Source organism: Leptidea sinapis, chromosome 18 (genome assembly GCF_905404315.1).
Source record: "Leptidea sinapis chromosome 18, ilLepSina1.1, whole genome shotgun sequence".
NCBI classification, from domain to species: domain Eukaryota; kingdom Metazoa; phylum Arthropoda; class Insecta; order Lepidoptera; family Pieridae; genus Leptidea; species Leptidea sinapis.
This window is the reverse complement of record NC_066282.1, coordinates 13,998,237-14,120,827: the sequence shown is the minus strand read 5'-3', so window position 1 is coordinate 14,120,827 and position 122,591 is coordinate 13,998,237. Positions and strand designations below refer to the sequence as shown.

Here is a 122,591-nt window from a genome sequence, read left to right as displayed (position 1 = left end):
TTATGAAAATTTAAATAAATTAAAAAACTTAAATTATGAAAATTAATTTTATTAACGAAATGAATTAATGAAAGTGGACGAAGCGAAACAAGTATGTAAGGATCGTAGCAAGTGGAAAGAATTGGTCTCTGCCTACCCCTACGGGAAAGAGCCGTGATTATATGTATGTATGTACATGTATATTTATTATAATATCAGGTGCTGTTATATTAATGAAAGTGTATCAATGTGGGAATGCAACTGTAAATACCTGGAGATTTATATATAAAATTGTAAATTATATGAACGCACATAATAACAGTCTTCAAAATTATTTTTGAAGTTATACTGCTATTGTCAAGCAAATTCGACACCCTGACGTCTGGCTGGTCAACTAGACCATTCAAATATAATACTTCAGTACCAAGCCTCTTGAAACTCATATGCAGGGGTGGGACAGACGCTTTAAAGTGACGTTTTTAGAAGACTGTAGTGCCATCTGTTAGTTGGCCCGAAAATGAAAGCTTTGTCGGCTGTCAATCGCTTTGAAACCTTTCAACTTATTTTTATTTGTGTCACTGCCCACTGGTCATAAAATGGCGGCTAGTTCTAGCGTTTGCGCATGTATGTAGCTCTCGTGTTCCATTTTGCATATTTGCACTACTAAATCTATCCTTTATGTTTTATGTTGTGACAAAATTAAATAACTAACTCTACGCGCAATTTTAACATGGTAAAAAATTGCAATACCTACATTAAAAAGTTGAGTTAGTTATTTAATTGCGTCACAACATTATAAATGAATTTTATAATTTAGAGCTTATAATAGTTATTTTCGGGGCCAATCTCCAGATGGCGCTAGTTTTCAAATAGACAGCTCATAATGCGTAGAGAGTGCTCATTTTCCCTATATATTATTATACTCTTTGCTCATATGTCTACAGAACCACAACCAATGGATGAGAATTAAATTCAATGTTTGTTGAACGTCACAGATACAACTCATAGGCAAGTGCTAAAGTGCCTTATATTATAGAGCACAGTTACTATCTGTGGTCGCATGATTTGCTGTAGGACGTTTTGCTTTAAAATAAGGTCATCACAGACTTATTTAGTGGCATCACCTTACATCAAACTCTCCGCCAATTGAGCCAATATGTATTTTATTTTGCGCTACCGTAGAAGTCAGACGTAGATTAGTCTCACTATCACTAAATACTATAAAAACCAAGTCCTCCACCGCGTCTGTCTGTCTCACGATAAATTCAAAAACTATTGCACCGATTTTCATGTTGTTTTTCACAAATTGATAGCGGGGTTCTCGAGGAAGGTTTTTAGATATATAATTTGTTATGTTTTTGTATAAATTTTTGTATAAATTAACGACATTTGTTGGAGGTGTCGGAAAAAATAAGCCGTTTGATAGCTTTCAACGATAACGCTGTCTAAATCCTTTCAGATGTAACAAAATAATGTATGGTGGAATCGTGTATCTTTTAAAGGTCTACAGAAAAGTCCACTGTTCACATCCATTGTTTCATTTTTAACATATCGCATTTCCCATGGCATTATTCCCGAATACATACATTTGTAATTTTAAAGTGAAACTTTTATTACAACGCCTCAAACTTTTTCGTCTGTGTGTTGCATGTCGCGTGACGGTCGCGCGGGCCCTATAGTTCGCAGCGGCTGACCGTGTAGTGTATAGACTATTATTAATTTGTGCCAGTGCTCCACGCTATTTTGTTTGTTTTTATTATTTCCCATTATCATTCCAATTTTCCAAGTATAAAATTAAGATTGATAAAGCGATTTTTATACCCTTAATGGAATATTATTCCAAAATTTAACTTTTACCGTGGTTTCATAAAACCACGCAATCCTTTTTTTTCTATAGACAGAACATCATAGTATAGCAACGTCTGTGAAACACTTTATTACCAACGTAACATCACTGCGGCAGACGTAAAACCAACCACTGATAAACCGCTAAGCGCATGCCCCTCTGCTTTCTAATCGCATGATATTCGTTCTTGTAATAACTCGTGCAAAATGACTGTAATATAAACACTCAATTTAATTATTACCAATTTACCATTACCATTTTGAATAGTTTTATGTCGTGAATAATGAACAGTATGCATTTATTGTCACATATAGCTGTCGTTAATGCAATTATAGTGAGTTTTACTTTTAAATATAATACGTATTATTCATTGTACAATGTTATATGATATATACGCAAATATAAATACTTAGTGTATATATATCATATTAAAATTAAAACACAGTAATTTACCCCCTTATTCATAATGGTCCGCTAACTTAAAGCACCCGCTAAGGAGTGTCTTTTCTCATTCTGACTTAGGTCAATAAAAGAAGACAGAGTGAGCAATGCTTTAAGATAGCAGACATTTATGATTAAGGGGGTTAAAGTTTATACTTTGTGTACAAATCACAAAATACTCACTCTATAAGATTTAGCTTTAAACAAAATATGGTATTGTACTATGCTTGGTACAATACCATATTTTGTTTATATTATATTAATTAGTCACATCATTACTAACATTGTACAATGAACTTCGACGACGCGTCCTTGACAATGTACGGTGACATCTATTGACGATTTTGAACACTATTCGATTACACACTTTAACAGTTTGTGAGAGATAATAAAGATATTACCTACCTATATCTCTATTACATAAAATATTGTGATGCATGTGTTGAATTAGGTCTCTTGATTTCCTAGACCTTTGCAGTGACTCGCTGATAAGTTGATAACCTGTTTATTATAAGCATCATGCGGTGATAACAGATCGTACGTTCATTGATCTTTATAAACAAAGTCAGTTTCATTATGGAAATAATTCTTATAGTAATAATACCAAATAAATATGGTGTCCGCTTGCGAGGTCGCCCACGTAGATGTCAAACTAAATATTCAAAAATAAACTTCAGCAAATTTGAATAGGAATAGTATGATTAATAAAAATTTTGTTGGAAATAAAAAAGATTGTATAGGGTGCATTTTAAGAGATTTTCAAAATAACTCTACTTTAACTAAATCTGTCAATAAAGTATTTATAGCAATTGCCATCTAGCAGCTCATGCATAATAAAACATTTTTATGTTAATCACACTACCTCTAAATTAAACTTAAACTAACTAAAACGATTGAAATTATTTTCTTCATACTAGGTTAGTTTTTTATTACAGCGTGTTTTTTTATTTATGGAATTGTGTTTGAAGTTATTTCAAATTATTATTTACTTAATATATTATATTCTTTGTCTTCATCAAGACGTAATAATCAAACTGATAGCGGTGTCGTGACGACGACTCAATTAAGTGCCTGTAGAGACGACATTTTGCTTAACTGAAGCATTTCTTATCAGCGGTTTATACTAATTAATCATGTTGTTTTATGGAGATTAATGTAGTTAAGATATTAATAGATACATTCTTAATATGTAAGTAAATATTTAACAGTTCTACGGTTTACACCATACATACCGCATTGACAGCAATTAGACTTATATTTTAGTCAGCATCTAAGCAACTATACAACTGTATACATTTTATAATAAAATGAAATATCATACCAAGGCTTTTTTTTCAAGACACTTGAGCAACTTACTAAACTTCAATTAATGGTATTTTGAGTAAGTGGTCAACATAGCGGCTTAAACATCAATTGGTCCGTCGAGCCGGTTTTGAACCAGCGGCCTTTGGTTTACAGTCCATACAAAACTAAACCACGATTTTTCAGGTCTTTCGTCACAAATGAGAATTATTGATTTTTAAGAATATTGTGTCTATTATAAATTTCATTTTAACAGATCATTATGATTATCTTTCAGTTTATGAAAGCTCATTCTTACTAATCAAACATACGTTAAATTTACTGAAATAAGTTTAATAAAATACTTTATAAGAGTAGGTATTAGACATGTATTTAAGTGACTCAATTTAAAGATTAATTATGTCGGAAATTAGCATTTTCTTATCTTGATACTTTCTCGTTGCTAACTAATCATGCAGTCTGTGAAAAGTATTGTAATAATGTAGAGTTAGTACTATGTTTAAAGTAAAGTTAATATATCGTCACTGCTACCATAAATTTATAATAAAAATAATCCAAAACTTTGATTTTCGTCAATCAAACAAAACAAAGAACCACTCTATATTTATTATTCTAGTAAAGTTTGCATGTTTACAATACTTACATAATTTTGAATAGTTACTTGTAAAAATGGAATACCGGGCAATACATATGAAAGTAGAGAAACTTGTTTTAACATTTATTACTTCAAACCAAGATAATGAAAGAGAAATTGTTATTAAGAATCTACGTTCGGGGATTTCCCCAACAACAACATCCTTATGAACTAAGACGATTTAGGCCCGTATTCCGAAAGGTGTTTTAGCATAATGTTGACGTCAGGAGGTCTACTCGCAAAATCGACAACGATACATTACTTACATACTCCGATTATATTGCAACTACCCTACTCTAACGAATGTTCGAATTCCTTATCGTTTATCGCAACCAAAGACTAATATTTAGATTTTTTTACGATGTTAGAGTGAATGAATTATGTGCAAACCTTGAAAAACTAAATATAATCTTTGTTATGTCGCGTTTAAGAGTCAAAATTCAAAACATAGTTTAGGCGCAAAGGGCAGTGCCAGACACTGTCCCACTAATTTACATCATTTACAATTTACATAAAATGTAAATATTCAAAAATTATGTAATTAATATCATTAAATATATAAAATGTTTCGCGTATGTTTATTTATTTAATATACAAAAGAAAACTTAAGAAATCGATTCCACAATCCCAATAAAAGCACAAGAGAAGGTGTCGTTGAGATTATCGTAAAAGTGACGTTTGATTATTTGTCAAATTCGAATATTCGTCACTGACATTTTCAACTACGAGTAGGGTTAGGACCGATAATATCCAATAATGTTTCGTTCGTTCAATCATCGTTTCGACATTGACTACGATGTATCTAAGAGTAGGATTCGACACGACTAATGCCACGATATACCGATACTGGTATTCTACGACCGCGCGTTACACTAGAAACGTATTGCATCGCATAGCAATGGCTGCAGTCTTCACGAACCAATACGACTAACGGACCTTTTAAGCTTAGAACATTTCCCTACCGTATTGCGGATTTCCATGGTGGTTGTTTTACTATTCTACATCACTGGAACCTCTTGCTCTAGCCTTAAGAAGAGGCAACCCTTCTTAAGGCTTAACAGAAAGTTTATGGTAATCAATTCAAATATGTATTTTGTCAAGATTCAAATTACACCTGAATAAGTATTACGTATTTTATTAAATTACCTCCTTTGGAACACAGACTTCAGCTATGCTGTTTATCACGGCAGCCTTATTTCCTTGTCGGAAATAGAGGAATAACAACAGGAACAAATTTACCACAGCGGGGCCATTTTTTATGACAGTAAGGGATGAGACGAGCCGGAAGTTCAGCTGATGGTAATTGATACGCCCTGCCCATTGCAATGCAGTGTCACTCGGGTTTCTTGAAAAATCCAATAATTGTGCTCGTCACCTTGAGACATAAGATATTAATTGCCCACTAATTTGACTAGCTACGGCGACCTAGACCGAAACACAGTAATGCGTCCACATTAATGCTTCACGGTAGAAATTGGCGCCGTTGTGGTACCCATAATCTAGCCGGCATCCTGTGCAAAGGAGCCTCCCACAGGACTTCTGCAGCAAGGCAATAAGTAAAATAAAAGCCTTAGATAATTTATACGTCTAGATAGGCTGTGACAGCTGTGAACTGTTAATCTCTATTTTTAGCAAACGCACGCACGCTGTCACGCACACTAAAGTAATAAGCCTGTCATGTTTCATGCGTAGCCTTACAGCAAGAGGCTCTATCTAGACGCATAAAGTATCTAAGGTGCAAGCTATATTTATGGTTCAGTTTGAAAGGCGCCGTAGAATAAAATAGTCTATTGAGACATAGCTACTCAAAGTGACAGCAATGAGCAGTAGTTAAAACTCATCGTGAACTCCATTATCATCTAGTAATTTCTTGTATTCAATAAACCGAAAGCATTTTCTGTTTTTGCCACATTTTGCCCAACAAAAAAAAACTAAATTCAGGGAGAGTTTCTTACGCCGCGTCTTCTCTCTCAGAGCGCCATTTGTTTCCGAAGCTGTAGTAGTGTCTAGTATATTAGAAATAACATCAAAAAGAATTCTAAAGGAATCAATTTTGACAAAATAAATGCCTTTTATGCCTTTTAACAACAAGAAAATAGGGTCGTCCAATCGTTTGGTGGAGAGTGAAAATGAGTCCACGCACAACCAAGCTGTGGAATGAGCTTTCTTGTTTCTAGGACGATACGACATGGGTACCTTCAAAAATAGCGCTTACAGTTTTCTAAAGGACCGGCAATGGTCTTGTGATTCCTCTGATGTTGCAAGAGGATCTGGGTGGCGGTGATCACTTAACATTAGGCGACCCGTACTCTCGTTAATCCTCTGCTTCTATTAAAAAAAGATAAGACATGGAAAGTCCGATGATTTTACAATATAAATACATATCTTTTTCTGCTTTTGTTTTTAGCCTTTTTCTACCATAATGATGTAGGCATCCTTGTGTAGGTGCCAGACATCTTTCCAGTCTTTGCGTTCTTCCTCTAAGTTGCTTCTCCTACAAGTTTGCTACACTTGAAAACTTCCCCGTAAGCCACCAGTCAACTCCTTCTTTTGGCATAAAAATACGCCTTTGAAATCATCTGCAAATTGGCTTTTACTGGCTGTAAAGTGTTGTTTGTTAGTAAGATAGAAGTCAGTATCATAGAAGTTTCAATGTTGAATGTGACACAATTTGATATACACAACCTCGGAGTGCCCAATACTGTTTGTAGTATGGTTTTCCTTAATCATATTTATTGAAGCGATCCTCGCCGGTGACCGGTAAAACCCTGATATAAGATTCATAACAACATAAATAGTCGAACAACGAAAATAATTTCTGCTGTATTTTTTTTTACATAATAATGCAATACAATTAATCAATTGTTGAAATACTCATTCCATTCGAGTTTAGTTTCAAAATTATTCATAATGTATTATTTTAGACGTAAACAACTAAAATAGGTATTTACAATCGCTTCGAAAATTTGGTGCCGCAAATGGAAATTTAATGAAAAATATTTTATACCCAAGCAACAAGAAAATACTAAGACAGACGTACGGACCTGTCAGTTTGTTATCAGGATACACACCCCAACTATTGCCGATATGAAAATAAAAAATTACAAATTCAATATGGCACATTCCAAAATCCAAATTAAAAGAAATATTTCTTGTGAAAATGTATTTTAAGAGTACATATTTTATATGTATCCTGTACTGTGGTGAAAATTCTTCACCGGTTTTTTTAATTCAACCATCAACGGGTGACTACGTCATAAATATTAGCAACAGATGGGATTCTATTTTAAATTCAAATTCAAATATTTTAATTCAAATTAGGATTTAAAATCACTTATTGAACGTCAAGTAAACTACACGCGCACTGGAAATAGTATGCCTCAGACAAGAAAAGAACGGGTGCAACAAAGTTTTAACATACTTCATAGGTACTTAATCGATCGGATGGTCAGTAATTCTGGGTTATATTTTGTTGATTTTCAGATCTCCGAGGTAATGAACTATAGACAAAACAGGTTGTTGGCATATTCGTATTGTGAAGTTGGTGGTAAAATTTTTGAAGCAAGACGAACACCAGCGAAAGCATTTGCCAAAGGTGTTTACATCAATCAGTAACTGAAAACCCAAGGGCTGGCAGCTATTTCTGTCAACGGCTATACTGGCCTAGCTATCGAACGCGGAAATGCTGCCAGTATTCTTGGTGTAGCTACACTCCTCCGTAATGATAGTTTTAATTTAATATAATCAAAGTATTGTAAATATCTTACGACTTAGATATATTATACGTCTAGATAGCGTCTCTACAACCGCTAGACCGTTAGACAACCAATAAAAACAGGCCAGGTTTAATACTTTAGTGTGCAATCACTTACTTACGTACTTGCTTACACTCTCGATTTGTATGTCACTTTGTGTTAGGGTGCGTGCATTGCTCAAAATAGAGGTTAACTCTTTACTATTTTTTTTACTTTTTCACAGCTGTCATAGTCTATCGAGACTTATAAATGATGTAAGGTAAATCTTAATATATATAAATTACGTGACACGTTGTTTGTCCGCGACGGACTTCTAAACTAATGAACAGATTTAAATGGGGATTACTTCATGGAGTGCAGTTAGGTCCAACTTGAGAGACAGGATACTTTTTATTTCGACTGGGACCCATAATTATTTTTATTTCCAATATTTGTTTTGTATGGACATATTTTCTGTGAGAGAATTTATTGACGCACTGTTTGACAGTTCTGCTGTGAAACAATTTCATTATAACAACAAGGAGCATATGTTACGAAATAATTCTTGATGTTATGAAAAATTATTGACAAATACATAAAAAACATTATTTTATTTATTATGAACAGCACAAAGTCTTTCGGGTTAGCTAGTATCATATATATTAATAAGAACTAAAGTTAGAGTTTCGAAGGCAATTAACGCCTTGTACAAGTAAATAAAAAAAATACGATCAATCTAGAATAAGTTCCGAACTAGGTAGGAGTACTTATGAGGTAACAACGCGAATAGCGTGAGAATATGAAATTCAGTGCGAACCACTTTACGAGTTGGTAATAGTTTGATAGTTGTTGACGATGATAGTACATCGACTGGCTAAACGTTCGACACAACTTTAATTACTTCACGATTATTTATCAACTAGAGGGAATTGTGTTAGTTGCTATTTTTATTTTTTTACTTTTTTTATGGAAGAGGTCTCGTCATCCAAATTCTCAACAGTTGTTAGAGACGCTGCAGGACAGAATCCGATTGAGGCTGACCACGATCCTCAGATATGACGGACCGACCCCGGAGAGAGAGATGTAAGAAGAGGACTAAAGAGCGTACTGTTAAGAGATCACTGCCGCCCAATTGTAACATCAGAGGAATCACAGGAGAGTATTAGAAAGGTGTACGCGCTTTTTGAAGTAACCATTTCGTATCATTCTGGAAACACCGTACAAGGAAGCTCATTCCACCGCTCTCTTGTACGTGGAAGAAAGTTCCTTGAAAAACGCACTGTGGACGAGCGCCACACATCCAGATGGCGCAGATGATATCGTAATTGTTGTAGTGGCGTGTGAAGGTAGAATCCGGCGCCAGGAATCCAGTCAGACAGATCTTTATTTTAGATATTTATATTTTTAGACTTCTACGCCACCTGTGCGAATGATGGGGTGCCCATCGAATGATTATCGAAATCAAAATGACCTTAACCAAAAGGTCTACGTTGAGTCTGTATAGGTTAACCAGAATTTTTGTAAGATCGCCTATATTTTTTAATACTTTTTTTGGTGTTCATGCCCTGCCCATTACAATGCAGTGCCCTTCAGGATTTTTGACTGAACCCAAACAGTTTTCAGCGGCATCATAAATGCGCTCGTCTCAGCTCTCCTTAAAGTGTTGGTGGTATTGGGTTAAATCCTATATTTAACGTGTGCACGTGCTCAGATTCCCACATACTTGAGGATGTGAAAATAATCTTTAGGAGGACAGATTTTTATTCTTAAATAATTAGTGTTTGTTGAAAGTGACAAGAAAAGATTTTGATATTAAAATTGAACAAGGATTACATTACAGATTCAAAATAATCTTAAATGAACTATCAAATATTAAAAGCGGCTTAATAGAAGACTAAATACTACAGAAAGCTTTGGACCATAATAATATTACTAGGGTATAGAGGATCTGACAGCCCGATATAGCGTGACCATGTGTGCGTTAGCTGTAGTTGGATGGTTTAATATTATTGAAAAACTAAGCAGCTTTTTGCAAGAGTGGCTGACTGTTTACGACTTGTCAATCAAAATCGGTTACAATCATAATAGATTCGCTTATAATTTATATCTTATTTTATTTTATTCATTCAATGAACAAAATTATCTTAATATATATAATAATAAAGACATACTCGCAAAGCCTCTAAGGTTTATGTGCGAGCGGTAAGTTCGCATGACAATATTTTTTTTATTATTTAAGACTTAATATAACATATAGTAGTAATATTAAAAATATACATCATAGGTATTCCTGGTTATAAGCTTCTAGATCTAGATAGTATTTTGCTATCTTTACTTTAAAAATTTTCTTTTGTAAATATATATCTATACTTACTAGCTGACCCAGCAAACGTTGTATTGCCGATATTAAAATCGCAATACAAAAGTAACTGTTGATCGTAGATGGGTGAAAATTTGAAGTTGTATGTATTTTTTAATGCTGACTCATAATCAAACAAATTAAAAAAAATTTAAAAAAAAATAAAAAAAAAAATCGTGTGGACCACCCTTAACATTTAGGGGGATAAAAAATAGATGTCCCATTCTCAGACCTACCCAATATGCACTCAAAATTTCATGAGAATCGGTCAAGCCGTTTCGGAGGAGTTCAAAGTTTAACACCATGACACGAGAATTTTATATATTAGATTAGAAGAACATCAGGTAGTGTATTTAATATTCTAGGTACATAGTTACATACATAGGTTCATTTACCATATACTTTGTTATATTTAGGTAGACAAAACTTATTAAGGTAGGCTAGTTTCCTAATATTTTGTTTTCTTTCATATTTCTTAAGATTACAATATGTCTTATAAAATTCTACAACTAAAATAGCTTATTGATGTGATTTTAGAGGTGTTCTTCTGTCTCTCACGACTTGTTTGTCTAAACGCTAGTATATTCAAATCAAATCAAATCAAAATCAGTTTATTCACGTAGGTCACGGAAATGACATATATACATATATACATGAATGTCATAAAAAAAACATAATGAATCTACCGCTACTTCGTAAAGGGTTGAGCTAATGTGAAGAAGTAGCAAGAAACTCATTGCCACTCTTTTATATCAAGATTAACATTTACATCGATTTACAAATCATTTCAATTACAATATAATATGTAAAATGTAAAATGATGCAACAAACACACTCAAACGTCAAATAGTCAATGTCTTACACGAGTAAGTCAAAAAAAGTTAATGTAAATTAATACAAAAGTTATTGAGTACAGTAGCTGCATCATCCACATACACCATAAATAAATAAAGGTATTCTGTGAGCATTTTATAAGTGATTATAAATAAATAAATATGTATATATCCATACATATAACACACAATAACTTTTAAGAATCTGAAACCGAGTCTCCGGCAACAGGATCATCCTGCCACCACAAGCAGCGCCCGTTCACGAGCATGACGCATGAGCCAGCCATCGCCTCCCTCAACCATATTTTAGAGAAGGGGACGACCCGTCCCATGTCGCCGCCACAAGCAGTGACATTTAAGCGAGCATGATGAAACCTGTTACGAGAACTCAGCAAACAACACACATCGTAAATAAATAAAGGTATCCAGCGACCATTTTATTAGCAATTATAAAAAATATAATTTTTAATTTTAAAACCATAGTGATGTTGAAGCTGTTAAATATGTTGTTTTCTATTTCACGTTTTGTTTGTGTATACGCTAGTTTAATGTAAGTCTATGCTTCAGACAATTAAACAACCAAATCACATCAAACACTCAAATACGATGAATTGTGTCGCCAATCGCCATTTACCGTCAGTTTAAATATTGAGCTTTGCTTTGTCCTAAATAAACTGATAATGACGCCGACAACATTCAATAATGAACTCGATATCACCGTTTGTAACACGCTTTTATTACCTTATTAGTTATAACGTATGTTATTAAAGTAACGGAAACTTTAAATATGATTTTCACACACTTTAAAATTTAAGCTTCCTTGCGCGATTGAATCAGAAATCACGAGAATCGTAGGAGAACCAAAGTCACCCGTCAGTCAGTCACATGGTCCAGAAGCCCTATTGCCAAATCGAAATACGAAGTTTCGGTCGTACTTTTTCCTATTACGAAAGCGATTCGGATCCGAATATCGAAACGAAGTTCGCGATTAGACATTTTGTGTTTCGTTTATGTTATTCACAAATTAACTTGACATTTACTTTTTCGTTATTTGACATTCACTTGACATTTACTTTTTCGTTCGTAACTACAACTTCACTTTTTATGGTTATGTCTATGGTTCCGAAACGAAATTCGTCCGCACTATTCGGATCCGAAGTACTTTGGTAATAGGATTTAATTTGAATATCGTCGTTCTATCGATTCGGACCGAAACTTCGGCTGTCGATTTTGTTAATAGACCTCCAGATATTAGCCAAACTGAAATGGCAGTGGGCAGGGTACAAAGCTTGACGGACAGATGGCTGGTGAGGCAGTAAAGTCCTGGAATGGCGACCATGTACCGGAAGTAGTGTTGGTAGGTCTCGTTGTCATGGCAATGTTTCGGGGAGGGTTTTGTGGACATGTTCCGGCTAAAATGATGAAAGATAACGTTGGATTGAATTGACACTTTGCAAACTTATCTAGAACCGATGACAATACAGTAATTTCAATTTTAAACCGTGTGTTTCCACTGTTAATAGCTTGGTATGTTGGTCTGTTTGTATGTAACGAAATCTTAAAAGTTGACATTTAAACCTTTCAAAATCTTGGACATTTATTTGAAACCTAGAACAGTCAGCAAGGACTAATTTCAATTTAATAATTTATATAGTCTGTCCCATTTTACTACTACGATCTTCGGTAAAAGCGATTTTCTTGTGTCCGATACCCGGTAGTGTCTTTATTACTACGAAATTATCATCGCTGATGAAATAAGCAAAAATGAATGATAGATAAAACAAAAAAAAACGCATTTAAAGAAAACCGAACTAATAATTAGAAAATAAGTTTGAATAAGCATAAACTACGAAGTGTTATCATATGAGTGTGATTAAGTAACATAAAAAATGTATTTTATTACTATGATAACTGAAAACAAATAATTATTGTAAGCCTGGATAATTCATACGTCTAGACTCTAGATAGAGTCTCTTGCTGTTAGACAACCATAAAAACAGACCAGGAATATTAGTTTAGTGTGCGTGACAAGCTACGTCTTACACTCGTGAATTGTATGACACTTTGTGTTAGTGTGCGTGAATTGCTCAAAATAGAGGTTATTTCTGGAGTCTATTTTTTTTCGACGTTTTCACAGCTGTCATAGTCTATCTAGACGTATAGATGATCTAAGATTGTAAGGGTAGATAATCTAAAATTGTCAGTGCCGGATTAATGAAACGCGGGGCCCGTAGCAAATTCTTTCAAAGAGCCCATGATCTGTATTGCAAATAGTCTGTTTCCGAGTGTCTGACCTAGATTGTCTTAGTTGGAAGAGTGTCACGTTTTTGTGACATCAAGTAAATTCAATATACCACATCTTAATAAGTTTCATTCAAAAAAATACGCTCAAGCAGAGATGAGTGTGTTTAAATATGTGAGGCCCCCTTTCGTGCGGGGCCCTTAGCAATTGCTACTTAGTATAGCCGAGTGGTTAGCGATCCTACCTACTAAGCTAGAGGTCCCGGGTTCGAATCCCGGTAGGTGCAAGCATTTATATGATGAATATGGATGTTTGTTTCCGAGTCATGGATGTTTATATGTATTTATGTATGTTAATATGTATGTTATATGAATTTATTTATGTTTAAGTAAGTATATTGTATTAAATATATCATTGTCTTGTAACCCATAACACAGGCTATATATGCTTAACTTGGGGCAAGATAATTTGTGTAAAAAAAGTGTGTCAATAAGTGTGTCCATTCTGCACTGAAGATTGTAAAGGTAAACATAAATTTAATAATACGAAAAATATGCGTTCGCACCTAGTTCGATTAGTATCTAGCAGTTTATCTGTATTGGGATATATGTATACACCAGTGGGAGGCTCCTTTGCACAGGATGCCGGCTAGATTATGGGTACCACAACGGCGCCTATTACTGCGATGAAACAGTAATGTGTAAACATTACTGTGTTTCGGTCTGAAGGGCACCGTAGCTAGTGAAATTACTGGGCAAACGAGACTTAACATCTTATGTCTCAAGGTGACGAGCGCAATTGTAGTGCCGCTCAAATTTTTTGGGCTTTTCAAGAATCAAGAGCGGCACTGCATTGTAATGGGCAGGGCGTATCAATTACCATCATCTGAACGTCGTGCTCGTCTCGTCCCGTATTTTAGTAAAAAAAAAAATTGTATTGTACTGTATTCAATTACAAAGAGGTATTATACTCTTTGTAAATGAACACCATTTAGGTTTAATATTCGAGACATGTTGAGTATGTACGTCTTCATCAATAAGTAATTGTTCGCATCTTATAAAGTTTTATAGCCACACGCAAACAGAATTATAATAAGTATGTTATTGTTGCGCACTTTAAATTAAGAGATTTATTGTATCCGTCGTCCCAATATAAAAACATGCATTTATTGCATCGACTGGACACTAAATTTAATCCTTAAGACGCCTTGAACGAAACACGGTTATTTCAAATTGAATTTGGACGACATCCAGCAATACTTCGGGCCTTGATGTGTCAAACGAAATGATGATATCTTTTTAAATCAATGTACCTACCTCTGAATAAAAGTTGTGTATTTTGAAAATATAACATTTAACTACTTGAAAATACATGTCCCGTTTTTGTATGGAGTGTGGTTATTTTCTTTTGCGGTCACTAAACAAAACCAAACAGTGAAGCACCGTTATGCTAGTGTGTGTGCAGTTACGGGGGATACACACACAATTTTTTCTCCCTTAAACAATCATATATGGCCACAAATACTTATATAGTATCGTATTTACACTTTTTCACTAAGCACGACGGCATTTTCAAAATATTTTATTGAGACGCAAACTGATCTGTCACACACGATGACAATTCTCATAATGGCCGCCTATCGGCCTGTAGTAGTGTAAGTGTGTGCGTGGGGCTATGTATTTACACGTTAATTGGCTTGTTTTGGTGCTACACTGTTAAGTAAGGTGACACTGAGTCTTTATTTTTTACTAGTCCGTGAACAGCAACATAACAATGCAAACTTATGTCCACATGGCATTTATGTTGTCTGCCTTCAGCTGTCAACGTCAAAATGTTTGTAAGTAGTATAGCAAAAACCTAACCTAACCATTAGGTTATTAAGATTGAGTGTTTATTCCAGTGAATGTTATTTTTAGAATTAAACAATAAATTCATTGAAACCATACAAAAATAATCATAAAAAGGGGCGATTAGAATATAAGTGATAGTGAATTTCAAAAATTTTTTTTTGTGAAATTAACGGTGTTTCAAATTATTTTAATCATCAAATAAAGTTAGATTGGAAGGCCTATCTAGAATACTTTCGATTATAAAGTTTAAAAAATGTGAAGTGAAATGAATGTAATGTAAAAATATAGGGTTGACAACCATCATTAAAAGCATATATTTGCAATCTTGTTTCCATACTAAACAATAATTTTCGTTCTGGTCGTTTGAGCTCGAACTGAAGAGGTCATGTGGACAGACAGACAAAAATTTCATAATAGTAGAAGTGCCAGGTAGGTAATCGTAAAATCGTATTATTGTATTGTAGCTGGTATCACAAATTTGTAACAGGCAGGAAAAAACACACTGGTTGAGAATTATATCTATTTGAGTATTTTAGTATTTCTATTTCCTTAGTTTCCTAATATTTTATGTCTGTCAATCATTATTCTGGACATCTACAGATAGAGACTATTTGTTACTTTTGCGTCAGACCATTTTGTACAATTTACTCAAGTACTTAATGACGATGAAACTGTAAGAGCTTGTAGGGTTAGCAATACTTGCAATGACATAAAACACGAGTTCGTAAAACCATTATTAAATCTCTTCAAAGAACATCAGTATATAATTGTATATAGTTTATTTATAAATCGACTTGTTACTAAGCTCATCACTGACATATCTGGGCGCGTGTTATCTAAAACTATTTCACTATTTCACAAACAGTATACAATATATTTAAAGATTTCGGAAAAAAAAGTTACTAAACAAATAACTAATTCGGATACTTAGGTGGAAGACGTCTAAAACTGGACAAAGGCCTCCACTCTCCCACTCCACTTGGACTATATCGGTGACTTTGGTTCTCCTACGGATCTCATCATTTCTGATTCGAACTCGCAGGGAAACTCTGAGAAACCCTCTCCATTGCCCTCTGAGTGACCATGAGCTTTTTCATAATCATCGTTTCTGTAACATATATTGTATTTATTGCAGAACTCAATTAGAATAAGTATTTATTTATTCGAATTTATAGTTTAACTTTCTCAGAAGTGGCAGCCCTGTGGCAAGTTCAAGAGGATCGTGTTTGGATACATATTAATTTGTTATATGTATATAGAGCGTAGGTATAATTTTGGAAGCTAAATAGATCTTTTTTCTGAAATTATTTTCATAGTAGTAGTTGGTAGAACATGGAGTCTTAGTCCAAAATCGTAGTTTGGCTGTACACATCAGTTATCAGACACTCTCTGAGTTACGGATCAGTTGCATGGTGGCCCAGAACCGAACTGACAACGGTGAGAATGAAACTCCAGAGTCTACAATGATTAGCGGCCGTAGCAGCTACTGGATGTATGACAACCACACCATCATTCGCGCTCGAGTACCTCTTAAACCTAAGACCTTTATATCTGGTCCCACAAGAAAAGGCAGCCGCCTTGAGACTAAGAGCAAATGGACTGTGGATACAAAACATAGAAACCACACACCCTTAAGTTCTACAGGGAATCCTAAACGCAACCACTTCTAAGGCACCCTTGGACAGAACACTATGTCAACATGTATTCGATCGAAGAAACAATATTTGAACGTTCTGCAGAAGCAAAAGATAATTCTGGTATCAATGAAGTCAGGATATACACAGACGGGTCCAAAACCACACGTGGTACTGGAGCCGGTGTCTACTCAAATGACATAAATATCAAAATATTTACCACTCTAGGCAAATTAAACACCATCTTCCAGGCAGAATGTATTTTTATTGCCATAGCCGCACAAACGCTAGCAGCCAGCAGACACCTGAATAGAAAGATTGTCTCAGATAAGATCCGTATCCTACTTCAAGCCCTACAAAACAACACCATAACCAACAATCATAAACATAAATAACAATCCTTATATTGTAATGTCACAACGCAGATCCATCACAAATACGTACCCGTATTCCTCATGCCCAAATCAAAAATGGCTGCGCACCGTAACTGAAGAAACCCACTTAGGAGAATGGAGAATTGGTGAGAGATGCAGGTAAACGAAGTATGCAATTTCAGTGGCATCAAAGAGATTTGCTCGCAACTTGACCAGACTACCCAGGGACAATGCACGCAAAGGTGTTATAGCCAGCCACTGTCTCTTAAACAAGCATCTAATTACCATTAGTGTGACGGACAGTCCTTTATGCAGGGGATGCGTGAAGGCAGGAGGAACGCCATTGCATGTTCTTACAGAGTGCAGAACAACGGGCACGAAATCTCCATACTCCGGAATCGCTCCCGAATGCCTGCAGCAATCTGAAAAGGCTGCTATCTTTCTGGGATTTCCTGGGCTGGTTGGAGTAAGAAGATTCCCTGACACGCACAATGGCCCAATCAAGAGGCTAAGTGCGCGAACAGACTAGTCAAACTAGCTAAGTCATGACTTAAATTTTGAGTAGATAAGCGTTACAAGTTTTGTTCAAATTTGTTTGTTATATTTTGTAAATATTTCAATGTATCTATATTCTGTGTCCGAAATATAGATATCTTTATATATATAATTCTTGTGTGCGTGTGCATGTCACTGAACTCCTCCTAGACGGCTGGACCGATTTTGATGAAACTTTCTGTGTGTCTTCAGGTGGATTCGAGGATGGTTTAAATTCACAATTGAACTACCTCCTAAACGGCTGGACCGATTTTGGTGATATTTTTGTGTGTTCCAGTGAATTTGAGATTGGTGTGTGTCTTCAGATGGATTTGAGAATGATTTAGATTCACAATTAAACTACCTCCTAAACGGCTGGACCGATTTTGATGACTTTTTTGTTTGTTTCAGTGAATTTGAGATTGGTTTAGATTCTCAATTCCGCCCATATAATATAATTCTCCTGCTCATGTGTATGTTAGTGAACTGCTCCTAACGGCTGGACCGATTTTTCAAATTTAAAACATGTGTACAGGACAACGTCTGTTGGGTCCACTAGTACTTTATATGGATTTAGAATTATAACAAAACGCAAAAGCATATTCAATATTCATTACATTGTTTAAAGTCAGACAGCATTGTATGTAAATTTACGGCCATCGGCTTGCGAAGTTAATAAATTCTCTTTTGAATAATATTTGGCAACTAAGTAATTTAGAGGCGGAAACTTTAAAAATTAAATTTAAAAGTTTAAGCCTGGGTTTCACCAACTAACTTTAACAATATCAAACATGTTAAAGTACTGGTAAAGCAAAAAAATGTGTTGCACCATTTGACAAGTATAAGATGACGTCATAGCCAGTTAAAGCTATTGTTAATGTTAAATTGCTACATAGCGACCTGTTAAAAGTTTCCAATAAATATTCGATTTTGACATGATATTTCACTTTCTTAACTTTAACCTTAACTATGCCAAGGAATGCCGGTTAACAAAAAAATTTACTTAATCCTTAACTATAACAGGTAATATGATGCAACTCAGCCTGAATCAATTTTGAAAGTAAAAAAGAAGTTAATCTAAAAACAAACAGCTTGAATAGCAAGCCCAACTCAAAAGTAGATATTAATTAGTTTGTATCTACTTTGATTAACTTAGTTAAGTTAAATTAAATTAAAAAAAAATAAGTAAAACTATATTTTCACATCAGATCAATGTTTACAGAGGTACCCGAACGAATCGTCTGTTTAATGTAATTTTACCAATAGTTAAGTGTTAAAATACGTCTTTAAAGTGAGTAAAATCACAGTTAATGGTGCCATTACGTAGATATATACAGGTCAACAATTATCGTGTAAAAATCATAAAGGGTATTGAAGGAACCATTTTGTTAACAACGATTTTAAATACTGTGTTACTAACTCCTTAAGAATGATTAAAAATGAAACAAAATATTGGTTCTCCAAGATTGAGACAATTTGCTGATCAATTTCCCAAACTATATTATTTATAACTTCTTTACTTCTTTATTTTGCCTCAGAGATTTAAAGCACATTTTAGTAGTACCTAAAATGTGCTTTAAATCTCTGCATATTTGCAATGAATATTATTATTAAAAATCCTAGATTGGACTGGAGAGATTCAAAAAAATATGTTAATACTTCAGAAAAAATAGAAAAATATACACAAGTTCCGCTACTTTTTCCCATGAAAGATCGAGAGGAATAAGCAATGACGGTATAGAACGCCATTTGAAATGCGTTCATACTTTCGCCTCTAAATTTAAAATGGGTACAATCCCCCAGTGTCCAAATGAAAATAACTCGAAAACTTTTAAATATAAGTTATATGAAAAGCAAAGGTTTAATGTAAAATAACAAAAAGAATACTTGACATAAGAGAGTGAGGAAAGTATAAAAGAATAGGAAGCCAACTCAGTCATAGGAAGTCAACCACGAGACAGTTCGCCAGTAGCAAGGAAGAATTCCCATTACCTCAAGACAACACGGCTAATGTACCGTTTTGTTGATTTTTATTAGTCTAAGACAAGGACTTGTATGTATACTACTAGATATAAAGTTTGGAATAACAATTGTGTCGCAATTTAGGATTGCGCGGGTGGGCAGAGAGGGGACCAGACATGATGAATATGCCTTGCAAACGTAGATGTAATATGAAAATTGTTTTATTGTTCACTTTAAACAAAATCGGTGTAGTTTGTGTAAAACAACGTTCACGGCTTTCAAAACAGTGCTATGGTCTTCTCGCTTGCTCGCAGTGGACTCGCAAGGAAACTCAGTGAGCACTTATTTAACGGCCACAGAGCTTGTCTAGTAGTTAGTATACATAGTCTTTGGTCTAAAATTGACTAATTAAAAAATCTATAAGACAAAGAGGCTTTGCACAGGGTGCTAGCTAGATGAGTATCACAGCGGTGCCATTTTCTGGCTGGAATTTGATGGGCTAAAGAGACTTAACATCTTATGTCTTAAAGTGACGAGCGTTGCTCAGGGTTTTGAGCTCTTCATTGTAATCGAAAGGGCCGATTTTAGACAATTTTGAACACAAACCTCAAACCTCAAAAAGTACAATACTTTGACATCATGGTTACCGTAGTCCCTATTGTTATATATAGACATTGACACTTGCTAATCTTGAATAAAGTCACAGTCACATTTATCGACTAACTTCACGAAGTCGGAAAATGAGGCTGTGCACACGAATTCTAAATAAATCACTCTCATATATTTTCCCATATCTGCCATAAGTACAATTATTATCAGGCTTTCATATTAAGAAATAAAATAATTGAAGCACATGCAACTGATTTATAGTTCAGTTGATATTATGGTGAAGCCCATATTATAAATACTTTGTTTTCAATTGAACAATGGCTTAAACATCTACTTAAAAGGCGCCAAAGGATTTTTGCAAATATTATTAGGTGCGCATCGTTCTGAATACAAATGTTTCAGATAATTTTAAAATGGCCTGGTAATAAGAAAAATGCGTGCGTTGCGGGACGCCTGACAGAGGTGATAGCTTAAACTTATCTAAGTTGAACTATTTAATATTGAAATTGTTTAACTTGAGAATATTTTTTATAATTTTTTTAAGCTATTGCATAGCTTCTATCGCGGGCCTTGAGCGTGGAGACCGAATCCAGAAATTCCCTAACGAAAATAACCTAACACTTACTTACTAGATGTATATAGATATTTTGGCACGGTCATTGCAGTTGCCGTGGAACAGCGGTTATCACGTATGCTATTTGTGCAGAAGGTCCCACGTTTATTTTTATTATTATGACAAGTATTTTTATTTAGTTTCACCTGTCCCGTTGTATGTCTGTAATCAAATCTTGCAAGTTAAATTTTACTCACTTCCCGTTTGCTTTTTTTTAAATAAATTTTATCAAAAAAACAAATACTGCATAAATAAAATAAATAAATAATTATAATTCCATAAGTTGATAAAAATGCTATGCAATAGCTTTACCGCGGCAGTCTCCGAGTGCCACACGTCTTTTTTTTTTTATTTTTTTTTTACGATTTGAATATTTGTTTGTTTGGTGCAGACAGTGGTGCAGGACTTATGGGAGCCAGCTGTAGGGACAGCTGGATCCCATAAGTCCATACAGGCATAAAGACTTGCTTTAACAATAAAACTTTATTTTGTACTGACATCTTAGAGTGTCTTCCTAGAAGCCAGTACATATTTTAAGACAAAGTTCTAATAATTCCTCTCTTTTTTTCTTTACGTGAGCCTTTCAGTGGAGCTTTGTGTCAAGAGTCATGCCCAGACATATAACGGTATTTTGGTATGATACTATTTTGTTATTAATGTAAACTGGCCCGTAATCTGGTTTCTTATTACTAAAGTTTACATGAATAGATTTACTTTCATTAAGTTTAAATCGCCATTTTTAGTCCACTTATCTACTGTGCTTACAGTTATTTGAACTTCTTCTGCTGCCTCTTTAAGGTTACTTACTATCCAGGCCTAATAAATCAGTAAAATCAGCAAAGGTCACAACAGCGTTATTTTCTATTTCAGGAATGTCATTTATGAATAGTAGGTAAAGGACCGGACCTAATACACTTCCCTGAGGCACTCCAGCTTTAATCTCCTTAATTTATGAACAGATATCCTCTTATTAACAATTGTGAATGCATTGCTAAACGTCAATTTGGCACTTATTTCAGCTTGAACCCAACAAATATTTAACCGTGAATTAGATTCTGTAGGTGAAGCCACAACCCGAGAGTTGTACAGGACATATCAAGATTTTATAACGATACGTCACTCAAATGGTTGGCTCAGTTAGAAATAGCGCTGGCACGGAACGCAACAGGTCGCGGGTTCGATTCATCGTTCACCGCATCGTTCATAAAAGTTTGTTTTCAGTTTTATTTGTGTAATTAATCAGTGATCATTTTAAAAACACAACGTATTGGTAAGATATAATATCACACAATGAAAGTCAAAAACTACCACCCATTCGAAAAAGTATGCATCAGACCTGAGAAGAAAAGCAAGAAACTAGCCAGGTTTTTTTATATAAAATATGATAACAATGTAAAATCGTACATTTAATTTATTTTTAATAGCCTGAGGGCGGTCGCTTCATTCCCAATCTGTAGTATCATTAAGACAGTCATTTATGTTACAGTTACCTTTGTCACACAAACGTTTTTTAACAATTCCATTGAATTTCGTAATACATTTGTTTTAAACATTTTCTGGGATCTTGTTGTAAAAGCATATACATCGCCCCACAAAAGACTTACTAACTCGACTTAGCCGATTTGTAAGCATTATAAGTTTATGTTTGTGCCTGGTGTTAACATTATGGTTATGACAGTTCCTAGCAAATTAACTTTTATGCCTATGTACATACATAACATTATGAAGAATATATTGAGAGGCAACAGTTGCGATGTTCATTTCTTTAAATTTTGCTCGACCGAGCCGAGTCAAAAGACGTTTAAAAAGAGTCATTTCAAGAACAATTCAACCACATTACACTTAGAACATCATAATCACCGTTGTTAAATTACACAATGCATGTTAGACGCGCTTGTATACACTATGTATTAGATGTTATCATTATTTGACAACCACGAAAAATCGCTGTTAGTGACACATAAATTAACGTTTCAGTTTAGCGGGTGTTAAGATGAAAATCATGTATGAAATTACTTAGCTGTATGATGTAATAACTCTGCCGTGTAGTGTACATTATATATCTCTTAAAATATAAGTCATGTAAATTAAAATTAAACGCCATAAGTAAGGTTATCATACCCACCGTCTGGATGTGTGGAGGTCCTCCACAGTGCGGTTTTCAAGGAGCTTTCTTCCCCGTACTATAAAGCTGTGGAAATAGCTTCCTTGTGCGGTGCTTCCGGGACGATGCGACATGGGTACCTTCAAAAAAAGCACGTACATCTTCCCTAAGCTCTGATGTTGCTAGAGAACGTGGGCGGCGGTGAGCACTTAACACAAGGTGACCCGTACGCTGTTTTGTCCTCCTTTTTCATAAAAAAAATATTCGGAATGGTTTGTATGAAATACCAGCTGTTCTAAAAAGGTGACTCGATGAGTGAGGGGTACTCCTCATAAAAATGGATTCAAATATAGAGTATAATAGAGAAAGACAACTCAGAAACGAAAGAGAAATATTGTGGCGAGGTGAAGGAAAGAGAAGCGAGATTTTTGGCAGATCGAGCGCTGGATTTGGTTTGCTGTATGTGTACAAGGCCTACAAAGACTTAGAACGAAAGCTGGGTATATTCTTCCTTCCGGATTTCAAACCGCTTTGTGTTAAGTGACGGGTTTGATATGACATGTATGTATTCAAAAATGAGAGAGAATTTCCTATGATGGCAAATTTTTACTAATCACTAACAATTGTGATATTGATTTGATTATAATCATTTGGAAGGCAAAGCCAAATTGCTTTGAAGATGCTGGACGACAAAAATAGAGCACGTTAATACATACCGGTCACATATTGAGTATTATAAAGTTCATATCTGGCACACCTCAGTATAAGCTCGAATGATTTGACCGCGTGCAACGCACAGCTGCTGATATTGTCGGGGATCCAGCGTTGGTAAACGGCTAGATCACTTGGCGTTGTGTAGATACTTCGCTTCATTCCGTTCTTCTGCGTTTATCACAACGAGTGTACCGAAATGCAAACCAAACCTTCGCACGACACGCCATTAATTAGAATACCATCCCCACCTAGGTATGGTATGAAGAATCCTGTTTCGGCAAATTGATGCTTGAGTTACGTCTATTTTGCGTGCAGTATTGGCTAGTTACTCCAACGCGCCTAGCTCCCTCAAAAAGTTTAGAATATTCCTGGGATGTTTGTAGACTTCTTGGAGAGACCATGTTTTTACTAATGCTGATGCCTGTAGTTGGCCGCTCCAGCAAATTAGAGGATAACGTGAGTGACCGTTTCATCTTCAAGCCGATATCTTCTGCACTAGAGTCTGTTATATCCGATATCGTATGTTAAAGTCGCTTGCAGTTTGGGCGATAGTGCAGGAATTGCTTCTGTCGACTGTCCTGGTCCTCTGTTATTCCAGATATCGACGTCAGCGCCCACTGGGTCCAAGTGTAAATCAAGACCAACCACCACTCAAATATACATAACAATAATTATGCATTGTTTATATCGGCTTTTAGATTTTTATTCAAGAACTTTTTGGGAAGGTTAAGTTCTTAAAAGGCCTCTTATCGTAAAGCGACAAGTTGGTTATTTCCAAATTCTAACTGTCATCATACCCTCATATTATTGTTGATTATATTATTCATTAATAAATAGGATGGGCATTAAATAATGTGACAAAGTTGAGTGACTTAATTTCCTTAATATACCAGTTCGATCCCTCTCAAATCATTTCCAAGGGGTTGCATAGCATACAACCTTTATTGTAAATTTCAAGCCTTAACATAAAGATATTTTCTGTGTTAAAATCCTAAAATATTATACGGTTTATTAAAACCATAATAATATTTTGGTTATCCCTACGACAAAACTAGTTTAGAATTCTGATAAGAAGGACGAATGCATAGTGAAATAAAATACAAAATTAAATCAAATACATTCATTTAATCAAATTTTTCCTTAAAAGATCAAGATTAGACTCCTGTCTACAAAAAAAAATACATACTAGTTATAAATATTACCTAAATTCGACTAGCATCTTTGTGGGCATAAACATTGCTAAAATGATTGGTAACCTATCCATTATATTAAAAAATAAACTATTACCTAATTATTACAACACTAATACTAAAATATTACATAGAAAATTACTCAATCGAATACTAATACTGTCGTAAATTCTTAATTCTAGTAAATGCAAGTAAACCTTAGTAAATACCTCCTACAAGTGTTAACAATCACTAATTTGTGTTAGTCATCGTTCAAACAGTCTCTACAATCTTTAAACCATCTGAAAATTTCATTAGTCTGTGTAAATCTGCATGAAGATTGTATTTCACAAGGTCGTCAGAATGCTTCAGTAAATCATTACTTAAGAGTTGAATTACTTCGTGCGGGAATTTCTACAAAGTCATCAACTTCCCAGTTTTCTTCAGGCTCTTCTGGCATCATCGGAGGAATGGCAGCTCGAGCGTATGGTGTTCCTCTATCGTCCAACGACAGGTATGCTCTTATGGCTGCAGCAGAATCGTCATCATCAGGAACAGCTCTAGCTCTAGCGTTAAACGACCCACCAACATCCTCACTCGGAAGTTCCCAAATATGGTATTGCGCTGTCATCTTGAAATTCTGAAATAAAGTTCCTCATTATATATTTATGTTGTGTTTGGGAATATTAGTATTTCACCTTATGGTTAAATTATTATTTAATTGAAGACTTGCAGCTGACAAAAAATTGAATCATCCTGTACATATATGAATCATGACAATCTTAAAGCCGGTTTTCCACCACGAAAGGAGCGGGAGATAGTTAGGCGAGACTGACTCCAATCATATGAAATAGGTATGCGTTTCCACCAGCAAAGAGTTTTGCCTGTTGTTTTTCACTGCAAAAGGATGAGAGAGAGATATGAGCGAAGCGAGCTGAACGGAAAACGAGAAATGAAAAATGAACAGTCAATTTCCACAGAGAGCGAGTTCAGTTGGTGTTTCAAACTTTGTTGGTTGTTTGATGTTTGCGATCGTATTTTTTTGCGCATTCGCGAAGCTATCGAGTGATACGGAATCAAGTCCATACAGAAAAATAAGTACATATTGTTGTATCATAAGCACAGAAAAAACATTTTTCATACGTGTAATAATCGCGCCTATATCAATTATGATAAATATAAAATAAATAAATAAACTTCATTATATTGTCGCCTTTTGATATCGATGGTCCGTTTTAAACTAGTTGCCAAAATATTGACGTAGTGGACTCGTTTCAACCACTATTTCATTCGGTTCGTTTTTAGGTTCGGTCCGCCTTTCTCACCTCTTTCTCTGTGGAAACACTGCTATGTAATTTGAACGAACTCCTTAATGAATCCGTTCCGCTGACTAAAACTGAGCGAGTTCATTTCAACTCCCTCGGCTCGCTGAGTTCTATTCGCTCGACTATTTGTTGGTGGAAACACAAGTATCAGCTTAACTTTTGCAAGTTGAACGGAGTCCTTAAATAGGTCCGCTCCGCTCGCAGTGGATAACCGGCTTAATAAGTAAGACATAACGTTTTATAATCCCTTAAATGCAATGACAATATTTACATGTTTAGACAGTTAAGTTTATTCATTGATATATCAAAGGAAAATTATGATGAGAAATACATTTACATAAACAGTATCATTACTTTTTGTACAGAAATTAGTTTTTAGGTACTTAATCTTAATAAGATTAATACCAAATGGTTTTGTTAATCTACTATATTTTACTCCGTTTAGGGGGCATAATTATCTTTTTTTGTGTTATTTTCTATATTTTCTTGTAACTTCGAAATGCATGAGTAAATTACTCATTACAAAATTCCAGTAAATAACGTTATGAATACGAAAATCGTCAATTCTCTTAGTTATAAATGCTAAAAAAAATATACTCCTTAAAAGTAGGAAAACAAAGTAGAATATCATTACATTATAATTTTATTATGAATAAGTACCAAAAAATAATTTCTTATTATGTGAAGACCTTAAAATACACATAAAGATCGGTTGTCGTCAATATCTATTGCTGATTCTTATATTACAGGCACTATAAGTCTTCCTCATAGAATCAATTAATTGAAAAATTATATATAATGAAATGATAAAACTTTACTAGTTTCTATTTTATTCCTTTATATTCACCCAACTACCGATCTGGACGTCATCAGATCAGGACGTCGTCAACTGGTGAAGAGTTTTGATCAGACATTGATAAAAATGACGATTTGATATGAGCCATATATTGAGATGTTTTGTGAAATAGTTTTTTAGATATTGGGAGGTGAAAAGTTGCTCCAAATGATTTGTGTAATATTTACACACTCGCCAGTTCCACATAAGCACTAAACACACACCAACACGAATTACTTTCTTTATCAAATTAAGTTTTCTTAACTTAATTTAGTTTCATTGTAATATATATATTTTCTGAATATCCATGTGTTTTGGGGGCCCGGTAACTTGTAGCACAGGTATTCATTACCTATTCCAAGCATTGGTTTCTCATAATTAAAACGATGTCTAAATATCGATATTAATAAACTGTGTGTTTAAACTATGTCATTGTGAAAGAAAATAAATATATTTTGAATATGAATTTGAGTTCTATAAGCTTGACACATGTCTAAACTTTTGGCTCAAAGCACGGACTAGTAAAAAAATAAGGACTCCGTGTCACCTTACATAACAGTGCAGCACCAAAACGTGTAAATACATAGCCCCACGCGCACACTTACAATGCTACAGGCCGATAGGCGGCCATTATGAGAATTGTCATCGTCTGTGACAGATCAGTTTGCGTCTCAGTAAAATATTTTAAAAATGCCGTCGTGCGTTGTGAAAACTTGTAAAAACGATACTATATAAGTATTTGTGGCCATATATGATTATTTAAGGGAGAAAAACTTGCGTTACTAGTATCCCCCGTAATCGCACACACACTAGCATAACGGTGCTTCACTTGCTAATATCACGGCGCGGAGTCCTTTTTTTACTCGGCCGTGGCTCAAAAATGTTCAAGAATCAATAAAAATTTGTAAAGCAATAAATAAAATTTAGATTAAACTGATGGTTTGAATAAAACCTAAAGCTGACGAATCTGATAACAATTTGTTTCCAAATGATGATTACGACGATTTATGTGATCATTAGCAGAGAGAACAAATTACATATGACCTTGTAACGCTGTCTAGATGTATATTAAAAGTGAATACTTCCTGAGTAGAACGCACATGGCAATACAATTAAATCTGTACCTTAGATGTCGTATTTTATTCGCTCGGTACTTCCGCAGGCTATATTTATGCATCATGTATCACATCACATGTTAGCAACTGTGATAATATGTCATCTCTTGTTTTATCACCACTACCTAGGGTATTTATTGAAGATTTATCTAGGAATTTTAACGACATAATTTTCTATACAGCTCTTACATAAATTTTGTTTTTCATTTATTGCTTTGTTGCTTCCTGATGCTTATATCATTTGTATAATGTTGGTCTTACTCATTTTTTTTAATTACTCGTGTAAGGCATTTATTATTTGACGTTTGAGTATTATTGTTATATCACTGTGCATATATTGTAATTGAAATGATTTGTAAATTAAATTAAAAATAAGAACATGTTATCATCTGTTTTGAAAAGAGCAACCTTAGAGTTCCTTGTTCGTTCTTCTTTAAGAAAATCTCCCTTCCGAATGAGCTGTATAAAAATGAAATTTCAAGTGTAATGTGAATTACCTATGAAATATAATATTTTTGATTTGATTTGATTTAATTTGATACGTAAATGCAAAGGGTAGTGGCAGAAGAATGTGGCGAGGCTGGTCCAATGCCTTTATGGATGCCTTCTTTACCAGTGGGAGGCTCCTATGCACACGATGCCAGCTAGATTATGGGTACCACAACGGCGCCTATTTCTGCTGTGAAGCAGTAATTACTGTGTTTCCGTCTGAAGGGCGCCATAGCTAGTGAAATAACTGGGCAAATGAGACTTGACAACTTATGTCTCATGGTGACGAGCACAGTTGTAGTGCCGCTCAGAATTTTTGGGCTTTTCAATAATCCTGAGCTGCACTGCAATGTAATGAGCAGGATGTATCAATTACCAACAGCTAAACGTCCTGCTCGTCTCGTCGGCCGTCCCTTATTTTCATAAAAAATCAAGAAAATTAAAAGGAAACGAAAGGGAAAATTTTGGTGAGAACCAACGACCTACACAACACCCCATGGATAAATATCTAAAACAGTAGACAGTCGAAGGAAGCGATTCCTACACTATCGCCCCAACTGACTTCTTACTTCGACTAATCAGCCTAAACAGATATGACATCCGAATCATGGTGGGCACCCTAAACGGGTCACACATCACTAAACAAACACCCTTTCACAATCGGTGTAACAGACAGTCCTAAGTGCAGAGGTTGTCTAGCTGAAGACGAAACGGTAACTAATGTGTAATCCTGGCATATGCAGGGGTGGGCAGCCAACGGGCAAAAACCTTTGTAAATACGAGGTCGCTCCGAAACATCTGCGAAAACCCCAAGAGTCGGTTCTAAGCTTCTGGGAGTAGCTGGGCTGGTGGGAATGACTGGCCAACACTGCACGTAAAACGAACCCAACTGAGTGGTTTAATTGTGGAAACAGGAGCACAATACCAATCTTAGTAAAACAAAGAGGCACTTTTAATGTATTAATTCCTCTGGATGGATCAATACGAAACCCTGTGCAGAGCCAACCAGAAATTTCCGCCTGCTTCGTTATGTTAATTATGGATGTAATAAAACTATACAATATTTACCTACTTATCTTTAAAATATGCCTATCTTATTATAATAATCTCTTAAATGAGTCTTTCTTAAATTATATTATGAGTTACAGATAAAGCAAAAGTTATTAACAAATAAAGTTAATATAATTTGGTGTTAATGATTTTCTGTTTCATTATAGGTTAATAATTGTAAAAGCAATTATATTTTAGATTTTACATTTTTACATTCTTGTCAAATACCAAATACGCGATCTTCACGCAAGTTCAGCCCTTTTTCAACATCCATCTCCATATGGGTCTGTCAAATTCAAATATTTTTATACAAAATAGGATGTGACATCACTTATTAAAAGTCAAAAAATACCACCCATTCCAAAACGAATGCTTTAAACAATTCTTTTGAATAACGTAATACTTTTGTTTTTTTCATTTTCTAGTATCACTTGAGTGTTTTAATACCTAATTATAAACAGTTGCATACAAGACATTATCTACGGAATACCCAGAATATGAATCCTCTAAAAGATTCTGGAACAGTTAGCTTACTGCTAACATTAAAACACCAGTCCTAGTAGTAACCTAATATCATTCATTACTGATTATATACAAATAAACTAAGTATTAATGAGAGAATTATTTATTTAAGTAGTAATTTACATTTTGTATAGTGCAATAATTAAAATTCACTCAAATATAATGTTATTTTAAGAAAACAATAAAAATATCGAAGAAAAATGGCGGGGATTCGAATAACGTACTTTTTTTACAGCGCGCGTAAACGAAAATGTTCTTTTTTTAAATTCATACAGATACCACGCATCGAGCAATAAGAATGTGGCTGTATGTTGAAACTCTTTGCGCATGAAGGGATATAAAAAACAAAGGAGAGTTGTTATGAAATTCAGTACAACATTACAACACTCTTTTGGATGATGTAATGGTTATTAGAACATTGGGTGTTTTAATGTTGGCAATAAGCTAACTGTTTCAGAATCTTTAATAGAGGATTTAAAGCATGGGTGTAGATAAAAGCACCTCACAAAAGATTTACTTACTCGACATAGCCGAGCCGATAATAGGCATTGTATGTTTATGTCTGTTCCTGGTGTTAACATTATGGTTATGACAGTTTCTAGCAAATTCACTTATATGCCTATGTACATACATAGGATTTTCAAGAATATATTGACAAGCTACAGTCATAATGTAAATCAAGATCCTGTTATTGAGGTAGATAGCTTTCTAGTTGAAATTAGCATGAAAAGTTAACGAGTCCGGTCTCGTAAAGCTGTTAAATGCAAGCTTCACAGTAATTATACCAACCAAAGATTATTCTATTTAATCCTTATGCATGATATCGCAAAACACATCTGGAATCATGAAATCTGTTAAGTAGCATAATATTATCGTACACTCTAGGTTTTAAATAGTTCTGTAAACTAAATATGTATTCACAAGTGCTGGCCCCGCAAACGTTGTTTTACCATATAAATTACTTAGGTAAATTAAGTTCATTTATATATTTTCTGTCTACAGCAAATACCACTTCCGAGGCAATAAATGGCGCTAAACTTCGTAATGACAACTATGACAAATACTATCTTTGACTCATTTCATCTGCAGTCCTCCTGAAAACGAGATCTGGAAAGGTCTTGAAACGTCGGGTTAACTAAAATAGAACTATAACTTTTACGCAAAAATCTAATGTAAAAACAGGTGCCATTACACGCGTTTTAGTCCTATAAAAGTTTTTTATTTAAATTGTTTAAATTAAGTAACCCGCGCCCTCTAGTTGTATGAAATGTTTTTGACTTAATTATTTGTATTGCGAATATATAGGTATTTCTAAGACAAAAAATTAGGTTCCGAATAAGTAATCACCAACATATCATATACTAAAACCTTCTCAAAAACACGATACATCTTGTGGTATGAGTATTATTTCGATCGGTTCAGTAGTTTTCGCAGTATAACCGAACAAAAAATACTAATAAATGGAGAGCCATTTATTAGTATACAAATGTACAATTTACATGACAGCCATTTTGAAATACGCCGTTTTTGTTTAAAAATAAAAATATAGTTATTTATTTTTTCTTTGTGTATTGTTGGTCATAGCAGCTATACAATACGCACACTGCCAGTATAAAAATGTATGTATACAATTATTTTTAAACTCAGTATCTATGATATGATATAAAATCAGTTATTTTATAGTTAGGTAGGTCTCTTTTACGGTATGTATGTAATAGATAGATAGATATTTATTATAAATTTACAAGCTTAAATTCAAATTCAAATATGTATTTTTATTCAAAATAGGATTCAAAATCACTTATTAAACGTCAAAAACTACCACCCATTCAAAACAGCATGCCTCAGACCTGAGAAGAACGGGCGCAAGAAGCTCAGGGGCTTCTATTTTTTAATAAAACTTCGACATAATATTTTCACAATATCGTACAGTAAAATATGTTAATGAAGACTTAGATGGTCGCTTCATTCCAGTCTGTGGTATCATTAGGAGTCATTTATGATATACTATAGTAACATTTACCACACCAACGTTTTATAATAATAATTTTGAATATAATAAATATATTTTTTTAAAAGTCATTAACTCCACCAAACCATAACCATAACCACAACGAGCCCTAATGTAACAAAAGAGACAAAAAGTTCAGGAAAATTTTCAACACGCCGCCGAAGATTATAAAAAAAATATTTGTAATTCCACTAAGAGGCATAAATTGTTTAAGGTGTTTGTTGATTAAGCACATGATTAAGACTAACTAAATAGTGCGTCATTATATGGCTAACATAATTAATCACAGGTTGGTTCAACCAGTCCGATTAATCTTGACAAATTAGTTAACAATTTACCGTAAATCGGCAAATATGATGACGCACGCATGTCATAAAGCATGCCGTTTCTTACGTAAATAACTTTAAAATGAGGTTAAAAGCGTTTCAGAAGTGCTATGAAAAGATAATGCGTTAAATGTTCGTTAAACCGCGTACGTTGATCGACTTGCCCGCCGCTCATATTTCACAATGTTTTATTGATATCATAAATATTGTGAAATGTTTTTATGTGGCGATGGTGTGCAAAATGAGTTAATATTATTGGAAGTGTATCTCAAAGAAAATGTAAATACTACGTAATAAGAGGCGGGAATGCCTAATTAAAAATTTAGTTTAGTATTAAACGTGCAGTGAGATTTGACATAAGTTTGAAATAGTATTAACAATATGGCGACAAAGTATAATCCGGCTAAGTTTGAAAGCGAATAGTTGATTAGAACGTAGTGGATTTCGGCTATCTCTATTTTTACAAGATTATAGCCGTCATGTGTCAATCTGTCAATGACTGCACGTTTCATTCAATCGAGAGATACGCTTTTTCTTCGAGAGTTTCTCTAGCCTATTCATATCATCAAGTCATGGTCATCCAAGAACGCCACTTCAGAGGGCATCACATAAATGATTATTGGTGAAAATAAAGTACATATTTCATAGAACCGTATTAAATCCTAATGCGTTTAAAGTATGTGCTTAACTATAAAAGATATACGTAATAAGCGGCTTCATGTCGGGTGTTATCACTATGTAGCAGTTTATGGCGTTATTATATTGAGCTGAGCACGTGAGATGACGCTTGTGTTGTCAAACAATAGGATTAGAACGCCTTTAGCTTGCAATTTTATGACTAGACATAACAATACCGTATTATGCTAAGGATGGCTTTTAAATACTTAATATATATTAGGGTTTGTTGCTCATTCTACCGCACACTACCATGACCAATGTACATATTAGGTAGGAAAAATACATTCCCACTAATACAATATATTATGCGATGCATGTGCAACTTTCTCTCCATCAAAATACTGTTGAGTTCACGAATGACACTTCTTACTACAGCTTTTAATAAAACGGAGTACCTACGCTAACTATTTCAATATTCTAAAGCCACTCTTGATCTCGATTAAAGAGATTTAACGATACATTTTAAGCGTGTTCACGAACACCTAATTTATATAAACAATAGAGTATATATCAAATTGCTGTTAAAAGTGGAATTGATAAGTTCAAAATCTTAATTCTTATATGTTTACACACATTAATGACAGTGACTGGTCTTGAACGCGTTAAGGTGCATTTAAACTAAACGAAATAAAAGCAAGAGTTACAACAAGAGCATCCTTTCTTGATATTTTAGTGGAAACGAAAACTCGTTTACACCCAAATATCAACGATTAGAACCAAGAACTAGAACTGGCAACTCTCTAGGCACCTGTTCGCACGCTCTAGTGCCGTTTTCATTAAATGAGTGAGCATTCTTAGAATATTCCATAGTATCTTTACGAACAGACAGAAAACCAAAGAATACGTCTGTTTACACTAAAATAATTTTATAGAGTAGGTAGGGATAGAATGAGCATTCGCTGGTCTGTGTTAATTGGCCTTTAGGCTATATCTAACTGCCAAATGCGAATTTAAGCTGTAAACTTCTTTACATGCTTTCCTAAATATAGTTCAAATTGTACTAATCGGGAGCTGACCACGTGCGACGTTCACGGCAGACCCCCTTTCTCCGACCCGGGCCATCCCAACTCAAGCAGATATTAAAGCCCATACTCACGATCAAATAAATTTGTGTGCTTGCAAGGCAGGCGTGGCAAAAATTAGTTAATAAATTGCTTGGTAAGCGATTATTATATGATTTGAAACCGAGTAAAGCCGCTTATACCGGCACGCTGCCGCCATTTTGGCGTATTCGCCGCTGGATGTCACAATGGAAGCAATAGTGTTTACATATCTTATTTCACCCAGTTTACTTATATGACTGAATCATGAAGATATATCTATTTGTGTAAGAGACTTTGATAATTTTATCGAGGTGGAGTATAAACTGTAAACTTAGGTACAGATTATTATTAGTATTCGAATTCACGCGCCTGTTGACGTATATAAAATACACACTCCATACATTTTAAATAAGGTAATTGAGTTTTAAATTAAGTCTATTTTATTTTGTCACGTTTTGGTACTACTAAGACATTTGCAGAACTATTGCTCTTTCAAATCATTATATCACGTTTCCCTGTTTTGTTTGACATGAGTTGTAAGGTTTAAAATTAGAAATTATTTTTTAATTACAAGTACCAACTATGTAGATAAGTACGTAAATTTTTGTTTTTTTTTGTCACTGGCTACTGTTGACTGATATAAATAAACAACATTATAAACGTTCCTTTCCAACAAATTTAAATTCATAAAAATATATTTGTTATAAATAAAGTACGAAAACTATGAATTATAAATAAAAATTGATTGATTGATAATCAAAATTTATAATAAATTAAACTATAATTATTTTGAATAAAAATATACAAATAGTAGAGGTTATGACGACCTGTATAGCCGAGTGGTTAGCGACCCTACCTACTAAGCTAGAGGTCCCGGGTTCGAATCCCGGTAGGTGCAAGCATTTATATGATGAATATGGATGTTTGTTTCCGAGTCATGGATGTTTATATGTATTTATGTATGTTTATGTGTATGTTTATATGAATTTATTTATGTTTAAGTAAGTATATTGTATTAAATATATCATTGTCTTGTAACCCATAATACAAACTATATATGCTTAACTTGGGGCAAGATAATTTGTGTAAAAAGTGTGTCATTATTATTATTATTATATTATGATAATAATTATATATAAATAATAATTAAATATAAAAAAATATTTTTTGGAACGAAACTTGAAAGAGGTTCAGAGAGATCTGTCTCTAGCATACAAAAAAACCGACTTTTAAAACTATCACATACAAATAATAGTACCTATTAATCAATATTAAAAGTAAAGGTTTGCATAAGAGGTGTATTAAATTAAATTTTTATTTATTTGACACTTTTCAGTTTTTGAAGTCGGTTCTTTTAAATATAGTTTTTTTTTATTTTTTTCTTTTTAGTGTCAGTTAATAATAAAAATATATAATCAACCTGAATGAAAACTCCTAAAAAAGCTATACACAAAAAACAATAATATCATCCACGAAGACATAAATGTTCATAAAATGAAAACTACTGGGTAATTTTTTTATGGCAACGAATGGCATCTATTCCGCATCGAACTAAAGAAGAATTATGTAAATCGGATCATAAATCTCGGAATAATCGGTGTACATACATTAATAAAAATCTCGATCGAATTGAGAACCTCCTTTTTGAAGTCGGTTAAAAATGTTGTAAAACGCCGAAAAGTAAAAACGATTGGTTGGAAGATATTGGTTCGTAGTCTTCATACTGTTACGCTTGGCTCAAATTTAATAATACGAAAAATATGCGTTCGCACCTAGTTCGATTAGTATCTAGCAGTTTATCTGTATTGGGATATATGTACACACCAGTGGGAGGCTCCTTTGCACAGGATGCCGGCTAGTATATGGGTACCACAACGGCGCCTATTTCTGCGATGAAACAGTAATGTGTAAACATTACTGTGTTTCGGTCTGAAGGGCGCCGTAGCTAGTGAAATTACTGGGCAAACGAGACTTAACATCTTATGTCTCAAGGTGACGAGCGCAATTGTAGTGCCGCTCAAATTTTTTGGGCTTTTCAAGAATCCAGAGCGGCACTGCATTGTAATGGGCAGGGCGTATCAATTACCATCATCTGAACGTCGTGCTCGTCTCGTCCCGTATTTTAGTAAAAAAAAAATTGTATTGTACTGTATTCAATTACAAAGAGGTATTATACTCTTTGTAAATGAACACCATTTAGGTTTAATATTCGAGACATGTTGAGTATGTACGTCTTCATCAATAAGTAATTGTTCGCATCTTATAAAGTTTTATAGCCACACGCAAACAGAATTATAATAAGTATGTTATTGTTGCGCACTTTAAATTAAGAGATTTATTGTATCCGTCGTCCCAATATAAAAACATGCATTTATTGCATCGACTGGACACTAAATTTAATCCTTAAGACGCCTTGAACGAAACACGGTTATTTCAAATTGAATTTGGACGACATCCAGCAATACTTCGGGCCTTGATGTGTCAAACGAAATGATGATATCTTTTTAAATCAATGTACCTACCTCTGAATAAAAGTTGTGTATTTTGAAAATATAACATTTAACTACTTGAAAATACATGTCCCGTTTTTGTATGGAGTGTGGTTATTTTCTTTTGCGGTCACTAAACAAAACCAAACAGTGAAGCACCGTTATGCTAGTGTGTGTGCAGTTACGGGGGATACACACACAATTTTTTCTCCCTTAAATAATCATATATGGCCACAAATACTTATATAGTATCATATTTACACTTTTTCAAAAAGCACGACGGCATTTTTAAAATATTTTATTGAGACGCAAACTGATCTGTCACACACGATGACAATTCTCATAATGGCCGCCTATCGGCCTGTAGTAGTGTGAGAGTGTGCGTGGGGCTATGTATTTACACGTTAATTGGCTTGTTTTGGTGCTACACTGTTAAGTAAGGTGACACTGAGTCCTTATTTTTTACTAGTCCGTGAACAGCAACATAACAATGCAAACTTATGTCCACATGGCATTTATGTTGTCTGCCTTCAGCTGTCAACGTCAAAATGTTTGTAAGTAGTATAGCAAAAACCTAACCTAACCATTAGGTTATTAAGAAGAGTGTTTATTCCAGTGAATGTTATTTTTAGAATTAAACAATAAATTCATTGAAACCATACAAAAATAATCATAAAAAAGGGGCGATTAGAATATAAGTGATAGTGAATTTCAAAAATTTTTTTTTGTGAAATTAACGGTGTTTCAAATTATTTTAATCATCAAATAAAGTTAGATTGGAAGGCCTATCTAGAATACTTTCGATTATAAAGTTTAAAAAATGTGAAGTGAAATGAATGTAATGTAAAAACATAGGGTTGACAACCATCTTTAAAAGCATATATTTGCAAGCTTGTTTCCATACTAAACAATAATTTACTTTCTGGTCGTTTGAACTCGAACTGAAGAGGGCATGTGGACAGATAGACAGACAAAAATTTCATAATAGTAGAAGTGTCAGGTAGGTAATCGTAAAATCGTATTATTGTATTGTAGCTGGTATCACAAATTTGTAACAGGCAGGAAAAAACACACTGGTTGAGAATTATATCTATTTGAGTATTTTAGTATTTCTATTTCCTTAGTTTCCTAATATTTTATGTCTGTCAATCATTATTCTGGACATCTACAGATAGAGACTATTTGTTACTTTTGCGTCAGACCATTTTGTACAATTTACTCAAGTACTTAATGACGATGAAACTGTAAGAGCTTGTAGGGTTAGCAATACTTGCAATGACATAAAACACGAGTTCGTAAAACCATTATTAAATCTCTTCAAAGAACATCAGTATATAAATATATATAATTTATTTATAAATCGACTTGTTACTAAGCTCATCACTGACATATCTGGGCGCGTGTTATCTAAAACTATTTCACTATTTCACAAACAGTATACAATATATTTAAAGATTTCGGAAAAAAAAGTTACTAAACAAATAACTAATTCGGATACTTAGGTGGAAGACGTCTAAAACTGGACAAAGGCCTCCACTCTCCCAATCCACTTGGACTATATCGGTGACTTTGGTTCTCCTACGGATCTCATCATTTCTGATTCGAACTCGCAGGGAAACTCTGAGAAACCCTCTCCATTGCCCTCTGAGTGACCATGAGCTTTTTCATAATCATCGTTTCTGTAACATATATTGTATTTATTGCAGAACTCAATTAGAATAAGTATTTATTTATTCGAATTTATAGTTTAACTTTCTCAGAAGTGGCAGCCCTGTGGCAAGTTCAAGAGGATCGTGTTTGGATACAGATTAATTTGTTATATGTATATAGAGCGTAGGTATAATTTTGGAAGCTAAATAGATCTTTTTTCTGAAATTATTTTCATAGTAGTAGTTGGTAGAACATGGAGTCTTAGTCCAAAATCGTAGTTTGGCTGTACACATCAGTTATCAGACACTCTCTGAGTTACGGATCAGTTGCATGGTGGCCCAGAACCGAACTGACAACGGTAAGAATGAAACTCCAGAGTCAACAATGATTAGCGGCCGTAGCAGCTACTGGATGTATGACAACCACACCATCATTCGCGCTCGAGTACCTCTTAAACCTAAGACCTTTATATCTGGTCCCACAAGAAAAGGCAGCCGCCTTGAGACTAAGACCAAATGGACTGTGGATACAAAACATAGAAACCACACACCCTTAAGTTCTACAGGGAATCCTAAACGCAACCACTTCTAAGGCACCCTTGGACAGAACACTATGTCAACATGTATTCGATCGAAGAAACAATATTTAAACGTTCTGCAGAAGCAAAAGATAACTCTGGTATCAATGAAGACAGACGGGTCCAGACAGACAATATACACAGACGGGTCCAAAAAAACACGTGGTACTGGAGCCGGTGTCTGTCTGTCAAATGACATAAATATCAAAATATTTACCACTCTAGGCAAATTAAACACCATCTTCCAGGCAGAATGTATTTGTATTGCCAGAGCGGCACAAACGCTAGCAGCCAGCAGACACCTGAATAGAAAGATTGTCTCAGATAAGATCCGTATCCTACTTCAAGCCCTACAAAACAACACCATAACCTCTGTCCTTATATTGTAATGTCACAACGCAGATCCATCACAAATACGTACAGAGTCACTTAGCAATGGTTCAAAGGACACAGAAATTCACTGCGTAATGATGTTGCAGACGAACTAGCCAAAAGGGGATATGAGGCTGTAGGTTATGCACCGGAACCACTGTTACCCGTATTCCTCATGCCCAAATAAAAACATGGCTGCGCACCGTAACTGAAGAAACCCACTTAGGAGAATGGAGAATTGGTGAGAGATGCAGGTAAACAAAGTATGCAATTCCAGTGGCATCAAAGAGATTTGCTCGCAACTTGACCAGACTACCCAGGGAAAATTCACGCAAAGGTGTTATAGCCAGCCACTGTCCCTTAAACAAGCATCTAATTACCATTAGTGTGACGGACAGTCCTTTATGCAGGGGATGCATGAAGGCAGGAGGAACGCCATTGCATGTTCTTACAGAGTGCAGAAGCATGGCCGTACAACGGGCACAAAATCTCCATACTCCGGAATCGCTCCCGGATGCCTGCAGCAATCTGAAAAGGCTGCTATCTTTCTGGGATTTCCTGGGCTGGTTGGAGTAAGAAGATTCCCTGACACGCACAATGGCCCAATCAAGAGGCTAAGTGCGCGAATAGACTAGTCAAACGAACTAAGTCATGACTTAAATTTTGAGTAGATAAGTTTTGTTCAAATTTGTTTGTTATATTTTGTAAATATTTCAATGTATCTATATTGTTTGTCCCAAATATAGATATACTTTACTTTACATGGATTTAGAATTATAACAAAACGCAAAAGCATATTCAATATTCATTACATTGTTTAAAGTCAGACAGCATTGTATGTAAATTTACGGCCATCGGCTTGCGAAGTTAATAAATTCTCTTTTGAATAATATTTGGCAACTAAGTAATTTAGAGGCGGAAACTTTAAAAATTAAATTTAAAAGTTTAAGCCTGGGTTTCACCAACTAAATTTACCAATATCAATCATGTTAAAGTACTGGTAAAGCAAAAAAATGTGTTGCACCATTTGACAAGTATAAGATGACGTCATAGCCAGTTAAAGCTATTGTTAATGTTAAATTGCTACATAGCGACCTGTTAAAAGTTTCCAATAAATATTCGATTTTGACATGATATTTCACTTTCTTAACTTTAACCTTAACTATGCCAAGGAATGCCGGTTAACAAAAAAATTTACTTAATCCTTAACTATAACAGGTAATATGATGCAACTCAGCCTGAATCAATTTTGAAAGTAAAAAAGAAGTTAATCTAAAAAAAAAAACAGCTTGAATAGCAAGCCCAACTCAAAAGTAGATATTAATTAGTTTGTATCTACTTTGATTAACTTAGTTAAGTTAAATTAAATTAAAAAAAAATAAGTAAAACTATATTTTCACATCAGATCAATGTTTACAGAGGTACCCGAACGAATCGTCTGTTTAATGTAATTTTACCAATAGTTAAGTGTTAAAATACGTCTTTAAAGTGAGTAAAATCACAGTTAATGGTGCCATTACGTAGATATATACAGGTCAACAATTATCTTGTAAAAATCATAAAGGGTATTGAAGGAACCATTTTGTTAACAACGATTTTAAATACTGTGTTACTAACTCCTTAAGAATGATTAAAAATGAAACAAAATATTGGTTCTCCAAGATTGAGACAATTTGCTGATCAATTTCCCAAACTATATTATTTATAACTTCTTTACTTCTTTATTTTGCCTCAGAGATTTAAAGCACATTTTAGTAGTACCTAAAATGTGCTTTAAATCTCTGCATATTTGCAATGAATATTATTATTAAAAATCCTAGATTGGACTGGAGAGATTCAAAAAAATATGTTAATACTTCAGAAAAAATAGAAAAATATACACAAGTTCCGCTACTTTTTCCCATGAAAGATCGAGAGGAATAAGCAATGACGGTATAGAACGCCATTTGAAATGCGTTCATACTTTCGCCTCTAAATTTAAAATTGGTACAATCCCCCAGTGTCCAAATGAAAATAACTCGAAAACTTTTAAATATAAGTTATATGAAAAGCAAAGGTTTAATGTAAAATAACAAAAAGAATACTTGACATAAGAGAGTGAGGAAAGTATAAAAGAATAGGAAGCCAACTCAGTCATAGGAAGTCAACCACGAGACAGTTCGCCAGTAGCAAGGAAGAATTCCCATTACCTCAAGACAACACGGCTAATGTACCGTTTTGTTGATTTTTATTAGTCTAAGACAAGGACTTGTATGTATACTACTAGATATAAAGTTTGGAATAACAATTGTGTCGCAATTTAGGATTGCGCGGGTGGGCAGAGAGGGGACCAGACATGATGAATATGCCTTGCAAACGTAGATGTAATATGAAAATTGTTTTATTGTTCACTTTAAACAAAATCGGTGTAGTTTGTGTAAAACAACGTTCACGGCTTTCAAAACAGTGCTATGGTCTTCCGCTTGCTCGCAGTGGACTCGCACGGAAACTCAGTGAGCACTTATTTAACGGCCACAGAGCTTGTCTAGTAGTTAGTATACATAGTCTTTGGTCTAAAATTGACTAATTAAAAAATCTATAAGACAAATAGGCTTTGCACAGGGTGCTAGCTAGATGAGTATCACAGCGGTGCCATTTTCTGGCTGGAATTTGATGGGCTAAAGAGACTTAACATCTTATGTCTTAAAGTGACGAGCGTTGCTCAGGGTTTTGAGCTCTTCATTGTAATCGAAAGGGCCGATTTTAGACAATTTTGAACACAAACCTCAAACCTCAAAAAGTACAATACTTTGACATCATGATTACCGTAGTCCCTATTGTTATATATAGACATTGACACTTGCTAAATCTTGAATAAAGTCACAGTCACATTTATCGACTAACTTCACGAAGTCGGAAAATGAGGCTGTGCACACGAATTCTAAATAAATCACTCTCATATATTTTCCCCTATCTGCCATAAGTACAATTATTATCAGGCTTTCATATTAAGAAATAAAATAATTGAAGCACATGCAACTGATTTATAGTTCAGTTGATATTATGGTGAAGCCCATATTATAAATACTTTGTTTTCAATTGAACAATGGCTTAAACATCTACTTAAAAGGCACCAAAGGATTTTTGCAAATATTATTAGGTGCGCATCGTTCTGAATACAAATGTTTCAGATAATTTTAAAATGGCCTAGGTGATAGCTTAAACTTATCTAAGTTATCTCAAGTTAAACAATTTCAATATTAAGTATTTAATATTGAAATTGTTTAACTTGAGAATTTTTTTAAGCTATTGCATAGCTTTTATCGCGGGCCTTGAGCGTGGAGACCGAATCCAGAAATTCCCTAACGAAAATAACCTAACACTTACTTACTAGATGTATATATTTGATATTTCGGCACGGTCATTGCAGTTGCCGTGGAACAGCGGTTATCACGTATGCTTTTTGTGCAGAAGGTCCCACGGTCGAGCCTGGGGTACATCTTGATTTTTTATCACGTTTTTTTAATTTTTATTATTATGACAAGTATTTTTATTTAGTTTCACCTGTCCCGTTGTCTGTCTGTAATCAAATCTTGCAAGTTAAATTTCTCACTTCCCGTTTGCTTTTTTTTAAATAAATTTTATAAAAAAAAACAAATACTGCATAAATAAAATAAATAAATAATTATAATTCCATAAGTTGATAAAAATGCTATGCAATAGCTTTACCGCGGCAGTCTCCGAGTGCCACACGTCTTTTTTTTATTTATTTTTACGATTTGAATATTTGTTTGTTTGGTGCAGACAGTGGTGCAGGACTTATGGGATCCAGCTGTGGGGACAGCTGGATCCCATAAGTCCATACAGGCATAAAGACTTGCTTTTACAATAAAATTTTATTTTGTACTGACATCTTAGAGTGTCTTCCTAGAAGCCAGTACATATTTTAAGACAAAGTTCTAATAATTCCTTTCTTTTTTTCTTGACGTGAGCCTTCCAGTGGAGCTTTGTGTCAAGAGTCATGCCCAGACATATAACGGTATTTTGGTATGATACTATTTTGTTATTAATGTAAACTGGCCCGTAATCTGGTTTCTTATTACTAAAGTTTACATGAATAGATTTACTTTCATTAAGTTTAAATCGCCATTTTTAGTCCACTTATCTATTGTGCTTACAGTTATTTGAACTTCTTCTGCTGCCTCTTTAAGGTTACTTACTATCCAGGCCTAATAAATCAGTAAAATCAGCAAAGGTCACAACAGCGTTATTTTCTATTTCAGGAATGTCATTTATGAATAGTAGGTAAAGGACCGGACCTAATACACTTCCCTGAGGTACTCCAGCTTTAATCTCCTTAATTTATGAACAGATATCCTCTTATTAATAATTGTGAATGCGTTGCTAAATTTTTTTTCGATGTTTTCACAACTGCCACAGTCCATCTAGACGTATAAATGGTCTAAGGTAATAAACGTCAATTTGGCACTTATTTCAGCTTGAACCCAACAAATATTTAACCGTGAATTAGATTCTGTAGGTGAAGCCACAACCCGAGAGTTGTACAGGACATATCAAGATTTTATAACGATACGTCACTCAAATGGTTGGCTCAGTTAGAAAGAGCGCTGGCACGGAACGCAACAGGTCGCGGGTTCGATTCATCGTTCACCGCATCGTTCATAAAAGTTTGTTTTCAGTTTTATTTGTGTAATTAATAAGTGATCATTTTAAAAACATAACGTATTGGTAAGATATAATATCACACAATGAAAGTCAAAAACTACCACCCATTCGAAAAAGTATGCATCAGACCTGAGAAGAAAAGCAAGAAACTAGCGAGCTTTTTTATATAAAACATGATAACAATGTAAAATCGTACATTTAATTTATTTTTAATAGCCTGAGGGCGGTCGCTTCATTCCCAATCTGTAGTATCATTAAGACAGTCATTTATGTTACAGTTACCTTTGTCACCCAAACGTTTTTTAACAATTCCATTGAATTTCGTAATACATTTGTTTTAAACATTTTCTGGGATCTTGTTGTAAAAGCATATACATCGCCCCACAAAAGACTTACTAACTCGACTTAGCCGATTTGTAAGCATTATAAGTTTATGTTTGTGCCTGGTGTTAACATTATGGTTATGACAGTTCCTAGCAAATTCACTTTTATGCCTATGTACATACATAACATTATGAAGAATATATTGAGAGGCAACAGTTGCGATGTTCATTTCTTTAAATTTTGCTCGACCGAGCCGAGTCAAAAGACGTTTAAAAAGAGTCATTTCAAGAACACTTCAATCACATTACACTTAGAACATCATAATCACCGTTGTTAAATTACACAATGCATGTTAGACGCGCTTGTATACACTATGTATTAGATGTTATCATTATTTGACAACCACGAAAAATCGCTGTTAGTGACACATAAATTAACGTTTCAGTTTAGCGGGTGTTAAGATGAAAATCATGTATGAAATTACTTAGCTGTATGATGTAATAACTCTGCCGTGTAGTGTACATTATATATCTCTTAAAATATAAGTCAGGTAAATTAAAAGAACGCCATAAATTTGGTTATCATACCCACCATCTGGATGTGTGGCGTTCCTCCACAGTGCGGTTTTCAAGGAGCTTTCTTCCCCGTACTATAAAGCTGTGGAAATAGCTTCCTTGTGCGGTGTTTCCGGGACGATGCGACATGGGTACCTTCAAAAACAGCACGTACACCTTCCCTAAGCTCTGATGTTGCAAGAGAACGTGGGCGGCGGTGAGCACTTAACACAAGGTACGCTGTTTTGTCCTCCTTTTTCATAAAAAAAATATTCGGAATTGTTTGTATGAAATACCAGCTGTTCTAAAAAGGTGACTCGATGAGTGAGGGGTACTCCTCATAAAAATGGATTCAAATATAGAGTATAATAGAGAAAGAAAACTCAGAAACGAAAGAGAAATATTGTGGCGAGGTGAAGGAAAGAGAAGCGAGATTTTTGGCAGATCGAGCGCTGGATTTGGTTTGCTGTATGTGTACAAGGCCTACAAAGACTTAGAACGAAAGCTGGGTATATTCTTCCTTCCGGATTTCAAACCGCTTTGTGTTAAGTTACGGGTTTGATATGACATGTATGTATTCAAAAATGAGAGAGAATTTCCTATGATGGCAAATTTTTACTAATCACTAACAATTGTGATATTGATTTGATTATAATCATTTGGAAGGCAAAGCCAAATTGCTTTGAAGATGCTGGACGACAAAAATAGAGCACGTCAATACATACCGGTCACATATTGAGTATTATAAAGTTCATATCTGGCACACCTCAGTATAAGCTCGAACGATTTGACCGCGTGCAACGCATAGCTGCTGATATTGTCGGGGATCCAGCGTTGGTAAACGGCTAGATCACTCGGCGTTGTGTAGATACTTCGCTTCACTCCGTTCTTCTGCGTTTATCACAACGAGTGTACTGAAATGCAAACCAAACCTTCGCACGACACGCCATTAATTAGAATACCATCCCCACCACCTGTTTCGGCAAATTGATGCTTTAGTTGGGTCTATTTTGCGTGCAGTATTAGCTAGTTACTCCAACGCGCCTAGCTCCCTCAAGAAGTTTAGAATATTCCTGGGATGTTTGTATACTTCTTGGAGAGACCATGTTTTTACTAATGCTGTTGCCAGTAGTTGGCCACTCCAGCACATTAGAGGATAACGTGAGTGACCGTTTCATCTTCAAGCCGATAACCTCTGCACTAGAGTACGTAACGCAGATTGTGAAAGAGCCTTATTTAGTGATACCATGATACAGATATCGTATGTTTAAGCTGATAAGTCGCTTGCAGTTTGGGCGATAGTGCAGGAATTGCTTCTGTCGACTGTCCTGTTCCTCTGTTATTCCCAGATATTGATGGCAGCGCCCACTACTGGGTCCAAGTGTAAATCAAGACCAACCACCACTCAAATATACATAACAATAATTATGCATTGCTTATATCGGCTTTTAGATTTTTATTCAAGAACTTTTTGGGAAAGCTAAGTTCTTAAAAGGCCTCTTATCGTAAAGCGACAAGTTGGTTATTTCCAAATTCTAACTGTCATCATACCCTCATATTATTGTTGATTATATTATTCATTAATAAATAGAATGGGCATTAAATAATGTGACAAAGTTGAGTGACTTAATTTCCTTAATATACCAGTTCGATCCCTCTCAGATCATTTCCAAGGGGTTGCATAGCGTACAACCTTTATTGTAAATTTCAAGCCTTAACATAAAGATATTTTCTGTGTTAAAATCCTAAAATATTATACGGTTTATTAAAACCATAATAATATTTTGGTTATCCCTACGACAAAACTAGTTTAGAATTCTGATAAGAAGGACGAATGCATAGTGAAATAAAATACAAAATTAAATCAAATACATTCATTTAATCAAATTTTACCTTAAAAGATCGCTTCTGTCTACAAAAAAAATACATACTAATTATAAATATTACCTAAATTCGACTAGCATCTTTGTGGGCATAAACATTGCTAAAATGATTGGTAACCTATCCATTGTATTAAAAAATAAACTATTACCTAATTATTACAACACTAATACTAAAATATTACATAGAAAATTACTCAATCGAATACTAATACTGTCGTAAATTCTTAATTCTAGTAAATGCAAGTAAACCTTAGTAAATACCTCCTACAAGTGTTAACAATCACTAATTTGTGTTAGTCATCGTTCAAACAGTCTCTACAATCTTTAAACCATCTGAAAATTTCATTAGTCTGTGTAAATCTGCATGAAGATTGTATTTCACAAGGTCGTCAGAATGCTTCAGTAAATCATTACTTAAGAGTTGAATTACTTCGTGCGGGAATTTCTACAAAGTCATCAACTTCCCAGTTTTCTTCAGGCTCTTCTGGTATCATCGGAGGAATGGCAGCTCGAGCGTATGGTGTTCCTCTATCGTCCAACGACAGGTATGCTCTTATGGCTGCAGCAGAATCGTCATCATCAGGAACAGCTCTAGCTCTAGCGTTAAACGACCCACCAACATCCTCACTCGGAAGTTCCCAAATATGGTATTGCGCTGTCATCTTGAAATTCTGAAATAAAGTTCCTCATTATATATTTATGTTGTGTTTGGGAATATTAGTATTTCACCTTATGGTTAAATTATTATTTAATTGAAGACTTGCAGCTGACAAAAAGTTGAATCATCCTGTACATATATGAATCATGACAATCTTAAAGCCGGTTTTCCACCACGAAAGGAGCGGGAGATAGTTAGGCGAGACTGACTCCAATCATATGAAATAGGTATGCGTTTCCACCAGCAAAGAGTTTTGCCTGTTGTTTTTCACTGCAAAAGGATGAGAGAGAGATATGAGCGAAGCGAGCTGAACGGAAAACGAGAAATGAAAAATGAACAGTCAATTTCCACAGAGAGCGAGTTCAGTTGGTGTTTCAAACTTTGTTGGTTGTTTGATGTTTGCGATCGTGTTTTTTTGCGCATTTGCGAAGTTATCGAGTGATACGGAATCAAGTCCATACAGAAAAATAAGTACATATTGTTGTATCATAAGCACAGAAAAAACATTTTTCATACGTGTAATAATCGCGCCTATATCAATTATGATATATATAAAATAAATAAATAAACTTCATTCTATTGTCGCCTTTTGATATCGATGGTCCGTTTTAAACTAGTTGCCAAAATATTGACGTAGTGGACTTGTTTCAACCACATTTTCATTCGGTTTGTTTTTACGTTCGGTCCGCCTTTCTCGCCTCTTTCTCTGTGGAAACACTGCTATGTAATTTGAACGAAACTCCTTAATGAACCCGCTCCACTGTCAGGAACTGAGCGAGTTCATTTCAACTCTTTCGGCTCGCTGAGTTCTATTCGCTCGACTATTTGTTGGTGGAAACACAAGTATCAGTTTAACTTTTGCAAGTTGGACGGAGTCCTTAAATAGGTCCGCTCCGCTCGCAGTGGATAACCGGCTTAATAAGTAAGACATAACGTTTTATAATCCCTTAAATGCAACGACAATATTTACATGTTTAGACAGTTAAGTTTATTCATTGATATATCAAAGGAAAATTATGATGAGAAATACATTCACATAAACAGTATCATTACTTTTTTGTACAGAAATTATTTTTTAGGTACTTAGTCCTGCTAAAATTAATACCAAATGGTTTTGTTAATCTACTGTATTTTACTACGTTTAGGGGGCATAATTATCTTTTTTTGTGTTATTTTCTATATTTTCTTGTACCTTTGAAATGCATGGGTAAATTCCCCATTACAAAATTCCAGTAAATAACGTTATGAATACGAAAATCGTCAATACTCTTAAGGACGCGTTTACGAATCCGACAAAAATAAGATATTTTTCGGTAGAGTTTGTGATGAAATGAAACTAAATCTAACACAACTAAAAATTGCCACAAATAGATTACTTCTTTATCTCCAATTAGCGGGAAATATTTGCTTTAAAATTTTGATATTTTATGTCGTAAAAACGATTATCCGTTACCTCTTCACACAAAATTGACGAAATGGGGCTTCATTCAGGATCAGTTTTCTGCTACTACTTACATAATTTTTTCTCTTAAAAATTACGTAACAGATATAATAATTTCAAAAACACGGGAAATAAATTAATGAATATGTTATAAATAATCTCAGAAAACATAAAAATGAATCGTCTAAAATTCATATATTTTTCTGATAAGCATAAGCTTTAAAGTGTGGTATTAAGGGTTATTTTATTTTGTCCCTCCGTACGCATTGCACAGAGAGATCTATCGAAACAACGTCAGTCCGCGCTCGGCCGCCGTCGTGGGTAGTCACTGTGTCGGTTGTAAGCAGCAGCTCGTACTCGGAAAGATCGCTGTACGAACATGGATATTTTTAATAGGCTCTACAATACTGTCTTTGATACTTTACATATTTTGAACGCAGTCAGATTTTCAAAAAATTATGTTTCTGTATTTTTTTGAAGAATTAGTGATTTATTTTCATCTCTAAATATAAGGTCTATATTAAATAGAAATCCAAGATGGCGCCTATGAAATTTACCAACTTCTCTTCATGGGTGTCATTTTCATGGTTTTCGGGGTCAACAATAACGAATATCGGGTCAAAATCGAAATCCAAGATGGCGCCTATGAATTTTACCAACTTCTCTTCATGGGTGTCATTTTCAAGGTTTGCGCGGTCAACAATAACGAATATCGGGTCAAAATCGAAATCCAAGATGGCGCCTATGAATTTGACCAACTCCTCTTCATGGGTGTCATTTTCATGGTTTTCGGGGTCAACAATAACGAATATCGGGTCAAAATCGAAATCCAAGATGGCGCCTATGAATTTTATCAACTTCTCTTCATGGGTGTCATTTTCATGGTTTTCGGGGTCAACAATAACGAATATCGGGTCAAAATCGAAATCCAAGATGGCGCCTATGAATTTGACCAACTCCTCTTATTGGGTGTCATTTTCATGGTTTTCGGGGTCAACAATAACGAATATCGGGTCAAAATCGAAATCCAAGATGGCGCCTATGAAATTCACCAACTTCTCTTCATGGGTGTTTCATGGTTTTTGGGGTCAACAATAACGAATATCGGGTCAAAATCGAAATCCATGATGGAGCCTATGAAATCTACAAAATTTTCTTCATGGGTGTCATCTATTTATTTTTTTGCGCGGCGGCCATCTTGTATTTCAAAAATGATCCCAAAATCGTTCTCTGCACCCTCGAGAACCTCGAATACGATACCCATATTGTTGAAATCATCGCCATCTTGGATTTAAAAAAAACTGCGTTTACTACACACGACGTTATGCGACAGAATTGCCATCTAAAGTTCTAATATTTAACTACTAAACGAATACATCAAACAATTATCAAAAATACATAGGCCTTAAAAAAAACAAAATTCAAACTTACTAAAGTATCAAATTCATTTCATTCCCACAACTAACTTTAAGTACGTGTATGTGTTTGAGCGGTGTCAGTGTAGTGGTGCGATTCGATACCTCTCTGTTTTGAGAACGCGTCCTTAAATAATTATAATTGAAGTTATAAATGCTAAAGAAACAACTATGCCCCGTATACGTAGGAAAATTTTGGTATCAATTTAATTATAAGTACCTACATATAATTTCTTTATATATATTATGTGAAGACCTTAAAATACATAAAGATCGGCTGTCGTCAATATCTGTTGCGGATTCTTACATTACAGGCACTATAAGTATTCCTCATAGAATCAATTAATTGAAAAATTATAATGAAATGATAAAAATTTACTAGTTTCTACTTTATTCCTTTGTATTCACCCATCTACCGATCTCACGTCATCAGGAACTGGGGAAGAGTTTTGATCAGAGATTGATAAAAATGACGATTTATGGACGTTTATACATAAATAACCTTTTGAGGTGTGTTTATGATATTTGAAGCAAATATGTATCATGCAATATAATATGAGGCATAAATTGAGATGTTTTGTGAAATAGTTTTTTAGATATTGGGAGGTCAAAAGTTGCTCCAAATGATTTGTGTAATATTTACACACTCGCCAGTTCCACATAAGCACTACACACACACTAACACGAATTACTTTCTTTATCAAATTATGTTTTCTTAACTTAATTTAGTTTCATTGTAATATATATATTTTCTGAATATCCATGTGTTTTGGGGGCCCGGTAACTTGTAGCACAGGTATTCATTACCTATTCCAAGCATTGGTTTCTCATAATTAAAACGATGTCTAAATATCGATATTAATAAACTGTGTGTCTAAACTATGTCATTGTGAAAGAAAATAAATATATTTTGAATTTGAATTTGAGTTCTGTAAGCTTGACACATGTCTAAACTCTTGGCTAAAAGCACGGACTAGTAAAAAAATAAGGACTCCGTGTCACCTTACATAACAGTGCAGCACCAAAACGTGTAAATACATAGCCCCACGCGCACACTTACAATGCTACAGGCCGATAGGCGGCCATTATGAGAATTGTCATCGTCTGTGACAGATCAGTTTGCGTCTCAGTAAAATATTTTAAAAATGCCGTCGTGCGTTGTGAAAACTTGTAAAAACGATACTATATAAGTATTTGTGGCCATATATGATTATTTAAGGGAGAAAAACTTGTGTTACTAGTATCCCCCGTAATCGCACACACACTAGCATAACGGTGCTTCACTTGCTAATATCACGGCGCGGAGTCCTTTTTTACTCGTCCGTGGCTCAAAGATGTTCAAGAATCAATAAAAATTTGTAAAGCAATAAATAAAATTTAGATTAAACTGATGGTTTGAATAAAACCTAAAGCTGACGAATCTGATAACAATTTGTTTCCAAATGATGATTACGACGATTTATGTGACCATTAGCAGAGAGAACAAATTACATATGACCTTGTAACGCTGTCTAGATGTATATTAAACGTGAACACTTCCTGAGTAGAACGCACATGGCAATACAATTAAATCTGTACCTTAGATGTCGTATTTTATTCGCTCGGTACTTCCGCAGGCTATATTTATGCATCATGTATCACATCACATGTTAGCAACTGTGATAATATGTCATCACTTGTTTTATTACCACTACCTAGGGTATTTATTGAAGATTTATCTAGGAATTTTAACGACATAATTTTCTATACAGCTCTTACATAAATTTTGTTTTTCATTTATTGCTTTGTTGCTTCCTGATGCTTATATCATTTGTATAATGTTGGTCTTACTCATTTTTTTTTAATTACTCGTGTAAGGCATTTATTATTTGACGTTTGAGTATTATTGTTATATCACTGTGCATATATTGTAATTGAAATGATTTGTAAATTAAATTAAAAATAAGAACATGTTATCATCTGTTTTGAAAAGAGCAACCTTAGAGTTCCTTGTTCGTTCTTCTTTAAGAAAATCTCCCTTCCGAATGAGCTGTATAAAAATGACATTTCAAGTGTAATGTGAATTACCTATGAAATATAATATTTTTGATTTGATTTGATTTAATTTGATACGTAAATGCAAAGGGTAGTGGCAGAAGAATGTGGCGAGGCTGGTCCAATGCCTTTATGGATGCCTTCTTTACCAGTGGGAGGCTCCTATGCACACGATGCCAGCTAGATTATGGGTACCACAACGGCGCCTATTTCTGCTGTGAAGCAGTAATTACTGTGTTTCCGTCTGAAGGGCGCCATAGCTAGTGAAATAACTGGGCAAATGAGACTTGACAACTTATGTCTCATGGTGACGAGCACAGTTGTAGTACCGCTCAGAATTTTTGGGCTTTTCAATAATCCTGAGCTGCACTGCAATGTAATGAGCAGGATGTATCAATTACCAACAGCTAAACGTCCTGCTCGTCTCGTCGGCCGTCCCTTATTTTCATAAAAAATCAAGAAAATTAAAAGGAAACGAAAGGGAAAATTTTGGTGAGAACCAACGACCTACACAACACCCCATGGATAAATATCTAAAACAGTAGACAGTCGAAGGAAGCGATTCCTACACTATCGCCCCAACTGACTTCTTACTTCGACTAATCAGCCTAAACAGATATGACATCCGAATCATGGTGGGTACCCTAAACGGGTCACACATCACTAAACAAACACCCTTTCACAATCGGTGTAACAGACAGTCCTAAGTGCAGAGGTTGTCTAGCTGAAGACGAAACGGTAACTAATGTGTAATCCTGGCATATGCAGGGGTGGGCAGCCAACGGGCAAAAACCTTTGTAAATACGAGGTCGCTCCGAAACATCTGCGAAAACCCCAAGAGTCGGTTCTAAGCTTCTGGGAGTGGCTGGTGGGAATGACTGGCCAACACTGCACGTAAAACGAACCCAACTGAGTGGTTTAATTGTGGAAACAGGAGCACAATACCAATCTTAGTAAAACAAAGAGGCACTTTTAATGTATTAATTCCTCTGGATGGATCAATACGAAACCCTGTGCAGAGCCAACCAGAAATTTCCGCCTGCTTCGTTATGTTAATTATGGATGTAATAAAACTATACAATATTTACCTACTTATCTTTAAAATATGCCTATCTTATTATAATAATCTCTTAAATGAGTCTTTCTTAAATTATATTATGAGTTACAGATAAAGCAAAAGTTATTAACAAATAAAGTTAATATAATTTGGTGTTTATGATTTTCTCTGTTTCATTATAGGTTAATAATTGTAAAAGCAATTATATTTTAGATTTTACATTTTTACATTCTTGTCAAATACCAAATACGCGATCTTCACGCAAGTTCAGCCCTTTTTCAACATCCATCTCCATATGGGTCTGTCAAATTCAAATATTTTTATACAAAATAGGATGTGACATCACTTATTAAAAGTCAAAAAATACCACCCATTCCAAAACGAATGCCTCAGACCTGAGACGAATGGGCGCAACAAACTCAGGGCTTCTTTTTCATCAAAAACATATGTTTACAAAGTAATATTGTACAATTAAACTTATTTTTTAAGCCTGAGGGCGGTCGCTCAATTCCTAATCTGTGGTATCATTCAAAAAGTCATTTATATTATACTAAACTTTAGGTAGCACAAAAACGTTTTTAAACAATTCTTTTGAATAACGTAATACTTTTGTTTTTTTCATTTTCTAGTATCACTTGAGTGTTTTAATACCTAATTATAAACAGTTGCATACAAGACATTATCTACGGAATACCCAGAATATGAATCCTCTAAAAGATTCTGGAACAGTTAGCTTACTGCTAACATTAAAACACCAGTCCTAGTAGTAACCTAATATCATTCATTACTGATTATATACAAATAAACTAAGTATTAATGAGAGAATTATTTATTTAAGTAGTCATTTACATTTTGTATAGTGCAATAATTAAAATTCACTCAAATATAATGTTATTTTAAGAAAACAATAAAAATATCGAAGAAAAATGGCGGGGATTCGAATAACGTACTTTTTTTTACAGCGCGCGTAAACGAAAATGTTCTTTTTTTAAATTCATACAGATACCACGCATCGAGCAATAAGAATGTGGCTGTATGTTGAAACTCTTTGCGCATGAAGGGATAAAAAAAACAAAGGAGTGTTGTTATGAAATTCAGTACAACATTACAACACTCTTTTGGATGATGTAATGGTTATTAGAACATTGGGTGTTTTAATGTTGGCAATAAGCTAACTGTTTCAGAATCTTTAATAGAGGATTTAAAGCATGGGTGTAGATAAAAGCACCTCACAAAAGATTTACTTACTCGACATAGCCGAGCCGATAATAGGCATTGTATGTTTATGTCTGTTCCTGGTGTTAACATTATGGTTATGACAGTTTCTAGCAAATTCACTTATATGCCTATGTACATACATAGGATTTTCAAGAATATATTGACAAGCTACAGTCATAATGTAAATCAAGATCCTGTTATTCAGGTAGATAGCTTTCTAGTTGAAATTAGCATGAAAAGTTAACGAGTCCGGTCTCGTAAAGCTGTTAAATGCAAGCTTCACAGTAATTATACCAACCAAAGATTATTCTATTTAATCCTTATGCATGATATCGCAAAACACATCTGGAATCATGAAATCTGTTAAGTAGCATAATATCATCGTACACTCTAGGTTTTAAATAGTTCTGTAAACTAAATATGTATTCACAAGTGCTGGCCCCGCAAACGTTGTTTTACCATATAAATTACTTAGGTAAATTAAGTTCATTTATATATTTTCTGTCTACAGCAAATACCACTTCCGAGGCAATAAATGGCGCTAAACTTCGTAATGACAACTATGACAAATACTATCTTTGACTCATTTCATCTGCAGTCCTCCTGAAAACGAGATCTGGAAAGGTCTTGAAACGTCGGGTTAACTAAAATAGAACTATAACTTTTACGCAAAAATCTAATGTAAAAACAGGTGCAATTACACGCGTTTTAGTCCTATAAAAGTTTTTTATTTAAATTGTTTAAATTAAGTAACCCGCGCCCTCTAGTTGTATGAAATGTTTTTGACTTAATTATTTGTATTGCGAATATATAGGTATTTCTAAGACAAAAAATTAGGTTCCGAATAAGTAATCACCAACATATCATATACTAAAACCTTCTCAAAAACACGATACATCTTGTGGTATGAGTATTATTTCGATCGGTTCAGTAGTTTTCGCAGTATAACCGAACAAAAAAGGGCTCTCCATTTATTAGTATACAAATGTACAATTTACATGACCGCCATTTTGAAATACGCCGTTTTTGTTTAAAAATAAAAATATAGTTATTTATTTTTTCTTTGTGTATTGTTGGTCATAGCAGCTATACAATACGCACACTGCCAGTATAAAAATGTATGTATACAATTATTTTTAAACTCAGTATCTATGATATGATATAAAATCAGTTATTTTATAGTTAGGTAGGTCTCTTTTACGGTATGTATGTAATAGATAGATAGATATTTATTATAAATTTACAAGCTTAAATTCAAATTCAAATATGTATTTTTATTTAAAATAGGATTCAAAATCACTTATTAAACGTCAAAAACTACCACCCATTCAAAACAGCATGCCTCAGACCTGAGAAGAACGGGCGCAAGAAACTCAGGGGCTTCTATTTTTTAATAAAATTTCGACATAATATTTTCACAATATCGTACAGTAAAATGTGTTAATAAAGACTTAGGTGGTCGCTCCATTCCAGTCTGTGGTATCATTAGGAAAGTCATTTATGACATACTATAGTAACATTTACCCCACACCAACGTTTTATAATAATAATTTTGAATATAATAAATATATTTTTTTAAAAGTCATTAACTCCACCAAACTATAACCATAACCACAACGAGCCATGATGTAACAAAAGAGACAAAAAGTTCAGGAAAATTTCAACACGCCGCCGAAGATTATAAAAAAAATATTTGTAATTCCACTAAGAGGCATAAATTGTTTAAGGTGTTTGTTGATTAAGCACATGATTAAGACTAACTAAATAGTGCGTCATTATATGGCTAACATAATTAATCACAGGTTGGTTCAACCAGTCCGATTAATCTTGACAAATTAGTTAACAATGTACCGTAAATCGGCAAATATGATGACGCACGCATGTCATAAAGCATGCCGTTTCTTACGCAAATAACTTTAAAATGAGGTTAAAAGCGTTTCAGAAGTGCTATGAAAAGATAATGCGTTAAATGTTCGTTTAACCGCGTACGTTGATCGACTTGCCCGCCGCTCATATTTCACAATGTTTTATTGATAACATAAATATTGTGAAATGTTTTTATGTGGCGATGGTGTGCAAAATGAGTTAATATTATTGGAAGTGTATCTCAAAGAAAATGTAAATACTACGTAATAAGAGGCGGGAATGCCTAATTAAAAATTTAGTTTAGTATTAAACGTGCAGTGAGATTTGACATAAGTTTGAAATAGTAATAACAATATGGCGACAAAGTATAATCCGGCTAAGTTTGAAAGCGAATAGTTGATTAGAACGTAGTGGATTTCGGCTATCTCCATTTTTTACAAGATTATAGCCGTCATGTGTCAATCTGTCAAGGACTGCACGTTTCATTCAATCGAGAGATACGCTTTTTCTTCGAGAGTTTCTCTAGCCTATTCATATCATCAAGTCATGGTCATCCAAGAACGCCACTTCAGAGGGCATCGCATAAATGATTATTGGTGAAAATAAAGTACATATTTCATAGAACCGTATTAAATCCTAATGCGCTTAAAGTATGTGCTTAACTATAAAAGATAGACGTAATATGCGGCTTCATGTCGGGTGTTATCACTGTGTAGCAGTTTATGGCGTTATTATATTGAGCTGAGCACGTGAGATGACGCTTGTGTTGTCAAACAATAGGATTAGAACACCATTTGCTTGCAATTTTATGACTAAACACAACAATACCGTATTATGCTAAGGATGGCTTTTAAATACTTAATATATATTAGGGTTTGTTGCTCATTCTACCGAACAATACCATGACCAATGTACATATTAGGTAGGAAAAATACATTCCCACTAATACAATATATTATGCGATGCATGTGCAACTTTCTCTCCATCAAAATACTGTTGAGTTCACGAATGACACTTCTTACTACAGCTTTTAATAAAACTGAGTACCTACGCTAACTATTTCAATATTCTAAAGCCACTCTTGATCTCGATTAAAGAGATTTAACGATACATTTTAAGCGTGTTCACGAACACCTTATTTATATAAACAATAGAGTATATATCAAATAGCTGTTAAAAGTGGAATTGATAAGTTCAAAATCTTAATTCTTATATGTTTACACACATTAATGACAGTGACTGGTCTTGAACGCGTTAAGGTGCATTTAAACTAAACGAAATAAAAGCAAGAGTTACAACAAGAGCATCCTTTCTTGATATTTTAGTGGAAACGAAAACTCGTCTACACCAAAATATCAACGATTAGAACCAAGAACTAGAACTGGCAACTCTCTAGGCACCTGTTCGCACGCTCTAGTGCCGTTTTCATTAAATGAGTGAGCACTCTTAGAATATTCCATAGTATCTTTACGAACAGACAGAAAACGTCTGTTTACACTAAAATAATTTTATAGAGTAGGTAGGGATAGAATGAGCATTCGCTGGTCTGTGTTAATTGGCCTTTAGGCTATACCTAACTGCCAAATGCGAATTTAAGCTGTAAACTTCTTTACATGCTTTCCTAAATATAGTTCAAATTGTACTAATCGGGAGCAGACCACGTGCGACGTTCACGGCAGACCGCCTTTCTCCGACCCGGGCCATCCCAACATCTTCGGCCATTACACACAGAGGAATACTTACGAACCGAGTAGTGGGAGTACAAGCAGATATTAAAGCCCATACTCACGATCAAATAAATTTGTGTGCTTGCAAGGCAGGCGTGGCAAAAATTAGTTAATAAATTGCTTGGTAAGCGATTATTATATGATTTGAAACCGAGTAAAGCCGCTTGTACCGGCACGCTGCCGCCATTTTGGCGTATTAGCCGCTGGATGGCACAATGGAAGCAATAGTGTTTACATATCTTAATTCACCCAGTTTACTTATATGACTGAATCATGAAGATATATCTATTTGTGTAAGAGACTTTGATAATTTTATCGACGTGGAGTATAAACTGTAAACTTAGGTACAGATTATTATTAGTATTCGAATTCACGCGCCTGTTGACGCTATTAACACACTCCATACATTTTAAATAAGGTAATTGAGTTTTAAATTAAGTCTATTTTATTTTGTCACGTTTTGGTACTACTAAGACATTTGCAGAACTATTGCTCTTTCAAATCATTATATCACGTTTCCCTGTTTTGTTTGACATGAGTTGTAAGGTTTAAAATTAGAAATTATTTTTTAATTACAAGTACCAACTATGTAGATAAGTAGTACGTAAATTTTTGTTTTTTTTTTGTCACTGGCTACTGTTGACTGATATAAATAAACAACATTATAAACGTTCCTTTCCAACAAATTTAAATTCATAAAATATATTTGTTATAAATAAAGTACGAAAACTATGAATTATAAATAAAAATTGATTGATTGATAATCAAAATTTATAATAAACTAAACTATAATTATTTTGAATAAAAATATACAAATAGTAGAGGTTATGACGACCTGTATAGCCGAGTGGTTAGCGACCCTACCTACTAAGCTAGAGGTCCCGGGTTCGAATCCCGGTAGGTGCAAGCATTTATATGATGAATATGGATGTTTGTTTCCGAGTCATGGATGTTTATATGTATTTATGTATGTTTATGTGTATGTTTATATGAATTTATTTATGTTTAAGTAAGTATATTGTATTAAATATATCATTGTCTTGTAACCCATAATACAAACTATATATGCTTAAATTGGGGCAAGATAATTTGTGTAAAAAGTGTGTCAATATTATATTATTATTATTATATTATGATAATAATTATATATAAATAATAATTAAATATAAAAAAATATTTTTTGGAACGAAACTTGAAAGAGGTTCAGAGAGATACATACTGGCATACAAAAAAACCGGCTTTTAAAACTATCACATACAAATAATAGTACCTATTTAATCAATATTAAAAGTAAAGGTTTGCATAAGAGGTGTATTAAATTAAATTTTTATTTATTTGACACTTTTCAGTTTTTGAAGTCGGCTTTTTTAAATATAGTTTTTTTTTTTCTTTTTAGTGTCAGTTAATAATAAAAATATATAATCAACCTGAATGAAAACTCCTAAAAAAGCTATACACAAAAAACAATAATATCATCCACGAAGACATAAATGTTCATAAAATGAAAACTACTGGGTAATTTTTTTATGGCAACGAATGGCATCTATTCCGCATCGAACTAAAGAAGAATTATGTAAATCGGATCATAAATCTCGGAATAATCGGTGTACATACATTAATAAAAATCGCGATCGAATTGAGAACCTCCTTTTTGTGGTTAAAAATGTTGTGAAACGCCGAAAAGTAAAAACGATTGGTTGGAAGATATTGGTTCGTAGTCTTCATACTGTTACGCTTGGCTCATTAAAGGAAGCCAGCATTAAATTAGCAATAAAATTATTAAAAATCCAAATAATAATTCTTGAATACTTATTTTATATACAACTAGCTGACAGGCGCTGTTCTGTCAATAGAAAAAATTATATAAGTATTCGGGAATAATGTAGTCTTAAGTCAGAATTGTGTATTCAAAGTTAATGAGTTAAAAAAGGAACAATAACGTATTTCTGAATGATGTTATTGCATTATGTACATAGTAATAAAATTATTTAAGGATTAATATCGTATTTGAGTAACGGCAGTTCCCAATATACTATCTACAGATAGAGATAAATCACTACCTTCTACTGTCAGTAATCAGCAGTCAATAATCTGAAGCTGTCTCAATATACCGGGATATACTCTTATCGCCTTATATTGGGACTCGTGAATTAAAATTTCCATACAAACTTCTATCGCTAGTAAGCTATACGTCGTCCCATTGACAGATAGCGTGTACGGATAAGGTGAGTTACCGTTGATAAGTTTATTGAGACAGAAAAATCAACGATAGTTACGATTTTTATCTCAAGTAAGAGATAGACTGAATTGGGATTGGCTGTAAACAGCTTTTACATTACCGCTTTATACTGATCTGAACTTTTAAGTATTAAAATGGATACAGTATGTTATCAATTAAGATATACAAATGCCTTCGGACTTTTCTATAGAGCTATATAAGATACACAATTCCACCATACATTATTTTGTTATTTCAAAGGGTTTAGACGGCGTTTTCGTTTCAACGAAACGGTTGAGACCGGAGAGCTTATTTTTTTCCGACAACTTCAACAAATATCTTTAATAAATACAAAACCTTAACAAATTACATACAAAAAACTTCCTCGAGAACCGCGCTATCCATTGGTAAAAATAGAATGAAAATCGATGCAGTAGTTTTTGGGTTTATCGCGAACAGACAGACAGACAGACGCGGCGGAGGACTTTGTTATATAATATGTAGTGATGTCATATTATGACAGGACGCAACGAAATTAATAACCCAGGAAATGAAACCAGAGTAATAAGGACAATTATTATAGTATCATTAAAGAATTAACAGTTATTAATATTTATATTAATATTTATTACTTTCTTCTACGCTGCTACAGTAATTAACGGCGATAAAAAATGAATTAACCTAATTAAATATGATATCAATAACGAAGTGATTTACCCGACACACGCTGTTCTATCAAAAGAAAAAAAAATATGTAGGTAGGTATCCAGGAATAATTGTAATTATTATGATGGGTACTCTCAATATATATTTTATTATCTTGGAGAATTAATTGCATGAATTGTGGTCGCGGCGAAACTGCAATGGCGGCGAGAAACTCTTGACAAGTTGACACTTGACACGTTGACACTTGACACGTTGACACTTGAAACTAATAGTACATCAATTCATGTCCACGTGGCACCTTATTCGTTTCGGTCTTTAATTCCCTAATTCACGACACACTACTGACGACGTCCATACTTTCGGGTCTTTTTGTTGCTCATTTGTACTGCATAGTGAGACCCCGGGTTTCCATGTTTACGCTAGTCTAAAACAATCCTCCCTATTCCAATTGTTAGGATGCTTTTTAATTTCAATAACATCTGTAACAAACGTGGGATGTATTGGCGTTCAGCACAGTTCACCCGTGGCTTATTCAGCTCAATCCAGTGGTTGGTACTGGCTTTAAGCAATTGTTCGTCTATTGCTGATTATTGTTGACGCGTTGAGAAATAGTTCTTTTTGACTGTCTGATATAGGAGCTTCCGCAGCTGCAGTCAACTTTATAGAATTCGAGAATAATGTAGTCTAAAGCCATCGGAAATTATATACTAAGACCTTCCTCGAGAACCACGCTCTCCGTTGGTGAAAACAACATGAAAATCGGTGAAGTAGTTTTTGAATTTAACGCGAACAGACAGACAGACGCACTGGAGGACTTTGTTTTATAATATGTAGTGATTTAACCCTATAGCATCAAATTTACAATTTTCTTTGAAGTACAAAAATCTATATATTTTTTATTGGGTAATTGTCTGAGTTGCCTTGTTCTGAGAAGAATCGACAAGAAACTCAGCAACTTTCTCCTCCTTTACAGTTTTCATATTATCCATACATTTTTATCACCCATATACTCCTGAACTTTATAATACGCTTTCTTCATTATAATTTCATTATTTTTTTTCTTATTTGGCTCTCATTGAGGTGCAACCGGTTCGATCCTCGTCCGCCAAGTACCAATGTATTTTATAAGTCATTTGAAGCCTATTTATAAAATATATTTGATTAGTTTCAAAGCATTAAAAATAACTTTCATTTGGTTAAGAAGAACTGATAGAGATGACCACAAAGTCTAGCATTATCAATTATGAAGGACCCTTTGTATTATTCGAGTCCGTTTGCTTTATCATTTATCTGTTTTGGCATTACAGATCCGTTTAATAGTTTAGCCCGACGCTAAAAGCTTATTATAAACAATGCCCTTCCTATTCCACCATACGCACAGTATCACCTAATTGAGAGTTAACGCAATGTACGTTAAAAAGAGTATTTGAGCAGATTAACTATTTATATCCTACAGATGACCTAATTATCTAAGTTCGATTAGCATTACAGTAATTTGGTTATAACACTATCAGGGAGTTTCAGAAGAAAAAGCTGACTTGACACCAGTTGCCCCTCTCCAGTAACACGTTGCACTCAACCATTAATATCATCCCTACCAAATGGAAACGTGGTTTTTATCTATGGAGCGATTCTTAAAGAGCTCAAAACATGTCTATTAGTTATCTCTTGTTACAATCTCTTACAACAAAGAGTGATGAAGATGAATTCTCATCACGTCTAAGAAGTTAGTTTGTCATCCAATTCTATAAAAGTGTATTGATTATTTTTTTTATTTTTGAAGTTATACTTCTTTAGGCGCGTTATGAAAAAATTATGAAGTTATTTTCTTTTGTTTCTTCGTCCATTATTAGGGCAGGTAAAGGTTTCAAGCCCATACATCCGTATTCATTATTTAATAATTAATTGTCAAAGCCATCTTTGCAAGATCTTTACAAAATTGTTCTTTCTTAAAACGTAGAATAGCGCGAGTTTAATCATTTTAATGATAATTGCTTCGTTAGGCCAAAAAAGTTTAACTTCTTTCGTGCATACATTTGCATGCATACATTTACATGCATGTACACACACACTTTTTTTTACTCCCTTATGGCGAGGGCAAAAATCGTAAGAAAACACACGCTTTTAAAGACTTTTCGTTGGTTATGTGTAACACATTACGTCACCTCAGGTAAGCAATGATGCTGCAGGCAGTAGTAGTTGGTAGAACCGTCGAAGTGGCACCACGTGCCGTCCGGGAAGTAGGGCTCCAGACCAGCGTCATTGAGCTCGACTCGTGGCGCGTAGAAGCCACCGCCGGCTGAGCGGCGGCAGAATATGGCACAGCCCATCCACATTCGAGCTATAAGTAACATTACAATGAACCCATAAAGATATTGATTGTGGTTAACCAATTATGATTGATTTTGAACCAATGGGAGGACTATTTCTGCCGTGAAGCAGTAATGTGTTTACCGAAACAATAACTGAAGAGCGCCGTGCCTAGTGAAATTACTGGCCAAATTACAATGAACATCTTATGCCTCAAGGAGGCGAGCGCAATTGTAGTGCCGCTCAGAGTTTTTTGGGTTTTTTCAAGAATCCTGAGCGGCACTGAATTGTAATGGGCATATTAAATACCATCCGTTGAACGCCCTACTCATCTTGTCCCTTATTTACATAAAAAAAAGATGATTTCAAATCTCATATATAGTATAATGTCTATATATGACAGCTGCGAGGTGACAGAATGGCTCGAGTGGAAGATTGGCGCTGGGCATATTATTATCAGCCTATGCCGAGCTTGAGCCTGTTTGCCTACTGTGTAGTTTTATTTCAATTCAATTAAAGTCTTGTTTTATTCGGTACTTAGTGGTTTTTAGCTGCAAATAAAATGATTAATTATTATCATTATTTTTTGTACGGTACTTGCTGATTTTATTAGGAATCATGAGGGTAGTTGTAAGTGCTCCGCTATCCGAGACATAAGTCGCGCTTGGGTTGACAAGCGGAGAGAGGCATTTGAGCTTTGCTCGGGCGTGATCGCTAGCACTACTTCTGTAACCCGTGTTTACCCCGAGTGATAAACTGTGGTCATCAAGTCTACCACAAGCTTCGTGACTCTCCATTGATGACGTTCAATGCTAGTGTCAAAATTTACATCGTTCATATAAACTTAGCAAGCTTGCGACCGCCAGTGTGACATTCACCTGGAATACCAGAATCAGGACCGTTGGAGCTGCTGCGCCGCCGCCACCTGAGTGACGTGGGAGTGTTCAAAGGTTAGTGGAGTGCATTTTACTTCTATCCTCATGATTCTTGGTTGATTCCAAGTGCCTACATAAATTCATTTATTAAACGAGCCAAAAACCAGCGACTATAGGAAACCTTAATACAGTCCCAGATTTCAACCTGATTCCCACCGCCGAATTCCACCTTCGCACGACACGCCGCAAGTTAGGATATCATCCCCACCATGTGGATGTGTGGCGGTCCTCCACAGTGCGGTTTTCTAGGAGCTTTCTTCCACGTACTACAAAGCTGTGGAATGAGCTTCCTTGTGCGGTGTTTCCGGGACGATACGACATGGGTACCTTCAAAAAAAGCGCGTACACCTTCTGAAAGGCCGGCAACGCTCTTGTGATTCCTCTGGTGTTGCAAGAGAATGTGGGCGGCGGTGATCACTTAACACCAGGTACGCTCGTTTGTCCTCCTATTCCATAAAAAAAAAAGATGTTATTCCTGAGCCCGAACATTATTTTATACAAACTCACTAGGATCATGAGGCGCCTGCAGCCCACCTCCCCGAGGATCCAGGTCTGACAGGACAGCTGCGTATTCGGTACACTTTCTTGCTGCCAGCTCATTAGCTGTCACTCGAGTCTTTTTGCCACAAACCTGTAAATATAACACGAACGTTGTAGTGTTGTGAATTTTTCGCGATATATGTTATTGTTAAATATTATGAACCAAAGCTGCCACTCACTACTATGAGATTAATTTACACAGCTCTAGCAGATTCAACTATTAACTATTGGCCTGAGCAATTACGGCAAAACTTATAAAACCCATATTAATGAAATTTATAAAATCCAGTTGAAAATGTTAAAATTATTGACTCATAAAAATATTCTTAATAACTTTAAACATGATAAACGTATGTTGTTTAAGCATTGCTAGATTATTAATGTATATGATAAAGTTAAATATTTAATACTTATAAAAGTTAATGAACCATCATTTCTAATAGAGTATCAAAGGCCAAGCAATTTAAGAAACTTAATAAAATCCAAGAGATTCCAAAAACCAATAACATCTATGGCACAAGAATACTAAGTAATAAAATACCCTTATATTTTAAACAATTTGCCAGATAATATACAAAATTTATATAAAATGAATGGAAAATATACAGGCGTACTAAAAAAAGGTATTTAGAACAACAACCATATTTATGTGATGACCAATGTAAATATTAATATACCATTATTGTATTTATAGTAATATATCGCCAGCGTTTATATATAAATACTAGCTAACCCGACAGACGTTGTTCTGTATATAATAAATGAAATAATGTTTATATGAATTTGTCAATAATATATATTAACATCAAAAATTACTTCGTAAACTATGCACCCTGCTGTCGTAATGAAATTGTTTCACAGCAGAACTGTCAAACCGTTCATCAATAAATTCTCTCATAGAAATTATGTATGGACACATCAAAGGAAAAACAAATTTGTTGTTTTTATTTAATTTAGCAGCATTTTTCTATTTATTCACCTTTTAAACCTTCTCTGGACTTAGAATAATTCAAGACCAAAATTAGCCAAATCGGTCCAGCCGTTCTCGAGTTTTAGCGATACTAACGAACAGCAAATTCATTTTTATATATATAGATAGATAAACTCGAGCGACAACTTCGCAAATAAACCCTTTAGGGGTTACTGTGGTATTAAGATATAGAAATTTTATTTTATGCTTTGTTTTGAACAGTAAATGAAAAAAAAATGTACCTTACCTTAGACGCCGTCTAGGTGGATGCTATAAGTATTCTAGCCTGCATAAACGTAATAATATGTAGCTTGTTGGACTACTACTACTAGTTTTATATGTATAGGCACTATAGTAAAATTGTTTTTTATTTAAACCCCCGCAACCTCCCTTGGGAGTGATGTTTCGTAAAATTCTTAGCTGACCTCAACTCGGCGAAAGGAATATTCTTACCAAATTTCAAGTATCTACGCCTTATGGTTCCAAAAACATCGTGATGAGTCAATAAATAGGTGGAAATCTCTTATAAGTATATATAAATTAGAGCGAAAAGACATGAAGTTCTCTTTTAGGCAAAAATTTGATAACGTAGCTACCACGGACTAGTAAAAAATAAGGTCTCCGTGTCACCTTACATAACAGTGTAGCACCAAAACAAGCCGATTAACGTGTAAATACATAGCCCCACGCACACACCTACACTACTACAGGCCGATAGGCGGCCATTATGAGAGTTGTCATCGTCTGTGACAAATCAGTTTGCGTCTCAATAAAATATTTAAAAAAAGCCTTCGTGCGTTGTGAAAAAGTAAAAAAAATACTATATACACGGACGTGTAAAAATAGAAGGACTCCGTGTCACCTTACAAAACAGTGAAGCACCAAAACAAGCCGGTTAACGTGTAAATTACATAGCCCCACGCACACACTTACACTAATACAAGCCGATCGGCCGCCATTATGAGATTTGCCATCGTCTATGACAGATCAGCTTGCGTCGCAAAAAAATATTTCTAAAATGCCGTCGGGCGTTGCGAAAATGTGTAAAACAATCTATCGGAATTCAAAAAATCGGAGTTAAAAGTAATTGTGGCCATATATAACTAATTAAGAAAGGAGAAAAAATTATGTTACTGGTATTCCTCGTCACCGCACAAACACTAGCATTAGAGTGCTTCACTTGGTAATATCAGGGCGCGGAGTCCTTTTTTTACTCGACCATGACTATATAAGTATTTGTGGCCATATATGATTATTTAAGGGAGAAAAAATTGTGTAACTAGTATCCCCCGTAACCGCACACACATTAGCATAACGGTGCTTCACTTGCTAATATCACGGCGCGGAGTCCTTCTTTTTTACTCGTCCGTGCGTAGCTACATAAGTCCAAACACATGACAAGAGAATAAAATTGTTGAAATATCTAACTCAATCTGGAATTTATTTTACACGGCTAAAATACTGTTCTCTAAACTGAGCATAAAGAAACTATTTAAGCGATCTCTTACCGAACAATTCTTGTATCTTATAGCTATTTTTGTATCTATATTGTGCATATCTCGGAATCAGAGCTAACTATTTGGATGAAATTCAAATTTTAAATGTAAGATACGGATTTTAAGGGTTTTCAGACTGAGCCGAGTTGTCCACTAAGCAAAAGTAAGAGAAATCACTTAAACATAACAAAATGCCGCAAACTATTGGACAATTCTGTTATTTACTTCACAAATGTAAGAGCCCTTAAACGTGGATTAAAAATTTGGGACTAATTTTGTAAATTCACCCGGAAATTACTAATAGCTAAAATAATAACTCGATCGTCGGCACATAACTTAGGGTGTAATTGGGATGATCACCTGCCATAAGCGGGCCCCGTGCTAAAGAAATATACAATCTCTCTCATTAATGACAGTGGCATGCTGCTCATAATATTTTGGAAGTTATACTTCTTTAGGCGCGTTATGAAAAAAAATATGAGAGTGAAATTTTAAGATGCGCGCGCATCACTGTAACACAAAAGGTTGAAGTTGGTTCCTAAAATTTTTTGACTTTTGCATCATCGTCATTCGTCATTTTTTTTGGTTCCTTCGTTCATTATTAGGACAGGCAAAGGGTTCCAGTCCGTACAGCCGTATTCGTTATATAATATTTAATTGCCAAAGCCATCGTTGCAACATTTTTACGCTATTGTTATTTCTACAAACGTAGAAATAACAGTACGTATGCTTTATTTGAGCACAGAAGTGTAACTTTTTTTTAATTACAACAAGAGAAAGCAAACTAAACAGCAATGGAAGACAAGAAAATTCACGCATTCAATGCAATATCTACCTTAACATCATCACAGAGGGCCACGTCATAGGCAGAACCCTCGCACTTGGCGGTTGCGGGACATGTTCTTCTCCGTTCTCGCGCCCCTCGGCCGCGCTGTGTGCACCCCGACCTGCATTCACTGGACTTCCACTCGCTCCAGGTCGTGACGTCACCAATGGGCCCATCTGTACTCTGCTGGAACGACGGGTCTGAAGATACGCACGCACCTCCATCGCACCACTGGAAAAGTATTTGCTTTTTCTCAGTGATTGGATTTAAAAAAAAAAAATCTTCTTCTTCTAGGAAAGGATACACTGTTCAGCATTAGCGTTTTAAAAATAAAAGAGTCATGAAGTATGGATTGCACGTTTCATCCTCGGTTTCGAGAATATTCCAGTGCTGCAAGAGTAAATAAACTTGCCTGTTAGTAGTAAAGTTAATGTTTCTAGCCCATATATATAATATATCTCCAATGCCTTAACAGCATCTCTGTTGTAACTAGGGTTTCCAGTCCCGCAGTCTTTCTCCAATCTCAGTATTTTCGGGAGGTTGAAATTGTGGATCCCGCGGGATCTCAGTATTCGCGAGATCCCGCAGTTAGTAACCAATATAATCTAATCTAAGGCATTTTGGTGAAAGGTGTGGTCCACTTGTAATGATTCTGTAATAGAAAACTCTTTTTTTATGGAACAGGAGGACAAACGAGGTCTACCTGGTGTTAAGTGATCACCGCCGCCCAAATTTCTTGCAACACCAGAGAAATCACAGGAGCGTTGCCGGCCCTTAAGGAAGTTGTACGTTGTATCGTCCCGGAAACACTGCACAAGATGCTCATTCCACAACTTTGTAGTACGTGGAAGAAAGCTCCTTGAAAACCGCACTGTGGAGGGCCGCCGCCACACATCGAGATAGTGGGGATGATATCATAATTTGTGGCGTGTCGTGCGGAGGTGGGAATCGGCGGCAGGAATCAGGTTCAACAACTCATCGGAACACTCCCTCTTTCGTAATACCCTCCACTTTATGTAAATTGTAAAGTTATTATGAGATCAAGTTACTGAGAGAACAAATCAAATTAATGTAAGACTTTTAGAGTGCAATTAATAAGCTCGTATCAATAAATATACCTTGTATCTCCTCTCAGGGCGTATCGATCACCATCAGCTATGATCAAATCACTTATTTTCAAATAAGGGACGAGATGGGCAGGACGTTCAGCTGATGGTAATTGATACGCCCTGAGCATAACAATGCAGTGCCGCTCAGGATTCTTGAAAAACCCCAAAAATTCTGAGCGGCACTACAACTTCGCTCGTCACCTTGAGACATAAGATCTTAAGTCTTATTTGCCCACTAATTTCACTAGCTACGGCGCCCTTCAGAGCGAAACACAGTAATGCTTACACATTACTGCTTCACGGCAGAAATAGGCGCCGTTGTGGTACCCATAATCTAGCTGGTTTCCTGTGCAAAGGAGCCTCCCACTGGTAAAGGTCCCTTATTTTCATAAAAAAAGGTCAGTTAGTTTCATTACCAACATGTGACTAAAAATGTTTACGTATAAAACATAAAATGTCCAGTGTCCAGTGTCATCCACCAAACTACTTCTTCTGCTTCTCTGTAATCCCGCCAATCCCGCGGGATCCCGAAATACTGAAATCCCGTAATACCGAGATTGGAAACCCTAATCGCAACATTTAATCTGCAAAACTTTTACTTACATATTTGAAGAGCAATGTTACAAAAAAGCATCTGTACTCGCCATCTACTAACAGGTGGCTTAAACTGGTATTTTTAAGTCATAGACAAAACTTATGTTCATTTAAATCCAAAAAATGTTTGCAATGTGAAAGAGTGCAGTGGGAGGCTCCTTTGCACAGGATGCCGGCTAGATTATGGATGTTTATTTGTATTTATATATATTGAAGTAAATATATTGTATTAAATATATAATTGTCTTGTACCCATAGTACACTACGCCTAGTTTGGGGCAAGATAATTAGTATTAAAATGTGTCAATATTATATTATATACTGGCTGACCTGGCAAACGTTGTTTTACCACATAAATTATTTTTAGAGTTAGACCGTTTCTTGGACATTGCAACATTTCTTTATTTTTCTAAAATAAAAGAATTTTTCACAAATAAACGTAGCCTAAGTTACTCCTTATTACATACCTACCTACCAATAAAAGTCCCGTCAAAATCGGTCCTACCATTTCAGAGATTAGCCGGAACAAACAGACAGACGTATATATATTTATATACATGTAGTAAAAAACGGTTATTTCAATATTACAAACAGACACTCTAATTTTATTTATATGTATAGATGTATAAATTAATTATAAAGTTACCTTTCTATCACCACAAGTTGTACCAGGAATCGCAGGTCCCGAGTAATAGAAGCCAGCTCTATGCGGAGATCTGCAGGTGAGCTGGGCACAAACATTTCCACCACCAACTTCTGCAGGTGACGCGTCCTTATCCCGCAACAGAACCTGAAGCATCAAAGAAAACACCCTTAAGATATCTCTACCTCTTATTTATTTAGAAATACCAACATTTGTTTAAATTGATGCGTTATATATTTATAATACAGACTAAATATAATGTACTTAATGTAACAAACAATTACAGGTATCTACCACATGCTTTAATAATTTTCACAAAGTAAATATTAGTTTAAGAGGAAAAAAAAGTATACGCTAACCAGTAATAATGGTTAAATGATTTGGTTTTAAATTATTATTATTTAAGATTATTATATTTATATTATAAAACTAAGAAACAATTATGTTTCTTAGTTTAGTGAATAAAATGTAGTCATAATAATTATATTATGACTACATTTTATTCACTAAACTTACATACAAATAATTTACGAACTGTATAGACAGAAGTCGTGAAATTAATATCGATGTAATCGCTATATATGTTTACCATCTTGCACAGCCTAGGAATAGGAGAGTTCGATCCAAACACACATCTTCGAACCGGTGGAACTAGCGGAGTCTTCTTATGTAAAAAGGAAGAAGAGAATCCTAAAAGATTCTTTATAATAATCAATATCCATGCCAGTGGCCATTGCATCGGAGATTGATTGAAAAATATATAATTAACCTTAGATGATTTATATTTCTAGATAGAGCCTCTTGCTGCTAGACAACCGATGAAAACAGGCCAGGTTTATTACTTTAGTGTGCGTGACAAGCTATCTTACACTCGCGTGCATTGCTCAAAATAGAGGGTAACAGCCAATTTTAAATATTTTCGACGTTTTCACAGCTGTCACAGTCTATCTAGATGTAAGAATCATCTAAACAAATAATAATTAAAATGATTGTAGGTAGTATACGTAGTAGGTATGATTTATTTTATTTTTTTAATACTCCCACTTTTTTTTCTCAAAAATAGTGTGTGTTTGTGTGTATGGGGGACGAAAATATTGTGTGCTTGAGCCATGTATATTGAGTACCTCGCAACGCTCAGAATTCTATAACAGGATCCTTTACTTTTCTCTGATATCAACGAATTATCACTTTGTACCCTTGTAACACAAATTACTAATATGGTTTGAGTCGTAACATACATTAGTACCAAGTCGTAGAAGAACGTAGGATTGCGTTCCCCAACAACATCCTACTGTGACCTATGTAATATGTAAGCTACTGAGCTTAGATCATTAATACGTCTAGATAGACTATGAAAATGATGACTGTGAAAACGTCGAAGAAAATTGAGTTTAGAGTTTACCTCTATTTTCAGCAAACACTAACACAAAGTATCATACAAATCGCTAGTGTAAGACGTAGATTGTCACGCACACTAAAGTATTAAACTTGGCCTGTTTCAATCTTTGGTGTAACAGCAAGAGACAGTCACTAGTACTTCTAATAATTCATGCGTCACTATACTACCTCGCACTGTTTCTTTGCGCCCCAAATAGCGCCGGGATATCCGCCGAATCTGTTGTGTTGAAGTTCCTTCGGTGTATCCAAGTCGTCTTCACCATCGAAGAGACACGTGGCCCAACTGTTGAAAATTCAATTATCATAATTAACTTTCGGCTATAGCTCGAGATTTCATGAACCAGTATTCCGATATCGGGCAAGGCATTGTGGCGATGTGTTGTTGAAGAGCGGTGATATAAATGGGGATTTTTAGTGGTAAACGGGCAAATTTGAGTCTTTTGGGTGTTAAATTGGATGAGATTCATTTTACCCCATTCAGGGACCTTCTCAACAGAGGACACGATAGAAGATACTTGTTTCCTCCTTACAAATCTTTTCTATTAGAGAAAAAGTGTTCAGAGGCATAAAATCAGAAAATAAACAGCATAAATTAATTAAAAAAATGAAAACATGTCCTGTTTAATAAAATAAAAAATGAAAAAATCTTTTAAAACTCACATTCGAATTCAATCTTTTTAGTATCTACTCTTTTTCTAATATTTTTAGACGGTCACTATTAAGACCTATATAACTAAAGGAACCTTATTGTCTACAGCTGCTTTCAACAGGTCGACTTGGTAGGTATCTACTTAAAATCAGTGTTGGAAATCAATTCCAAAATTGCTGAATGGGTGTCCTTTTCACGACGTCGTATTTTTAATTTGTTAATTTTACTACTTATATATGTTCTGTGTTGTCATAAATAAATGCATACTTTACTTTACAAAATTACTTCAACACTACTGAATTTATAGAAGAACTAACTTAAGGTCTGCCACGACCCGAGCGCTGCATGATGACCAGGTCGCCTCCCCGTTGGTTCCCCGTGATGGAGACATGATGAAGCCGTCTCGAGAGCACGCGTTGCCAGAACCGTCGTGGTGCATTCCCAAACTGAAACCATAGCGACAAAATCTTCAGGTCTGGACTGTGTGTGACATGTTAAAGAGTAGCCGTTAAGTTTCTTGTATGTTCTTCTCACGAGCTTTACTTTTTGCGAACATATCGTTGATTCAGTAATAAAAAGTAAATATTTATAGTGACGTTTCAAATGCTGTTAGTTTCAGCCTATTTAAATAAAGTTTATATTTACTTTGACTTTGAATACACTGTTATCTATTCCCCATAATCATTTAAAGCTATTCTTGTCTATGAACGCTAAGTAACCTAAATAAAACTTTAATGTAGATGCATTATTCGCACTTTTATACTATACGCACTTTACATCACTCGAACGATTGGCTCAGTGGAAAAGCGCTCGCACGGAACGCGATAGGTCGCGGGTTCGAGTCATGCAACGTTCATAAATTTTGTTTTTAATTTAATTTGTGTAATTAATCCTAGAAGTGAGGGTATTCACTTAAAAAATAATAAATTGCTTAAAACGCTTATTCCCAACAAATACAGTAAGAGCTAATCAGTCATGCCACTTGATGAAGGTTCTAACTATACCACGCTAGCAGGGGCGTGCATTCTATGTTATGCCGATAGTAATAGCCTACCTACCATATATAGATTCTAAATAATATACCTACACTAGATTCCAAGTTAATTCAGATAAATTTAGTTCTTTTATTCTATAATCGAACTTCTGTTGAACACCCAACCAGTGAAAGTAAAAAAGTTTTTCGCTACGCGATATATTAAATGCGTTCCGATAAGATAGTATTCAATTCCAAAAGTGCCTACTGAAGGCTAGTAGAATACGTTCAATTTCTATAACAAAATTTATTTGTCAAGGCTATACGACCACAGCAAAAAATATACAATGACTATGTAAATCGTTCTTAAATATGACCATCGCAATTTGACTTCTTTGGCACTTCTCGGGTAGGCAAGCTTATGACAGTTAGAACTGACAACTGTAGCTGTCACGCATTAAACCAACGAAAGAAATTATACCTACATTATGATTTATTAGTAATTATTATGACGTGTCTCGTTCGCTTAGTGTAAACAACAATAACAGCGACATTTTTTTAGTTGTTGTGTTTTCGTGTACTTTATATCAAGGGCGAGAATTATTAAGCTAATTACATTAGTTATTTGTTTTGTGTTGATTTGTTTATTGTTAATTATATTTAGTGTTTGTATTGGGAAAAGGAAGAACTTCCTGTGTGTTTTGGGAAAAGGAAGAACTTCCTGTGTGTTTTGTGTTTAAAATTGGTAACAAGAAAGGAATTAAAATATAATGGAGAAATTCCAGTGTCGCAATTGTGGCGAAAATACAATTTGTTTACAGAAATTAGGTACCTACATATCCTTTTGCACAATTTTCGTTCGTAGATAAAATAAAAATTGTGTCTCTTAATAGACCAGTACCAAATATAAGTTCAACTCAACATAAAGGTAAAACTATGAGATATTTCAATACCAAGTATTACGAAAAATACACTTGGCTAGCTGGATGCCGCCATTCCAATTTATTGTTCTGCTTCTCCTGCTGTTTATTTTCTACAAAGAAGACTGTGTGGAATGATATTGGTTACGGTGACTTGAATAATTTGACAAATCTTGATAAAAAACACTATGAAAATGACAGAACAGCAGAAAAATGTTGGTAAGTGAACTTTATATTTATCCTTATAACAGGAACTAAATTTTTAAATATTAATCACAACTACGACTAGTTAGGCTTACAGTGCCTAGCGCGCTGGAAAACTAATGCACGCCCCTGCACGGTAGACATAATGTCTACTGTAACTATACCCTTTCTTAGCTAAAATATTTTTGGATAAAGTGTGGATAACCGAATCGTGAGTAAAAAAGTCATTCAGGGTTTCGTCCTCGGCAATTTCCTCCCCCAAATAATAAACCAATCGCAACAATTTGGACACTGAATGAGGGGTTAATGTATGTGGTGGCTAGGATAAAGTGTGATAACCGACTTGTGTCCTATTTCATGTGCTAGGATGTAGACGGAGGTGAAGCCTGCAGACGGGTAGGGTCGCCCCAGCGTGTCCGTGGTTCCAAACTCGGAGACCACACACGCATGCGCGGGGAGACACACTCCCCCCACCGGAGCCAGCCCCATCGTCACGCCGTTACGGCGGCCACCCTCCTCCGAATAGAAGTCCAAGCTGAAATATATTCGAAAATAGGTTAACCGTCTGTTAAAATTTGACCAGTTGCACAGGATGTCGTTTAGATTATAGGTACCACAAAGGCGCCTTTTTCTGCTGTGAAGCAGTAATGAGCAAGCATTATTGTGTTTCGGCCTATGTCGGCAAATAAGACTTAACAAAAGTGTCTCAGTATTGTAAATATAAAGATCATTTTAAGCTATCCCGGCTATAGGATGTAGCTGTGTCAGCCAAGAAACAAAGAAAAACTTAACATTTAACATAAAATAAATTTTACGAACCCTACTTATCAAAGATTCTTGAATTTTATAGAGTTGTATAGCAGGAACTACTGAACAGTTTGTTATTATACTGGACAGATACTTGAATATCCACATTATTTGACATTTAATTCCACATTGGATTCCATGCCTATAGCGCCCTTGACATTCAAGCCAGCTTTCATTTATGAGATATCTGTCGAGATGTCGATGAGGCCCTAATATTTTGGACAGTATTGCAACCGGTACATATCCTGATACTAATTATGTATAAATCATCGACTTTATAACCTATAGCCTTATGAATAGCGGTTCCTTACGATATTTTGTAATTTTCACCTCATTATTTCTACTGGAAGACGTCCACTGTTGGACAAAGGCCTCCCCCAGAGATGCCGATCGGTCAGGACTTTACCCCCCAACAGCCATCGGTCCAAGCTGTGTGCCCTGCCCACTGCCACTTCAGTTTAGCAATCATCTGCGCTATGTCAACGACTATGGTTCTCCTACGGATTTCCTTACTTCTGATTCGATCTCGCAGAGAAACTCCATAGCCCTCTCCATTGCACTTTGAGCGACCATGAGCTGTCGAATAAGGTCCATAGTTAGCGACTACGTCTGCGTAATTTGACCTGACCAATTCCAAAACGTTTTGATCACTGCCTGACCAATGAAAATTCACGTCCCCGTGCCCGCTGACATCAGTAATTGTTGTCCGAATTATTTACATTGCTAATAATATGAGTATTAGGAGTGTTAAAAATATATTACCCCGAAAGTAACAGGGCCATATCCCAGTGCTGTGGATCATCGTCATCTTCAACGTTGAGGGACTTCTGATAGGCACAGAAAGAGTCAAGGAGCCTTCCTCTTTCTGCGTGCGGCGGCAGAGAACTGGGCTGGGTGCGGAGTAAGGTGAGCCGCACCAGCGACAGCTGGATACGAGTGCCCAGCGAGGCGTGTTGGTACAGTGCTTGGACCTGGAATCGTGTACGATAACTTTTAAGTTTTAACTATGTAAGTATGATTCATTATATTTAATTATATGCAATAAAAAGGAGCAGATATGTTAATGGTGCGCGCAATTCATGACTCAAAGGTGTCTTAATTGGGACGCATTTTGGTACAGTAAAATATGTTTGTTCTCACAAAGTTTAAAAAATCTAGCTTTTTTCTATTCCTATATTTTTTTATACATTGTTACATCATCACAATTAGTGTAATCCCAAAACCTGTATCAATCTGTACCCCTTTTAAATTAGGTTGCTTTGCTAAGTATATACCGTACCTATATTACTAATATCTGCTTTTCATATATATAAATAACTATAAGATGTTAAGGTTGCCAAGAAATCTGATGGTAGATTATGATCTCCGCCCATTAATGACATCATGAATAAATACATCGCTAACCACTTCTTCACCGATTTTTTTAATGAGTCGGAAAACACAAGATTTCTTCCGATAACCTTAATTACTTCGACAAAGTAATTGTTACCATTCCAACATATATATCCCATAGCGATTGCAGTCAGCCTTAAATTGTGATTGTTATTATTAATTACAATTCCTGTCATACAATTTCAGAGACAAGGAAACGAAAACTTGAGTCACTTCGTTACGAGGAACCTTGAATACAATTTATTCTGTTATTTGTTACAGTTAGGTACAAAATATTTAGAAAGAGTAATAACATTTTTAAAAAATTTTACTAACTTTGCATTTACCTTGGTCAAGAGTGACTAAAGTGAACAACAGTTGAGGCAGTAATTGTCTAAGTTGTTGATTGTTTTGTGCCATTTGTTACCATGGCGAAGATATTGCTTTAGATCATAGGTGCTCAACGTGGGAGATAACGCTTGAGACTTTCGGGGGGGCAGTAGAAGACCCAGAGAAAGGGGGCATTGAGATGGCGCAGATGGGGCGTGGGTAGATTAAAAAATATAGTCTAAAAAGGCAAAAAATACACGAAAATACTCTAGAAAAAAACATATTAAAGTGGGCGGTGAGCAAAATAAGGTTGAGAATCTATGCTTTAGATGAATGAGCAGTGGCTTAATCTACTATTTTTTTTTCGGAAGAGGAGGACAAGCAGGACAAGTTTAATGATCATCACTGCACATACTTTCTTGGAAGAATAGAGGAATCATAGTAGCGTTGTTTGGATAGCTTCTTTTGAAGGTACCTATGTGGTGTTGTCGTGGAAACACCTCGTCACGAAGATCATTTCACAGTTTGGTGGTATTTGGAAGAAATTTTCTTGAAAATCGCACTATGAAGGAACGCCACAAATCCAGATGGTGAAGATGAATTCGAAACTTGTTGCGTGTGGTGCGAAGGTGGAATTCGGCGCCAGGAATCAGGTCAAACTGTTCTTCGGAACACTCCTCGTGATATATGCGGTAAATACACACAATGAAGGGCATCTCTACGCAACACCAAGTGATCTAGTGATCTAACTATGCGTATCATTGTGTCAAGAGACCAGAGATAAGAACAATAATACTCCACACTTTGTGGCTGGATCTGCACCTTATAGAGAGTTAAAGCCTCGCTCTCTTGATGATCCCCTAATTTCATGGGAGAGATTTTGGGTTTGGCTTTCAAATGACGGCAGAATTGGTAATCGCCTGAGATTTCGACACTCAGTAATCCAATGCTAGGCGAGGCATTAAGGGGAATGTTGGCAAAGTGTTGACAAGACAAATGGTTTAATTAGTGGCTTATTAATAATAATGTCCTATCCTTTTTTAATACATAATATAATATTTATTATATATGTCTCATGGACTGAGCCAAGGCCGCTTAGCCAGTTAATTTGTTTTTAATCATGAACGTTGAATTTGGTCTAATGTAATCGATCTGAAAAAAGAAAAGTTTTGATCTTTTAAGGTACTTGAGGTTCAAAACTTTAATCAAATGAACTACTGCTAATCAAATTACACAAATTAAACATACTATAACAAATAACATACCCCATTAATATAAGCGAGTAGCAAATCCCGAAGTTCTGCTTCATTGTAGTTGAGGTACGGATAGAATATTTTATACGCAGACTGGTCAAGAAACAGTGCGATTTCTATGGTATAGGATGTCCGCGGGGGGGAGGCAGGCGGTCGCGGGTAGACGCGTGGTCGTCGCCGGTTGTGTCGTATCGGTCTGGCGTCGTCGGCGATCGTCGGCGGCGGAGAGGCTCGTCGTATAATGTGCGCAGTGCGACCTCGCCGCGTGCCGTGCGACATGGCCCTGCCCTTCGACAGAGGTCGTACTTCGTATGTAGAGTTATCCGTCATTATCAAGCCGTGCTGTAATAATTACATGCTACAAGTTAACTTTATTTCATTCGAACGGCTATTTTTTTCTTATTGATGTTCAATATCACTTTAAAATTGCCACTATTACTGCCAGCTATCTATATTTTTGTGAACTTAATAGCAAAATAATGTATCTATCTAATCCTATTGACCCAGAAAGTTAATGGCTTAAAATTTAATCTATGACAATATGTTATTTTTTTATAGAAGAGGAGAACCAATGGGCATACGGGTCATCTGATGTTAAGTGATTACCGCTGCCCACATTCTTTTGCAACATCGGAGGAATCACAGGAGCGTTGGCAGCCTTTTAGAAAGGTGTAAATACGCACTTTTTTTGAAAGTACCCATTACGTATCGTTCTGGAAACACCGCACAAGTAAGATCATTCCACAGCTTGGTCGTACGTGGAAGAAATTTCCTAGAAAACCGCTTAAATAACTTATAATTACTGTTTAGTTTATTATTAAGTTTAAAATTACTTCCATTGTGATTCTTATAGGTATACTTGACAGAACAAGCTAATGCTAAGTTACACTACCTTCCAGAACAGTAACATAACACCTAAGGGGTAACAAAGTTTATTGAGTATAAGAGCCTAAGCACATCTGGTATGGCTGGACCATCGGACGGTCCGGTGGGCGCCTCGCACCAATTGGTCCAGCGTCGGTACGGTCCGGTCGATCTAAATAATAATTTGATGCGATGTACAATTCGACATACCACCGAATATGGTCCGCTACCAGACGGCGTCCGATAGTTCTGCCGTACCAAATCCGACCATGTGTTTAGGCTATAAGGAAAGCCAAGTTTACCACATTGTTGCCTAATTAAAATGCCTTGGAATAAGTAAAATATTTAGGTATAAATGTTATTTTTAATCAGATATTTTGCTTTGTTTTCTTCAAAAAGATATTACAGACGTGAATAGAAAGTCTATTCAATGATTCTTTTTTTAGGAACAGGATCTTAAGATCTAACCTTTGTCTAGTAAATATCTATATATATAATAAAAAATACATGCAGTATAAATGGAACTTTATTATTAATGGTATTTATTTAAAAACTACCGAATCACACACTCTGGCTTCTTCTCATGTCTAAGTTACGTCAGTGGGTACTGGGCTTGCTGCTTCGACTGCCGAAGAGAGCAAGAGTCGCAAATATGTTGGTCTGAGTGAGTCATACATCTTTGTGCCTTTTGGTGTCGAGACACTTGGCCCGTGGAGCCCAGAGTAGCGGAGAATGTACGAAGTACTATCTTAGGGCCACTGTTAACCCAAGCGCTGGCAGCTATCTCGGTCAACGGATCAGCCTAGCTATCCAACGCGGAAATGCTGCCAGTATTCTTGGTACGCTTCCCCGTAATGATAGTTTTAATTTAATGTTATCATAGTATTGTAAATATAGTTATAAGATTTGTTTTGTTTGAATAAATATGAATTTTGAGAGGAGGTCGGAGCAACGTATCTATAGGCACAGTAGACATATATGTGCTACTAGGTATATGCAGGCATATAGTATTTTCCGATAGCTACTCAATAAAATTCGCTAGACGTTTTAATAATAAAAGGGGACGAATTTTCATCATTATCGCTATTTGTAAAAGTGTTTCAAACATATATGTCGTCTGATTTTTCCAGTTTAATCTTATAATTACATGGGAGGCTCCTTTGCACTGCATGCCGACTAGATTATGGGTACCACAACGGCGTCTATTTCTACCATGAAGCAGTAATGTGTAAACATTATCGTGTTTCGGTGTGAAGGGCGCCGTAGCAGAGACTTAACACCTTATGTCTCAAGGTGACAAGCGCAATTGCAGTGCTGCTCAGAATTTTTGGGCTTTTCAAGTATACTGAGCGGCACTGCATTGTAATGAGCAGGGCGTATCAACTACCATCAGCTGAACGTCCAGCTCGTCTTGTCCCTTATTTTCATAAAAAAAATATTAAGCGCAGTATAATTAACAAAGTTTCTTACTAATGCATGGTTATTGCACGACGAAAGGGCTGCGACAGTATCAGATCCTGTATGCAGGAAATGACAGCTAGGGTTCACATCAGATAGGGGCTCTTCTTCTCCGTTCTCGGACCACACTCTGAATTGTGGAGACACGAGTCTCCGATTTGGAACCAGTTGTAAATCGAAGTTCCTGAAAATTTTTATACAGCATTATACACAAGGTTATACATTGCCACTGAAGTTTTACGTAGTACATTTTTATATATTGGCTTATCCTCCATAATTTATTTAGATTTTTTCGTTGTAAGGAGATTGTATTTCCAGATTTTTGATATAGCAAAAAAATTGATTCGATGTTGGAACCCATGGGTACTCGTAGGAAATTCACAATCTTTATAGTCATACAAAATATCATTTTGGTTTTTACAACGGCAAATATAGCATTTTAGACAGAAAATATAATTTGGCGATGTACCTATAATTATGCTTATCATACTTAATTTTATGAAAATCGTTCAGATTATATATAATATGTAAGATTTGCTCGTTTAAAAATATAAGATATATAAGTAATTCCTTCAACTGCTACAAATGAAGCATTTTAGACAAATAGTGAAGTGAAGCTGATGAAGAAAACCACAAATGCCCAACAGAACTTTCTAAAGTTTTTCACACATGGCGACAGAATATAAGCAACCAAATTTAAACTGTATGAAAATTGTGCTATCAAACTATAGGTGCTTTCGGTAAGACCATTTCGGATTTGGAAAGCCAATTCAGGGCTGATCAAATTCGTATTCTTAGATAATTTATACGTCTAGATCTTTATCTAGTCTCTTGCTGTTAGACAGCCGATAAAAACAGGCCAGGTTTGATACTTTAGTGTGCGTGACAAGTTACGTCTTACACTCGCGCTTTGTATGACACTTTGTGTTTGAGTGTTTTGAAGATTACATTAACGGCCGTTTTCAATAACCTATATATCCTTAGTTTAACTTACTAGAGGTAAACAAATCTATCCTTTTACGCTTACTTACATCTCAATAACCTATCGACATTAAGCCAATGCTTTCATATATAGCCCAATGGCTATAACTATATTGGACATAACTATGGGTAGATAAGATCTTGTCATTAAACGGTGACCGCAATGTATCCACAACAAGAGATATGTTATTAAAAACGGTCGTAAGACGGTAAGGATTAACTTGCATTAATATATATTTATATAAATAATAAATAGTATAACTATACAGTTTTCACTGTAACTTTTGTATGGAATATGAGTAACTTGGATTATTATACAGCCAAGGTTTGTTCAATATTGTATAACCACTTACAACCTGAGAGTTGAACAAAGCAAACAAGATTTTATAGCGATACGTTACTCGAACGGTTGGCTCAGTTGGTTAGAGCACCGGCACGGAACTCCGGAGTTCGTGAGTTCGAGTCCCGCATCGTTCATAAAATTTTGTTTTTCAAATTTTAATTGTTATACAAACCTTCCAAATGCATTAAAACTGTAGGGGAAGGGAATGTCATCTTTTCCAGAGCCGGTCTCTGACAGAGCCTCTCTTGGTACCAATTTAGGTAAATACACCACTTGGTAATCTGTCAGCGAACTCTTGTCATCTCCTCCGTTATCCGGCCACCATCCGTGAAATCGCGAAACATCCTGAAAGTCAATAGATTTGGGTAAATATCATTAATTTTACTAAAAAAAGCTTGTCATTGTACTTGAAATGAAGACATAAACGAAAAAGTTGTCTCGTGAAGGTGTGATAAAAATAAGCATGGCTAATCACTCTTTTTTTTATATTTTGTTTTGACTTTTATTTGTGTAATTCGTGATAATTATGATAAATAATAAAAAAAATAAAAAATATATTTTGTAAGACACTTAGGTATTGGATGGGTGAAATCTCGTGAATTATGTATTACGCAACATTAGTGATGTATATATATTTTAAGTGAAATTGAATGGATTTAGTGAAATGTTCAATATGTATATTGCAAATAAGTTTTAAAAATAAATTAAAATTAATAATTTATTTCTTTTTAAACATTATGAAATTTCTTTAATTACTAAGTTTTCACTTTTATCTGCGGGTTCTACCACTGTAATTTTTTAATTTAACTTTACCTTATTAAGTTTACTTGCTAAAATAAGTTTTACTATAAAATATATTTAAGGTGACGTCACCAAATATCCCAACGGAAGACCAGCGCTGTTTTCACAACAGCAAATATGCTGAGTTGGGACTATTTCGTAACGCATAGTATTAATATTCCAGTAATTTTGTTTATTGTTCCTATCATAAATATTTAAATCTTTTATTTTTAAGTGTACTTTTTAACTTCGTTTCAAATAAACATCTTTTTCTTTCTAACCTTTTTACAAAATAAAGCAACTTCAAACACGAAATGTAAATTTTACAAATTAAAATAAATATTCTCAACGCGATTTTGTAGTGCAAATTAAAATATATGAACGACATTCATTTAGTACTTATATATATGTCTTTCAGTTTTTATACGCTTTATATTAGCTTCACCTATATGTTTGTATGTTTGTAACCGACTTCTTTGGGCGCGATTTTGACCCACTTTAAACGGCTAGATTTCGTTCATACTTTGTAGATTTATCGAGGACCGATGACATTACACTAATTTGATAAAATTATTCAATTTTTAAATTTCCAAAATATGATTTTTGTTAATTTATATAATTTTCATCTATAGTCGATAAGGCAGGAATTAATGTTAGTCGCTTTTGTAGAAAATTTAACTAAAAAATGAAAAATAAATAATACCTAGTTAAAAAAAACTAAAAAGCACGCTTTATATAAAATTTAACTAAAAAATAGAAAATAAATTCAAATTGAAAATAGCTATACCCCACGCTTTTTTTTACACTATTTTCAATTTAAATCTATTTTCTATTTTTTAGTTGAATTTTATATAAAACGTGCTTTTTAGTTTTTTTAACTATTATTTTTACTTAACACTACAGCGAGTCAAAAACGTGTATCACAGCGCGAGTTTCGCTTTGCCGATTGAAAGCCAAGCTCGATTTATTTTGGCCAAATGAAAGTTGAATAGAAGTTGAAGATGAAAATGCACAGTGTGGACATAGCTAATGTTTCGGTCAGGGGCGTGCATTCCATATAGGCAATTGGGCATTGCCTTCCTTAATAAGAACCTATATACGACTAGTATTAAAGTTATTTTCGCTATTCTATAATCAAACTTCTATGGAATACCCACCTAGTAAGTTTTACCTTATGCTAAATACCCAGTAAAAACCATTGCCTCGCGAGGTAACGTCAACCTCTTCGCGTTATCTAAATTTCTAACTATTATATTGTTATAGTGCCTAGAATGCCACAAACTAAAAGCATTAGGTTGACTGGATGGTCCGGAAACTTTATACGAAGCACAAAAAACTTCAATACTTTGACCTCAAATCCTAGCCGACTAAAGCTCAACTTCGACTAGTTAGATCTACAGTGCCTACCTTGCTAGAAAACCAATACACGCCCCTGGTTTCGGTTTGAAGGGCACCGTAACTATGGCAATTACTGGGCTAATAGAAGCGACCTACCTTACGACTCTAAGTGCCGAACGCAATTGGGATGCCCCTCAGAATTTTGGTTTAAATCAATAATACGGTGGCGCTGCATTGTAAGGGGCGTACAACTTTCTCATAAAAAAGTAAGAATTCGCATTTTTTTTAAATTATGACAATAAGAGACGAGGCGAGCAAGACGTTCAGCATATGCCAATTGACACGCCCTGTTCATTACATAGGATTCTTGAAAAACTCAAAAATTTTGAGTGGCATTATAATTGCACTCGTCACCTTGAGACATAACTACACGACATAACTCAAAATTTTACGATTTCGATACCTACACGGGGAGTGAGACAGGCCTGGCCTAAGTGCGCAAACAGTCCAGAAAAACAAGCGGCAGGAATCAGATGAGTCAGCTCTTCGAAACACTCCCTGTGATAAATGCGGTAGAAGACACAATGAAGCACCGTCTCTTCACAATGGCAAGTGATCTAGGGATTCACAGAGCACTAGGCCCCGATAATTCGAGCAGCTCTGTGTTGCACGCGGTAAAATGGATGGAGCCGATACTGGGGGTGCGCCAGACCAGAGATGACCGCAATACTCCATATTATTATGTGCAGTTGTAGCCCACGTATTGGCGTGCTCTTGTTATGACGCCCAGCTTCTTTGAAGCTGATTTGGCTTTGCCTTCCAGATAACAGAGCTTGCAGTCCGAGCGATTTACAGACCTAGTTTCTAGACGAGAAATATACGACATATGGGGTTTTTAAAATATTGGAAAAAATATGAGTGATGTTTATATATCTTATCTTAATCTTAATATATATAAATTAAGTGTCTCGTTGTTTGTCCGCGATGGACTTCTAAACTAATGAATGGATTTTAATGGGGATTACTTCGTGGAGTGCATTTTAGTCCAACTTGAGAGATAGGATAGTTTTTGTTTCGATTTGGGACCCATAATTATTTTTATTTTCAATATTTGTTTTTTATGGACATATTTTCTATGAGAGAATTTAATGACGTAGGTTTGACAGTTCCAATGTCAAACAATTTCATTATAGTGAACAGGGAGCATTTTTTACGAAATAATTCTTGTTGTTTTGAAATATTATTTGCAAATTCCTTTTAAAACAGTATTTTTTTACTATCTACAGAACACCGTCTGTCAGGTCAGCTAGTATATATATATATATATATATATATATAATAAAACAATGTTTCTTTTAAAAAAGTATTTAAAAAACTACATATTTTTATATCATGTTAGTTGTTAATGAATCCTTCTTCTCGCACTTCGCCTGTTTTTGTAGTATACTTCTTTTGGCGCGTTTGGAACTCTATTTTCACAATGCCCGCGCACAGCGTCACGCAAATTCGACATCCTGACGTTAGCTTCTCAAGTAGACCATTTGTATCATACTTCAGCTACCAATGGACGAGAATTAAATAAATTTAAATATATAATTTCAATTTATATACAAGTTTAAATAAAAATGTTTCTCTCTAATTGTATAAAAACAAATTTAATGATATTAAATTGCACGTCAAATTATGCGGTTATATAACATTTTCATTGGTTGTATTTAATACCTTCTTTATTACAATACTGTTTTTTCTACAAACGTAAAATAGCACGATAATAATAAAAAGCGGCCAAGTGTGAGTCGGACTCGCCCATGAAGGGTTTCGTAGCGGTATATTGCGGTATAAGACTTATGAACTATTGCGTTTTAAAATTTATGATGTATTAAAAAAACTACTTACTAGATCTCGTTCAAACCAATTTTCGGTGGAAGTTTGCATGGTAATGTTAAATGTACATCATATTTTTTTTTTAGGTTTATCATTCTCTTTTTTTAGAAGTAACAGGGGGTGACACAGATTTTACCACTTTGTATAGTCTCTCGCGCAAACTATTAAGTTTAAAAAAAATCATATTACAAACTTTAAAATATCTTTATTGAAGACTTATCCATAGATGAGGAGGACACGTATGGGTTTCATGAAAAAAATTTATTGAGTGAAACTCTAAGGGGAACCCCTAAAATTTATTGTTTTTTTTTTTTTGTGTAAAAATCTTAATGCGGTTCACCGAATACATCAAATTACCAAGTTTCAAAAATATAGTTCATATAGTTTCAGAAAAAAGTGGCTGTGACATACAGACGGACAGACATGACGAATTCATAAGTTTCAAATACTGAACCCAAAAAAAAAGTGGTAAGTAGATGTATTCTGTAAACCACATTAAGATTTTTACACAAAAATAGAAAATAAATCTTTGGTTAAGTGGTAAAAATAGCCCCCCCCCCCCCCCCCCCCCGTAACGTCTAAAATAAAAGAATGATAAAACTAAAAAAAAAAAGTAATGTACATTACCATGCAATGGTTTGAATGAGATCTAGAAAGTAGATATTTAATACGACGTCATAAATCGTATTATCAATAACTTAATTTAAAAAAAATACACTATTATTAAAACATCGATCAAAGTTAAAACGAACTACAAGAACTTTTATTATGTTACTTCCTGCTACGGATCCATTCATGGACTCGCACTTGGCCGCTTTTTAAAGAAGAAAAATACAAAGTGAAGGCAAATCGTCAGACTGTACGCTCATGTCATGTCAACTTAGCTGCGTGATAGATTGTTGTCATAAATAAAAACCTGAAATTGATACACAAATATTTAGAGAGCTCTCATTACCAGTTATTACAAGACTTAAAAAATGTATGTCACGCGTGTTTAAAATGATACACTTTCCTAACTACTTTTTAATGACACGATTCCAAGAAGAGTTTGTGATAAATTATTCCGAAGATTATAGCATTAGTCATACATCAATTTGAACATGCGAAAAGTTCCTTTAATTGAATGTTGCCATCATAAGCATTGTTTAAATGTTTAGTAGAAACACATCGTAGGAGTCACTGCACAAATTTAGCTTCAACAATTTGCTTAATGACATTGACCCGTGCTTTGTGCGCATGCGCAAACTACATACATTTTTGCATTACCAACATCATTGCGCGAAATTATTAAAAGCTACTCGATTAAAGTCAAAGTCAAATAAACTTTATTCAAATAGACTTAAACTAAGCGCTTTTAAATCGTCACTAAATATTTCTTTTAAATTACTGAAAAAGTAGAGCTCGTAAGAAGAACGTACAAGAAACTCAACGGTGATATACATAACAAATAAGTTTGTAAGGTGCTGCATCCAATATATGAATCGTGTTTTAACATCATGATCAGCCGGAATAAGTCCACTACTGGACAAAGGCCTTCACCAAGACCCCCACGACGATCGGTCCTGCGCTGCCTTCATCCAACGTATTATAAAATCGTGTTTAAATAATATCAAATACATATTTCATAAAAAGATTGATACTAACTAATAATCCATATTAATTTTCGGGGATTTATTATGTACTAGAGGGGGCCCTCGGCTATTCACGCGAACATTTCAGCGTATTATTATTATTATTATTTGTATTTGCTAACAAATGGGCTGACCTCATAGGTTAGATCCTGCACTTTTGTGAATATTTGTATTTTAAGATTTTTTTTTAATTTTTGATATAAGTAACAAAACTATTTTTTAATTGTTATTTTAATATAATTTAATTTAATATTTTTTCTTTGTATGTTTATGTTAATTAGTTATTTATAAGTGTAATTGGGCTATGTCCGTTCTATATAAATTATAAATAAATAAGTATAATAAAAATATATAAAAGAAAAGTAAATATTTAATCTACAGAATATACTTATTTACAAACTCATATAAGAAAGAAGCGCTTTGTTCTGTGTCAACCTGTTTTGGTTTCTTTCATATTTCAAGAACTGTCTTCAATTTCGTGTGACCTTCAATTTTTATAAAGTAGTATTTACATCCTCTTTGTTCAATTTTCTTTGTGACGCAACGGATAACGGAGGTGTGGTAAAAGTGGTGTTAGAATATAATTAAATAAGTTCTTCTTCCAAATAATTTAATAAAGTTGGTTAAGTTGTAAATATTTCATTATTTATACATTTTACAAGTATGATTATAATAATATGTAAGTTGATTACTTCATATTTTTGCTCAGATTTTATTCATAATTTTAACTTTTTATTATTTATTCATAGGAATCTATTATGTAAAGTAGTTTGTACACATTAATTATGCTTTCCTTTTTTAAGGTACTGGCTTGTTCTAGCCTAGGTTAATAAGCAATTTAACTTTAATTTTATTTATTAAGGGTCTGTTTCTTTCATTTAGCAAGGTGGGATTATTAATTTCGGTTAATATTGAACAAAATAGCTTTATTATATACATCCATAATATAATAAGTTAAGCTAAGCGTTTGACATTTGTTAAGGTTTTTCGTCGATCGAGTTGATTTAGCCACACAGTTGATATGCCAATTTTTTGTCCAATCATAAATGGTGTTGATGACCCTATAGCGATTACAGCTGTTTCAGCTACAAAAGTTGCAATGGTATGCGAATTGCTTGTTTACTCTTGGGTATTATATATATATATATATATGTATCATATATATCAAAAGTGACCGGGCCTAGAACACTTCCCTGTGGTACTCCTTTATATCTTTTCAATTCGGAGAATGTAAATACTCTATGAGTGAGGTACGATTCGAGAATATCAACAAAATGCTTAAGAAGTTTATTTATTAGTCTGTGCAAAAGCCCTTCGTGTCATTCTTGTTAATCTTAATAATTGATGATCATATCCACCGCATTATTGAATTCTTGAAATAAATTTTCTCACATGTAATTCCAGGTGATCTGGGGACTTTCTACGTCACTATATCTATTTCTCAACTTGGATCTGTATTATTTCTATAGTATGGTGTCACTAAGACTTAGCCCAATGGGAGAAATTTACACTCAGTATTCAGGTGTCTTTTGACTCCAGCTTTATTTATTGACTGCGTCCTAGTTTTTTAAATCTCTAGAGACTAGTTAATATTCATTTTTAAGTATGTTGTTCTCATTATCCTTATTATATATTATACCCTCTGAGATAGACTATCAAGACATGATCTCATTTAAAACATTTTCTGAGTTGCATAGTTTTCCGAAAATAAATTTCAAAAGCGAGTCCAAGCAAATAGTTCAAATAAGCAGTTATTTATCAATTTCATCTGTGTTTCGAGACACAAAGAGGTTAGTGAAACCGATATCGTCACCATGTGAGTGATTAGCACTTGTAAGTAAAGGGGAAAGTAAAGCTATTTACTTATTTGTCTTTCTACAACGAGCTCGCAATCTTTTGTACGGAATGTCCGTCGAAGTTATTAGACTATTTAGGCATTTGAATGGATCGTTATTTGTTACGTTGTCGGATAATGAAAGTTTATCGAATCGTCTGTTGATCTCGATTATCGCGCCTCTGTGTCGCTACTTAAGTGACGTCTCGAGTAGAACAAACGGGGCATTGTGAATCATCGCGATTCGATTGAAAATTACAAAGTACGTGCCGTTAAGTGTTGTGTAACCCGCTACGTGATCGAGTTCGCCGGAGACATTACGCCGCATCGTCTTATGTAATGTAATTGCCAAAATAAAATTATAGCTACGAATTGTTACGCGTAATGGAGGTGAAAGCAATTTTGGCAAATTTATAGCGTTATACAAAGTTTTTGTTTATATTCGTATAACTTTAATGACACATTAAAGTGATTGGTCTTGTCTTCAGTGATTGGCGCCAGTATGTCGAGTTATTTTTATTAGGGTCTTATGCAATATTGTAATTAGGGTTACAATCATTACAATTTTTTGTATTTATTAGTCATGCTTTTCGACTGAGAGAAATCAAAATACTATTAACCGGGGCTAAGCTAAAGAAATTAAGATTAATTTAAGAAATTAAGGTTAGTCTATATCTTTATTTTTCAAGAACGACAAAATTCAAAGATAAGGGCATAAAAGGCATTTATTTTCTCAAAATTGATTCGTTTAGAACTCTTTTTGATGCCATTTCTAATATACTAGACACTACTACCGCTTCGGAAGCAAATGGCGCTCTAAGAGACAAGAAGCGGCGCAAGAAACTCACCCAGCATTCTTTTTTTTGCAGCAGCTAAGCGACTTAGCTTTTCGAAGGCATAAATAAAAAAATAAAATTCCATGAAGTTACTTGCATTATTATTGGGATAGTCATCAACAGTGTCAATCCTACCTATTTCTCACGTCGTATTTATAGACAGATTTCGTTTGAAGGACGTAAACCAAGTTAACAGCGTTATCCTAAATTAAATCAAAACAAAAAGGAATGTGCTTCTACACACTAATTAGTTTCTTCCAGTTTTCCTCTGACAATTATGACTACAGATTTTATTACTTTGATGTAAAACGCAATGTCTTCCGTGAAAACTACTAACCGGTTTAGAAATACAAAATTGTGGAAATTATAAAAATGTTTATAACCATAGATTAAGGATTGGTCTCAGCTGCGTTACAACTAGATACCGCACTACCTAAGAACAATAGCTTCTTTATTACGGCAACTATTACAGCCGTTCCCAATATACTATCTACAAATAGAGATAAATTTCTACTTTCTACTGTCAGTAATTAGCTATAAATAATCTGAAGCTGTCCCAATATACCCGATAAGTCATTCTTATCGCCTTATATTGGGACGCGTGAATTGCAATTTCCATACAAACTTCTATCAAACCAAATCAAATCAAAACCAGTTTATTCAAGTAGGTCACGAAAATGACACTTAAGTAAGTTAAGTCGATACGTTTATTGGGACAGAAAAGTCAACGATAGTTACGATTTTTATCTCAAGTAAGAGATAGACTGAATATTGGGAACGGCCGGCCGTTAGATGCTTGTGTGCGTGGCATCTTGCCACTCAATGTTATCTTTAAAATTTTGCATCATATCTACACTTCGTGTTATTTTACATTCAAATCCATCAAATACATAATACTAATGATATGTGAGTGTCTTTCTTATTTCTTGTAGTATTATTTTTACAAAGAATTACTACGCATCCCGGTATTTTAGTTTCAAATATGAGCAAAGTTTAACAGAACATTTGGCACGTCAACGTCACACATTGTTCGAGACTGGCTCGAGTACGCCCACTTGTGCGTAGTATTAGTTGCCGCACTTTGCGACTATACATGCGGTAGTCTATTTAGAGCGATGCGGAGGTACCAATCTGTAATCTATGTTAATACCTTTATTTTTATGAATTAATAACATGCTTTGCTCAGTCCAAATAGATGCATATATGTAATATCTATATATGTATATAATGTAATATCATATAATATGTTTTTAAAATAAAAATATAGGCTATTGTGCCAACGATGTTTTGTTGTTTACTTATTGTTTCTTAAACAAACCTTTTGTCATAACCATCAACCGTTATAACACCGAATGACACATGTTTTAACATTTCTGACACGAGATTTCATAAATTTGAGGTAAAATAAATACTTTTTTTTTATAAATAATATGCGGAAGCTCTCGAAGCGTGTTTGTTGCTCAATCGAGTGTAAGATAAGCACATAACGGGTTTAAAAGAAAAACAAAGACGCCATTGTGTTGGAAAATATGTTTTAGAGCTTCCAACCAAATGAGCTTTTAGTTGGGCAACTAAACGATGACTTTTTTTTTATGAAAATAAGGGATGAGACGAGCAGGACGTTCAGCTGATGGTAATTGATACGCCCTACCCATTGCAATGTACTGCCGCTCAGGATTCTCATTTGCCCAGTAATTTCACTAGCTACGGCGCCCGGACCGAAACACAGTAATGCTTACACATCCTTCACGGCAGAAATAGAAGCCATTGTGGTACCCATAATCTAGCCGGCATGCTGTGCAAAGGAGCCTCCCACTGGTAAACTGGCTGCTTCCAACCAAATGAGCTTTTAGTTGGGCCACTAAACGCTGATCTTGTAGACAATGGTAAGTTACTGTAGTCATGGCTTACCGCAAAACTTAGTTAATTTATACGTCTAGATAGATAGCCTCTTGCTGCTAGGCAACGCATGACACCAGGCCAAGTTTACCGTGCGTGACAAGCTACGACCTACACTCGCGATACGTATGTCACTTTGATTAAGTGTGCGTGCGTTGCTGAAAATAGAGGTCAACAGTTCGCCGCTATTTTTTTCGACGTGTTGACGTCTATTACACTCTATAAAGACGCATAAATTATCTATGGCTACAAAGTATTAACGATGAAATGTCTCGTTTCGGTGAGTTAACATCTCCTGAGGATGCCTCTATAGATTAACCTCTTTAACACTCAAGAAAAAGACATAACATTTGGATAATTGTGGATTTACTCAAAATAACGCCTAATTCAATAGACTTTCATAAACGATACGATTCGACGACGAGACAACGACGAGATGGAGAGCCAACCAAATGGGAGCAGGCAAGAAGATGTTATTTTTGATTTATTATCATTGATTTATTATCTTCCTAGCGCCGTATTAAGACAACGAAACAAAGTTCATAAAAAGCGTGTAAAACCGTTTAAAGATATCAGCAACTCTACTGTGATTCCCCTTGAGATTCAAGATAATGAAAAGAGCGCAAAAAAAAAGAATGCTGGGAGAGTTTCTTGCGCCGCTTCTTCTCTCTCAGTTCCATTTGTTTCCGAAACGGTAGAAGTATCTAGTATATTATATATTAGTAAATGACATTAAAAAGAATTCTAAAGGAATCAATTTTGAGAAAATCAATGCCTTTTATGTCAGCGGCGGTGATCCCTTTGTATCAAGTGGTCACTCACGGTCTTTCATGAAAAAAAATAAGACGTATGATAACAGAGAGCCTGTACATCATCATCAGCCCTAAAGCCCTAACTGTCGCAAACATACTTTATTTATGTTATTAATGAGCGATCACTTTAAAAACATAACAAATTGTTTATGGTTTTACAAATCATTTCAATTACAATATAATGTAAAGTGATGAAACAAAAATACTCGGCCGTCAAATACTCTTTCTATTATATTAACTTTCTGGCCTATAAAAGAGTTAACAAGCTTTTTATCTATAACTATTCAATGGTGTGATTAGCTTAATATTTTGTAGCAGTGATTACAATCAATACTTAGAATAGTATTGTTAATATAATATTGTATGTGTAATCGCTTATACGAGGACACTATTTGGACTAATTGAGTATTAAGTATTAAGATCAATTCTTATGGGATGGATGTGGGGCTTTTGACGAGCTCTTCTTGGATTATGATTGCTATTTATTATAGGTTTACTAAGACAACCGAATCAATAAATGTGGGTACGATTAAAACACAATATATTTCTAGCATTTTTCTGTATCACATACAATGTTAATGGAGATGACCAGTATGGCTCCTTTGCACAGGATGCCGGCTAGATTTTGGGTACCACAACGGCGCCTATTTCTGCCGTGACGCAGTAATGTGTAAACATTTTTGTGTTTCGAATTACTGGGCAAATGAGACTTATCATCTTACATCTCTAGATGACGAGCGCAATTGGTGACAAGCGCCGCTCAGAATTTTTGGGTTTTTCAAGAATCCTGAGCGGCACTGCATTGTAACGGGCAGGGCGTTTCAATTACCATTAGCTGAACATCCGGCTTGTCTCTTCCCTTATTTTCATAAAAAAAATATAAAGCGAACTTGACTTTTGCATTGGGCTATCTAAGCTTAAGCTCACCACGATTTCAGCTGTCAAATTAATATAAAAACGAAATCAAATATTAACTTAACTAAATTTTACGAAAATAATGTCTGAGCATGCCTAAGTACGCACTTCAGATCTCAGCGTAAGATGACCCTCTCCTTACGCCCATTCCCTATATACTATCTACAGATAAAGATAATTTAGTACCTTCTACTGTCAGTTATTAGCTGTCAACAATCTGAAGCTGTCCCAATATACCTAATAAGTCATTCTTATCGCCTTACGGCCATTCCCAATATTCAGTCTATCTCCTACTTGAGATAAAAATCGTAACTATCGTTGACTTTTCTGTCCCAATAAACTTATCGACGGTAACTCACCTTATCCGTACACGCTGTCTGTCAATGGGACAACGTATAGCATACCAGCCATAGAAGTTTATATGGAAATTTCAATTCACGCGTCCCAATATAAGGCGATAAGAATGACTTATCGGGTATATTGAGACAGATTATTGACAGCTAATTAATTACTGACAGTAGAAGGTAGTAATTTATCTCTATCTGTAGATAGTATAGTGGGAACGGCCGTAGAAAATTTAAAGATTATGCTAAGCTTACACTTAACTAAGTTTTACGTGAGTAAGTCTAAGCATGTCTAAGTAAGCTCTAGATTTCCGCGTAAGAAGGCGGTCTCCATATAAGAGTATTAGGCGCAACAATTTTTACAGACTACTGTAGACTTATAAACATCTACATACGAATATACAGGCTCACTGGGTCCCCCAGATGTTTTATTAAAAAATGGCTCTGTCGTAAATCCTACTACTCCACAGCCTACCTGATCTATCACAGCACACCTAAGTGACTGGACAGCCTGGGACTAGATTATGATTATGATAGCAATACCAATGACAGTACAATCTTAATATATATAAATCTCGTGTCACAATGTTTGTCCTCAATGGACTCCTAAACTCAATGGGGGATTACTTCATGGAGTGCATTTTAGTCCAACTTAAGAGAAAGGATAGTTTTTATTTCGATTTGGGACCCATAATTATTTTTATTTCCAATATTTGTTTTGTTTGGACATATTTTCTGTGAGAGTATTTTTGACGCGCGGTTTGACAGTTTCGCTGTGAAACAATTTCATTATAACAACAAGGAGCATATTATTATGTTACAATGAAAAATTATTGACAAATTCATCAAAAACGGTATTTTATTTATTATGTACAGAACAACGTCTGTCTGGTCAGCTAGTATTGTATATTTAATTAAAAAGAGCGCAAAAAAAAGAATGCTGGGTGAGTTTCTTTTGTTTTGAGCGCTATTTGTTTCCGAAGTGGTAGTAGTATCTAGTATATTAGAAATGACATCAAAAATAATTCTAAACTCTTCGTAACACTCTGACAAATCGTAAGCTACCTACAGTGCCGTTCATACTAATAGGAGCAAACATCTGGCAGGATATGAACTACTGTTGATATTCATTAAAGCCTCCACCTACAGGGATATTATAAGCTTCACAGAAGCAGTTGGTTTGGGGGAGATCATATAATAACAACACGAATTATCTCTGGACCTCGCTGGAACGTGAAGCCCCCTCCCGTTCCCCTTTCACCCCCTCGCGCTACTTCTGTTGCATTAGTACGGTTTGCAGTTTCATTACCGTTAGATACATATCGTGATATTTTCTGATTTCGTGTTATCGCTGCTTTGTTTTTTAAAGTTTTCATTTCAGTTTTGATATTTATCTATATATATAAAAATGAATTGCTGTTCGTTAGTCTCGCTAAAAGTCGAGAACGGCTGGACCGATTTGGCTAATTTTGGTCTTGAATTATTTGTGGAAGTCCAGGGGAGGTTTAAAAGGTGAATAAATATGAAAGTGTACGGGATTAAATAAAAACAACAAATTTGTTTTCCTTTGATTTGTCCCCCGTCGTCCGATATTTGTTTTGTATGGACATATTTTCTATGAGAGAATTTATTGTCGCACGGTTTGACAGTTCTGCTGTAAAACAATTTCATTACAACAACAGGGAGCATATTTTACGAAATAATTCTTTATATTATGATATATTATTGACAAATTCATAAAAAAATATTTTATATATTAGGTACTAGCTGATACCCCGCGACGTCGTTCGCGTACGTATTTTTACACCTTGGGTAACATTACTGGAAATTGAGTGGTGAAGGTTACTATAACATAAATGTTTCTCTTAATGATATCACAGACTATATATGAATGGAGCGAACGACCTCAGGCTATTTTATTATACATTTTATTGTACGATACCAGATATATTGTAACAGAATAAAAAAGAAGTCCGCTGAGTTTCTTGCGCCCGTACTTCTCAGGTCTCAGACATAGTATTTCGAATGGGTGGTAATTTACCTTCAATAAGTGATTTTAAATACTATTTTTAATAAAATTATTTCAATTTCAATTTGAATATATCATCGCTATGAACAAAGAGACAATATATCAAAAGTAGCGCATTCGAAAGTGAGTTTTGTTTGTCTTTGAATACATACGACAATAGCGTGTAATGAAATAATGATAAGTATATTACAATTTACACCCACAGACATACCTAGCTGTAGATAACTAAGAGTATTTTTATCACATCAGATCTACTAATTATCTTTATTGTATTTAACTGACAAATAAAATTATTGTATTCACAGTTTGCAGTTTTCAAAGTATCCATAAATTTTTATCGTCTATACCATAGTTTCTCAACCTTATTTTGCTCACCGCCCTTTGAGAATATTTTCGTGTATTTTTTTGCCTTTTTAGACTATATTTTTTTTCTCTGGGTCTTCTACTGCCCCCCGAAAGTCTCAAACGCCCACAAGGGGGCGTTATCGCCCACGTTGAGAACCTATGGTCTATACAATAACTATTGGCAATTTCATCAAGACCTAATGATCCGAATTTCCTTCGCTTCGATTTAATAACTTATACTAACCTATGAGTAAAATAATAATCTAATATATAAAATTCTCGTGTCGCGGTGTTTGTTACCAAACTCTTTTTTAATAGACTCTGTTGCTGATAAGGATCAATCTTTGGAGGTTATTTATTACTAAAAATGAAAGGATACAGGATATTTGATACCTTGGGTGAAATCATAGAGGTTTTGTTACGATATCTTGTATTATTTATTTATTTTACTATATGAAAATAAGGGACTAGACGAGCAGGACGTTCGACTGATGGTAATTGATACGCGCTGCCCATTACAATGCAGTGCCACTCAGGATTCTTGAAAAAGCCAAACATTCTCAGCCACACTACAATTGCGCTCGTCATCTATATACATAAGATGTTAAGTCTCATTTGCCCAGTAATTTCACTAGCTCTAGCGCCCTTCAGACCAAAATACAGTAATGTTTACACATTACTGCTTCACGGCAGAAATAGGCGCCGTTGTGGTACCCATAATCTAGCCGGCATCCTGTGCAATGGAGCCATCCACTGTTAACAAAATACATGTCACTCGCTTACAGTAATAACAGAGGGACATACATTAAATCAAATATTTTATTATATAAGTTTGATAAGGATATTATATAGCTGATATGGCTTTGCTAGATATCCAGTCAACTTGTCAAGAAACTACATTTAAATGATATTGTTAAATATTTAGTAGACATTAATAAGTAAATAATAAAAAAGATTATTAAGCACTTTTTCAAACCTGCGACATTTTTTCTTATGTATTTTTTAATATCAAGGAATTTTATTTACAATAATATTATTATCAAATAAAAATCATTGTATCACAATATTAGTTTAAATGGAATAAAATTCATTGTATTGAAAATTTTTTTTTACTGTATTCGTAGGGTATGTAGGATAAGTTGATAAGATCTAAAATCGTTATATAAACTTTAGCTAAGTATTAAATATTCAATTGGTTCATCCCAATATTATATTGAAATGATATTCAATTTAAATTATAACAAATAGGTTATTATATTTATTTTTATTATTTAGCAGAACAGAATATCTATAAAAAAAAGTACGCGACATTATTGCTCCACTCAAAAACTAAGTGAGCCAAACCGAATTGCGTGTAAGCTATGATAAAATCTTAAACATTAACAGCCAATGAAAAAACAATTTATTAACATTAATAAGGTACAATTAATTAATTGATAAAATGATCTAATAAGCTTGTTCAAATATTATTATTCGAATTTAAATCAATTAATCTACAAACGTCAAAAAATACCTACCACCTATATAAGAATTATATAAACTAAATTTCTATCGTGTTTCCGTACTAACGAGAGAAAAAATACACATATAAGGTATTCAAAGCCAAACCTTACCCATCTATCATTTCTACCCTTAAGCTGCGATCTAGATAAAGATAAGTAGAAATAGATTGAATAATTTCTTACTTACTGGAAAACGTGCAGGCGTGCCGGCTTTCAGGGATAAAATTAATATTAAAGTCACTATTTTAACTTGGAACTCCATAGCTGCCATGTAACATTTCACTCCGTCGAAGCCTTACAGCGGTCTTGTAGTTTTCCCGAGTCTTTTATAAGCACGGAAAACATGCAGGTGCTTTGAATATCAGAGACGCGAACGATGCACTGTGAGACAAGACGTATCCATCCAATAAAGACGCGATTAGAACGCGTACTACACTTTAGCGTCTTCGGCTACCGAAAGATCGAATAAACATCGCGTGCCCCCTGAGTGGGTATACCTTTCTCACCTCGGAGAGAAAGTGTAAGGAAAGCGCAGATTTTGGCTGTCAAATCGACGCCCACGCTTGTCCCCGTAGGAGCATTTCCGCGAGTCATCCATCAAACATACCCGCGGGCGGTTGTCAACAGAATATACTTATAAAAACAATTGAACTGCCGTGAATTGTGCTACTTCTGCAAATGTATTACGATTTACAATATCAAGGTCTTGGATATTGTTTCAAGAACGCGCTTATGACAGACATATCGTTTGTACATTAATTAGTAATTTATAAGTAAATATGAGACAGTTTCTAATGCGGGTGATAAAGTGCTTGTGTGTCTCAAACTTACGTGTAGGTTGGTGCTCGTATAAACTAAATTAAAGTACTTCAGAACTTGTTAAATTACACCAAATATTAATATGTTTACAATTTAATGTACCAAATCCTAATCATAATTTTAAAAAAGCAAAAACAAGATTATAGCTTTGCATTATAATATTATCTAGCTAAACTATATCTTGGTCGAACCAATGTACTTTTTATTGTATTAATTCAATTATCGCTGCAGAGGAGCATTATCCCTGAGGCAATCTGGGCACGTATATAGAGCGTAGGGAAAATAAAGGGAATTTCTTAAACAAAGAAAAAATAGTTAATTAACATAAAGTGTGTAAGTGTAAACCTATCTTACACAATTATATCTACGACTCTTCAATTCCATAGAGTTGTACTTATATCAAAAACTACCTATTGAATCAACTGTGTGAACACTGAGCTCCTCCTAAGCGGCTGGACCGATTTTGATGCATTTTTTTGTGAGTTCCAGTGAATTCGAAAGGCTTAGATTCACAATTCAGTCCATATGAAATTCGTTTATTTGTATAATTCATTGATTGAACACATCTTTTTTTAAATGTAATTTATATTTTTAATTTTTCCTGAATCTACATTCTGACCTTATAATATACTCACATACCCACAGACTATGGATTGGTCGAATTGTACAAGTGTAGTAACTGTACATCTAATAATTTCATATTGAAATTAAATTTGATATTCATTAATTTTTCTTTTAATAAAAAATTTCAACAAGGCCGTCCAAACTGTTACAGGTTATTCAAAAAAAAAATTATTAAATTTAAGACGTGTGTACAAGACGTCTGTCGAGTCGCCTAGTACTATAGTAAAACTGTAGAGTCAGTCTTTCGGATTTCGGGGCAACAAAGGAGTGGAGTCTCTATGGCCCCAAATTATTTTCCAATTAAAATGGATAATTTTATCAGTCGATTTTTATTAGTAAAGTTTCTGTTAATATCTAATAACCATGTTTGCACAAAATAGTTTAGGTAAAATTAATTACAAATAAAAAAAATTGTCTGTCTGTCTGTTTGTTTTTTGTATATGATTATCTCTGATACTTTTGGACAGACTTTCATGAAACTTTCACGAATACCTTTACCGTAACCTGCAGCAACTTAGGCTGTATTTGTAGATCCAATGTTTATTAACAAGATGTATGGACAACGTAAAGGCTATTATGAAAGTAGATATAAACATAGTATTATAGCCTGCAATGCCGGATTAAGAGATCTATAGACCTCGGGGCAACAAAGGAGTGGAGGCTTCTAGACCCCAAATTATCTATCTTTATCTATATATATAAAAATGAATTGCTTTTCGTTAGTCTCGCTAAAACTCGAGAACGGCTGGACCGATTTGGCTAATTTTGGTCTTGAATTATTTGTGGAAGTCCAGAGAAGGTTTAAAAGGTGAATAAATATGAAAATGCTGCTAAATTAAATAAAAACAACAAATTTGTTTTTCCTTTGATGTGTCCATACAGAATTTCTATGAGAGAATTTATTGACGCACGGTTTGACAGTTCGGCTGTGAAACAATTTCATTACGACAACAGGGTGCATATTTTACGAAGTAATTTTTGATGTTATGATATATTATTGACAAATTCATATAAAAACATTATTTTATTTATTATATACAGAACAATGTCTGTCGGGTCAGCTAGTTTTAAATAAAAAATGGACAATTTTTCTTCACTCAAGTTTTCCAGTACATAATAATAAACAAGAAATAATTCACTTTGTTCCACGGTTATCACTTTAAAAATCTCGGATTAATTACACAAATAAAATTGAAAACAAAATATTATGAACGATGCGTAAAAATTTAAAATTTTGTTTTCAGTTTTATCATCTTATATTTAGATTTGCAGGAGCGACATCTCAAGTCAATTTCCTAATATCCAAATATTGGGGTTGAGCAGGATATCAACTGTAAAGTAGATTCTGTAGATGAAGCTATAACCTGAGAGATGAACACACCATGCAGGATTTTATGACGATACGTCACTCGAACGGTTGGCTCAGTTGGAAAGAGCGCTCGCACTGAACGAGAGGTCGCGGTTTCGAGTCCCGCATCGTTCATAAAATTGTGTTTTCAGTTTTAAGAAATAATACATTAGATCGATGATTTCTGTAAATCTTTATATATATATTTCTTGTGTGCGTGTGTATGTCACTGAACTCCTCCTAGACGGCTGGACCGATTTTGATGAAATTTTTTGTGTGAGTTCAAGGGGATTTGAGGATACTTTAGATTCACAATTGGACTACCTCCTAAACGGCTGGACCAATTTTGATGATATTTTTGTGTGTTCCAGTGAATTTGAGATTAGTGTGTGTCTTCAGGTGGATTCGAGAATGGTTTAGATTCACAATTAAACTTCCTCCTAAACGGCTGGACTGATTTTGATGAATTTTTTGTTTGTTTCAGTGAATTTAAGATTGGTCTAGATTCTCAATTCCGTCCATATAATATAATTCTCCTGCTCATGTGTATGTTAGTGAACTCCTCCTAACGGCTGGACCGATTTTTCAAATTTAAGACGTGTGTACAGGACAACGTCTGTTGGGTCCACTAGTATTTAATAAGATCGTGTTTGTAGCTAAAGGTAAATCGCGGAAAAAAAAAGTATCAAAGGAAAAGTAGTTTACTAGTCTGAATATGGGTTTTTTTCCTAAGTCTCTATTGAGGGGGCCCCTCTTTTGTGCAGGCCCCGGGGCTGTAGCCCCCTAAATCCGGCCCTGCATTCACGCGTATGACGTCACAGGCAGCAGCTAGTAATGTTATATGGCCGCTAGAGGGGCGCCGATGAGGCTCTTTCCTAAACCACTCCCAATACTTAATGTGCCTTTGTATCGCTGGGTATGTTGAAATTAAGAGAGCAATATAAATTAAAAATGACAAACGCAGTAAAGTGTGGAAAAAACAGTTAAACATTACCGCATTTATCATAGGGAGTGTTCCGAAGAGCTGTTTAACCTGATTCCTGCCGCCGAATTCTACCTTCGCACGACACGCCACAAGTTAGGATATCATCCTCACAATCTGGATGTGTGGTGGTCCTCCACAGTGCGGTTTTCAACGTACTACTTCCTTGTGCGGTGTTTCCGGGACGATACGACATGGGTACCTCCAAAAACAGCGCGTACACCTTCCTTAAATACTCTTGTGATTCCTCTGGTGTTGCAAGAGATTGTGGGCGGCGGTGATCACTTAACAACAGGTGACCCGTACGCTCGTTTTTCCTCCTATTCCATAAAAAAAAATATGGAAAAAGAAATAGAGAGCTGAAGGAGGCAAACGATACGATGGGAGGATGATTTCAAAGAGATTGCTGGACCAACAATGAGCAGAACATGTTACGACAGGAAAATGTGCAATGATCTGGAGGAGGCCAAGATAGCTATGAATAACTTAAGAAATAGGTGAAATATAATTATAATCATATAGTATAAGTTGTAGTATAATAATAATACTTATGTCATTTATTTCAGGTATTTCTAACACATTACAATAAATTGAATAAAATAGAATAAGATGTAACAATAAAATTATTATAAGTACATGGCAGTACTTAGTAATGGTTAAAGAACTTTATTCTCATTAAGAACAGCGGGCCTACCATGAACTCTTATTGCGATTCAATTGACAACCTAAAATGAACTGATTTGCTATTTCGTACCACAACGTGATTAGAGCTATCTATTTTAGGTTGACGTCAAATCAACTGATTATCAACTGAATCGCAAACTGATTTAGTTCATTCATTCATTCGTACCATGAGGTGTTATTTCAACCTAAACTGGATAGCTTATTTGTCAAAGTGACCGATTCGAAAAAGTTGCTACTTCCTTAGAGGAAAGTGAATCGTGGTGTTAATAACTTTTAAAAAATAGTGAAATCATAGAAAAGAAAAATTTAATTGTGTAAAGATGAGATGAGAATACTTTATTGGACTTTTTTTAAACAAAATACTGAAAATAAATACTAATAATGAAAGTACTAAAGACGAGGCAGAGGCCCGGGCTATAGCCTGTTCGCAAGAACGAATTAAAAAAAATGTACTCTGTGGTCCTGTCAAATCAAACATCAATGGAGGTGCGTTTATAACTCGTTATTTTTACAAAAACACATAAGCAAACATTTATTTGTAATTCAAAGAACTATATTTATTTATATTACTATTATTTAATAAGTATACAAAAGGGCTAAGTATAAAAATGGTTTATAATTTGACGCAATTGCGCAATTTTAAAATGTATTTTTAGTATTTTATACGCAAAAAAACCGCTAAAATCATATCATTTTAGGTTTCGAAACGCAATTTTATTTTGCTCATTCTTCATAAGCGATCCAAACGCCATTCAGTGAAAGGCACTTCATGGTACGAATTTTAGTGATTCAGTTTGGGTACTAAAAGTTGATGGTAGGCCCTCAGAACATATTCACTTACACATGAAAACAATATAAACAGTAGGTATCTTATTCGTAGTACTGCGAGTCTATACAAAACAAAGTGAGTAGAAATGAAAAAACCGCCTAAACATTATGATCAACACATGATTAAGAGCTACTAGATACGTCATGGCACGTCGGGGTAAGTATCGTTTGATATAGTTTTATTTAATATTAATTTTTTTCTTTTGTATAACACTAAATACGTGTATTTTATGTCATGTAGAAGAGTAGGGATAGCATTTAAAGTAGATATGTATAGTAAATATATATGTATATTTCCATAAGTTTTTAATTTATTTTTATAGTTGCGTGTGTAATTAGTATAGTTATATTATAATGTTGTTATTAGTATTATAGTATTGTACACATATTAATTAATAATATATGTAGGTTGACATCTTATATAGTGGAAAATAGTTAATTATTTATTATTTTGATAATTGTTCAATATGTTATGTTTTAGGAGTTTTATATGTGTTTGTAAAGATTGTGTATTTTTTATGTCACTGGGGAGCTTATTATATAGTTGAATAGCCTTCGTACATAATATATTTCTTACCGTAATTAGTTCTTGGTGCTCGACATATTGAATTATTTGCATTTCATAAAATAATTTTTTGAACTTGTAGTTTTTTAGTGAAGCTTATTTGTGTATGTATAAATATATGTTTGAGTAACATTTAGTAATTTTATTTTTTTGTAAAGTTTTTCAGTTGACGTTAAATAATTATTATTAAATAGTTCAAATTCAAATTCAAATATTTTTATTCAAAATAGGATTTATAATCACTTATTGAACGTCAAAATCTACCACCCATTCAAAAGAGACTGCCTCAGACCTGAGAAGAATGGGCGCAAGAAACTCAGCGGGCTTTTTTTTTTCTATAAAATATGGATTACAATGTAATATTGTACAATAAACATTAATAATTAAAGAGCCTGAGGGTGTTCGCTTTAATCCCAGTCCGTGGTGTCATTAAGAAAATCGTTTATGCTATAATAACCTTTCCCACACAAACGTTTTTTAACAATTCTTTTAAATTTCGTAACACATTTGTTTTGTACATTTTCTGGGATCATAGGATAGGATAAAAGCATCGCCCAACAAAAGACTTACTAACTCGACCCAACCGAGTAGTAGGCATAACAAGTTTATGTTTGTTCCTCGTGTTAACATTATGAATGTCACAGTTTCTAGAAAATTCTTCAATGTGCTTATGAACATACAAAACATTATCAAAAATGTATTGAGAAGCAACAGTCAAAATGTTTATTTCTTTAAATTTTTCTCTTAATGATTCTTTAGGACCTAGGTTATAAATCGCGCGAATAACCCTCTTCTGCAGCACAAAGATAGTATTTATATCGGCCGCACTGCCCCATAACAATATACCATACGACATAATACTATGAAAATAACTAAAGTATACTAATCTCGCCGTATCTATGTCAGTTAACCGTCTGATTTTCTTAACCGCATATGCTGCAGAACTAAGCCTATTCGCCAATCCTTCAATATGGGGGCCCCACTGCAATTTGGAATCAAGAGTAAGGCCAAGAAATATAGCAGATTCCACTGGTTTTACCACCTCTCCATTTAATAAGTACCTTTATCAATTTATTTTGGGCTCTTTGCACTATATTTATATTGGTTTTAGCTGCCGAGCCCCAGAGTTCCACCAAATAATAAAATAACTTAAAACTAAAATTACCCCAAAAGGGGGGTTCGTACTCGTACAAAGAGTAATGTACTTATAGCTAATATTATAGCTAAGAGTAATGTATATAACTATTTCCGGGTACTGTTACGTTGCACCGAAAGCCAGTATTGGAGTATAGGATTCTCTGGGTGCTTAGAGCATACACTGAGAATTCAGTTTTTGGATTCGCGAATGCAAGGCCAAAAAGCAGCAATTCGTGATCTTATCACTGCGAAATAATCGGGGACTCTGGCGTCGGCAAACATGCCTGACGCACTGCACTATTTGGGCAGTCTCATCAGAATGCATTATACATTATTATACTGCACTCTGATGCTGCTTCGTGCACTGCACTTTTAGTGCAGTTGACCCAAAGCTGACACGTAGAGAATATGCTCTATACAGTGTCAGCTTCGTCTCAGGACTGCACCGTGCAAACCGGCGTGCGAGCATATTGCAGCGAACAGCCAGAGCCCTATCTCGCGTTCTATATCTTCATTATCACACAAATTCTCAGTAAGAATATGCCCCAAGTACCTGAAACGGTCCACTCTATCTATGGATACACCGTCAAAAAAGACCATCGGAATTCTGTTTGTGTTTTTTTAACATTATATTTGAGGCCACGCTGCCCTGCATATTTTTCACAGATAGCCAACAGTTTCCTGAGGCCTCTGATTCCCCCAATCAGAAGCACCATATCGTCAGCGTAGCTAAAATTATTCATGCACGTTTTTCCTATGTGACAGCCAACTCCGGCATTTCTAAGTTCCACAATCAGATCATTGACATAAAGGCTAAAGAGGTCCGGAGAGGTTAGCCCTCCTTGACACACGCCGCACTCAAATCTAAAGTCATTAGAGATGGCGTCGCCCCATTTCACATAATTTGTTTGGTTTTCGTAACAGTATCTCAACAGATCTACAGTTTTTTGCGGCACATTCGACAAGGTGAGTTTTTGCCATAAGTTAAGAATGTAACTTATTTAGTTTTCTTGCAATAAAGGCTTCATTCATTCAATCGCTGTGAACTGTCTTTAAAATTAAGTGAAGCCGCCCTATAACCCGGTAGACGGAAAACGAGTTATACGTCTCCTATTCCCGTATAACGCGTACTTTGGATCTTATAATTCGTAATATTCAAATTCAAACTCAAAAACACTTTATTCATGTAGGTCAGGGAAATGACACTTATGAATGTCAAAAAAAATAAAAATATTGTTTCTTATTGAATTTACCGCTACTTCGTAAAGGGTTGAGCTAATGAGAAGAAGTAGCAAGAAACTCATTGCCACTCTTTTAAGTTAAGATGTACATTTTTATTGTTTTACAAATCATTTCAATTACAATGTATGAAAAATGACGCAACAAAAATACTCAAATGTCAAAAACTGAAAGGTTTACACGAGTAAGTCAAAAAAAGAAAAAAAAGTAAATTAATACTTATAAACACAAGAGTTATTGAGTATAGTAGATGCATCAATCCACACATACCGGAAATAAATAGCGACATAATGTGAGCATTTCATAAAATAAAATATATAATAACTTTAACTTTAAAGGATATATATATATATAATACTAATACATAATCACAATTCGTAACAAGTATTTCCAATTGTTTGCCTAGTTTTATTATTTTATTAAATTTGTGTATTAAAAATACACAAATTTAATAAAATAATTTAATTTTGCAATAACACAAGTACGAAGGTACGCAAAGCTTATAATTATGAACTGAACAAAGCATTATATATTTCACAGTACAGAATATGTATGTGGGAAATTCCCGCGTTATATTGAACACTGGCCGTGTTATAGAGGCGACGGACATCGCGTAATATGAAAATGCATTATAAGGTTACCGCGTTATAGATGTGATTACTGTAAAAAGTATTTTATATTTTAATACTTTATTATAGTATACGTAAGTTGGTTAGGTAAACAAGCTGTAGGTTAGTAGTTCCAAGTACTTATACCTAGGTAAGTATTAAAACTAGGTTTGTGTGTCAATCTTTAATACTCCGCACGATAATATAGAGAGATTTCTAAGTATACCTACTTAAACGCTGCACCATCAACAAACGTCATGTCGACAGCAATACAATTTTAGCTATTTTATTAAGTGCTATAATCTAGATGCACTAGAGCACATTATTTTGTGGGTGATGATGATTGTGTGAGTGAATGAGCTGAGCTGATTTTTAACAGAATCATCAAGAATCATTAAAAGAAATTTAATAGTTCTTGATAATGTTATATATGTACATAAGCACATTAACGAATTTGCTAGCAACTGTCATAACGTGGTCATAACCATAATGTTAACACCAGGAAGAGGCATAAACTTGTTGTTTTGCCTACTACTCGGTTAAGTCGAGTTAATAAGTCTTTTATTGGGCGATGTATATGCTTCTACAATATAATCCCAGAAAATGTAAAAAACAAATGTGTTACGAAATTTAAAAGTTTGTGTGGGAAAGGATACCACAGACTGGGAATGAGGTGATCACCCTCTGCCTCTTTAATTATAATTATTTATTGTATCATATTACATTGTAATCCATATTTTTATGGAAAAAAAAGCCAGATGAGTTTGTTGCGCATTTCTTCTTAGGTCTGAGGCATTCTATTTTGAATGGGTGGTTTTTGACATTCAATAAGTGATTTTGAATCATATTTTATTAATTGAAAAGTTGAATATAAACCAAGCCTGTTTTCATCGGTTGTCTAGAACCAAAAGGCTCTATCTAGACGTATAAATTATCTAAGTTAAACAAGATTGCACATTCTCTGACTTCCGACTGTCGCAGGATGCCGCGACGAAGGCGAACAATATCGACAGATATTATCATTGAGACAATAGATATGCATGACAACTAGCTTTTACTCTGATGAGTCTATACGAAAATGAGGCTATGATGTTTTTCTAATATAATATGAACTTAGTTATACACTCAAGAACATGTTAAACAAACTAAAAACGAGGCTACTGAGAATCTTATTCCTTAATGTCTACTTATATTGATAAATAAAAAGCTAAACACATATTCACACAACAAACACCCACAAACACACACACACACACAATGATTTGTGTAGGTTAGAGAGGGCAAGAAAAGCCACTGCAGTAAAACTGTAGTTTATTTAGTTGGAGATATCAAAAGCTAGATTCTCCCCCCATGCCATAAAAAATGCGGCGAGTCCATGGGGACTAGGGAGATAGTAAGTATTAAAACTAGGTTTGTGTGTCAATCTTTAATACTCCGCACGATAATATAGAGAGATTTCTAAGTATACCTACTTAAACGCTGCACCATCAACAAACGTCATGTCGACAGCAATACAATTTTAGCTATTTTATTAAGTGCTATAATCTAGATGCACTAGAGCACATTATTTTGTGGGTGATGATGATTGTGTGAGTGAATGAGCTGAGCTGATTTTAACAGAATCATCAAGAATCATTAAAAGAAATTTAATAGTTCTTGATAATGTTATATATGTACATAAGCACATTAACGAATTTGCTAGCAACTGTCATAACGTGGTCATAACCATAATGTTAACAAAGGAAGAGGCATAAACTTGTTGTTTTGCCTACTACTCGGTTAAGTCGAGTTAATAAGTCTTTTATTGGGCGATGTATATGCTTCTACAATATAATCCCAGAAAATGTAAAAAACAAATGTGTTACGAAATTTAAAAGTTTGTGTGGGAAAGGATACCACAGACTGGGAATGAGGTGATCACCCTCTGCCTCTTTAATTATAATTATTTATTGTATCATATTACATTGTAATCCATATTTTTATGGAAAAAAAAGCCAGATGAGTTTGTTGCGCATTTCTTCTTAGGTCTGAGGCATTCTATTTTGAATGGGTGGTTTTTGACATTCAATAAGTGATTTTGAATCATATTTTATTAATTGAAAAGTTGAATATAAACCAAGCCTGTTTTCATCGGTTGTCTAGAACCAAAAGGCTCTATCTAGACGTATAAATTATCTAAGTTAAACAAGATTGCACATTCTCTGACTTCCGACTGTCGCAGGATGCCGCGACGAAGGCGAACAATATCGAAAGATATTATCATTAAGACAATAGATATGCATGACAACTAGCTTTTACTCTGATGAGTCTATACGAAAATGAGGCTATGATGTTTTTCTAATATAATATGAACTTAGTTATACACTCAAGAACATGTTAAACAAACTAAAAACGAGGCTACTGAGAATCTTATTCCTTAATGTCTACTTATATTGATAAATAAAAAGCTAAACACATATTCACACAACAAACACCCACAAACACACACACACACACAATGATTTGTGTAGGTTAGAGAGGGCAAGAAAAGCCACTGCAGTAAAACTGTAGTTTATTTAGTTGGAGATATCAAAAGCTAGATTCTCCCCCCATGCCATAAAAAATGCGGCGAGTCCATGGGGACTAGGGAGATAGAAGAAGAGACGGTATTTAGTCGGTATTGGTCTTGGAACCGAGCCCGACATACGAGTTCAATACGACCACGATCCTATGCGTAAAAGTAATTTTCCCCTCAGAAAAAAAAACACACACACACACACTGACGCACACAAAACACACCCAGAATTATATATAAAATAGTAATTGTTGTCATCATTAGTTGCATAACCACCATTGTTAGTCAGTCACCTTAAAATATGTTGATGGTCGTTTTCTTTGACATTTTACATTGCACAACTGGGAAGAGACTGACCCACACATCACGGGCTATCCTAGTTTGCGGTTCGAGGGTAATTTTAATGAAAATTTTGTTTGTTTTTCCAACAAATAAAGATTTATTATTATTATAGTCTTTTTGTGCAGGTCCGATTTCCTCTCTTATAGTAAATCGCTTATATTAAACACTATTTAAAGGATTAAAACGCGTGTTAAATTTGTGTTTAAAATTGTAACTGTGTTTTTACATTAGATTTTTGGTAAAAGTTACATTATTATTACTATTTTAGTTTACCCGACGTTTCATGACCATTCCAGGTCACGTTTTCAGGGGAAGGTTTTTTATTTATAATAATAATATTGACACACTTTTACACAAATTACCTTGCACCAAACTAGGCATAGCCTGTACTATGGGTACAAGACAACGATATATTTAATACAATATACTTACTTAAACATACATAAATACATATAAACATCCATATTCATCATATGATGATTGCACCTAGTGGGATTAATTAATTAATTTAAATTTGTAACAAAAACAATCACGTTAATTAAAGAAAATACTACAACTCGCTTTCGTGTTATGTTATTTCTCAACTACCAACTACTAATACCCTTTTACTACTTTAATACTTAACAACTTTGCAAAAATAAAGGCAATCGAGCTGTGGAAGTTCTTTAAAACAAACTAACAATAATTATGGGTCCAAATTTAAAAAGGTGAGAGGAAAAACGATATTATTACATTATTTTTTTGTGTTTTTTTTTATTAAAGTGACTTAAAAACAAAAAAAGAATTATGGAACTTGGCTTGCAGATTATTTTAAAAACATGACTTTCGTCGATATATATACCGGGGCATTAAAAGAAAAGGGAAGTCCCAGGGTGTCGTAAGAGGCGACCTTGGGCATATACCAGTGGGAGGCTTCTTTGCACAGGATGCCGGCTAGATTATGGGTACTACAATGGTGCCTTTTTCTGCTGTGAAGCAGTAATGTGTAAGCATTTTTGTGTTTCCATCTGAAGGGCGACATAGCTAGTGAAATTATTGGGAAAATGAGACTTCACTTCTTATGTCTGAAGGTGATGAGCGGCACTGCATTGTAATGGGCAGGGCTTATCAATTACCACCAGTTGACTGTCCTGCGCGTCTCGTCCCTTATTGTCATAAAAAAGTTATTCCATCTAAGAGGTAAACGATACTGAAGATAATTATTATTATTTCAATCATGTTTTTAAAAGGTATTTTTAAATCAAATGAATTCTGGCCTATGTTTGAGATGGAAATTGCTCGAAGTAAATACATCGAACAGCATTATATTACAAATATTGTTTAGTAGATAAAAATAATTTCTTATAACCACGTGCCTTCAGTAAGGCAGTACGCGTGTTACCATTGATCGGGCTGGTCCTAGTTACATTAACCATTCGTCTATAACCATTACAGGGGGCCTACTCCTAAAACCGATATTCGATAAATCGTCGCATTAATCGTGTCGAATCCTACTCTTAGTTACATCGTAATCAATGTCGAAACGATGATTGAACGAACGAAACATTATTCGATATTATCGGTCGTAACCTTACTCTTAGTTGAAAATGTCAGAGACGAATATTCGAATTTCACTAATAATCAAACGTCACTTTTACGATAATCTAAACGACACCTTCTAGGCTGTCGATGCTATTATCGTTTCAAGTTGTATAGATATATTTGCCATACAATATACATACTTAATAAATATTATTGACATAATTATATGTGATTTACTATTCGACAGGATTTTGTTACTACTAAGTCATTTAAGTCATTTTGTTGATCGTTTATGCGTAGAAATAATGCAAATGGCCGCCTGAGAAATAGGAAGTCGACGAGAAGGGTTGAGTTACTTTTGTTTTACATTTTATTATCCGCAAGTTTTGTATTATTTATTCAAATTTAAATGGTCATATCATATTCATTACATATTTTTGTAACATTTACATTATGTGTAAATGATACCAAATTGGTGGTGCAGAGTCTGGCATGGTCCTTAGCGCCTAAACTATGTTTTGACTTTTGACACTTAACAGCGACATAGCACAGATAATGTTTAGGTTTGAACATATTTCATTCACACTAACATCGTAAAAAAATCAAAATATTAGTCTATGGTAACGATAAACGATAAGGAATTCGAACATTTGTTAGAGTAGGATAGTTGCGATATATTCGGAGTATTATCGTATCGTTCCGAATGTATCGTTGTCGATTTTGCGAGTAGACCTCCAGGACCGGTCCGAGTAATCATTTTAACCGATATAATCAATTAATAGTAGAGATCCGCGTACTCACAAGTAGAACCATTAATTAAAGTTATTTAACGTGTCATAGATTATTTTAGTAGCTTGTAAATCAATATTAATACCATTAAAACCAATTTATATATCCACCCCTTAGTGAACCCCTTTTCAGGAATGCTTTCTTTTCCTGATACTTTTAAACAACTATTCTGGACCTTTTTAAAATTATACACGGATCCATAGAACCTAACATAATATCTAACTTAAATTTCTCCATTCCAAGATTACCAAGACAACCGATTAATAAAATATTTTCAAATAATTACTCTAGAACGAATGTGAAACAATACGGTCCTTATAATAGAATATCTACAACATTCAATGATATCAACGATCATGACGTTGACATTTTTCACGACACGTTTAAGTCATTTAGAAATAAAGTTTTAGAAAAAATAACGACCAATAATCAATAATATATTGTATTAGATTGTTAATGACTTATTATTCTTACTTTTATTTTTTGTAATTCCACACTTACCACTTTATAATTAATTACATTTTATAGTTTCTAGATTTAAGATTTATTACTAAGTTACTTAATCTTTTCATAATTAAAATGCTGAATGTACCTAATTAGAATAACCAACCTAGAATTAGTATGTAAGTGCAAATCAATTGTTAATGTTAAGTTGAGTTATTGTTGGTACATCTTAAATAAATAAATAAATAAATAAAGCTAGTTTCTAGTTTATAAATATAGCTAGTTTCAATATATATATATATATATATATATATATATATATATATATATATATATATATATATATATATATATATATTTGAAACTAGCTAGTAAGCGCTTAAAATTGTATTTAGAATATATAATAGTACAGAATCGCTAAATAAGCTCGGGTGTGCCACACGTGGCAATTTGCCAAACTCAGACAAAACGAACTACGTGATGATAGACGAATAATCATAACGATTTCATACAGTCCAGAGTTGAAGCACTAGATGACATCAGATATTTGAACTTGATATTATATTTCTGTTTGTTGGGGATATGTTGCATCAATTTATACAGGATGTCCCAAAGTTATGGGATATGAAGGGAAAGTACCTTAAATATCGTAGATAGGGTATTTTACTGAAAGAAGACTTTATGTTATTTTAAAAAAATAGTAATTCTGCATTCAAAGATTTTCTAAAAATAACTTGCCTCGTCTGGGAATCGAACCGACTTAAATGTAAAATTAAGTAGTAACTTTTAAAAATAACATAAAGTCTTCTTTCAGTAAATACCCTATCTACGATATTTAAGGTACTTTCCCTTCATGTCCCATAACTTTGGGACACCTGAATAATGAATGGGGTTCGCAACCCCATACACATTTTTGTGGCTTCATTACCTCGTCACAAAACAGGTGCAGTTATATCGTCTAATTGGAGAAATAATTACCTATTGATTAAATTTTAGATTTCATGCAATATATTTAGGATTGTTAATGTTCCAGTCTTGGATTAAGTTTAAGGAATTGGTCTCCGCTGCTCCAACTAGATAGCGCACTACCTAAGAACAATAGTTTTTTTTTTATTACGGCAACCATTAGATACTTGTGTATGAAACTCCTTCGAAACGGCTTGACCGATCCACATGAAATTTTGAGTGCATATTGGGTAGGTCTGACAATCGGACAACATCTATTTTTCATCCCCCTAAATGTTAAGGGTGGTCCACGCCATTTTTTTTTTTTCAATTTATTTGATTATGAGTCAGCATTAAAAAACACATAGAACTTCAAATTTTCACCCATCTACGATCAACAGTTACTTTTGTATCGCGATTTTAATATCGGCAATACAACGTTTTCTGGGTCAGCTACTAAAATATAAAATACTTACTGATGATAATATCATATATATCACATATTATGTGATCCCAGTGTCTTTCTTATTTCATGTAGTATATTTTTACAAAGTTTTACTACCCAACCAGGCATTTTAGTTTCTATTATTAGCACAGCAAACATAACATGTGGCACGTCAACGTCACACATTGTTGACGTTGCTGCACTTTGCGACTACCCCTGCGGTATCTAGTAGTAGGAGCGCAGCGGAGACCAATCCTTAATCTAAGGTTCCTGTGTTCTTTTTAATAACAATAAATGACTGAACGGTAACATGGCCCTTGTAATGATAATAATAATTATAATTGTTCAATAACCTAACCCTCAATTGTTGAATTTAATTCACCGTAGAGCTTAGAGCTCTACTCCGCACGTGTGAAAACCGCCTCTGATTCATATCCCTTACCACCAAACGCAGTATCGATAAAATAGTTTTTTATTTAAAAGCTCTTAAGCTCAATATTTTGTACAATAGTGACAACATTATAATTGATTTATTATTTGCTGGTAACATAAAGAGTACTAGGTGTGCACTTAGTAATTATTAGATATAATATGTTACCGCCACGGACTAGTAAAAAAAGAACGACTCCGTGCCGTGATATTAGCAAGTGAAGCACCTTTATGCTAGTGTGTGTGCGGTTACGGGGTATACCAGATACACAATTTTTTCTCCCTAAAATAATCATATATCTACAAATACTTTTATAGTATTGTTTTTACACTTTTCCACAACGCACGACGGTATTTTTAAAATATTTTATTGCGTCGCAAACTGATCTGTCACAGACGATGGCAAATCTCATAATGGCGGCCGATCGGCTTGTATTAGTGTAAGTGTATACGTGGGGCTATTTACACGTTTACCGGCTTGTTTTGATGCCTCAATGTTATTTAAGGTGACACGGAGGCCTTCTTATTTTACTCGTCCGTGGTTACCGCTAGATTAAACTTAATTATTGTAAAACTTAGATAAGATATACTTTTACATAGTTAGAAATATTTTATTAAGTTATACTTCTTTAGGCGCTTTATGAAAAAATTATAAGAGTGAAATTTTAAGATGCGCGTGCATCACTGTAACACAAAAGTAACAGGGTGAAGTTGGTTCCTAAGATATTCTAACGTTTGCGACATTGGTTTTTTTTTTGTGATTTCTTCGTCCATTATTAGGACAGACAAAGGGTTCAAGCCCATACAGCCCTATTCGTTATTTAATAATTAATTGTTAAAGCCATCTAACAATATTGTTTTTTCTACAAACGTAGAATAGCAGGAGGAATAAATAATTTTAAGGATTTTTGCTTTGTTACGCCAATGAAGTAATACTTCTTGCGTGCATACATAAATACACACATACTTTTTTTTCATATGTGGTAACTTTTAATTGGCCTAATGTTAATTCACATCTGTTAACTGTATTGTGATTGTGGCTGTTAGCTTCCTTAATAAAATAAAATAATGACTTTCCAAAATAATGACAATAGAATATGGTCGAGGATGTGATGGTTGGTCCACGCTCGTCATGTTCATGGACATCCTATTGAACAAGCGCTGCATGTGCTGGCTGGATGCTTAAAACATATTTTCGAAATGATGATAAACTACCTTTTTTTTAATTACTCGTGTAAGTCGTGACGTTTGAGTATTTTTGTTGCATCGCTTCACATTGGTTGTACCTGATTAAAATAATTTGTAGAATGATAAAACTGTCAATATTGATTTTAAAGTGTGGCCAATGAGTTTCAAGCCATTTGGCCAGAAACTCCATTATTTCTTATTATTTATTTTTCAATATTCTTCTTTCACCTATAGATATATCTGCATTTTAAATATTTTCTAGAATCCAATTCTACGGAACGGATGTTCCGGCCAAGAGTCGCTTACAGTTCGCAACATCCGGAACAGCGCGCAGGCAGCATACGAAATTATAACAATACCTGCTCAGGACTTATTTTTGCAATAAATTTGAAACATCAAGCTAGTTATTGGATTAATTTTGTGTAAGTCGTCTGCCGTTCAACAAGTGTAAGCAACCAGGACAATAAAATTGTATTATTCCAATGTTATGAGCACATGTTCATTGGTGACTCATATTGTGGCAAAAAAACGTCGAGGGAAGACGAGTAACGCAAACATACGCGGTCAGTCATTGATCCCAGTGCGTTCCCGACGGCGGTCGAGCGACGCGACGGGGCAACGAGGACGCACGCGAGTCGCGACGCCATGACAGCTGAGTTGGATCCGGCGATTCCCGCCACCGAGCCAGTGTTGCCGCCTCTCGTCCTTGCGGTATTTATTGCGTGTATCGCCGGCGCTGGATTCTTCGCCAATTGCGTGCTCTTTGCTGCAGTGCTAAGGAGAGCAACTAACGGTAATTTTAAATGATTTACATTCTTCCTTTGTTTAACATGGGACGCACTCTCGGTTTATATTTAATTAAAAAGTCAAAATCTTAAAAAGACAAGTAGCGATCTGACTCGCGCACTGAGAGTTCCGTTAAATTTTTTGTTTTCAAATTAAAAGTTTCTTTATTTACTATCAAAAATTTATATAAAGCTTACTATCTAATTAATAAATCAATTAATAATTTAGACCTTATATTATGTAGGTATCAAAAAACTTATTTCTAAAAGTTGGGGGATTAAACTTATAAGCTAATACAATATTAGGTATGGTCTTAGGGTTATTGGATGAGGAGTCCAGGAAAACTGAGGATAACCGGGCTATTCCTTAGTTCCGTTAGAATAAACACAACAATGTAGTTCACGATACCATCTTCATAAATTAGTTTTTCAAAGGTTCCTTACCTACTCTTCCTGTGTCTATGGCCATTAATAAGGATTGTTTATCTAAATTTAAACTAATCAAACCGTCGCTTAACAAAGACTTATCTCACTATTACGCTCACCAAAAAAAAAGTTAAATTAAAAATATAATGCCTAAAATGTGCCCAACTAAAAGTTTGCTGGTATTTTTTAAAATTGCTAATTTTTTAATTAAAATGACTGAGTAAGTTTGCTGTTATGTTAGTTAACTGTATAAAATATTATTGTTTTATTTCCTTACAAGCTGTCATAATAGGGCGTTGTCGGTTGTTCCAGTGACTCGCCTATTAGGGCGCCAGGATAGCTCACTTCGGCACTCATAATGATTGTTGACTTAAATATATCCTTTCGCTATAACATTATTTGGGAACTTAATGAGTTACTGTTATCATTATTCAAATATATTCGTTATGTTGTCTTTATTCTCGGTTGTTTTTATACACCGTTATGTACAGACAGTTACAGCAGTTTACTTGAATACCTGAAAATGATATGCCTTTGCAATGCGGGCGATAATGAGATACAGTTCATAGTATCTAATAATAAAAGAGCCTTAATTTTTTATTAGCTCTACATAATTATTTGTTGTTAAGTTTTGTATGTTTTAGATGTTTGTTACTCAATCAAGCCCAAACGGCTGAATGGATCTCAATGAAATTTGACACACACAGATTAGTTAGACAGGATATTTTATCGATGTAATTTCAAGACTCTCGAAGTCATGAGATCATCTCGCACTTAACCAAACTTTACTGTCATTTTACTTAATAACCCCTTTAACTTCTCGTGTGGCTCCTTGTGTGTGTAAAAAAGTTCGAAAAATCTTAGTAATAGAACTTATTATTATTGAAGGTGTGTTTCAGAACATGATAAAAAATGACACTTGTAGAAACTACCGATAGAAGTGAAAACTTTGAAGTTTTAGTATTAAAATTTGAAATTTCATTATATTTTATAAAATTATTAATTTCAAATTATTTTTTAAACTTATTTTTAATAAAGGAAAAACTATATCAACCATACACAGTATATTCACATTCAACTTTTCACTGAATCCATTCAATTTCACGAGATATTACAAAATACGTCAGCTGTATTGCTACAGATATACTGCTATAAACATTTCGGTGGCGCGAACTCACGATTTTTCACCCATCCAAAAAGTGTGTAACGATATCTATTTATTTTTTTAATTATTTATTTATAGCGTGCGCCACTCGTGAGTATGTCGGTGACGCGAACCCATAAGAGTTTCTTATACCAAAAAGAGCCCACAGCGGCTAAAAAGATTTCACTTCAAAAAATTTACAAGACAACAGCCCTTAATTGTAATAATTGTTAAGAAGTAGTACATGCAACCGACTCACAGACTTATTGTATTCGATTGCCATCTTGCAACCCTATATCGGTTTGGTGGATGGAACAGAATAATATAAAAATCGTGATACAAAAATAGTTGTAGATCGTAGAAGGGCCAAAATTTAAATTTGTATGTATTTTTCAATGCTGAATCATAATAAAATAAAAATATAAAAAATTGTTACAAAAAAATTAAAAATTTTGGGGTAGGGTGACCTTTATATTAAAAATAGATGTTGGCCGATTCTTAGACCTACCCGATATACACACAAACTTTTAAACAAATTGGTTTAGCCGTTTCGGAAGGGTTTGCTAACAAACACCGGGACACGAGGACTTTATATATAAGATTGACACTAGGTATCTAAATAACTAGGTTATGCGTTCAATGAATTGGATGTAAGTATATCTGTTTTAAGTGTGTAGTTGTGTTTTTTTTTTTAAATTATAAGTTTTGCTTTTTTCGGAATTCGGTTTGGCACTCCAAAGACCCTATTGAACTGTTTCTTAGTTCAAGGTGTCTATCTGTAACTGGGGCAAGGGAAGTACTGAACTATTATTAAATTATAGTCACACACTATTAAGAGTGACTTAAACATATGGAACCGATCATAAATCTGAATTGTCTAATAGGTACTTTATCATAATAAAGTACCTATTAGACAATTCAATTGATGTAAGAATCGCCAAAATCGGCAAACATAGTACATAACATAACAGACTTAAAATTAATAAGTCTTTGTATTGTATGTACAGTCTTTAATTTTATATTGTATGTTCACATTATCCTCCTTTGTGTCATGCTGTCGGGTAAAAAGTATTCAAAATAAGAATGCTTTCTAACGTACTCGTATTTATACAAATCGGTTAGGTGAATTTGTATGAAATGTATAATTTGTATTTTATATTACGATAAAAATTATGATGAAGCTAAAAGTATGCCGTTAATAATTTCTTTTTAATACACTTTTATTCGCTTCATACGTATGTTAGTTAGTATGTAACAGAATCTTTATACATGATTTTGACCCCCTCCAAAACGTCGGACTAACTCGAAATTTGGCATACTTATTAAGGACCGATGACAATTCAATATAACAAAAAAATTGTTTAAAAAAACTAAAAAAATACACTTTATTACAAAATCCCATTAAACTATAGAAAATAAATCTTACAAAATTTGAATTAAAAATGATTTTATTGTAAAAAAAGCGTGGGGTGCTTTTCAGGATATTATCAAAATAACCCTTCTACTCATATCTGTTCATAAAATTTTTATAAATATGGATACATCATTTTTTTAACACTATTTTTAATTCAATTTTAGTGAGATTTTCTATAAAATATAACAAAATAATCTCTGTATTTAAATAATTGTTTGAAAATGAATATTTTGTTCCAGGAATATATTCCATAATCGCCCAGCTGACTGTAATAGATTCTCTACTATTGTGCGTATCAATTGCCTTCGAGCTGTGGTCATATAACAATAGAACATGGACTTTTGGAAGAGCCAGTTGCATAGCGTTTAGAGGTACAAGCGTACTTTCTTCAACTGCGTCGCTGTATCTTGTCGCTACAATAGCATTGCATACGCTGGCAACCATAAACCTACAAGAAAAAGTCACTGCCCAAAGATTAAAACGCATCAGCAGCGACGAAGAGGAAACTAGATCATCACATAGCCTGGTGGAACATGAAGCCTCATCACAACCTCGTACAGTGCTCGTAGATTATCGAACTGTAGACACAGTCTCCGTCGTACCGCCTTCCGTTTTCGTATGGATTCTCAGCGCGTCCCTCAGTATTCCCGAGTTTACTTTATCGACCACATTGCGTCTAGACCACAACACTATAGTCTGCACATTAGTCGATACAGATCATAGAGTGGATATATTATATTCAATGCTTGCTCTGTTCAATTTTTACTTACCGACTTTGCTGATGTCTGCTACTGGGATAATATTATTTCGCAAGTTTAAATCTTATAGACCCGCTTTGATAGAGCACGTAGAATCTAAGCAAGCGTTAAAATTGTCGTTATATTTAATAGTAAGCTACTTTGTGTTGTGTGCACCTCGTTCTATTTTCTATGTTTATGGATTCTATTCGATATCATCTATCGATGATCGTGACAGCGTGCGACACAATGAAACTTTAGTCAGAATAAGTTTAGTAGTAAGTTCTCTATATTTAGTAGCAATATTTATAAGACCATTGCTGTGTTTTACTTTCTTACCCCGAATGAGAAAGAAGGTATCGTGTAAGCTATATGATGGAACAGATGTTGAAGAGTTATAATGGAACACATGGGTATTTCGTCTATGTAACTACCTAATCATTGTGAAACGTATGCATAAATTTATAATAGGGTTAAAATTAAGAATAATGGTATATACCATAGATCATTTATACGTCTAGAAAGACTGTGACAGCTGTGAAACTATCGAAAAAAAATTGAGGTTGACTGTTAACCTCTATTTCAAACAAAGAACGTACACTAACACAATTTGACATACAAATCATGAGTGTATGACGTGGCTTGTGACGCACACTAAAGTAATAAAGCTGTCTGTTTTCATTGGTTGTCTAGCATCAAGAGGCTCTATCTACAAGTATAGGTCTATTAGGTCCCTTTTCAAGAAAATGCCCCATATAGTGAGGACTTTAGAGAGATGCGTCATGGGTAAATAAAAAGACAAAACTGGGTCCAGTCCACATTGGTCTATAATCATGAAATTTGATGAGTTACAAGGTTTCACCATAGACTGGATTCTTGAGTTCCAATACATTTTCACAGGTCCAGTAAAGGAAAAAGTAGTTCTTTATTTGTATGTAAGTATGTAAGAATGATTGTTACGTGCAAGCCTCTTATATGTCCAGAATATTATTGATAGGAAGAGTATATTGTTAATTGTACATACTATATGTATTATTTTTTATAATAAATCGTTTGATAGTATTTTGTCTTGTTATTTGATATACGTTTCCGTTCCGTTATACATATTATGATATACAATTATGACAATACAATATTTTCATAAACTTGAACTTGTATCCTTACAGGGTCGACAGGGTATTAATAAAATATCTGCCTATGCACTAAACACCACCTGAGGTTGGCTTTGGGCAAGTGCCCTCTAAGCCTTTATCGAAGGCGAAAAGTAATAAGGTACTTGCTTTAAATGAAGATTGAAAGAATAAGAGCAGTGGCATATTATTACGTGATAAAGAATTTCACAAAAATAGAAATGATGTTAGAAATGTTAATTTTTATCACCACATTCTGAATTTCATTCATTCGGTTGAATAGTAAGTTCAAACTATCATTCTCAGAACAAAGCCCAAGCTGGTTCACCATGTGTTACTGCTTTTTTATTTCTATAGGTTATAGGATTGATTCTCACTTTCGGATGTATGTGCATGGCAATATCACTTTATGCTGAAGCATAAGTGCTGTTTTTTGGAAGAGTACAGACAGACTGTACGGATCATTTGATGTAAAATGAACACCGCCGCCCACATTATCCTGTTACACAAGAGGAACGATGCCTTTTAGAAAAGTGTAAGTCTTTTTCTTGGAGCTAACCAAGTCGTACCGTCTTGGAAATACCGCACAACAGCGCTGTAATAAGAACGTTAGAAATCCACAATGTGGAGATGGCATCCTAGTTTGTGACGTGTCGTGCGAAGGTGGAAAAAGTTCAAACAGTTCTTCGGAAACCTCTCCGTGATAAATACGGTGCAAGACACAATGAAGCGACTTCGCAACGCCAAGTGATCTGGCCGTTCACACAGCCCCGACTGACTGACGAGAAACTGGTTCCCCGTCAATTCTCGCTAGGTTTGCAGAGCGTGAGAATTTGGGCCGGCTTTAAGTATTGTCGTTCTCTGTTTCTGATCCTTAGTTTCTACGAAACTAATTTGCCTTTGCCTTCCAAATGACCGCAGAATTGGGAATCAATTCGAGACCAAGTATTCCGATAGGTACTAGGCATTACGGAGTTTGTCGAAGGACGGTGATACGACTAATGGTTGTTGTGTATATCGCTTTAGAATGAAGTCTCCATATTGAAATTGTTTTTCTAATAATTTTGTTACATGATTATTTGTACGGTTGTTGGAAGTTTAACAATACTCTTATAGATGTAAAGCGACACAGCAGTGTTGATGAGTTCTAGTTATGAACTAAAAAATACCGATGCCCCGTTGCAATAAACAACTACTAAT

General features: G+C 34.6%; 2 protein-coding genes across 3 annotated transcripts; one reads left to right on the top strand and one right to left on the bottom strand.

Moving 5' to 3' along the window:
- Window positions 1-25,021: 25,021 nt before the first annotated feature.
- LOC126969350 (A disintegrin and metalloproteinase with thrombospondin motifs adt-2-like) lies at window positions 25,022-98,681 on the bottom strand. Of its 2 annotated transcripts, none has more exons than XM_050814709.1 (13): window positions 98,452-98,679; window positions 82,288-82,460; window positions 80,804-80,975; window positions 78,482-78,811; window positions 76,278-76,486; window positions 75,052-75,243; window positions 72,929-73,057; window positions 72,131-72,245; window positions 70,568-70,711; window positions 68,228-68,449; window positions 64,894-65,017; window positions 63,307-63,482; window positions 25,022-25,573 (listed from the first exon to the last, which is right to left on the bottom strand). In XM_050814709.1, the coding sequence occupies exons 1-13, from the start codon at window positions 98,533-98,535 to the stop codon at window positions 25,313-25,315; spliced, it is 2,331 nt and encodes a 776-aa protein (XP_050670666.1). In that variant the 5' UTR covers window positions 98,536-98,679; the 3' UTR covers window positions 25,022-25,312. The 2 variants fall into 2 exon arrangements, with proteins under 2 accessions (XP_050670666.1, XP_050670665.1); XM_050814708.1 differs by lacking the exon at window positions 25,022-25,573 and adding an exon at window positions 46,818-47,512 and having other exon boundaries at window positions 98,452-98,681.
- A 17,236-nt stretch (window positions 98,682-115,917) lies between these two features.
- Window positions 115,918-121,323, top strand: LOC126969360 (5-hydroxytryptamine receptor 1B-like). The gene is made up of 2 exons (XM_050814739.1): window positions 115,918-116,548; window positions 119,764-121,323. Exons 1-2 carry the CDS (start codon window positions 116,401-116,403, stop codon window positions 120,660-120,662), a joined length of 1,047 nt encoding a protein of 348 aa, XP_050670696.1. The 5' UTR covers window positions 115,918-116,400; the 3' UTR covers window positions 120,663-121,323.
- Window positions 121,324-122,591: the final 1,268 nt, after the last annotated feature.

Coding starts and splice junctions, on each gene's coding strand:
- LOC126969360 (XM_050814739.1), top strand. CDS start 116,401: ATGACAGCTGAGTTGGATCCGGCGATTCCCGCCACCGAGCCAGTGTTG. Junction 116,549..119,763: donor GCTAAGGAGAGCAACTAACG/GTAATTTTAAAT, acceptor ATTTTGTTCCAG/GAATATATTCCATAATCGCC.
- LOC126969350 (XM_050814708.1), bottom strand. CDS start 98,535: ATGGCAGCTATGGAGTTCCAAGTTAAAATAGTGACTTTAATATTAATT. Junction 72,246..72,928: donor CGGGTCGTGGCAGACCTTAA/GTTAGTTCTTCT, acceptor AATTTTCAACAG/TTGGGCCACGTGTCTCTTCG. Junction 63,483..64,893: donor GCAGGCGCCTCATGATCCTA/GTGAGTTTGTAT, acceptor TGTTACTTATAG/CTCGAATGTGGATGGGCTGT.